The 144,179-nt window shown below is 39.1% G+C and overlaps 7 protein-coding genes and 1 non-coding gene across 8 annotated transcripts; 3 read left to right on the top strand and 5 right to left on the bottom strand.

The window, feature by feature from the left end:
* Positions 1-772: 772 nt before the first annotated feature.
* Positions 773-6,170, bottom strand: LOC140238303 (uncharacterized). Its single transcript, XM_072318238.1, has 2 exons — positions 6,123-6,170; positions 773-1,465 (listed from the first exon to the last, which is right to left on the bottom strand). The coding sequence occupies exons 1-2, from the start codon at positions 6,168-6,170 to the stop codon at positions 773-775; spliced, it is 741 nt and encodes a 246-aa protein (XP_072174339.1).
* A 32,659-nt stretch (positions 6,171-38,829) lies between these two features.
* On the bottom strand, positions 38,830-45,108 carry LOC140237602 (sperm microtubule inner protein 11-like). The gene is made up of 3 exons (XM_072317534.1): positions 44,696-45,108; positions 42,976-43,114; positions 38,830-42,806 (listed from the first exon to the last, which is right to left on the bottom strand). The coding sequence occupies exons 1-3, from the start codon at positions 44,958-44,960 to the stop codon at positions 42,758-42,760; spliced, it is 453 nt and encodes a 150-aa protein (XP_072173635.1). The 5' UTR covers positions 44,961-45,108; the 3' UTR covers positions 38,830-42,757.
* Positions 45,109-45,411: 303 nt separating this feature from the next.
* LOC140238102 (T-complex protein 1 subunit epsilon-like) lies at positions 45,412-59,934 on the top strand. The gene is made up of 11 exons (XM_072318031.1): positions 45,412-45,611; positions 47,426-47,486; positions 48,420-48,584; positions 49,272-49,470; positions 50,166-50,358; positions 50,912-51,061; positions 52,099-52,218; positions 53,225-53,410; positions 54,862-54,999; positions 55,670-55,850; positions 57,638-59,934. The coding sequence occupies exons 1-11, from the start codon at positions 45,507-45,509 to the stop codon at positions 57,757-57,759; spliced, it is 1,620 nt and encodes a 539-aa protein (XP_072174132.1). The 5' UTR covers positions 45,412-45,506; the 3' UTR covers positions 57,760-59,934.
* A 3,885-nt stretch (positions 59,935-63,819) lies between these two features.
* On the bottom strand, positions 63,820-90,358 carry LOC140237508 (protein timeless homolog). The gene is made up of 31 exons (XM_072317439.1): positions 90,221-90,358; positions 89,604-89,757; positions 88,765-88,942; positions 87,925-88,026; positions 87,187-87,342; positions 86,507-86,640; positions 84,451-84,715; positions 84,046-84,158; positions 83,548-83,652; positions 81,236-81,421; positions 80,535-80,625; positions 79,908-79,941; positions 79,328-79,511; positions 78,476-78,556; positions 77,823-77,920; positions 77,521-77,580; positions 77,022-77,100; positions 76,361-76,568; positions 75,235-75,383; positions 74,431-74,522; positions 73,555-73,616; positions 72,971-73,032; positions 72,203-72,282; positions 71,357-71,553; positions 70,609-70,651; positions 69,034-69,183; positions 68,254-68,322; positions 67,278-67,396; positions 66,241-66,665; positions 64,590-65,461; positions 63,820-64,019 (listed from the first exon to the last, which is right to left on the bottom strand). The coding sequence occupies exons 1-31, from the start codon at positions 90,330-90,332 to the stop codon at positions 63,868-63,870; spliced, it is 4,812 nt and encodes a 1,603-aa protein (XP_072173540.1). The 5' UTR covers positions 90,333-90,358; the 3' UTR covers positions 63,820-63,867.
* Positions 90,359-115,925: 25,567 nt separating this feature from the next.
* On the top strand, positions 115,926-115,997 carry Trnat-cgu (transfer RNA threonine (anticodon CGU)). The gene has a single exon. It is a non-coding gene; the product is annotated as a tRNA-Thr (tRNA).
* A 237-nt stretch (positions 115,998-116,234) lies between these two features.
* LOC140237753 (single-strand selective monofunctional uracil DNA glycosylase-like) lies at positions 116,235-123,333 on the top strand. Its single transcript, XM_072317682.1, has 3 exons — positions 116,235-116,345; positions 120,062-120,501; positions 122,526-123,333. Exons 2-3 carry the CDS (start codon positions 120,103-120,105, stop codon positions 123,051-123,053), a joined length of 927 nt encoding a protein of 308 aa, XP_072173783.1. The 5' UTR covers positions 116,235-116,345; positions 120,062-120,102; the 3' UTR covers positions 123,054-123,333.
* A 6,141-nt stretch (positions 123,334-129,474) lies between these two features.
* Positions 129,475-130,932, bottom strand: LOC140237530 (tigger transposable element-derived protein 4-like). The gene has a single exon (XM_072317465.1). The coding sequence runs from the start codon at positions 130,832-130,834 to the stop codon at positions 129,812-129,814; it is 1,023 nt and encodes a 340-aa protein (XP_072173566.1). The 5' UTR covers positions 130,835-130,932; the 3' UTR covers positions 129,475-129,811.
* Positions 130,933-133,199: 2,267 nt separating this feature from the next.
* LOC140237531 (IQ calmodulin-binding motif-containing protein 1-like) lies at positions 133,200-142,778 on the bottom strand. Its single transcript, XM_072317466.1, has 12 exons — positions 142,604-142,778; positions 140,123-140,285; positions 139,261-139,487; positions 138,893-138,992; positions 138,160-138,330; positions 137,741-137,849; positions 137,135-137,244; positions 136,252-136,394; positions 135,593-135,741; positions 135,108-135,239; positions 134,780-134,936; positions 133,200-133,528 (listed from the first exon to the last, which is right to left on the bottom strand). The coding sequence occupies exons 1-12, from the start codon at positions 142,707-142,709 to the stop codon at positions 133,326-133,328; spliced, it is 1,770 nt and encodes a 589-aa protein (XP_072173567.1). The 5' UTR covers positions 142,710-142,778; the 3' UTR covers positions 133,200-133,325.
* Positions 142,779-144,179: the final 1,401 nt, after the last annotated feature.

Raw genomic sequence — 144,179 nt, 5'->3', positions numbered from 1 at the left:
ACTGATATACGCAGAGGACATCTAGAAAAAGCTCACACACTCATAGGATGAGGTCATCTCACTAATGAGAATATTATGCAAACATGATTTACACAACGTCTTAGTTGTTAGTCAGAGGATTCATTTTTTCCCCTCCCGACAAGTCGCCCATAACAACTGACTGTCTGGGCGTCGCGCCGTTTTGCAGACGATATCGTAGATACACGGTTATGTATCGACAGGGTTTTAGCGATTATGGTTGACGCTTTACAACGCACTTTGTGCGTGATGCACTGAAGAAAATTGAGTGTGAATATCCAAAGAGAGGAAAATTCACCTTTGTTTATGGAAGGAAATATGACAGATAGAAAGTCACAAAATGTGACTGATGCGAAAGCCAAGACAACGGCGACGAATAGTATATCGCTGTCGTCGGTTTTCACTTCTTCTTTTATTTTAGTGAGTACAACACTATTCAGGGGAATTACTGTTTGTGTTGCATATATTTATGTGAGAACAGATTGTCTTATGTGCCGTTTATGATTTTGATGGACACACATGCAAAAAAAAAAAGAGAAAAAAACAAACTAGTATCTATGAATAAGTTTCAAGACACCTCACCGTACACAGTATTTCATTCATGACTGCAATTCGACTTTAACACAACAGAATATCAGCGAATTTAAGTGTGCTGCAGATAAAGAGGTCATTACAAGTTTTGAATTGTACTGATCACATTTCTGCCACAATCATATGTACCATTAATTCCGTGAAATGAATGTCTGTGGTTCACCTACATACCTGTTGGGCTATAACTCGCCGGTGGCGAGTTGAGCGCTTCTACGTAATCTCGACTGCTTCCTCCGCCTGCTCCGCCACCTCCTACTCCGCCGCCTCCGCTACCCAGACTCGTGGGGATTGCGTCCAGCCCGTGTCCGTTTGAGATCCTGGAAGAAATTGCACTGTTTGTTCCCGGCTCCAGGCCAACATTGTAGGCGCTCCATCGAGGTATATTAAGGTCTGCTACTCCCATCAGACCGTGCCGAGAGTTGGGTAAAAGTGAGAGATTTCGGCTGACTTCCGCGCTGTCCCCAATGCCCTGTCGCGAGTACGATTCGGGATGGTGATGTGAGGCGGCAAACTGAATTGATCCCCCGCCAGCGCTCCCCGCTGCGTTGCTCATTGCACACTGGGTTCCGGCGGCCGCTGCCATCGACATCTCGGATACGTCGACTCCACTGCGTCCCGCACAAGTCGTGCCGGCCGATGGCAAGGCAAGGGATCCCCCGTAAGTGGCGGATGAACACGATGTGGCGTTGGCGTACGGCAACGGCAGCGCCGCTGGTGGATAGCCCGCTGCACACATCATGGCAGAGGTGGTGACGGCTGCCGGATGCGGGTAGGGCTGGGGATGGTGGTGAGAGAGACTCGCTGTAAGCGACGCGATGGAAAAAGCTGATGCTACACCCGCAGGTTGCATGGCCAGCTAATTCTCACTTCACATCCGCTGATGAAAATGTTTCTGCTAGCTTCTCGACTCAGGGGAAATGTGTCACAAAAGAGTCAAGCTTGTCCGATCAATGATATCTGCAGTCCACTGTAGAGAAGAGTTCGGAAAAAAAAAATATGCCAGGGGGTCTTTTTCTATACCTAGCGTGATTACGAGTGTAAACTACAGATGAAACCATTCGTTCATGGACTTATATTGAGACTGAATAAGTGGGTCAATCTGGAATCATCTTCAAAAGCTACACACACATTTAGTTCCGTGAGCACGTCTTCGAGAAACAAACTCGCCGTTACTTCTGGTAGCACGTTGTTTTTTGTTGACTCTGTCAGGCCTACTGAAAAGGATACAGGGCCCGGAAACAACAACACAACGTTGTGAAATCTCCCGAGTAGACTTTCCGATACAGTTCAGTTACGGCGTCACCTCTCGGCAAGGCGATAGATCGAACTGTGCGATTGGTCCAGCAGCCGCCGACTTACAAACGCTTTCTTAACCCGTTTTGCAAGCGCGCCTCTAATTGGCCGACGACCAGATGAACCCGCGTGACATTACAGCCGTGGACCAGTTACCCATTAAAATCTAATATCTGCAACGTTCCTTTACTGGTTCCAGTGAGCACCCCTGACATGTTGTAATTCAACAATATTTCCAGCGAACGTGTAATCTCAAACCACCACAAGACGACATTTTCCAACAAATGTTCATAAATAACACAGCGGTTGTTTAGCTACCACAGTACTTAAATCTCGATGAATTCATACAAGCCACGTACAATGTTTATTTGTAGACACCAAGCATGTCTTCATTTGATTTTGAAGAAGTTCGAACAGACAAGGCAGTAAAACGCTAGTGCCGTACACTTTACAGCTTTCTTTCAAGCATGTGTTTGACCCCACGCTAGAGACACAGAATGAGGCAACCTTTTCTTCCTCTTTTTCTTTTTTTTTTCTCTCTCTCAAAAGGCACTCACAAGATGGACCGTGTTTCTGAAACCATAGGCGTTCTTAGCTGCCTAGACGTTGCTCAAGGCTTACTTTGATTTAGGTGAAAATGAGTACATTTCATAAATTTCCATGAGCAGAGAAGCTCGTTTAATTTTGTTACTACAGTATTTTGAAATTCTCGCTTCCAAACGCGGAAGTTATTAAGAAAAATGTTGCAAATATCAAAATCATGCAAATAGAGACAAAATATGGAATATTCTTGAGCAATAATAGAGATGTCAACAAAAAGTAGGTTTACCGTCTTTTGAATGCTATTGACCGTAAAAATCAATTTCTGGTACACTGTATTGTCTTCTCATTCTCTTTCTGTTCATATTATGAAGAGTTTCATAGCAAAATGGACTAAGTGCCATCTTTTAAACATTTCAAAATAAGTCCATAATCAGATAAAGCAAAATGTACATTTTCAAGTGATTCCTCGTTTGCAACATGAACACGAAATATTCTTGAAGTTATGATTAAGATATCTTCTTGTCATCTTCTTTTAATTGTTTTTAGCAGCTTTGATCGCAAATATCTCAACTTAACAAGAATGCGGTTAACAGATAATTATTTTTGAGATCAAACTCCACCTCACTCTCTCTCTCTCTCTCTCTCTCTCTCTCTCTCTATATATATATATATATATATATATATATATATATGATATGTGTGTGTATATATATATATATATATATATATATATATATATATGGCACCAATCATACTTTGTAAAGATTTCACCTTCATCAGACTTAGCTGAATCTCAAACAATAAAAGCATCTTTAAATGCTGGTTAAATAACATATTTTGATAATATATATGTAATCCAGATTGAAAAAAAAAAATCTCTGAATTTGATATGAACGTCACGTTACACTATATTTATCCTATTTAATGTATACGTTTACAGATTGCAGAGTTTAGAATATAAAAGATCGTGATATGAACATAAAAATTGCATTTGATGTAACCAAAATATTATAATGTCTGTGCGCATAATTCACACATCAAGTTGTATGGTTTGAGTTTTAAGTTTATTAACTTGATTTCACATGGATACGTGTACCGTGGTGGCAAGAAAAGGGCGAATTTTGATTATCACTGTGCCATATAATCATTTGGAAAGCGATTTGATAGTTTAATAAACACCTACTGGTATTATCTTCATTGATGCATGTACTAACCAAATAATAAGAGATAAATGGGAGATACAGCAGTGATGTTTGTGTGTGAGAGTGTATGAGTGTGTGAGTGTGTGTGTGTGTGTGTTTTTGTAAGTGTGTGTGTCTGTTTTGTGTGTAAAAGTGCATTTTGTAAGACCAGAAAGATAAGAAACCAAATAAGAAACGGTCACGCAGGCGAAATGATCTAATAAAGGTTGACATGAAGATAATTACGATATAAATGAGAAAAGATTTCAGGTAGGCCTACACAATAAACAACAACAACCAAGCTTGCAAGAAAATACATGATCTTGACAGATTATATTTCTTGCGGGCTATACTGCAAAATAAATTACATCTTAGATTATGAAATATGATAAAATTGCACTTACATACCGCAAAGTAGATTATGCCTCATCAGTCAGTATAATTCAATTTGGAAGGTATTTAAGTCCGGAGATGTAAAATCATGGATAATGCAATACCTGCAGATTCTTCTGGCCAGCTGTGTTGTTGATGCCGAACTTATATATTTTGTTATGTCTGCATTCAAAAACAAACATTACTAAATGAGTGACCATCGCATTTATGTGTCTGAAGTAATAAAAAACCTTGTCCCATGATTGAAATGATTTTAACATTTAAGGGATAAAGTATTTAAAGAATATTTCATCGAAGATTGTGCTCGAGTCAATAATCGTATGCGACAAGATAGTTTGGAAACCAATTTGAAGTAATATGTGAACTCTTGCATGTTATTCATTGCTTTAAAAAAAGGAGTCATGTAATAAACAAAATGCTCACTAGAGCTGTACGTTTATAAATATTTGGCGGCAAGGAATGTCTGTTCTAAGGGGATAAAAAAGAACCACAGCATCTAAGAAGTCTATAACGCGCCGTCGCTAGACCTGATTCAGTAGAATAATACTTTTCTCTGGTTATTTTTTCTCGAAATGGAGCGGAGATGATGCACATGAATATGTGAATCACAAACAGTGGAAACGTCGAGAAATAGCTAGGATCCCAGCAACGTGAATCCATCTTCGGATATCCGTCGTGACATGCTATGATTTTCTTGCCAACGGCTTTAAGACATATGATCAAATGCATCCGTCATCTTATCTTTCTCTTATTGCTTTCAAAATAATGATTGACGTAAAGTACAGTAATTATGCCTGCGTAAATTAGAGGTAACATTAAACATACAAATAATGTTCACAATTGTAACACGACTCACTTAGAGAGCAGGCCTCGGTTCTCGACGTGACTACGTTCCAGATAAATAATGATAAAAAAACACGGATAAATGTATATTACTTCTGTGAAGAGCAGAATCGTGGATTAAGAACCGAATCTATTCTCGCATTGTGTTGTTGTGTCCTTACCCAGTTTTACAGTTGTACGGGGATTAAATGTGAAACCACGGCAATGCCCCAATCGATCGCTTCATAAACAACAACAAGAAATGAGAACAACACCAACAAAACACCCAGGATGATGAAACGGAGAAAACACATAACATTCACTGTTCGGATCTTCACTGGTTGAATGTTCGACTAAAATAACATCCTAAGCATACTGAGGTGTACCATTTCGTGTCATTGTTCCAACCAGGAGCGCATTATTATGGAACAAACGGCGGAGGAGTTTGGGCCACGGTGTTTGCTTCGGAGACATGTCAGGAGGGGGGAAATCGTATTACGTCTATACCATGCCCGGTCCCGACGCGGTTCGTTTACCAGCAAATGGTCTGAAACTAACTGGTCTACGAAGATCCAAAATGCTGCTTAATCTAGCGTGTCGACTTCTGTGATTTTGAGGTGAGGAATAGACCAACTCCTAATGATCCTAAGAAAGCGGTGACCTTAAGTATCAGCTTCACGCAAAGATAATCTAATCGCATTCTGAAAATACGTTGTAGGTTTACTTGTTATGTAAGAGTATAACGTTTCATGAAGTCTTCATGAACGCTGCTCATGTCCATGATGTCATTTGTTGTTGTTGTTGTTTAATCAGGTGAACATGCTTTTACAATGAACATACAAGTATGAAAGAGTAACTGTAATACAACCGTTACGACGCGCAAAAGAACTTTCTGTCTACATCAATCAGAGAAAGTGACGTGGATGAATTTCTTTTTGATTAGCTTTGCAAACTGAACAACAACAGATACCAAGAATAGTGCCGGGTATTACGGTTATATACAATTGTAAGTAATAGGTTCATATTAGGAGTTCCAAATGGAAACTCGAATATGCTGATTTGATGGTATGAATAGTAATTATTTTGTTTCCTGCACAAAAAGGACCAAAGAGGGGGGGGGGGGTGTAACGTTGTCTCCCAGGATTGCTACGAACGTCCGTGAGCTTGACGTAACACACAAAATGTGAAATTGTGGGGAAAGATGTTGAGTTGTCAGCCACAATGATACAATCAAAATGTAGGACTTATTACAACCAGTAAGAAATTCACATCCCGTCTCACTTTATGAACTCTGTTCTCAAAGCTATTGGAGTTTGCTTCAACAGTCATTGCGATATTATCCTGCATCAAAAAAAAAGTAAGGTCCATAAGTTCGATATAATTATGACTAACGATGCATGCACTTTGTGACTCTGCATTGTTATTGGTCATTATAATATGTGTTTTGTATGTGTAGGGGACGTGTATGTGTGTGTAGCTTGAAATGTCACTCTATAATCTGCAGATATAAAATAGATGAATATATAAGGCGTTAATTCAGAACAGTGGCACACACTGTATTGGTTTCGTCGAGTATCATGGGCACAATGTAACCGTTCGAATATTAGTACCCATTGATTTGTAAAGGAAAATCTGACTGAGAACCTATCTGTCCGAAACAAATTATTCATTAATCCATGATATTGATAGGTAAGATATTAGCAGAATCAGAAGATATTGAGACCTCATTATCTAATATTACTTCCCAGAGATCAGGAGTAGTGAGCAAATCGTCTGTACAAATTTATTTGTTTATTCTACCATTTTAGATGCAAAGTATAACCTTGTGAGAGTATAGGTGACTACTCGTTAAAATTGAGAAAGAACGAATGTGAATTATTAGCTCTAAAAATACCTGCTTCAAAAACTTCTAGGGGTCAAAGACCGTTGGTCAATGTAAGGAAGGTGTTAAGGGTGCATTGGTGGTACGATGGCCACCAAGATGGCATAATTTGCAGAACACCTTTTGTAAATGTCTATGCTCGTTTCACACATGCAGGTGATGAGATACCAATTTATCTTCCTGAATCATCTTCAGGTTTTCGGACTCTTCTTTAGGCTTTGTTGTGTAAGTTTCGTCGGATTGTTCGGCCGATCTTCTGGGCGGACTCGGATGACTGTGCCCATGCAATCAGCGCAACTTCGAATCTCCTTCTGGGTCTAATAAATCAGGATTTGTGACGAGATTATTGGCCGGGTATTCAATCGACCAGAGGGGGGAGAGCTTTCATACTCTGCCACCGTAGAGCGATTGATGTGTCAGTGATTGTTACCTGTGCGTCTCTCCCGGTCTTCTTTTCGAGTTTCCGATCTGTCCAATAAAGGACACTCACATGAGCCGCGAAGTTTACCCCCCTTCATGACTTACGGATAAAATGACCGTCTGTCTGGAACAATTCACACCATCACACACACAAGGGGTACACCGCATCCTCTCTCTCTTCTTCACATTTAAACGAAGACAAATGTGTCACCCAGGTAGGAAGAAGAAAACTCTGAGTGTGCCCCGTTACTTTGTCCTTTTGAAGACATACCTACGTCTATCTAAGCCTGTGTTCATACCGGCATAATCATCGGCAATTGCCACATGACTTGTCGAGTAATGCCTGCGTCGGTAGTAAAGCAGATTGTTCGAAACTGAGGGTAGTTATGTCGTTTTTGTTTTTTCTTTTTATCGCAGGTAGATTCGGCATTTTGATTCGAAAGCTAGCTTGCATTTCATTCTCGTCATTTACAAATATTTGTAGAAATCCCTCCAATCATTCACATTCAAAATCAGCCAAGTAAGCACCAGTAAGGCATTTCGTGAGGTACGATGTGAAGTCTAAACAAGAATTCAAGAAAAAAAGAATGCGCGACAGATTTATTCGGGAATTAACCGTCCAGTATCGTAATTAAGTTTCTGATGTGCATCGGGCGCTGAGAGTGAGTTCGATGGCGATCCGATTCGATGATTCCATGAAGAATTACATTCTCACCACAAAGGATCCCAATCTTAGAGAAATCCGATACGCCCAATTTGGATCCCATGAAATCGACGTAGATTAAACACTCCAAGACATTCCACGAAGTGGAAGAGAACCCCAAGAAATGGTTAGCGACATCACGCCAATTATGCGTCATTATAGTAATGAATGGGATGTGATGATAATTGGGACCAAGAGAGCCTATTTTTATTCCTCCGTCGGATTTATTTACCCTAGCTCGGATTCAGAAACGTGGGGCCAGTAACAGGCAAGGGGATGCATCAGGCCATCCTCCCCGTTGGACTCTGCTTGGCTACCCTGCTGATCAGCTGAAGGTTATTGTAACACTGCTCTCTGAGAAACCTGCAATGTAAACTTAAGAATACGAATAAGGGGAAAAGATGAGGTGTGTGTATGGGGGGGGGGGGGATGGGCACTGATGATTGCAATCAAATGGACTGGAGTCGTACGTTGCCGTCGGTAAAGAACAATAATTATTAATTAGAAGATGTTGGTTGATGCGCTGGTCGTTTTCCTTTCGAAAACAATATAAAGCAATCACAGTAAACTTATCCCAATCTTCACAGCTATCAGTCATTTTTCTTTGGCTTTCATTCCATTATTGAATTGTTTCGTTGGATTTATTTAGCTCAATGTATGACAAAGTTCCCTTTTCATAACTGGACCCAAGTATGGACTCACAGTTCCTGCAACGGCATTTCGACACTGCAAATCAATGAAATAGTCTTTGATGAAGAAAGCATGAAATGAGAAGCACGCATTCCGTGAGTGGAGTTGTCATGGGGGAATTATTCTGTGGTCGAAATTGAACAATTACAGCAATCAATACGATCTACGAAATGATATTCTCGACATCGAGTTGTCTGAATCTTTGAGCGCTTCGGGTTCTTCAAAAGACGTGAAAAACCGGGGTCATCCCACGAGACAGACACCCACGAGTCATACGGCCCACGAGTTCTACGTTGACAAAAAGAAGTTTATAAGTCATACAGCCTAGGAGTCATACATCCCATGAACTCGACACCATAGGCAAATAAGGCTCATGAGTACGACAGTAGGCAAACAAGGCCCACGAGTCCAACACAGGGCAAAAGAGTTCCATGAGCTCGACCCTAGGCAAACAAGGCCCGCGAGTTCGACTTTACATCATGGGGATCGTGGGCCTTGTTTGCCTAGTGTCGGTCTCACGGGCCTTGTTTGCCTATTGTCGAGCTCATGGGCTGTATGACTAATACTGACTGTATGACTCGTGGGTGTCGAACTCGTAACGTGCACCCGAACAAAAGTTCTTAAAATTGGGAAATTTGGAGTGGACGTGATGATGGGTTGGGACACCAATGCCTGCTTCCAAGAATCAGCAGCACCCACTAGAAATTCTGGGTGCGGAAATGTGGCAACATTTATGGATTGTTGCAACATTTATGGATTGTTATTGACCTTTGAATATCTCTGGTTCTCTTGAAGATGCATGCGCGGTAGGCTGTCGACTTGACATTTATCAAATATGTGTCTTCGGTTTCGCCTGCATTTTTTTTCGGTTGTTCTTCATCAAGAGAAGGTAATGGGATCGACATGCGAATCTCATCAGTCTGTAAGGTCAGTTAGGGGTTTACAGGTTCTTTGATACGTATATCTCATCGTGGAGAGCAGCGGCCGTTCGCCAGCTGGCTCTAACCGAGTCCAGCCCTTTTGCAGGACTCAGTTGGTGCCTTGTTTAATCATTACGTTCTGACGATATATATATATATCGATATTTTGCTGGCTCAGCTCAAGACTCTTTTGGGCTATCGGTCTGGTCAACTACGGTTCATCACGAGCGTCTTTGTCGGTACAGAGACCTCTACTTTGGATGACATCCCAGATCATTAGCAATTTAGCGAAGCAGTGGCGAGACCGGTGAGGTTGATGTCTAGATGTCATCAATGGGCCCAGGCATGAACCACCTCGGCACAGACAAATTCGATATTGTGATTAAGATGACATTCAACCGAACAATTGGCGACATGGGATCATAAAGGTCTCATTTTAATTATTCTGATGGGCAATAATATGATTCATGTAACTAAAATAAACACACTCACAAGAACACACACACGTTGTGTGTGTTTGTGTGTGTGTAAGTGTGTGCGTGTGTGTGTGTGTGTGTGCGCGCGCGCGCGCTGTCGTAGATGTAGTAATAATGATAAAAGATTATCATTGACATGCGTCCATGATTTCGTACAAGTGTGTTCGTGTGTACGATATCCGAGTACCGGTATGCAATTTCTCTTGGATCGTCATCTATTTCGCAATCTTGATGTACTGACTCTGTAAAATGTTCTCATCAATATTTTGACACTTTTCCTTCTTAGTTTTTGAGTATGTGGTACGCACGAAAAAAGAAGAAGAAGATGTATACGTGTATCGTCACAATGTCGCACTGCAATGTCCCATCGTCATGTTGCAGCCCTACTTTGTTTCTGGGTAGACCGTGTCTATTCAGCGATTATATTTTGGGGATATGTTTTGTATCTACTCTCTCAATATAGGCCCAGTGATAACACGATGTTCAGTTAACAATGACTAGAAGAAAAGTGAAAAAGGCGATAGAGGTATACACATTTACTATCAAATACCCCGGAAATTTCCCAATACTGGATGCATCTTGTTGGTAGACCTCCGCTCGACAATATACTATGGGCAATTATGAAGTTCTGTCGCCCAATGGGCTAATCAATAAAGAACGTCTGGGACAAACCTGTGATGGGATACCCCCCCCCCCCACACACACACACATACACAATTCCTCTCTCACACACATTCAAAGTAATCATCGTCCTCATATAATTGAGCTCAATTACATGATTACAACGAAGCATTGAGCAGATCTTAATACTATTGGCTGCATACATACACGCATCATGTACGAAAATAGTGGTAGACAGACAGACAGACACGCATACACACATACACACGCACACACGCGTTTGCTGGACAGTGGCTCGATCCTTTTGGGGACATCCTTGGCGGTTTTTCAGCGGTTTCCAAATTTCCATTATTACAGCTCTCTTGCTGTCTGGATGACTGGGTTTCTCCACTGTCCATGATGTAAAAATAGACAGATTTGGGAAATTGTCTCTGGATCTATATAAATCAGCCTCCTGAGCTTAAAAACCAAATAATAGCTTCTCATGTACCATGTTGCGCAAGGGTACTTCATTTCCAAGATCTGATAGGCTCTTGATGGGTATAGGTGAAGAAGAACAAAACTGACAGTATTTTCTGCAACAATCTAAAAAACAAACAAACAAACAAACAAAGCATGTTGACATGAAGAAATTACTCTGCATTTTCTTACAGGATCACAAGTGAACTCATATGGATCGTCGGAAACAGTCCTCATGCTGAATGCCTTTTTATTAAAAAACGATGTATGGAAAGTAGTAAGAAAGAAGTTAAGACGCCACCACAAAATGATTTTGCAAAGATTGTACACCTTGTGGATGTAACAAGCCCTGACAGAATAATAAGTTCATTGAAAATCAGTCTCAACGCAATTCTCTTTTCAGACTGTGTGTTTTCGAAGAATTGAAACAAATCGACACCCTACAGGCAATCATATGGTTTGTCACGTCTCATTTGCAGGTTGAAAAGTATGCCGCCTTGGCGAGACAACAGGCGCCCAAATCTGGTGTGTGTGTGTGTGTGTATGTTTGTATGTATGTTAAAGGAAAACCTCGTGATATCTTGATAATGTTCTCGGCACTTGCATTTTTTTACACATATGTCTACACACACACGAACGCGCGCGCGCGCACACGCACACACACACACACACACACACACACATATATATATATATATATATATATATATATATATATATATATATATATAAAGATAAGTAACAAAGCTGCAACAAAGTTCATGCTGTATTCACCAACGGTTTATTTCTTCACACAAATTTTCGAGCGTCTCGCCGCCCTTTCTCAAGTGTTGATACCGTACTGAGAGAACAATAACAAAATTAAGCCATAACAATATATTGCAACCGTGTTACCAAGGATGCGCGCTTTAACGCATCAATGCTAGGCATCCTAACACCCAGCGCGCATCCTGGCAACAGTGCAATGTTACGTCATAATGAAATGACAATGAGTATAAAGCATACATGAAAAAACTGTATATTATATATATATATATATATATATATATATATATACAGTGAAAGAAATTAGATTTGAGGCGCACGTTGCTCTCGAGTCCACTTCAAGTCTGATTTCGATTTCTTTCACTATATTATGCAACCCACAATGAGACATCGCGTACTTGTGGGAAAGGAACAATCTCTCGCACTATACACACACACACACACACACACACACACACACACATATATATATATATATATATATATATATATATATATATATATATATATATATATATATTTATTTATTTATTTATTTATATAATACAAACAATTAAGTATGTGTCATGATTCAGCGATTTTTTTATTTGATTTTACGTTTAATTTTGTTCTCTTTTCAGAGACAACACTGATCAACCTTCTTAGCCATCGTTGGATCCATTAGATGAAAGATAGGTGGTCTGACCGGACTTCAATGGTAACCTACTGATATCTGAAGCTTACAGGTATGGTAATAGATCCACATACAAAACAATTTTGTGTGTACGTGAAAGTATGTGTGTGTATGTGCGTGTGGGGGGGGGGGTTATACCTGTGAACGTTTATAATGTGATTTTCGTTTGTTTGTTTGTTTGTTAAATCAAATCATACCTTTGAGGCAAATGCTGTTGTTAGCAGATAAAGTAACGTTTGAGGCTCTTTAGCGTGAAAGGGAAAGCCATAATCTAACAAAGAAATCAGGCAATAACTGACTAGAACGTAAAGTGGCGCTAATGCACATGACCCAAGTATGCACTGATTTTGCGTACTCTTATCTACATTGTATTTGCAAAGACGTCCGAGCTTTTTCAGTTATACAAGTACAAAAATCAGCATACTGTATGCAGGACACCAACTGTGGCTCCTTTAAAAAGCTAATCATGCACACAATTTCGATATTGTGTTCAACATTCATATGGCATTTGTTCTAAAGCTCAAATTCATTTCAAGATTTGTTCTATGCAAATGGAGAAATCATGGACTTCTTCCCCCGGTGGTAAGACCCGTTCGATGACCTTTTAAGAGCCTCGTGGCACTTGAACCGATAGCGTAAGCTGTCAAACTCCAGCGTCAGACATGTTGGCGCAACTCATGTGCAAAATTACCTCACGAACATGTTATTATTGACAAGCGCACAACCTGACCTAACCATTACAAGAGTCAACATCTACGTTTGTGCTCTATGTTTCAGTTCATCTGTCAGAATTTCTGGTTCTGATGTCCATTATTACGACACCCATCAGTCGGGGAAACTACTCATCGAGTAAGAGGGAGAGAGAAAGGAACCGAATTGGCATGCAAACTTGAACGCTATCAAAACGTTCGTCCCATCCACTCAGCCGAGAGGTAATGTTTTAGTTTGAACCCTACGCTTTCAAACAAAATCACTAACAAAGAGAAAGAGAGAAAGGGGGGGGGGGGGGGAATGGGAGAGGGCGAGAGAGGGAGAGGTGGTGGATTGAACTTAAATTCGTGTGGCCCGGATATAAGCGCAATACCTGATATGAATATTTTATCGCTCAATTTGTTTAATTAAGCTGAAGAGTGATTGACGCAGGCGTTGGAGTGAAGACAGGTCTGCCATTGAGCTGGGTTAAACGATCCGATTTAACGCCCCGCTGTGTACCCCGATACGGCGGCCAATTCTCTTACCGCAAATCATCTGTTGTACTTTTCGTGGCAGTACATAATATCAAAGACACTGCTGCCATCAGAAAAGCTAGTCATTCTGTCTTTTTTTTTAATGTAGAGTATACCTTACTTTCTTTTTCCAAAACTGCCACTTCATGTAGGTTAGACAAAACCATCGTTGCGGTTCTTTAATGTCCATCCACGACAGTTGAGAATCAGTAATACGATGAAATTAAGGGGGAAAGAGTATAGCGATAAGGTGCTGTACGAGTGATCTCGAAACATCGTCTTCCTCTTCATCCCTATCTTACCTCTTCAACTTCATGTAATTCGATCTTTAACAGTTTATTGTAACACATGTCTCAGTGTCTTGCAGAACGAATGCTTAATTTGCTGGGGGAATATACAACAGTGTCGAATATTACATTATAATTTGCACTGAAAATAGAAACAAGAAAAGAAAAAAAAAAAGGAAATGCATGCGTTACCATCCAAAGCTCTCATCATGCATCTATTTCTTCCTTCTTGTTCATTCATTCAGGACTCCCTGTGAGTAATTATGAATACTATCCCAGCCTACATCTACACGACAGGCATACTTTTCTTCTCCCCTAAATCCATCTACTCGCGTCAGAGAAGCTACGTGCATAGCATCGATTGAGTTACGTGACAACAGAATGCACCTGATATAACGAGGTATGTCTTGATCAGACCATGTAACACGCAAGACAAACTCTCCACCCATGTACTATACGCGCGATGCGATGGCGCCACCTTCACGGTGTGTTCAAGTTATACAGTCACGCTCAGTGGTTTGAAGTAAATTAGCTATCCACCTCTAGAAAGCATTTTAAAAATTCTCTTTTGTGTCTCCTTTTATTTTGCTTTCATGTTGTTATTTATTTGCTTTGTTACTATTTCTAGCAAATTTAGGCAAAAATATAAAACATGAAAGGCCTTTCAACGCGTGCGTCCCATTAGAAAGGCTCATTCAAGGCACGACGTATGACTTATACTCATGCGTTTCCGTGGTCTCGTGCGCTTGAACGTGTTATGTATTAGGCATGACGATTACTGCATGGCTCATTCTATGCCATTAATACATATATAAACTCCTCAAAATAAGTTCTGCAATTAAAGTTTGATATATCATATTTCTCTTATACCAGCATTATCTTCATTAAATGTGACATCATAAGAAAGCCTGATTAATTATCTTTAAAATGACCCTTATAAAAGGACTATCCAACGACACAACTCTCTTGGAGGAAAGTGATCAGGTGGGTTCAGTGCAGTTGCATGTGTGAGTGCAAGATGCAGTTGAAGGAGGAAAATAGAGATTGAAAAAAAACCCAATCATTATTTTACTATAAATATTTGTTATCTTGATGAGTGGGGAGAATATGATTGTATCAAATATCGTTTTAGTGAAGCTTTCAAAAAATACATACTTGAGCAAAACTTTATGTTGTCCGGGAGATTATTCCAAATGTCCGGACCCGAATGTCTTATAGATTTATGTGTCACTAATAATTTGGGATTCAATAGATGGAAATTTCTACATATACGAGTAGGGTACGAATGGACAGAAGTATTAAACCTAAACATGTTATTAAACGATGATGGAAGTTGATTATGAATATATTTAAAAATAATTAATGCTACTTGAATAGTATTCAAATCAAAAACCGTCAAGGTTTTAAGTTCATGAAATAAAGAATCAGTACTAGTATGAGCCAGGGAATGCGATCCAATACAAATACGTATAACTTTCTTTTGTAACTTGAAAATAGAGTTTATTTTGGTAGAGCCGCAAGTTCCCCATACAATATTACAATAACTTATATATGGGAGAATTAAGGAATTATATAATAAAAATAAAGTTGAACGAGGAAGGAAGAACTTCAACTTGGAAATGATCCCTATATTTTTTAGAAATACACGTTGTAACATGATGCAAATGCTCATTCCAAGTCAAACTTTCATCTATATATATACTTCCAGAAATTTTGAATTCGTTTTCTTTTCTTATGGGATACCATCAATGTTGCTATGTATCAGCGTATCTGCATTATGAAAATGAAGTTTAAAATAAATAAAATGGGTCTTTTTTATATTCAAAGAAAGTTTATTAGACTTAAACCAATTTGATACTTGATACTTTAATACTTTAAGTCAATGATGACGTCATGAAGTGTGTCATATCAAATTAAATAAAAGAGCGACGAGAACGCACGAGATTTTACTCTGCTGGAAATTAATGTAATCCTTGATTGAGAATGGTTACTTTTCTATTCAAACAATGCTTTTTATTCATCTAGTCTAGCACTGTGTCCATATCGTACCAGCACGTGTGAGAGTCACTGGACGATTAGTGTAGTTTGGTAGAACGTACACTGTAAAAAGTCCGGTGTTAAATATGAAACACCGAGCTGGTGTTAAATTTCCGGTGCTCATTCATGGTGTTAGATTAACACCTCCGGGTGTCATTTCAAAATTTAAAATTGTTTTTTGAATAGTTTCTTAGTTACTGCACTTCTTGTTAATTTTGAACTTCAACAAGACGATAAAGAATTTTCCGATAAAGTACTTGATTTTTGAAAAAAATCTGTAAATACATTTACACCACAGTAACACCAGTTGGTGTGGTCCCCTATTGAAGCTGGACGGGTGTTATACCATTGAAATTAACACCACCGATATCAAATCAACACCATGCGGTGTCATTATTGAATTAACTCTAGCGCAGTGTCAAAATACCATCAGCCACAGTGTCAAATTAACACCACGAAGTACCAGGCGAACACTTTTTAACACCGTCACAATACATTTTCTACACCTGTGGGTGTGGTCCTCTATTGAAGTTTGATCGGTGTTAGATTTAACACCCATGGTGTTAAATCTAACACCGATGTTTTATACAGTGTATAGAACAGTCGGTCTTGAATTGGTCGTGCAAGGAACACCTCCTTATCCGAATCTTACCACTTCACGTAAAACCATGGTTGTGATCACCGCGGTGAACAATGGTACTGTAATCCAACCAACCTGACCAAGAACAGATTTCCCTGAACTATTTCAATCAGTAAGTCATATTTGTATACTTGTAAGAACTCATTTATTGCTGTCAGCTGTCGTCAACCACATTTTCATTATATATATCACAATATACAAGATTCGGAATGCATTACTATCCCATTTGGAGTGCATTCAAATCCACCAGGTCTACACTATAAACACTGGTATCGTAATTTCTTTGAGGCTGTAGATAGAGACGAGTTTTAGTGGCGTCATCCTACTTTCTCAAACTCTGCAACTCCTAACACTTAGGGTCTACTTTACACTTGGGATTTATAGCTGCATTTTTTTTTATTGCACGAAGTGGGTGAGACTTTTTACCCTAGTATGTTAATCCGATTCTAAACAGTGACGTTGATAAAATGTGCAAGATATATTACACTGGTACGCAGATCAAGGAAGAAGTGTTAAAAAAGATATCAAAGTCTGAAGGAAAACGAATGGTGATAGAAATGTTTGTTCCGCTCCATACAACGGGGCTAATTAAAGACTCCCGAGGCAGTCGTAGATATTGCATGGCGGAATTTCCATATTGGAGAATAGCTATCAAAATCTGTTTCCTTGATAACGGCATTAGAACGGCGATTCGCTTTTCTCGAAGACGGGCAAGCGACGAGGGTATGATTTAGTGCCGCAATCGACGCGTAGTGCATGCAAATCGTGTGCGTCGCGTCCGCGCGTTCAGCGCACATAACCATCATTGTTCCGTGACGACTTTTCGCCGCGTTTTCACGGAGGATGTTAGCAGGCGCGAACGGTCCCGCTGCGCTCATCAAGTGTGCAATAATTTGCAAAAGATCCTCGTAATTTCTGTCATTCTCTTTCGCAGCCGCGAAAATTGAGCCTTATATTCCGTTTCTCGTTTGTCATGGATTTCGATGGTGAAAGGAAATCCTGCTCTTAACACTAAAACAGGGAAACCCTACAGCGACAAATATTCCTAAGCATGTTCAACGACCGGATGGAAAACAAGTACTAAATTATGCAGTTTTATACTCTTTGAGTTTTGATTTATTCGTCATTTTCAAATTTCTCTTTTATACAAGCTTTACATTGCTTTCATTATACCTAAAAGTTTTGATCATTTGAATTATGATCAGTACGATTTATTTCAGATGCACATAAAGTCATATAGAGGAATAAAGACACATTTGTTTTCCACCTTTTTTTTTTTACAGTCAGCTGCAGTGTCATCAGTTCGTTGCATTTTTCGTTTTACATTTTTTTCTTTTATTCACTTTTATAGTGCTTGTTAAAGAACAGAAAAGGAAGGAAATCGAAGGGAAAGCAAACGACTAGAAAGAAACTAGAATTAAACACAATAAACAAAATCTGACGAAAGATGTGTTGTATATAGGGAGATTGTGTAAGAGAGGGAGCATTGAAAAAACAAAACACACCCAGCAATCATTTGAGTCAGTTATTGATACATTGATTACCAGCTGTCACAGTGAAGTTGCCGATCGCTTTTGATAGACGTAAGAGAGATCGTTATCTGTCAATTCTTGAAGAAAGAGAAAGGAAGCCATTAAACTAAACCCCATTACTCATTTGCCACGCCAAATCAGGTATCGCCAAAAGGACATGTGGTGTTAAACGAAAACAAAGCTCCTCTGTGAATCGATTCATTCTTTCTCCCACATTGTCTTCTTGCAATATGCAATATCACTGTCGTATGTACCAAACATTGATGGATTAAACGTGGAATTAGTCAATATATACTTTCGGGCCAACAAAATAGACACAACAATCCAACAAAAGGCACCCCTGCTGACTGGTATGCAACCTTTTTTCTTTTCATTTTTTGTTTGCTTGTCACAGTCCTGTCGACTTGACGGTGAGCTATCATTAATTTTACTCCAAATGGTGCATGTTTAGAGTGTTTAGCCTTTTTGATGGTTTTTAGAGGCATTTCTCTTTGTGAGACGATTGTAAAGGCGGTCGAGCTCAAGTCTCACGTCTAATCGGGTCGGTATATCAAGTCTGCTGTCAAAAGCTGGACATGAACAAAAGAAAGAAAGAAAGAAAGAAAGAAAGAAAGAAAGAAAGAAAGAAAGAAAGAAAGAAGGGACAGATACAGAGAGGAAGAGAAGGAGAGAGCGGGAGAGACAGAAAGACAAACAAACAGACAGACAGACATACAAAGAGAAAAATATCGCCGATCGCGGTTCAGCGACCGTCTGCATGTCATGGAGGAGCGCGCCAAAGTCTCATAAGTTAAAACAGTCCCCTTTATAATATGACACAATGGACCAGGCCTACCTGTATTGCTATTGAACCATTCATTTTTTTTTTGTCGATACTCTCTCAATGGTATAATAATAGATTATGAGAATATATGACGGACCACGTCTCTCTTTTGCGCCCTGTTCCTGATTCACTTTTTCTGTTCCGCCGTTCAGTGAATGCTGACTATTCGCCTTCCCCCTTGCAACTGTCGCCGCGGATTTGGGTCGCCAAAAGGGACGATATTCTGCCCGCAGGATGTATGGTCGAGATTTCTTTGAGAGTTCCCCGCGCGCAACGTGGCGAGGTCTTTGGCCGAACTTGGGCTCTTCCGTATTCTTTACCCGATTAGATTGACACATAATAAGGGGAAACTGAAAATATCCACGAGCGTTTCCAAAAGCTCACTTCGCTGAGCTCCAATAATACTTGGCCAGCTTTCCTTATTCGGCGCGTAACGCAAACGATGAACAGCTACCTATATCTGAGAAACAGCCGTGCACCCGTCTTGCATACATAGCCAAAGGGTGTGTTTGATTATCCCGTTGTGTTCACAAGCCGCAAAATATTTTCTCCGATATTAGGAATAATGCCCACCATAAGTCATCCCTCATTATCAAAGTAGCCTGTAGAGGTAGACGTAAACTACAGAGCAAAACATTTTCAGAATGCATACAGCCATGCTATAGAATTATTTAATGATGTTCTCACACATGTATGTCAATATTCCAAGATCAATAATTACAGGATCCAATCCGGTGTCCCCTGTACAATCATGTAGACCAATTTACGGATGAATTCAATAGGTACTTAAATGCCGGGTTCAGCCCTGTTTATATATATACACACACAAGTAGCTGATCATTTCTTTTAATGATGATGGTTATCTTGACGGTCCTGAAGTATATGCAATGACAGCGCTTAAGATTATCATTTAGATAATGGATTCTAGGCGAGAGCAAATAATAGTATTATTTACTGGACGGTAAATTCACGGTCAACATTTTGAATTCGTAATACTTTACGGTAATTTTTTTTAATGATATTGAATAATCACAATATAAGGTCTTACTCATTCAAGATATAGCCTGGGTCTAGTCACAGGTCAAAAAGAGGGCCTGAGTATCATCTTACCCAAGTATTACAGTACTAAAGGTAACCACTTATAGACCTGGGTCAAGGCATGTAATTAGGCCTATAATAACTATGAATTGTTATATCATGCCAGTTGGGGATTTATCTTGGTTTGTTGATTGCCAGTCAACGGTATCAGAATAGACATGTGTATGTGTGTGTGTGTGTGTGTGTGTGTGTAGTATTTATTTCATTTCTTCCGTGATTATTTGTATTGTTTGGCTATCATATTCCTCTACTAAGCTTTGATCCTTTTTTCGCTCATGAGAAAGCCTTTTATTGGGTCCCCAATTCCATCGTAATTATCAGCTTGTTCTTGTACTACAGATCATGACTACTTTTCTTTTTTCATTTTCAGTTCATGAAAAGAATACTGCGTTTCCTTTTGTTTGTTTGTTTATTTTGTTCTTGTGCATATCAATTTGTTATACATGCCTGTGAAAAACGTATTTTTTCTATTCCTGATGGAAATGAAATCAATTCAATTCAAATACATCGTCGTCACACCATGCCAGTTAGCGATTCATTTCGTTCATGTTTTGTTTTATTGAAAAAAAAGTGATCTGCATTAATTTCACTTGAATATGCAAAAGTCACATTGTACTATAATTTTTTAATATGCAAATGTCATATTGTATTGTATACTTTTGTTGGAAATGAAATAAAATGAAATGAATGAATGAATCTTATCATATTCTGTATATGGTTGGTTGATTGCCAGTCGATAATAGAATAGACATGGTCACTGATAGTGGACCAGTTTTTGTTGTTCTCCTATGAGCAGAACATCCTGTAGCAGTCTTCCATGGGATGAATTTTTGGGATAAGCAAACGCCATACGACCAAACGGCAGAATAATTACATTATTTTAGCATCATCGATCTAAATGAATTCTATACAATATTCATGCAACGCTTAAAAAAGGCAGCAATAGTAAGCGACTAATGATGCTTCCTTGAATATTCTAATTCAGGGAAGCACCGCGCAATAAAGTGGCTAAAATGTACGCGTCGGGCTTTATGGTGATGATACGAAAAACTGGCTACCGCCAATGAGTTAGGCTGAAGATCATAATGCGCTTTGACCAAAAAAAAAAAAAAAAAAAAAAAAAAGGCATAATAGTTTAACAGATGATAACTTTTGTTCTAAGTTTTGAAATGTGTGTGTGTTTTTTTTTTGGGGGGGGGATGTAGGCCTATAGAAGTGTCTCTAAACTCTAATCTCCGTCAAAACATTTCCCAAAAAAAAAAAAAAATCTCTCGGAAGGAACATTTTTTGTCTCTTCCCTAATAACCTATCAGTCATCATCCATATAACACTGATGCCATGGCACATCCGCGGAGCTCATGAGCTAAATCGACATCCTCATGTAACATGAAGCTTGATACGTATATGTTGTGCTCTATCTGTCATTAATCAACTCTTTACTTTGCTCACCTCAGCCCCATGTGGTCTTTCGTAAGTACACAAAAACGAATGCATATAAATGAATTAAGTTTTATAAATACAGGGATCTGTGCAACAGTTATCACAGAATCTGAATGTAAGCGATTAAATGCCTGATGATTAGAATGATAGTTAATAAGGTTTAAAGATTACCTATTACTATTATCATATATTATAGTTGATATTATCAATAGTAACATTATCATGATCACTACTATAATACTATAGTCGTCGTCGTCGTAGTTTTAGTAGAAGAAGTAGTAGTAGTAGTAGTAGTAGTAGTAGTAGTAGTAGTAGTAGTAGTAGTAGTAGTAGTATAGTAGCAGTGCATGGTAGCAGTGATAGTAGTATTTTACTATTAGTATTTGTATCATATTTAGCGTTAGCATCATCATCATCATCGCCATCAGCCATCTTCTTTTATTTGCTACTTTTCGGCATGTTTTCCTGTACATTGTTGCAAAAAAGATACCACATTCCCCGGACCTATATTATTGTCAGTAAACACCTTCAGGATTCTAGCCCGTATCACTTTCAAACAGAAGTATCATGAATGTACACTTTTTGTCTGCTTGTTGTTTATTGTTTGTTTTTCTCCTGCGTGTAAACGTCATCCTCAGTCGTCTGTAACGATCCAATAAAAAAAAAAATAATAAAGGCTTGTCTAGTTCAGTAGAGCAAGGGGAGAAGATGTCGTTCATTTTTCCCCAAACGAAGGTCAATTTGAGTTTACCTTCGCTTCGGTCGTTGCACTTACCTCTGAAAGGCTCATGACATTCGGAGCAAAGTCGGCTTCTGTCTACTCTTCTACTTCTCTTTGTCATCTTTGTGATGAGCTCGACCTATATTTTGTCAGAAAAGGAAGAAAAGGGTTTAACCCGTGTTGACGACGAATCTTCATTAGCTCACACACCCTCAGGTGCAATAAAAAGGAGTTTTGGAGGAAGTAACGAACGTTGGCAACGACGAACTTGGCTCATGAGGTAAATTTGGGAGTAACGAGAATATGAGTGACAATGCCAAGGAGCAGCGAAATTATTGAGAGAACGGTTGGTGAGTGTTACCTCAATTTGCTACTACAATAAAACCGAAGAAAAGTGCCAACAGAAGAACATCGTCTTCTGTAATGTCTCATGAATGGCAAAATATGACCGTAGTTCAACGAATTGAGAGTCTCTTTCGTATAAAGCCATAGATTCAGAATACTCTCGGCAAGAAAGCCTAGTGCTTGTATTTTGCCACGTTCTTTGTATTGAAGAAATGACTATGTTTCACCCCAGATTTCTCTGCTAAATCCATGTTGCAAACGACTGCTGCCCCGGGAACTTAACATTGTCTGATGAGTGCATGGGAACGTAGCGACTTCGCCATTTATCAGGACACTCGTACATCTTAATAACCGGCCCAAGAGATAAGAATGAATTCAAAGGGAAAGGGAAGGGAGAGGGGAAAAGGTGAGAAGGATTCCAAGCAGCTTCAAGGGTCCTTGGGGGACAAGTAGCTGTGGTAATTGCAAAACCAACAAAATTATTGCCGCTAACCCAAGAACTTCACGTTACTGTGTCGAAGGAACTGCAGAAGATTAATAGCTCACAAGACAACTTACAATTATAGCAGTCTGGAACTAAGTACATTACTATTGAAGTCGTGAAATTGACCTCTTGTCTTCACTCTTGCTCATTTCTGATCGCTCATGCATTTACAGAAGAATGATTGCGGCCTGGTACACGTTGATTTATTACGAATGCTTGGCAGGAATGTTTCTTAAGATAGCCTTACTTTCCTTCAGCGCTTAATGATCATTTCAGGTTCCCCCTCCCCCACCCCCCCCTCAGAATGTCTCCGTGATCAGTGGTTATGAGTCGGACGATGAATTATATCAGGGCTTGTATCGTAAAGTTCATCTTTAGTGTGAGTCATCCCCAGAATAATCCATTGAGTTGCAAGAAACTCATCGTTTCGTCTTGGGATGTGTCATTGCTGTTGCGCTGAATTAGCCTTGTGATCGTTTTGGAGAATGCTTAACATAAATGTTCCCGCAATATATAACTTAATTCTATCCTCCTCTATTCATTCAGGAATAAATCTCGTGAAAATTTGTTTAGAGCATTTTCTATCACGTGAGGGTCAAAAGTGTACGACTGCAACTCCTTTTTTTTTAATCTAACATGGTTTTCCTTCAACTCATTGGAAACGTAGGACTATTTGAAGACAAAGTGCGCATTAAATTCTCACATAATGACGTCAGGCATACTAGGAACAACTGCATTGACTATTCACTTCCATCTCAGGATTAGTTTTCCTGTTTGTTTGCTGTTGCTGTTTTTTCCTCTCTCTTAAAGCACTTCACAGAATATTCCCAGCTTCGAAAAAAACCGGTAAAGAGAACACTCGAGAGCGTTTGTATCCAAATAAAGCAATGCTATACCTTATTGGGCATGAGTATAATGCTTGTCAGTGCGATAAACTGTGTTAGGGTGTGTGTGTGTGTGAGAGTGCGTGTGTGCGCGCGCACGGGGGGGGGGGTGGTGACCAAATTAGATCAAAGAGAGTGATCACTAAATCCATAACGAACCTTTAGTGGTGAAATAACTATTTTCATAAAAGGCCTTACTTCGTCCTGCGCTTTAAATCGAGGAACAGCGGAGAAATATGAGCGAGTTGAACGTGTGCGCGTATGTGTGTATGGTGCTATTGTTACAGCATTTTCATGTTTGATTGTAGAAATGTATCGTTCTGTAATGGATTTTCCCATAGCAAATGCATTCTGCCAAGAGAGAGTGTCGGAATAATTTCGTTATTTTTCGCCAAAGTTTTTGGAGTGTTTGTTTCTTTGCTCCCCCCGCCTTGTATTGCTCCATCTGAGAAAGTACGATACAGAGTGACCCGGGGCGGGGTTTAAGCGGCACTGTGTAACCGATTCCCGATCGCAGAGCTTACAGAAGGTGCGCAAACAATAGCAGGGAGAAATCTATCGCACGCCAAGAAGTCAAGTTTGTGGGATTAAACGGTTTGCCTACACCCCCGACTTGCCCTCGGCTCGGGATCCATTACAAAGGGAACTCCGCGATTGAGAGGGAGGGATTGGGTGCCAATAATATGGAAGGAGGGGGGAGAGGCGGCGGCTAGGAAGGGGGGTGGGCTCACAAAAGAGGACCATGCATTTTGGGGGGTGAGAAAAGTGGGAGGAGGAAGATGCCTAATATTGAAAATGTCAGAAAAGCTGAACATAATGAGAAACCAAGGTGGTATGTTGATCGTATAATGTTGGTCCCACGTTCGTGAGATTTAAACGATTAAAATTGTCCTGACAGCGTCTCGTGAGGTATCGCTATATACAGCAGCAGTTCTCGGAAAGAAAAAGAAGAACAGATGCAGTGAGTTCTGAGAGAAAAAAACAGAGACAGAGAGCGAGATATTTTGTTTTATAACAGATAGACAAGGAAAGGAATCTACAACAAACTTTTGCAAATACTTTCTAAAGCCCAAAAGCTGACATCGGGGTTTCTCGTATGGATTATCTATCGGTATCAAACCAATTTTTGATTGACACAAGCTATAGCGCTGAGGAGGTAGCTCACCTTTCTGAGCAAGAACGGGCAGGTAGGTGACGCAGACACTTCAAAGGCATTAATCGCGTCTTCTTCATTTTGCTTGCTTCATTGTTGTTGTTTTTTTTTGTATCGTCTATACACTAAAATTTATAACCGCTAGCATGCATATGTACAATTTCTACACGTATGTACCCTGCTATACACCAACAACGAGGAGGGACCATTTCGGCTCACTTACAGCTCGCTATTAGGAAAAGAAAAGGATCAATAGCCACTCCGAAACTCGCCATAAGAGTTCGCTTAATTCCGGAGGCGGAAAAAAAGTGATCCGCCCATTGTAAGGTGTTAATGAATAGGGAGTGACGATGAAGAAGGCGCAAGGGATATGCCCGACACAAATCTCCTGCTTTTCTTCCTTACAAACTCGCTCTCATTTGTTCTTTCTCCTTCGCTTCTATTCTCCTCTTTACTCGGCACCTTTTCAGTCTGTTGGTGACGTGAGACGCCGCTGTGAAAATAGGTGTATAGATTTCAAGGGTTTCGCTTTTAAGAGATGGCGTTTGATTGTTGATGTTGGTTTTGGGTTCCGATTGAGTAGGAGGACCGCGCGGCTCAAGAAAATGTGCGCGCAGACCCCAGTTGACATGTGTGACGACCAATCCTTTCAGTGGAACATTGTATTCACCTTGTTTTTATGTGTGTGTCTGTGTGTGTGTGTCTGTGTGTCGTACTGTGATGTACACTTGTGAATGTTGTAACTTTCATTGTGGATATTTGAGAAGGGCCTCGTTGCATCGGTGGCAGTATAGCTTGATATCAATTCAAATTCTATTAACACATTCATTTAGAAATGAAACAGATGTTTGAGTGTCGTCTACTAGCATTTCGTTTTGTTGTTATTCTTATTATTATTTTTTGCTGTTGTTTTGGTAATCGTTGGTGAACATGGAATTCATTTTTAGCAAGACGGACTAACACTACCCAAATAAGTGACACCATCGAGCTAGTAACACTTGGCAAATACACTTCGTATCTAAATCCCGAAGATATCATAACAGGGAATATGGTATTCAAAGGATCGCCAAGAAAAAAAAAAACCGAGTAAAAAATTCGAGTTGATTAGTTTCCTAGGTATGACCTTTGTCTGCGACATTTGCGTTTAGTAGCAACGGTGGTCCAGTAGGTAAAATCACGAACTTTCATTTACGGGGTCCCTGCTTCGAGCCTCCCTATTGCAGTGGTTTTTCGCGCCCATAGGCAATGCACTTAGTTCGTCTTTATTGTTAAGTCCTTTGGATGGTACTTACGCCGATGATAGATTGGTTTCTTGATATGTAAGCATCAAATAAATCATAAATCTGAAACGATTTCGAATACTACCACTGCACTCATGAGTATGGGGCCACAGATTTGGCATTGTTAATTATGGTGATTGTATATAGTTTACTTATCAAAGCGCTATAGAATGAAAATACCAAGTCTGTTGTGGGTTCATTATTTTCTATTATTAGGCTCGTGGTATCATGTCAAGCAAGTTCATGACTTCACACATACATACACACACATACACACACACATACACACACACACACACACACACTTTTTTGTTTATTATATCCTTTATTTGAATTTCAATCGATATCAGGCCCATGTTTACAATGAAATTAATATGAACTAAAAATAAGCAGCTGTATTCTTCTCTCTTGTGCTGCTAAATCATATTTTTTTAAACATACAGTACAATATTTTTTTTTACAAATCACGCACACACACACACACACACACTCACTCACACAAAGTTAAGTTTTGCTTAAGCATTACACCTTATCAAAACATTTATGGATAGTTTTGTGGCGTTTCTTGAAAATTAAAAAAAAAAAAAATTACACAAGAAGTATAGCATATACATAAACCTTTTCCAAAATACGTGAATGGTCTTTTGATTATAGAACCCTGCTTGCGGGAACCTCTTCCCTCATATTCTATATCATCACATGTCAATACCGTTTTTCTTTACATTATCTCCCATGAAATAGAAACCATACCGGAGTTAACCACGATGTAGTGGTTTTTGTTTGTTACTTTGATTTAGCAAGAGGCGCCATTAACACAGAAAGTTACGATTCGCACCATTAAAAGGTACATGCCATCGACGTGTGCTTTATGTGTATGTATTTTTGTCTGCGAGTTCATGAATAGGTCTTATCGTATTTCCTATATAGTACCTAGAAATTCTTACAAACCACATGTATATACAAACCATATGTATATCTACATGTATATATATATATATATATATATATATATATATATATATATATATAGATATATACAAATAAATGAAGTTGGATTCTAATGCATTATGTCAACTTGTTTGTCTTCATCGTCTTCATGCTCTTATTCCAACACGCGGATAATAATACCATCATATATAGATATAGATATAGATATATAGATATATATATATATTGTATAATGTGTGTGTATGTATGTACGACCTCACGCAAGTTACCCTCAGTTGGATATGATTTTGTACAGGCGAAGAGATAATTGTCCTGATCATTCTTCTATTCGTCTGTCTATCTGTTGTCAGGTCTATTGAGTAATCAAGACAGTCTAGATGCACCATAGCCTGTTCTTTTTACTATTCACTCCCGAAAGTGTGGACAAATAGTATTTTGAGGAGCTCCAAGAGCCTCCGGTGGAAAGTTGACATATAAAGAGTGTCGATTATGAACAACTGCAGACGACTTTTAAGACTGACCAAACAGAGACACGACCACCAATCCCACCCACTCCATAATGCAGAATATGATGATTTTTCAGCAGTTACTTGATCTTTGCCATCGGCTTTTTCTAACCTATTCATTATTTTCTCTCATTCTCCTCGATTTCATTATTTTTATCCGCCCCTTTCGTCAGCTCTTCGCCATGCATCTAACGGAGCAGTGAAAGTGATACGACTACGATCAAATTCTGAGCACCAAACCTTACAGGCGTGAAATGTCCAGATCTGGCAAGTATACATACGGCCCGGCTGTACCGCCTCCACTAACCACGGCGTGGCTCGCCAGAGGCTCTTCAAGACAGTGATACTGGGTATTGTGCGTGCTTGGGCATATTGCCTAAGCTTTGCGAGTCCGAGTGGTCAATGGTCCCATGGTGTTTTTTATCGCAATTATTGGGTATAATTGGTACAAATCGGTCATTATATACCACGGGTCTCGTGCCGAGGTATACTCGCTACTCGGTGTGTTTCGTCTGCTCGTTGTTGTTGTTTGTTTTAATATCAATGCTATTATTATTTTAAGCTATAGAACCGGAGTGGGCGTTTCTGTGGGAGTGTGCTAATTGTCTCCCTTTCAAACGAGTCCATTGAATGATATGGAATTGGGATGTGAAATGATACGATCAGTTTTAGCAAAAGACGCAGGGTCATCGCGCAGAATGTTGATGCCCAGGGCATGTCGCACAGAAATCAAACACTTCCACACACGAGACAAACAAGAGCAGATGTTTCCGTCAAGTAAAGTGGCGATTATAACCCTAAAGTATGAAATACAACGACAAAAGAAAAGAGAAAGGTATCTGCAGGGTTTGGAATACCAAATATAAACAAAAAGTATCGTAAGAAAACGAGATATGATGTATTAAAGACAGATACGGCGGAGTGATGACGTCACCTCGGTAAAGGAAAGAGGATCGTGTTGTATTCTGCTCTGGTCCCCACCAACCACTTAGTCTCATGATGCAATAACAAAGAGAGAAACGAATAATTACTACCTTACATGATTATCTGATAGCAAACGAAGTCTCCTCCGGCCTGTATATAATGAAATAGTTTAGGGGGTGGATTACTTTACTTCATGAGATAAAGAAACACCATCCGGCGAGTTTGTTTGTTTGTTTGTTTGTTTGTTTTCTCTGTTTGGCATTTTCAATACTTAATCATGATGCTTTGTATCAAAATTATGCGTGTATCGCATATATTATGCATGTTCGTGTGTGTGTTTGTGAGTGTGTGCGCGCACCTATTTATGTATTCCGTTTGATCATATACAAAGGGAGAGAGAGACGGGAGATGCTGTATGTGAGAGGTGCCAAGATGGCGGTCACAGACAATACAGTGGAGGCTTTCTGTAAGGTTTCAAACACATGCCATCTGGATGCATACAGTTAAGCGTCGACATGCCGCAGTGCTTCTATTCATTTACCTGCAAGCGGTATATCAGAGTTGAGTTCGCCCCGCCACACGGGTAGACCCTTTCCCCCAATCAACGTCTGACACTTCCCCGGCTTCCACCTTTTGAAATGCGTCCCGCCCTTCCAGAGTCGAGGAGCGATCAGCGCACCGGCTCTTCGATTTCTCCTTCTCGAGAAAAGAGGAAGAAAACAATGCGCCGAAAGTTATACCCGCCCCTGTTATCAACCGAACACATAGCGTGAAATTCAGCGCTTACATTTCCAATCCAAACGGTAATTACCGCTGGCCTTTGTCCCTATTCTGAGGAGATAATTTGACCCAGGAACATGTTGTTGCATCCTTTCACCACGACTTTCTTTGAGCGTATTCTTTGTTGGCGCGTTTCTTGAAGACACCAATTATACGCGAAAGAACCAAGTGTTACAAAGATTATGAACATGTAAGAAAGACGGATTGAAAGAGAAAAAGAAAGCTAGGGGAGAGAGAAGAGAGAGAGAGGGAGAGAGGGAAAAAAAGAGAAATGGAGAGTGGGTTGGGTTGTGGAGAGGGGGAGAGCTGTCTTATGCGAATTTCCCAAGACGACGAGCGATTAATCATTGCAGTGATCGATTATCGAAATACCACCCGACACCGGTTGCGTCGTCTGCCCCTTGGGAAGCGTCCAACAATATGCAGAGATTTTGAACGATATCCCAGCAAGACCAGGCGACGTGCTCCACGAATTGTCCATGAGGATGCTGTCGCGAAAAATCATGCGAAAAGTTCGTCATCGCGATGTCTGTCGTGACCCATAAAGATGGACTTGTTGTAGAGCCTCTGCTAAAATATCAACCCCTTTTCGAGTCTGGGTCAACCGCTGTTTATAATGTGATCATTAAATGGACTTAAGCGTTCATGGTTTCTAGTTTTTCCTATCTATATATGTATGTATATGTATATATATATTTTTTTTTCTTTGTTCTAGCTTTCTATCAATCCATTCATCCATCATGCCAGATTAGCTATCAATCAATCTATCAATTTGTCTGTCATGATCTTTCTTCCTTCTTTCGATTATTTTTCCCCTTCTTTGGTTCTTTTGTTCATTTCTTCTTCCTTCTTTAATTTCTTTACATTAACGGGAGCCTTTCCTTGTCTATTTCCTTGCATGAGAGTTCCATTTAGTTGAATGACACGTAAATGTTGTCGTTCAAAATCTTGCTCATGTTTCCCTCACGTCGATTCTCCAATGACAAGAACCGACGAGTACACTGTCCTGTGCAAGATTGTAAGGAGACGGTTGAATGACCTAACCATTTTCCTCGTTATTACGGGTATCTTGTTATATCAGTGTTCGTTGTATCGAGGTTTCCCTGTTTAAAACAATTATGGTCATTATTATGACATGGTGACAGCAGGAACAGAAGGTATCATAATTATTCAGCATTCAGTGCCGATCTCTTAATGAACATTGATGCTTCAATGTTCAGGATGAACTTTGACATATTATAGAAATATTTGAGAAAAATATCATGAACAGTTTCACGAAAATGCTACTGAAGTCCCGGGAAAAAAAAGAGAAACAGCGAATTAACTGGAACAACCTTGATATCTTCAATTTTGAACGAAAGACTTCTCTTTTCCAGCAACTTTGCGAATGGTGTGTGACATAATGGTGGGAGCTGGGCGCCTTTGAATGTTCTTTACAGACAAATGGCACTATATAAATGCTGTTCATCATCATCATCATCATCATCATCATCATCATCAATTTTCTCAGAACCGTGTAGATCTGATGGAGTAATGATCCCATCACCTCACAAGTTTCCCTCAGACCTGTACACCTTAATCTTCGCCGTTTGATTCTTTCAAAGTGGGATTAAACACATTTTCCCGTATTTTTGCATCAAATAATTGTAGAATTATAGCAACTTAAATACGTGACATTTAGGAGGGGAGGGATCGCAGTTGCCAAATCATCAACCCGAAACATCAGGTTTTGATAACTTTGCTAAAATATGAAAGTTGTGAGAAAACGACACCATGAACACAGCTCATTTGCTTATATAGTTATAATTATGTGAGTGCAACAACAGCATACTTAAGCGAGAGAAAGCGTCACTCCAAGATCCCGTGGAAAAACACACACACACACACACACACAAAAAAAACTTTCATAATAATCTAAGTTCGATTTTAATGCAACTTCAGCTTGACCATGGAGTGAGCATAGAGCACATCTACAATCAATGAGCTTCGTTTAACAGCCGCGGTCAGACTGGCAAAAGATCGAAGTCTTCGCGATCTTTGGTCGTCGTCCGTTTACACTGGCAGCCAAACTTTCCGATCTCCGGATCGAGAAGTTTTGGTCATTAGTGCGCGCGCAAGAAAGAAGAAAGAGTGTGCCGTCTGATTGATAGTGATTGTGACGTAACAATGAACACCTGTACCACACAATAGCCGGCCGTGCGCTTCAGAGGCACCGCCCGAAAACAGGTGGTGGAATGGTCACGTGACCAACAAAGTTTCAGTTTCTAGCGTTCAAAAGATCGAGAAGTTTGGCGGGGATGGGGAAATATCCCTTGTTTGAGCGGGACGTTTCGCGAGAAGTTTGCAGTCACACCGGAAAAATTTCGAGATCTTTAAGACCGTGATCACTTCTAGACTTTTTGCCAGTGTGACTGCCGCTTATAGCCCTCATCCCACTTCTTCCTTTAAAAAAAATCTCGTTATTATTTACACAAACAAGTGTTTGAGTGACTGCCACTTTAAACTAAACTTGTTAAGAGTATATCTCTCATCTGCATAATTTTGTACCATCTAAAAATAGTACTGTGTCATCTGCATACTGGAGAATCTTAAATTCTTTCGCGCCGACAAAATATTCCTTTCACCGATTTTCGAATTAACATCCAGAGAATTTCCACGCATAACAGAAATGAGCACGGCGAAAGTGTGTCGTCTCGCCTACATCTCCTCTTCTATGTGAAATCTGCACGTTACTTGGCCATTAACTAGGACACTTGAATACACACCATCGTACTGTAGATTTATCCACCGAATGAAAGAATTACCAGAAAGGGTTTTAAGCAAGAAAAATGGTGAGAGACACTGTCAAAGACCTTTTCTAAATCAATTTAAAAAATAATCCCAGGGACCTTCTCCTTTCAGTACAGATAAGTATATCACATAAAATTCGAATATTTTCACCGATAAATCGTCCCGTCAAAATTCTGTTTGGTTAGCGTGAATGATACGATTTAATACCGTTCTAAGTCTACTGGCAATACAACTTGATAATATCTTATAAGCAACATTTAACAACAAAATTGATCAAAAATTCTTTAAAGCATATCCATTTTTTTTTACTACAAGAGAAATCTCTCTCTAACAAAGCTCGCTCTTCAACTGTAAGATATTAATGGAAACGATCTCAACTTACACGAGAAAAAAAAAGTTCTTCTGCATCACAATTTGCGTGATTTAGTCTATAAACGTTCGTTTTATAATATCTTCTTTTATAATATCTTCTTAATTCTGGAACACCATACCATTACCATTAAATTCCACAACTTTTTTTTTTTATACTATCCTTTGTTTTTCTAAATTCAAGAAATACTCTGTTGGTTTTTCCCCCAAATTGTATTTCTTGAAGCTGTCTATTTGCTACTCTTTCAATTAATCTCTAGTGTCTAAGTTGTTCCAATTCTTCTCTCAATAACTTAATTTTGTTTATATTTTTTCTAGTGTTTATAGTCTGATCTAAAAATCGTTCTACTTCAATTATCTCGTTAACAAGATCATTTCCTGCTCTTTTTACCTTCTTTTCCTGTCAAATAGCAAACATAATTGCCACTGCTCTCAGTTCCATCGACAGTGTATCAAAAAAGAACTGATTATAAATTACAAAATTAACGTATAGTCACCTTTACTGACAATTTCAAATTGTTTACCGTTAAGACAACCAAATTCAAGATACTGTAAGGTAATATCATTTACCTTCTCCTTAATATAAAGTCAACAAATTCAGATTCTTCAAATATGCCTTATTGAATTTCCAATAACTGAATTTCTTGTGACATTAACACAGTGCCAAGGCTGATAACTTAATGGTCAGTTCGATATTCCAAATCAATTTCAGATTTCCTGACCAAAGAGAATAATATCCGATGACATGAAAAAAAAAAATCCAATCTACTTTGCTTCAATGGTGTAGGCTGTCACCAGGTAGAAGATTTTATACCAAGGTGACATGGACACTGTGTGTTCGGTTGAGCATTGGTTGAAAGCAAAGTACATGTATACATCTACACATACTTATATAGGCCTTACTTTCAATAACGCCATGACAAAGTTCAGACGGGGTCATCCCACGAGACCGACACCCACGAGTCATACAACCCACGAGTTCCACATTGAAAATAAAAAAAAGTCCATGAGTCATACAGGTCACGAGTCATACAGTAGCCCACGAGTTCGACAGTAGTCGGTCTCGTGCATAGGCCTTAATGTTAGCATAGGGTCGAACTCATGGGCTGTATGATTCGTGAGCTGTATAACTGATGGGCTGTATTACTCGTGAGCTCTATGACTCGTGGCCTGTATGACTCGTGGGTGTCGGTCTCGTGACGTGCACCCGTTCAAACAGCTACTCCGCGTAGGTTCTCACCCTTTAGTTCGGTGTGTAACTGTTACTGAATCCTTGGTCGCAAACCAATGACCGATTAGAATCTGTTGCCATCACCGGAACAGTTCATTCCCTTTCAGTGGAGGACCATACATGCCGGGAGGACCGTGACAACCACCCCAAGAATCATGTTAATCCCAATAAAATCGGAGCAATTAGGAGTCAAAAACCTGGAGAGGGGGCACATGACGTCTTCCGCTAGACCATAACTCTTGGGTGCGACAGATTTCTCGGACAGATGTCGGGCCGCAGAGATTTGAAAGCGAGAAAGGGAGAAAATTATCAACTGGATCGCTACAGTTAGATTTTGCTTTCCAAATAGCTAATTATTCCTAAGTATTCATCAGGGTAATTGTGGCCATGGGGGCACGTGCGGGAAAATATGAGAGGGAGATTGAAATTAAAGCGCAGGAAAAAAAAAAGTAACAACACAACTTTAGGATTGGTGACCGCGCGTCATCGGAATCGAGAAAGGAAAGCTGTAAAATGTCCACGGCCACTATGAAAGTGTTGCTGGCTCGGAATTCTACGCCGTAATCCGTCAATGTCAGGTACGGTGAAAGAGAGAAAACACCATAGTCCCGAAAAGTGTGAGCACCTTTTCTTTCTCTCTCCCTCGTCCTTTCTTTGCCTCCGTTGCCCCCCCCCCCTCCCCTTTTTTTTACCCCCCCCCCCCCTCCCCCCGACTCTCTACATCTCTCTCCTGTCCTTTCTTATTCATTTTCTCATTATTCTGGTGGTGTTAATCCTCCTTGGCACCGAACAATTTCCCTCTAAATTGCACGAAGCTTTTTTTCCCCTCTCCCTTCTTCTTCTTCTTCTTCTTTTTTCTTCTTCTTCTTCTTCATCTTCATCTCCTCCTTCTCTTCGTCACTTTGGATATTTTCTGAGGGATTTATTTGCCGGGTTAATGCCACAAAATCTTGAGGGAAGATGAAAGCATGAATAGGGATATGAGGTCGAGAGAACCGCGGTACGGGTAGAAGTCGATCACAATCTGATGCCCTGGACGTTGGCGAGCTTCATTCATCCATACAGTGATCGTTATCACTGCCCATTCATTTGGTTTCTCCTGCTGAACACCTCTTTTCTTACGACGTCAATGGTTTTGTTTTTTTTTTCCTGCAGACTGGAGAAACACTATAATATTGTGGAGAAAATGTTCCTTCCTGCTACTTCTTTGAAATACTACATTCTGTTGAAAGCGACAAGAAGACCATACTCGCTGTTTCTAACTAAAGTATAAATGGAAGAGATTTATACACGAAGGAGAACCCCATATCATTATGAATTTATACCAAATCAGTGGGAATGCTGGAGGATGATTGTTCCAATCCTTGTGGGATTCATTAAGAGTACATTATATATCTATTGTTGTGTGAAAATTATTTGCTTCAGACCATACTCGCTGTTTCTAACTAAAGTATAAATGGAAGAGATTTATACACGAAGGAGAACCCCATATCATTATGAATTTATACCAAATCAGTGGGAATGCTGGAGGATGATTGTTCCAATCCTTGTGGGATTCATTAAGAGTACATTATATATCTATTGTTGTGTGAAAATTATTTGCTTCAGAATGGTCTCACATTCATGTAATGTGTAGTTTAATGTTTCCAGGTTAGCGTGCCTGGTCAGTGACGGGGCATTAATCTGCACATTACTTGGATATGAGACCGTTCTGAAGCAAATAATTTTCACACAACAGTAGATATATAATGTACTCTTAAATGAATCCCACAAGGATTGGAACAATCATCTGTCAGCATTCCCACTGATTCCCACTGATCGGTTACTAGCCATCCCCTTTAAGCTAAAAGGTGAAATAGCAAGAAATTGAAAAGAGAAAAGACAAGAAGATTAAAAGAAAATATACTAAATGTGATCGTTATCATTATCCTGTTCGAGGCATATGTAGTATGTATGTTTCAAACCTTCGCTCTCCGTGGAAAGACGAAGACTGGGAAAGATAAAAACACTCTCGAGAGATGGCGCTATTGATTACCAGAAGAAGTTTTACGTTATGAGTTTGACTCCTAGTAACCTTTTTGTATGGTGACGTCTTCCGTACAGTACGATGACACTCAAACGTGGGATGATAATTGGAGAAGGGTATAATCTGATCATATTTATTATTAAGCTTGGTGTGATCGTTGTTTTCGTCTTTGTTTTGAATTCACGGAGGATCTCTTAAGGAATAACTCCAAAACGCAGTAAAATTAATGGTTATTAAGGTATAGTCTTTGAAATAAAGGATAAAAAGGAAAGTTTGATTTACACAATTTGTCCTTCCTTTGTCCTTATTTTTTTTTTTGTCAGCCTTACACGCGGTATCAACATCACATCGCTACAGCCATCTTTGTTGCCTTCGCTGTCACCTAAACTGCTCGATTATTCCGCAATTTTTAGCCTTGGTCCACTGTCACCGCTATCTTCAGTCACCTCATTTTAAAAGTTGCGGTGTAACGTGGAAATTCTTCGTATTTTATACCAATAATTCTCTAGAAGGCAGAGGTGACATAGAATTGAATGAAACACAATAGATATGGATTATTGCATTAATATGATCATAACACAACATGAAAATGCACGAATTCTTCCGACATTGATAAAAAAAAAAATTGTTACTCATAGACAACAGTTTTTGACAGCATATGCGGAGTCGGTGCATAATCTCGAAGTTAGCATCAGTGGATGATAGAGCGTAATAATCAAACCATTAAAAGTTAAAAGCGTATTCATAAATTCATAACATTGATCCAGTGTGCAAGAATGCACTTTGTGAGTTTGTTTGGCTGTGTGACTTGAGTGTGATGATGTGTATGTGTGTGGGCGCCAGAGTGCGTGTGCATTTGTATGTGGGTTCATTTGAGTCCTCCAAACCCCACACCCTGTGAGGTTGCTCCCCCCCCCCCCTCCACCTTCATGGGGACAAGTTCCCTCATCCTATGCCTCGGTACCACGAGGGGCTTATAGGAGGATGCTCATCGCGTGCTGAAATACACAGAGCAGTAGGGAGTGGGGACAAAGGGGGGGGGGGGTGCGGTGAGGTAGAACAGATTTCCCGATGGCTGAAAACTTGACATTCGCGGGCGCTTGGCTAATCATCGACAACACCGCTAGACACGTTGTCTTAATTGTAGCCTCGGGCTACGACTGCCTAAACATCTTCTCCAGTCCTCCATATCTGGCTTTATTCGGCTTTCAGGGCGAGAACACTGAATTTCCAGGGCACACCGGAGATATTCAGCGGTAGGGTTCCGTTTCCGAGTTCTTTGACACATTATGGTTCGCATTTGATTGAGATTCAGGAGCTGTTTACTACCACTACTTACCCGACTTCATCGGGCGATGGTGTAGAATATTCTTTTTGCTTCCAATAGTTCAATGAAAGAGCGATAGTCGTAATTTTTGAGGCACACACACGCACACATACACACACGCACACACCCTCACACAGACAGACACACACACAAACGCACACATACACGTACACACACACGTCGTTGAAGTCTCGCAGGCAACTCGGCGGAGAGCTGATGCCATCACATTCTAATGTACGAGTAATAATCGTCTCGAACAATGTGCATTTGAAAATTTGATATCATTCCTGCGCCGTTTCTGATAGCCCAAAAGTACCTGGTCAGCTAATTACTGTCAGTTATTTCGTGCCAACAACCCCTTATAATGATAATAATCGCAATAGCCCTCCAATCCTGTCCCCCTCCCGCTCCCCCCCCCCCCCCCCCCCCCCCCCCCCCCCCCCCTTTAGGCATGCTATACCGCCAACACACCTGCCCGGCAGCGAGGACACCGATCTACGGACTGACCTAATACTGAAACATTCTTGCACCTGCCCCCTGACACAATGCCAACATTCGCTATTATCAATTTCAGCCCCGGAAAACTGCCATATGATCTAAAAATCCACAAATCCCAAATAAAACCCCCTTTGTTGCAAATTTGAACCGTACAATTAATGTTCGATTGATCTTTTTGCCGCCAACGCCACAAAAAAATTCACCCCATGTAACTCGCGCATCATGTTGAATCATTAGAGGTGAATGATGTGTTTCTATATCTTGATTACCTATCTCCATGTTTGATGGATTGCTCTTGCCATCGACGGCGAAGACTAATCTCGTGTCTGTTATGATAATGGATTGTTCATCCCTGGGTTATCATCATCAGTGGCTCACTCGACGTCGGCTCTCATCACCGCTGATCGGCATCATGCGCGTTATTACCGCGGCTGGGCCCGGCGATCAGGCGACGCCAGGTTGGCCCGATCAGCGGGGAAATGAAAAGGTGAGCGTTCAGCAGTCACACCTTGATGAAACCAGGTCACCCCTGTCGTCGGCTGCTGCTGAAACGTGTCGTGTGTTTGGCGTGTCTACAGTGTCTTCGCCATCGTCATTATCATTATCATCATCATCATCATCATCATCATCATCATCATCATCTGCATCGTTTCGCTGTCATCATCACTGGTCACGGTCATTGTCATCTTTATCATCGCGTTTTTTTTTTTTTGAAATATAATTTCCGTTTAAGATGATCATAGCGTTCCAAATTGCGGGGGGGGGGGGTGATAGAGATTTGATCTATACTCATCTCCTTGAGACGGAAACACAAAGGACATGTGGCTCGCAATGTTTAGAAGTTTAAAATCCACCTTCTCCTCGTCTTCGCTGATATAAGTGATCAATGTATATATAGCACACACAAACAAAAAATAAGGAGTTCATGGTTAGCGCATGTCTAACTTGACCCCTACACCACAGACTTTCAAATAACATGGAAAAGATCTGTGACAGAGCATTTTTTGTTGAAGCATGCCACCTTTATAATCAATGTCAATGAAATGCGTGTGCAGCTTTTGTTAAACATTATTGATGAATCCCTTTCACCTGTGCGTTCTAACAAGGTGAAACACACAACTTAACATTCCAAATCCTCATTTGCCTGAGGATTCTTTTTGTTTGAAAGTCAATGGCAATACACAAACATTCTCATTTGACCTTTATTTTGCACATGCGCAAATCGCAACCGTGAACTCCCTTATTTGGTTTAACTTGTCCTTTACGAAAACGTTTCTTTAAAAAAAAATTGCAAATTCACCAGTCATTTAAATATTGAAGGTGTGTATCAGTGCATCGAACGACGCGATCATGAAGTTTGCTCGTTATTTCACAGCAAAATCTCGGAAACTTCAAGTGACTTGAAAGCAATTCACAGCGTATAATGTTTATTAATGTGTAAATCAATGCTGGACTCGCAACTTGCAAAATAACTCAAAATTAAGGACAAGCGTGTCAAACGCCCATCGGTTGTACATGTACTGTTGTGACAAAGACTAATTTATTCAAGCAAAGAGTAATTTACATGCTTACAATGAGAAAAAAAAAACAAGAAACATTTAAACATTGTTTTGGAAGAAAGCAGCGACACAAAAGTAAAACGGTGAAAATCGAGCGAAATGGGACAAAATACCCGAAAGCTGCAACTATCTGAGGGCATTTGAAACGGGTGTAGTGTTGCTGAGTACTTCAGAGTATTCTATTCATGACCTGTCGTCGCGATTACGAAACATATTTTTCCCAGGACTCTACCAAAACACATAAGTACAGCAACTGTAGCTATCCATGGCAATGTGACCTCATAATATGTATACTCGAACTCATGAGAAGACAATTATATGAACGCACATTTTACAAGAACAAAGGAATAAACAAAAAAAAGTTGTCTTTTTATCAACGAGGTCATGGAGGTAAGCGAAGATTATGCAATGTGCAAGACACCTTGAAGTCGCGCAAACCAGACGGCTAGCTTGAACGTGTCTGATAACTCCTTGGTCCTACAGAGCTACACGTTAGAATATACCATGCCAACATTCAACAGATATGCATAACTTTCATATTCCCACTCCGCATCGTTGTGAGTTTCTCTCACCTCCTGCATTACTGTGATTCTGAAATTGAAACAACTTACTCATAAAGCAGGTTACAGCTCCTCCGAGTGATAGCTGTGTACGAGTGCATTGTAAACAATAATATTGCGCTGGGGTGCAAATATTGTATCACAATTATTATTACGCTATAGAAATCTAGAGATATCCGTGTACTATATATACAACCTGTAACAAGTACAAAAGTTCGTTCATTCGGCTCTGTGTTTAGCCCATTATCTCATGCATTATGATAGTTTGGGGGTGGGAGTGGGGGGGGGGGGGGACACAGCAACAAATAAACAGAGTCAAAGTGACATTATTTCGTTTAAAAAAAAACCCGATCATGATTGAATGACATATATTTTATCCCTTCCCAGCTCCAGTCCCCAGAAACGAGTCGAAAGAACGCTCACCCGGTCAGGTTGAGAGTCATTCGGAAAATCTCGGTCTCCTTCCACTTAGTGTATGCGAGGTGCATTTTGTCAATCGTCGTGCAAAGCATTTGGGTTGAACCCTCCACGTAAGATCCCCACCTCTGCAGCAAGTTCGTAAATGCCAAAGGATTTGGCACTAAGCTACTGCCTGCATAATACACTTATCATTACTTCAAATAAATCCATTTATCCAGTTGAGAATTCAAATTACTCTTGAAAGTATATCCCCAAATATGAATATAGACATCGGAATATTTTCTGTCACGGAACGGAAAAAAGTATCGTAACAGAAATACAACTAAATAGGATTAGTCCCAGGTACCAGTCTCTATCATTGCATACAATATAGACCCTCGTCAGAATCGAACTTCTGACGTAGGTTGACGCGGTACTTGCAAACTACATTGAATATAGCATGCGCTGTGTGTGTGTGTGTGTGTGTGTGTGTGCGTCTTCCGTGTTTGTGAAGGGAGAATAAATCCTCATGAAAATCAAAATCAGAAAAATGAGATAGCTGGTTGCGATAAACGGGAAACTTTGTGTAATGCCAGATTGGATACAATGTATGAATATCTTATAAATATGTATTGTTAAGACAAACTTGGTCAATTTTTATTTCAATCACAACTATTCAATGTTAATGTTATGTTGTCACATTGGAACTCCTTCCTGTCTCCATCCAGACTACACTGCAGCTGGCACCTTTTCAGGCAACCCTCTCACCCTGACTAAACTACAAAAGAATTGACTTAATCTTGAAAGAATTGAAAACTTTTAATTTGATCATGTTGCTGATACATCATACAATCTTTGTTCAAGCTCACAGTAAACGATTACACCAAGAGAAACCAACAGCTACCGCGGTATTGTTCTGTATTTGACAATCGAAGGTTTCTGACACGACGATTGTACACAAAGTAAAGGCTACATGTACAGCACACAGAAATGAAGAAGTGCGCCCTCTATTGACAGGATACAGCGAGCATAATAATTCTGTTTGGCTCTCCTTCAACAGCTGTGTATCATACATCGGTTGTATATGATTATTGTTGCAGAATAACGAAAGCTTGTTGGGAAACACAATGGCACCAAAAAAAAAAAAAAAGAAAAGAAAAAAAAAAAAGATTACTAAAAGTGGATTGACTTGGGAGGACTAGAGATTTCATATTTGCATCCCCCACTGACATCACCTACTCATCACGGGATGGCATCATTGTTGTTGTTTTCAAAGGGCTGGGAGGAGATGGATTTGGGCGAGATGTACTAGTGGCACACCAGTTGCAATATTCTATGCAATGATTTGGAAATAATGAGCCTCCTGCTCTCACGTCTCATATCACTAGAAGTAACAGGGGGGAAATGTGACATATTAAAATTTCAGAATTAGCCTCACTTCATGTTTATATGAAAATAGTGGTTAATTAACCTTTTGTATACTTTGAGTGCCGATTGGCACAGAAAATCCCATTGCGTTGTATCCACTGCCCAAAGTCCTTGACAGAGAAAGCATTGAATGTTTACTTTAGGATAAAACATTATGATATTCCTACAAGTCACTCAGACTTTTCCCTTTAGACATCATAAAAAAAGTGACATAATCTGACATTAACTATTAGAGTTAGCTCAAATCTTACTAGCTAACTGAACAGGACATGATTGAATTGCTTTTATGACAAATTACTATTAATTTATTTGAAATAGATATCACTGCTTCTTTTAATTTCTTTACCCTCATAGTACTATGGCAATGGAACATTTCACATTTGACACATGATCTGCTACATGATACACATCACAAGATACATGTACGATGATGACGGACTGTTGTCAGCTCTATGAAGGTGATCCAATCACATGACCATAAAAGAGAAAAGCAAAACGGGCAACAGATACCGAGGATGCAGACTTTCATCTTGTCATGAAGCAGTCATGGGCACATAGACACTGATGAGGAATCACTAGATGTGACATAAACCATGGCATCAGATCAACATAAGCATGCAGGCAACATCCCAGCAGAAGACATAAAATTAGTATGCACCGCCGCAGGCAGCATGACCCTGGATATATGGAAGCTCAGTCGGCCTGATAGACAGAGGACGCTTTCACAGTGCTATGGAAAAGTTTCTACCCCACTTCGGTACTCTTGTGAAAATGAAGCTCATCCAGCTCTCAAGTTGGGCATTTCTAGCTTTCCCTTTATTTCCAGTATGCAGTCACGGTGCAGTTCATCAGGAAATATAATGTAAACTTTGTGTGGGAGAAGCTTGCATCAAAGAGGTGTTTGATCAAAGGCTTGCTTCACTGTGCTGATAAATCTTCACAGGTATTCATTCAAAAGTTCATTCGTATACTTCACTGCAATGAGTCCATGCATTCCAGGACCCTCGATGGTCTAGAATAATGAGAATTCTCTGTTTGTCTGGCTCATCTCTTTTACAAATCTGAAACAGAGAACAGAAAAAGGAGAATAATGAATCACCTGTGCACATATAAACTCACACTATGTACATGTACTGTATCTGCTAATGAATACATAGCATGCACAGTGATAAACTACACAGCATAAAGGCAACAATAAGTGAGAGTATGAAGTACAGAGAAAGAACTTACTTGGTCATTTCACTGCTAACATGAATGTGTCGTGGAACATGTGTCCAGGGTTCTCTCTGTTTCAGAGGGATCTCCTTGTGATACCAGCTGCCAGGGATTTGAGCTGTGGTGACTGGGTTGCGATACAAGTCGAGAGGACCTGTCGAGAAAGAAAATTTTGAAGACGGGCTTGGTGGGCAGCCGGGAAAATAGAACACTCAGAAACACTCAGACTTTACAGGTGATGAAGTGTTTCAGCAGTTGTAATTACATTGTATAAACAATGAAAATCACCTTTTATATTTATGTTTTCAAAATGCTATTTTTGCTACATCAGTGTTAAGAGAAAGGGTAAATGATACTTGGGTAAAACTGCAGAATCCCCCACCACAATATGCATGTAATTGTACGCTACATACTGTCCTGTAGTTTACTAATTGTTTGTGTAATACACGCTGAGTCATACATGTAGAATAAAATCTAGGCAAGGTCAGTCAAACTGTTCAGTGTAGGGTGTGCATCATGGGATGTTGTGCACATCAGTGTGGTGTGGTTTTTTCTGCACTTGCTCCAAATTTTGCTAGTAGGGAGCTTTAGATTTTAGACGCGCGGACGTTCAGAGGGAAAAAGCATGTTCTGAGCGTCGATCTATTTTTAGCTTGCGTCGCCTGAGTTTTTCACTACGCGTACTGGGCTATTTTTACGTCTGCACAGTTTACAACGTAGAGAACTACTTCATGCATGATCATATGGGGGCGCGATTTTATTTTTTATATGTTGCGTCCCAGCGTAATCTAAAGCTACTTTTCCACACGACGCAGGGAGAGGAGAACGTCCAGCGCACTCGTCGTCTCAAACGTCCGCGCGTCAAAATCTAAAGCTCCCTAGTGTGTATGATTGAGGGTACCACCTATCGCCACCATAAGGATCTGCAGCTCGTTTATTCCAAAAGTATAAAATTTGCCTAAGTTTTGCCTCAAATAGCCTATGCCATAAATACTGCAGTTTCAAATATTGTGACCATCCTGTTGATTCTGAATCTCTGTCGTAGTGGCTAGACCTCTAGTGAAATAACGCTATTTTAGTGCATGCGATGCATTTTCTTTGCGCAGCTTAATAAAGGGTACCTTAACATCTACATCCCCTCCCTCAAAAATAGGAAATACACGTGAATTTCACAGTCATGCGTCATGTTCGCAATTTAACTAGAAGAACCTAAGCGGATGAGTAACTGAACCATGTTTAATCCACATATTTACTAGTTTGTTAGTTTGTTTATGAGTTTGTTTTTTGTTTCTTCGTTATTTTCATAGCTTATGGTGCTTAATCCCAAGCATAATTTTTCGTTCTATATGCTAACAGCTATGATACGCAGGGTGCCGATGTTACGTGGTACCGATATGTCAATGTGGTACCCCCGGCCTTACCATAACTTAGTATACCCAGTCATTGGGTGTCCGGACAGGTTGTGGGACCGGATGCGTACTGTAAAGTGTGTCTGGTTTGACAATGACGCGCCTCCGTAAACAGTTGTTTGTCAGTGATGAGCTGTGTGTAAATGCGTATTCAAAGTAAAATAAGCAAGTCAGTACGCGCGAGTCTTAAGTGTCCTACTGTAATTTCATGATCTGTACTGTTAATTGTTAGTGTAACACTAACGACACAACAGGTTAATTTACATGGACCTGAACTAGAAGTTAACCCTAAGTAAGTTCTGTTGAGTTAGAGGAGCAAAACTTACCTTTAGCACATCGCGTGTGCTTGTGCAACCTCTCGGTGTATTTGACGTAAGAACCGTGGTGTTCTGGATGATCGACGGGCTCGATGACATTGTTATACTTGTGCATGTCGATTGGAGGTAGCTTTGACGTCTCGGGTCGGAAGGACACGTAGGAACCCTCGGGGATCCGATGGGAGAGATTGTACGTGTACATGGGGTTAGGTTCCTTCACCTGAGCCCGTATCGGATACTGGTACCCGAGCTCTGTCAGATTAAAGAAAGACATGTTAATCTCTTAGGATCTACTTGACCAGCGATGCTAGAGCAAGGGAGATAGTGTGGTATTAGCCTACTTTTTGGAAAGAAAAACTGCAAAAAATCAATGCAGCCTCCCCTTTGTACGCCCCCTGGACGCCGATTGTATTGTAGATAGCAGAACGATTACTGCATGCTAGTGCTGACACACTGCGGGGGCTAGATACGCGATGGTTGTTATGCAGTGTTTCCTCGGTTACGCCTACTGTTCTGATTCTCACTAATGAGTAAATATATCTTTACATCACTGTAAAAGAATGTAATTTCATTTTTAAAATAAAAAGATAATTTTCATGATTTTATTCGATTTTTAAATAACATCAACAAAATTATAAACATTAAAACAATTTCTTGTGCTAGATATTTACGACGAGCCTAAGAGCTTAAAAGATAAGAGAAAAAAAAAAAACTTGGGTGGATGATTCTGGAAAAATTCACGTGAGGGTGTGAGGAACACCTTCCTAAAATCCATTTTCATCGACTCACTGTCTCTTGCATTTTCTTGCACGCAAAAATCATGGCTTCTTTAGGATCTTTGGCATTCGATGAATATGGTAGACCATTCATCATAATCAAAGATCAGGATTCCAAGTCAAGATTAACGGGAATTGAGGCGCAAAAGGCAAGTAAAGAGATGTAGTCCCATATACTGAATTTGATGTAATTTCCTTCACGTACTTTACATACATGTACACGCGCGTGTGTGCACTAGTGCGCGGAGGCCTTACCTTGTTTGTACATTTCTATGTAGATTTTTACTGTAAAATAAACATGAATACGTGATGTGTAGTTGATTGTTGGGTGTGCAAGTCACTAGAGAGAAAAAAAATCCGTCTGTCCAGAGGTGTTTTTTGAAATCATTTTTCATTATTCTTACGGCTGTCCTCGTCTCCGACTGTCCGAGCTCCGTGGTATGGATGGACATGGCGGAACTGGGACAGTGGGAGCCGGGGGCGAGGCCGAGGAGAGGGGATTCCGTGAAGCCAGACGTTACAGCCTTGCAGGCTATTGTTTGATCTAACTGTTTAAGCGTTTATCATGTGAAAATCATAAGTAGGGCCTTCACCATGTTCACCAAGCCATGAAATGTGTAGATTGATACGTAAATAAAATTGTTTAAATCAGCCAAATTTTCTGTTTTCTTGAAAAAATCTCGCATTTTGATAACTTTTCGATCACAATTTTCCCATTGTAATGGTCTACTTTTTTAGTGGAGGCTTCGATTTGCCCATCTTTGTAAGAAGAGAGCTCGCGAGCGCTGAGCCAGTGAGTGCGCGGCATCTGCATACGCGGAATTGCAGTCATATAAATTTTAAATCACACAACATCCACGGCAGCAACCACGAGACTCTTTGTGGGCCCCGATTTGCAGCCGATTATCACTGAAACCAGGCATTAAAAGGTCCATTTCGTGTACTGTCGTTAACACATGCGCTTATCTTATGTGAGGTCAAAATCTTTCAAAAATTCAGAAAACATTTCAATTTTGAAAAAAGTGTAGTTTCGACACTGCCACGTTTTGCGCAATGTGGATTCTAGTAGGTTGCTTAAGTATATAATACACCAAAGGTCACAACAAATAAGTGCGAAATTTTGACTTAGCGTGCTGAAGAGATTGTCCTCCTCGGGCTGCTAGCGGTAGCTGGTAGGTAGCAGACACAAACCCACTTACAGGAAGACGAAAGTAGTTCAGGTTTATGATTCAAATAAATTGTTTGCCATACGGCTGTATTACTTTTGAAAAGAAATATATCACTGCACCCATTTCAGCATCTTTCCAACACTTTATATGTGAAAAAGCCCCAATCCAATGCAAGGGCAACACTTGATCGGACCAAATTTGTGTTTAAGCATGCGAATCAATGTACAGTGTATGCTGTTTATTCTAATGATTGTGTTTTATTAAGCCCTTGACTAACAATGATTTTCTATATCATTTCCTTATATTTTGGACTTTCTTTTTGGGCAAGTAAAATTACTGTTCAGGCAAGGGTTTTGCAGCAAATTTGGCTTGCCTGACTGGGCAAGTGGTAAAATAAAGTTATGTAGCGCCCTGTAGGCGCAGGCCGTGTGATCAGGGACCGGATGCTGATGGCGTTGCATGTTTTATCATGATTTTAAAAGAATGGATATACCTCAAATTAGGTGATCACTAATTTATGTATTGCAGAGGGCATATGTGTCCATCTTTTTTGGTGACATTCTTTCAAAAAACACAAACTTGATAATCATCTCAGTGTACAGGACTATATGGGCATGGGCAGCCTCCACATGCAACACACACACACAGCGGCACACAATTGTCCTTGTATACAATTTGACTGTTGCATACAAAAACATGCCTCGCCTGCGTACAGTGGTTTGAGCGAATTGCGGCACGCAGCGGTGGCTATCATATGTGTAACTGCCTCTCTGTGTTTTCCTTTATTTCTACAGTCTCACATTCTGGCTGCAAAAACAGTTGCAAACACATTGAGAACATCATTGGGTCCTAATGGTAAGTGTGATACAAATTGCAATCTTACGAGTGAAATATAAAGTAATATACCAGCCACAAAGGGGATTGTTGTCCTAACCTTACAAACCATATCTTCATGAGCTGACCGAAGTGAAAACAGAAAATTGCTTTTCTCTTCTTCCTGATCATGTAGGTCTATATCTAATGCATCTTGAAATGAAAAAAAAAAAACACAACCAAAATCATACACAAACAGAGAGAAAGTTGCCATACAGTGTATTCCTAACTTTGCTATTGAAATCTAGTGAGTTTTAAGTTGATTTTGACTTTTTCCTTCTAACTGTTAACATTGTGCTTGAATATATCTATATCTCTGTATGGTAATGGTTGGAAGAATGACAAAAGTTCACGAGTGAGATACACTTGTACCGGTATATGAATAAGTTCAATCAGTGTACAAGTCTGTAGTGCCTTCCAAACACCCCAAAGCTTTTGAGATGTTCATGAAAGTGATTTCATGTTTATGGATTTTGGTATTGTTCAACATTTTTCTTCGTCTTTCTTTGATTTTGTTATTTCTGGTATTTTTTTAAGTCACATGGTCTTTCTAATGTTTTTACATTTTGTAGGTGGAATTGAAAAGTTGCTTTAGCATTGGCTTGGGGATGTTAAGATTGTATTGAATGGTGTCTGCCATTAATGAAAATTCAAGATGTATGTGTTGATAGCTGAGAAAATTTATTTATTTCCACTGATGATTAATAAACCACAATGTATGTCATATGAGCTCAAAATTGCCCCCAATCTGTAGCACCCCATTTTGAAATATAAAACATTTGATAACGCTTGCAGATAATGAAGGTGCAAGCAGTGCCCAATATTTTGCTAACAGTTTATAATTTTCAGTAACTGAGTGTTTAATATTATAAACAGGTTGTGACAAATTCCATTTCTTGTCCCCTATCATCGTAGGACTCGACAAGATGCTAGTCAGTCCAGATGGTGATGTCACTGTGACAAATGATGGTGCCACCATTCTGGACAAAATGGACGTCGATCACCAGATTGCCCGCCTGCTGGTGCAGCTGTCAAAGTCCCAAGATGATGAGATTGGTGATGGAACCACAGGTGTAGTTGGTAAGACTCCATGACGAGATTGAGAGGATGACAGGACTTTTACTGATACACTTCTCTTAATGATGAGGGAGGTGTTCTTGTTGTCACACAGTTAAATGTGTAGGAAGGAAAGGGGTTTTGCCACATGGTGTCATCACAGAAAGTTTTCTGTGATTTTCATCATCACAAATGCCATAAAGGAATAAGAGTACAGGACATCTGAAATGGTTATAAAGAGTAAGAGTTACAAAGAGAAACATAGGAAACAATGTAGAGTGTTGTCATAGTCAAAAGTTATGTGGAAATCGTGAATTGACATACTCCCTCCTTCTTGTGCTGTTGCCAGCATGCCTTGATTTTTAGATTCTCGCAAGTATACTAGGTCTAATCCTACGTCCTGTCAATCAATGTCTTGTAGCTCGTACAAAGTTGTAGCATTTCAGGTTTAGTATACCAGACTCCATATGTTCATTCCATTTAATTTTTGCACTGCCCCATCTCCATTGTAGTCCTCTAGTGACCATATTAGTTGGTTGCTGTTTGCTTGAATTCTAGGGTACAAGGTGTACCTCTGCCTTCTGACAGTCCCCAACGTGAGAAAAGATTGTAGGGTTTTTCCACAAAGCTCACACATGGACATGAATGTGAATTCATTACGATGATGCAAATATCAACCTTGATGTGCTCCCCTCTCCAACCCCACCACAGTCCTTGCAGGGGCTCTCCTGGAGCAGGCAGAGCAGCTCCTGGACCGGGGGATCCACCCCATCAGGATTGCAGATGGCTACGACCTGGCAGCCAGGATAGCAACAACGCGGCTCGATGAGATTGCAGACGCCTATGAAGTCAAACCCGACAACCTGGAGCCCCTTATACAGACTGCCATGACCACTCTGGGATCAAAAATGTATGAACTGTGACATTCTGAGTTCTTTCTTGCTTGTTTGTATTATTTGTCATCTTTGCAAAGACTGTTTAATATCATATATGTTTGGTGTTTATTCATTTGATGTGCACAAGCCTTATTACTACAATTGAATTTGCTTGTAATTGGACAAGGAAGTTACTCATCACATTTCACCACTCTACCCAGGTAGTGTTTCTGATTTGTGCAAGAATGATGATAGCACTGGGCTATGAATGCCATGATTCCCTCTTGTGCTATGTGAGTTCTGACAAAACTCACTTCACTGACTTGCATAAAAATCGGCCTATTCATCCGTAGCGTAAAGCTGAAGTTGATGAAGTGACAGAGAACACCTGTAACAACTTACTTCTGATCTTTTCTTTTTTTTGTTACTGTATGGAAACATGTCTTTATTTAGTGCCTGTCCTTCTGAGATTTGTTGACAATATCAGTAATCCTAGACCCTAATTGATATTATTGCAAAAAGTATTATTTTTCGTAATCTCCGTTGTTCGTTAATATGATCGCTTCATGGTCTCTTATCTAGAGGCTGTAATTTGGGCACACTGGTGAAAAGACATGTACTTCCTACCACAAACACCAACAGAAATTATAGATCTTATAAAGAGAAACATGGATAACCAAGTTAGGAGCTAATTTCCTCTAATTCCTATCCATACCTCTGTATACTACAGTGTGAATCGCTTCCAGAGGAAGATGGCTGAGATTGCCGTTGATGCCATCATGTCCGTAGCTGACCTTACGAGGAGAGACGTCGACTTTGAGCTCATCAAGGTCGATGGCAAGGTGGGCGGCAAGCTTGAAGACACCATGCTGGTCAAGGGGGTCGTTGTGGACAAGGACTTCAGCCACCCACAGATGCCCAAGGTGTGTAGGTTGGGGCCAACTCCAGAAATCATACGTTCATCAGTCATATTTTGTTATGTTCTTCTTTGATTGTGTATGTGATATCCAAGATTGTGTAAGTTTTCTTCAGGATAATCTGTACTGTGAATTTGCTAACTCTTTGCATCTGTCAGTAATCAACCAAATCTCATGATTTTCGTTGTCCAGAAGCATGACTTTTCTATATGTGTGTTTGTTTGTTTTTTCATTGATTCATGAAGAAGTGTTCAGTGCTGTGTTCTATATTTTGCACATCTAAGGACATATTGCAATGATTACCACCCTAATTGGATTAGGTGCAGAACATATCACAGTGCAGTAGTCTGGACATGCTGTGTCCATAGTCTTTCAGAGTGCATGATATTCGTACAAGCAGTTATTTCAAAGTTGTTGTTGTTGTTGTTTTTTTTTTTTTACAGGTATTAGCCATGAAAGTGCTGAAGATACTCACTGATACTTCAACAGAACCCAAAATGGGAGTATGTAATTATTTGAAACTTGAGAGTTGTAACCTGTTATAATTTGTACTATGCAGGAAGTGAAGGATGCAAGGATTGCCATCCTGACTTGCCCCTTTGAGCCCCCAAAGCCCAAGACCACACACAAGCTGGATGTCAAATCTGTGGAAGACTACAGGAAACTCAGGGAGTATGAAAAGGAGACATTCACAAAAATGGTCCAACAGGTAAACACTGGCAAATACTTGGATATGAAGTCCATAGTCATTAATGTGTTTGTAAAAAAAAAAGGCCCCAAACAAACAGCATATAAATTGTGGTTAAACTCCATTGTTTTATCTGTATCACCCACATATGAAGTTTCATTACCATTTCAGAAGGCTGTATGCAGTGTTTTTTTTTTTTGCTAGGGGTATTTTATTACTTAAAGATTTCAAGTAAATATGACTTCGAACCCGTGTTCCATGAAAACATTAATGCAGTGTTGGAAAGGTGAAGTGGTGCCTTATTTCGAGTTATCTTAGAGAAAAGTGAAGTAGCAAAGTACTGAGTGACAAAATGTTGCCACCAAGTCAAATAGTTTTGTGATTTTTTTTTAAAGTGTATATAAACTTGTTGAAGATGTGCTTCACTGTGACACCTGTTTGTCAGTTTGTACACTTTGACGGAAATTGAGGCGAGAACATATTTTCATTTGCCTACTTGAGCTCAACAAAAACATCCACAGAACTACTGATGTATTTCATTGAAATATTTAAGTCACTGTGGTGCTGTGGACATACTGTAAACTATTTTGTAGTTGAATGGTTAAACATACGTGGAAAGAGATGATGTTATGTGGATGAATCTGCAAACTGGATATATATATATATATAGCATTTCAAATATTGGGACGAGGTTATTTTGCAAGAATTGTTTTGCAAGAATGATGATAGCACTGGGCTATGAATGCCATGATTCCCTCTTGTGCTATGTGAGTTCTGACAAAACTCACTTCACTGACTTGCATGAGGACTGTGCAACCTTCCCGTTACATGATATGCTATTCGTACTGACTACATGTAGGTGATTTCATTTTTGGTTCAGAAAGCTATGAGCTCAGAAGTTACTTTATCTCCCAACAAAGTTTCTGTCTGTCTCGATCCATAGAGCTGTACCAAGTGATTGCAATCTACGTGAACTTGCAGACCCCTGATCCTTGTACTCTTAAACCGTTCTTGTTCTACATAGTTGATTTTCTATCTCTGCTTTGACAACCGTTCAGGTGAAGGCCACTGGGGCTAACCTGGCCATCTGTCAATGGGGCTTTGATGATGAGGCCAACCACCTGCTACTCCAGAATGAGCTTCCAGCCGTGCGTTGGGTCGGAGGACCAGAGATTGAGGTATGAGGAGACATGCTAAAAAGTGCAAGAAGCACACACCCTGTAGCCCAATTTCATGTCTGTTTTTGACATTTAATATGGTCTAGTAAGTTTTTTTGAAAAAGAGATTTCAAATTTGCTGATGTATTAACAAGTTTTGTTTATGTGTGCTCATATGAGTTTGTTTTGCATTCAGTTTCCCCTACTTGCATGACATTCAGAATTGTTTTGTTTGTGTGTGTTTTTTTCTTTTACATGGAGGGAAAATCTTTGTGATTGTCAAAATTGTTAAAATATGAAGTTCTTTAAATGTGAATGAATATTATTTATCTCCTGATTTTTTTTCTGCCCCCAATCTGTAGCATCCCATTTTAAAATATAAAACATTTGATAAGGCTTGCAGATAATGAAGGTGCAAGCAGTGCCCAATATTTTGCTAACAGTTTATAATTTTCAGTAACTGAGTGTTTATTATTATAAACAGATTGTGACAAATTCCATTTCTTGTCCCCTATCATCGTAGGACTTGCAAGAATGATGATAGCACTGGGCTATGAATGCCATGATTCCCTCTTGTGCTATGTGAGTTCTGACAAAACTCGCTTCACTGACTTGCATTAGGACTGTGCAACCTTCCCGTCACATGATATGCTATTCGTACTGACTACATGTAGGTGATTTCATTTTTGGTTCAGAAAGCTACGAGCTCAGAAGTTCATTAAATGTGAATGAATATTATATATCTCCTGATTTTTTTGTTCTTTTTGCTGAATAGACATCAAAGATGGGTCATATGTTGTTCTGATGCTGAATATCATCTCATAATGAAAGAAAGTTGTTCACAACGTGAATGCTACAAATTATAGTTGTGATAGTCACAATGCATCTGTTTTTGTTATGGCATATATTGTTCTGAGAGTTCCTTTGTACTGTGACGCACAGAAAGTCAATGTAAAACAGAGCACATAATTGTATCACTGTAGACGGGAAATGATGTGAAGTATAACGATATTCCCCATGTCAACAGCTAATCGCCATTGCTACGGGAGGTCGCATCGTGCCCAGGTTCAAGGAGCTGACCGCCGACAAGCTTGGCAATGCCGGCATCGTGCGGGAGATCGACTTTGGCACGACCCGAGACAAGATGCTGGTCATAGAGGAGTGCAAGAACTCAAGAGCAGTCACAATCTTCATCAGAGGAGGCAACAAGATGGTAAGAAGCTTAGTGACCTATAGACAAGTTTCCAATGACTTTATCTAGCCAAGGATCAACTTAAAGGTGCATAGTCCCGGTAGTGTAGAGGGCGCTGTTGATGATACTGCCGATCACTGATCAAGATAGCCGAAGTTGAGCTGTCATAAAGAGTAAAGCGCGTAGGTGTTGCTAAGTAACATTGCCTTCGTTGTCTTCTCTGCGCAACATTCAGTCTGTAGCAATGCCAGGGTGCGTGCATATGTGCTTCTTATGACATCACAAAAGAAGTTTGCTGAAGCTACATCCCCCTCAGCCGAATCATGAGCCGAACTGTGATCGGCCCACTGACTACAGTGAATCGGACTTCTTCGAACTCGGGGAAGTGGGCCAAAGCGTAAGCGCTAAAGAGGAGTCGATAGCGTAGGTCTCTATAGGAAACTTGCGCCATGCGCCCGCGTACGCATTTGACTAAAACACCGGGACCATGCACCTTTAACTAAGGGGCAAAAACTGCATATGGGGAGCAAGCGTGTGTAAGTGTTGCATCCCACGTCCCATCATTGCGCATGATTTTATCAGGCCAGCCAGGTATGCTGTACGCATACTGTGCACTAGAGTTTACTGTTATAGAACCTCATCTGTAGTAAGCAGCACAGCATTAGCTATGACTTTCTGTATTAAATCTTTGGTCTCTTTTGCTGCCTCTGAGAAATATAACCTGGATTTCCTTGTCAATGTAAGGGGTATTCTGAAGAATTCGTTGCAGAGAAAGATGTATTTTAAACAATGTTTTACTGTACTTGCAAGATTGAGAACAAAGTCAGACCAGGGGGGTGTTTCATCAACGCTTGTCAGCGCCGACAACTGTCGGCGCTGACCAATTTCAGCAAAATCCTTGGTTTTGATTGGCTGAGATGCTCTTGTCACTGACTGTTACTATGGTGATTCAAGTTGTCAGCGCCGACAAACGTTGATGAAACACCCCCCAGACCTTGTCAAAATGAGGAGACAAGAATGATTATGAGGTAGAGAGATTCTGAGGTCAAATTTTGGGTATGTTGTTTTGAAACATTCTGAGTACAAAAAGTACCATTTATTGCAATCACAGCATCAAGTGAAAGTGTGAATTGGGGTAGGGTTTATTTGTCTTTCTCACCACAAGGCCTATCAAGGCATTTGAATTATTTTGAAAAATAGTATGAAAGGGGCACTAATTCAAATGTTTCTTCACTGTTGTAGCTTGATGTACTGCACTGCACTCAATCTCTGTATGTAATGGGTTATGTTAACTTGAAGCAAGATATCCATGTTGAGCTATCCTTTGCTCAGTGTGTTGATGTTGTTGTGGCTGGTTCCCCATTACGTTGTGTATCCATATGAAAGGAGAGTCAGTGTTATCAAGCTAATAGATGAAGTGTATTTTAATCCCATTGTGAATTTCTCTCATGTTTTTCCCATGATGCTATTAGATCATTGAAGAGGCCAAGCGCAGTATCCACGACGCCCTGTGTGTCATCAGGAACCTGGTCAAGAGTCCCAACATTGTGTATGGAGGTGGGGCAGCTGAGATTGCATGCTCACTGGCTGTCAGTCAGCAAGCAGAATGGGTGAGTGACTGAACTTGATCACTTCAAAGGGATTTTGAATATCATCCTTTGAACAGTTTGGCTGAATTTCTTGAGGAAAACAGGAAACAAAAAAGGCTTCTTTTTTTATTATGGAAAAGTTTTCTTTTAGTTTAACATATAATCCAGTATTGATTGGTATCATCAGTGATCAAAGCTCTTTAGTATTTCCAAAAGTGTAACTGCCAGTGTTTGCATATACGAAGGCTGTGGCTGCTGATATGTGGATTAGATTATTGGTAATTCTATGCCAGATTTCACAATGTTTGTAGATACGAATGAAATATAACTTTATCAGCGAAACTTAAATTCACATTAATCTTTCATCTAATTGACAGGCGTGAGGTTTATTCAGTCCATTTTGCATGATGGTTGGTGTCAAGATTGATGTTTTTGCCCACCAATTTTGCAGATGTGCATCTATCACAACATGCCAGTGCACTGCATTACTCAGCACACAGCCCAGCATCCTTTCGAAGAATATGCTTGTTTTGACACCATGCAGCACCATTCTACCATCACAGGCAGTATTACCATAATATTCATGGATGGAGGGGAAATTAAATCTTACTAACAGGGGTATGCAATTAATCCTATCCTGCTGGCCAGTGACTGACTGATAAAGCCAAGTTATTCTGATGTACCAATGCAGGTGTCCACCATTGAACAGTACGCCATGCATGCCTACGCTGACGCCCTGGAGAGCGTGCCCATGGCCCTGGCTGAGAACAGCGGCCTCCATCCCATCCGCACCGTGGCGGAGGTCAAGTCCCGGCAACTGAAGGAGAAGAACTCAAGGCTTGGCATTGACTGCATGAACAAGGGCACTTGTGGTGAGATATCCATCCATCCTTCCATTCTTTGGAAAGCATTTCCCTGCAAGTTTCGTCTTCAAATCACAATTCATACCTTCAATCACTACAAAATTGGGTTTTCCTTGACAGTGCTTTTTGGCAACAGCTTGTCGTGTTTGATAATAATATAAGCAGGGCTCGACACTAACGGTGGCCCGGTGGCCCAGGGCCACCAAAAATGAAAGTCGGGCCACCAAATTTCAAAAAAGGGCAAATTTGGTGGCCCGCCTCGGGCCACCAAATTTTTTTGAAAAGTATATCAATAAATTCGTTTACTTTTTGCGCCGGAAATTAGCAGTTAAATTTGTTCAAAGGATGGATGAAAAGGACTGATTGAATGCCTGAGAGTGAGTGTTGCAAGTTTGTTGAAGTTTATTTATGAGTAGATCGATGTCCAATTCTTACTATCATAAATCTTGAATATTTGACTCATAAAAAAAAAAAAAAGAAGGTTTTTCAATGTTTTTTATTGGTTTTTTTTTCGGGACACCAAATTTTTCTCTCGGGCCACCAAAAATTTGAAATTTATGATTTTGGTGGCCCCATCGGGCCACCAGACAAAAAAGTTAGTGTCGAGCCATGATATAAGTATCTACATTATCTATTAAATTGTTATGCATTTGAAAAGGAACCACTTGGGTTTGACCAACATCGCCCCCCCCCCCCAGGAGTCGTCATTTTTAGTGACATAACGTGAAGAAACGAAAGAAATATCTTGTTCAGAGGAAAGTTTAGTGTATGCGTGTTACAGCAAATTCTTTGGAGCTCTGCTCATATTCCAGTCTGCATGGCAATCGGAATTCCCCATACTTCTCTTTCATAGTGTATGGGGTCAGGAGATCATGCAAGAATAATCCTCCCTGTTGTCTCTTTCTTTTTGTGATGGACAAACTTTGTGTCCTTTGTGAATGAAAGACAGTGGAGGAACATTACTTCCAGTATTTCCCACGTTACTGTAAAAGTGGAAACTTGCACATACCTTTTTTTCTTCGACCAAATTTCAGTGAATTTTGTTTGTTTATAAACTTGCAGATGTGGTATTTTTGTAACAAAATTGATAAGAATATTCATCTTATAATTTTACAATAGGTCAGTTGTGCATGGAACTGACAAAAAAATACAGTCTACCTTGCATAAGTCGAATTTATTTGGACTGAAGAAATAGCTTCGACTTAGAGAAAATTCGACTTATGAGGGATTAAAATTCAATAGCATATAAAGAGGAGGGATTTTAAAAGACCTTCGACTTAGGTGATTATTTGACTCATGTGAGATCGACTTAAGCAAGGTTGACTGTATACACCAATAATGTTTCACGTTCATTATGTTGATCATTTTGGATCTAAGGTGACACTGATAAATATCACAAATGGCCACTCTTGAATATACATTCATTTCAAGAAGACAAACATTTTGTAAACAAGATTCCTAATTTTCATATTCCAACACCTCATCCCCCCCCCCCATTTCCAGTGAGAAATGGCAGAGATTCTGTTCTTTGAGAGGCTTTATCATGTGTGTGTGTATATGTGTTCTTAAAGAAGGTGTTTTCTGTGAGACCAATATTTAGGTAATGAGGTGAAGGCAGAACAAATTTTCTCTGCAAAGTAAAAGTTACACCATGCCATCCCACTTAGACCAATTTTAAACCACTTACAGCTTGCAAAGAAAATTGTCTTTTATCTGTTTGTGGTGGTTTACATACTTTGATTGTGGAATGCATAATGGTAAATGATTTCTTTCTTTTTTACTCATCTTATCACCAGACATGAAGGCGCAGAATGTGTTTGAGACTCTGATCGGCAAGAAGCAGCAGATCAACCTGGCCACACAGCTGGTGCGAATGATCCTGAAGATCGACGATGTGAGGGCGCCAGAGGGGATGTAGCAGGAAGGCATCGCCCGTAGACATTAAGTAGTTGGTAAATTATTTGTGGCATTGGAAGCGCGTTGTAATGACAATATATTCCTCCCTGATCTGAGCTTCATGTGAAGTTGGTGTTTGCTGGCAATGACTGCCTGTAAGAAAAGATATTGTCCTGTATCATAATGGGGTATGCTACTATTTACAAGTTTGCAAATATTCCACGTCCAACAATCCAAGGCATCTGTCACATATTGTGTGAGTTATGAAAGTCCGTCTATAGTCGTCAGCTAGTTCACATGATAGAATGACACATTAAGATGCAGACTGTATATTTTGTGTGAAGGTTTACGTCATCCCCCTCCTGCACATCCCTTGAACTTGCAAACTGATGTTTGAATGTTAGAAAACTTGTGTGCTTTGGCCAACTGCCATTAGGTGGGGACCAAAGACATGGAATTGTACAAGTGACTGACTGGTGGCAGTAGTACCATTTAACATACATTCTCCACTTTTGATAGAATTTTGACAGACCTGTATAGTTCACATAAATGTGGTTGGTAGAATTGTTAGGCTTATCTCTAATCGAGTCACTCATTGATTTATGTAACCTCACTTTCAGACACTTATATAAAATCTCCAAAGGATTCACAGTTCAACATCATACAGTACATGCGGAGATATTGGATTGGGAACCCTTTGAATTATTCAACAATTGTGAAACTTTTGAAAACTGCAGGATTCTGCTCTCTAGTCATGCGAGAGAACATACTATCAGGGATTGAAAACAGTGTGAAATATCAGTGCTCCCATTGCATCAGCAGTGAAGAGTTGAATTATTGCAGATGTAGCGAAGCAAGTGAGCCTGTGTTGTGGTATAAAAACCACCAGTCCAGTGATGTGGCTTTTCATAGCATTTCTTCAAGTTGCCAAGTATTTTCTGATAGATTTTATTTGGAACAAGAATTGGCACCAAATGCTTAAGAAGAATGAACAAACATCTGAAATGATTTCTCTGTAGTCTTGATGATTGAAGATACAAGTGTCATAAGACAAGAATTGGTAAATGTTTCAATAATTTCTGCCTAGCGCAGTCCATGTGAAGCTGCTTGTTGATAAAAAGAAATTCTATCTGTGAGTCGACAGTAAGTGTATGTGACTTCAGGGGGGCATTTCATGAAGCAGTTTGATCGGCTATTTTCCTGACAAACTGTTACAAGCTACTGAAATCGTTGCATCTGGTTGGCCGAGAGCAAATTTGTCGGACAACTTTATCGGGCAAAATGCTTCATGAAATGCCCCCCAGGACAGATTATCACAACAGAGATGGCATGGTGATGTACATCATACCCAAAACATTGCTTCATTGATTTTCCATTGAAATTATGATAAGTCAATGCAGATATGGTACCCCTATCACACGTCTGTCAAGAAATGTCTCACAGGTATGCAACGGCTGAAGAAAGTAAGCAGTCCAGTTCTGTCCTCATTTGATTATGGAATATGCAATAGTGCCCCAATGTGTAAAGAATATGGAAGCTGTGTTCAGCATTTATGTGTTACTTATTTAGAATTGTTGTGGATTGCTGTATACAAATTTGTGAATGCCATGAAGTACAAGCTTATGATGTAACCGTGGTAACCAGATCTCCAGGTTTCTGTTTCCATATGTCACAAATTGGGAGTACAGAGGTTAAGTTGTGAAACAGTTAAGTAAGAATACATATTACTGACTACAAATGTCCTCTATAGTCCCTCAATAGTTATAATAGTTGTGAGAGAAAGGTCATGTACAGCAGTGCTGCTTCAGGTAGGTAACACATCTTACTGAAAAGATCACAATTGTTAGTTTACAGTCAGTGCAATCTTTATAGCAACTGAAACCCTGAGATGTTACGTGGGAACTTCCAGATATTGCAGGAGATTATTACGTGTATTTGTAGAGTTGGCGTCGTGAAACAAGGCCCTAAAGTTGACACCTTCATTTCCTCCATAACAACTTCAGTACCCATGGGTATTCAAAAATCGAATGCATTCATTGTAAAGATTGAAGTCCAGTTGAAAGAAAAACTTGTAAACAGATCAGTACGTGAAGTATGTGTATGTTTGTGTGTGTATGTTGCCGATTTTTTTTTTTTCATTTTGTACTGACAATGTGTGGACAGTAATTGCATGACAATAAAGAAAAAAAAAAATCCATTTTGTGTCTCAATGTGTCTGTTTTGTTTTGTTTTTTACTATGCATATACAGTATACAATGTAATGTACTTTATTATAATGTGTGTAATTATTTATGAACATGGTACTAAAACCAATTGTCTTTTTGTGACATCCATAGTTTTGTCATGAAATTTAATCGTGCACAACCAGTGTATGAAGGAGCTTTGCTTACATTTGTAGCTAGATATGGGGACAAAATTTGCAGTTTGCCTCTGAATGAAAAAGTGCTTACAGTAATTCCACACCATTTTTAAAATAACTTTAATAATTAAAAGAGTAAAATCAGATGAATAAATGTTAAGAATATTTCATTAAAACTGGTCATAAGACTTAATTTCATGCCAAATTTGAATGAAATATCTCTCGTTTTGTCTGATTTTACCAAATCAGTCAACACATTTTATTACAATTCAACTGCACTATTAACCCTAAAAAGACTGGGCTATTTTGGTAGCTCGAAAGACTGGGGGGGGCCTAAAGGGCCCCCCCTTAAGATCTCGGCCGTGGATCGCGCGATCGCTGCGGAAATTTGCACAATGGTAGTGTGCGATGTAATCTACAAGATCGTATATTTAAATTTTACAGAATAGTCTTCTTTTATTTTATTTAGATTAATTATGCTAATTTATGCGAGAAATCAGACTCTTTGATCTAAATCAGTAAATAAAGCTCCAAAAGTGCTCATTTTTGGTGTAATTATTCTTTGTGGCATTCTTAGCAAATGCACTTGAAAAAAAATTCGGTATCAAAATTAATTTCTTATTTATCTTATTGTTTTATGAATTTCTTATGTATTTCTTTGTTTTTTTCGACCTTTTGTTTTTGTTGTTTTTTTAACAAAATTTGTGGCAGACACTTTTTAAAGCATAATACTCCTAAAACAAATTAATTTTAGCCATTGAGAGTAAAAATAAGTATATTTATATGAACCATGTGAAAAAACTCAATTAGCATTGACTTTGTACACAAAATCACGGTTTTGAGCCATTTTCGGCCTCGCGTGCATGCACAAAAAGTTATGTAACTTCAGAACCGTACCCCCGGGCGTCACAAATTTGGCGTCAAAATGTGCGGGAAACTCGAAAGAAAAAAGTCATAGAGCATCGCAGTGAGAGCATTGCGTGTTGCTGAGTAATCGCGCGAAATGTCGAGGGGGGGCCTTTTAGGCCCCCCCCCCCAGTCTTTTTAGGGTTAAACTACTGTATTAGCTGTGTAGTGAAAACTGACATTTTCATCCTGATGTCTTAGTACATTTACAATGGTTGCATGGCTGATCATAGAATTCATCACTAGACATTGTAATGTGTGTGAGTCAATGTGAATGTCTTCTTGTTCTGTAAGAAGGAATGCTTTATTGCTGCATTTCCATGTAGCTTACAAGCAGGTCTGTAAAACATGATATATTCGCGGCATGAATTTTTCGTGAATTGGAGCCGACGCCCTTTTTTGCGGCATGGAATTTTCGCGAACTGCCACTGGCATTCAATGCATATAGTGTAGACAAGAACTTTCGAGTGCATTTTGATTTCGCGAATCTTTGCGCTTGCGAAATTCGCGAAATTAAAATGCACGCGAACATTCCTCGTTTTACATAATCCACACACAAACAGACCAAACACATAGTGTACTATATGCTACATGTTTTGAAGAGCAGGTAATGAAGAGCAAACACTACTTGTACTGTTATCTTGAAAATAAATCCTAGACTCCAGAGTGAGGGGGTCGTACGTGATTAGACAACATTCTTCTATCACTACGCTGTGTACAACAAAGTAGGAAAGATATCAGGGAAATATATGAAATTTTTGACATTTCACACCAGTCCAAACTTGATGAAATCAATATTTTAAATTTGCTTTGCTATGTTCACTTATTTTTTTTTAAAACCATATAGGTTTGCTATTAAGAAGCTTTTTCCAACAAAAAAGAAGGATGAACAAAAAAGAAAAGAAAAGAAAAAAGAAGCAAAGCTTAATTGATAGGTAAAAGATTTGGAAAAGGAAAAGGAAATGATACAATACAACCAGCAGTCAACCTATGTGATACAGACACCGAGTTGGAAATGTAAATTTGCAGGATGCCATTTATTATGCAATTAAAGGTATCATACATGGTAACTTGTGCACTGTAGAGTATCAAATGTACAAGTATACAGAGGAGGGAGAGTTCTGTTGTACACATACAAGGCTGGTTCTTTTATATCGGCAACTCACATAATGTACATACATACATACAGATGTGTAGCATTGTGCAGGAGTTTTAGTCTGTATACTTTGTTCAAATAAAGGATTTTATATAATTTTAGATACATGTATTTTAACAGTTACCAGTGACATACATGTAATTCCACAAGTGTTCTGATGTATACCTGGTGCATTGGGTACTGCCAATATCTGTACACGTCTCACATAGACATACGTACATATTTATGATAGTTTTTAAAGAGTACAATGTACTTTTCATCACACTGTGTTATTGCATGGAACAAACAAAGAGTCCTTCAGAAACAAAACATACGGAATGAAAGTCGGCCTACTCACCCATTTATACTTGATTTTATATTTTGAAATAAATGCTTATAAATTAAAGGTACATACAGGTAATGTCAAGCTGTACTCGTAAAGCATGTAAGGACTTCATCATTTCACAATGCACTACTAAGACACCTGCCAGTATTCCAACTGGTCAGGATCAATTTGAAGCAGCTGTTGTCTTATTTACTGCATGTTATACATATGGTGACATGACATTTGCTCCTGTGACAATTACTCCAGTCTTATTTTCTCCAAGGACTTAGGGTTAGGGTTAGGGTTGTTAAAAGGTACTTAGGTTTAGTTTGATATGAGGGTTAGGATTAGGGTTATGTTTGTGGATAGAATTTTTTTTGGGCTTAGCAAGGCAGATATTTCATGGGAGGATTTGTTGCTGGAGCAAGTGCCACATAACCTATATGTGTGTCTTTAGGCTCCATGCATTCCCGTTCAGTATTGGCGTGACTAGGGAATGCCAAAGCTTTTGAGTATGAATCTGGCATTGCTGTCTTCACAAGATGTCAATGTCACCACTGTGATCACAAATCACCTATATATACCACTCGGGATGATTTTAGTTTTTATTCACTACAGTTAAATTACCAAGTCATAACAATAAAAATATGTTGTATGGCTTGGCACAGTCTCATTTGCAGCACAAAAGCTCACAAACTTCATGCTGTGTGAATAGCTACCGGTACTCTTAGAAACTGTACACTGTGGTGTACGAAGCACGATAATTATCATACTTGATGGCAATGAATGAAATACCAAGGAATACTGGCCCAACAAGTGCAAATTTCCATGGTATTCCAAGAAATAAAGGATGTCTTCTCTACATAATGACCACTGGATTGTCTGCTCATTGCAAGTGAAATCTACATTATGGGGGGAGGGGGAATACTCAGACTTGGGTCTTGCTATATCCCAATTCCTGATTGGTAGCTTGCTGTGCAGGCGAGGGCATTACTTCATATGATCTGTGAGAGATCTAGCCATACACAGAAGGCGTGATGCTCAGCTAACAGCAAGACTTGTGCTGGTGGCATACATCACAGAGAGAGATATTCCCTTTTTGCTTCTTGAAGCATGTAATTAATTCCTTCATCTTTGAGGGGGGTAATCATTGGGATTCCAGCTTCCTTCAAGTTTGAAGTTATTTCTTAATCTTATCTTGTGTCTAAATTCAATATATGTCATGTGATCCAATAGTAAACATTTTTTTTTCCCTAGCAATATCATTCTTTCAAGTAGATTTCACATATGAATACAAGTACACACTTCCACAGAGTATGGCTTTTCTGCCTGTAATGGGTAAGGTTTGTAGTACTTTTTCCTTGCCCCCTCCCCCCCCCCCCCCACACCAACAGCTAGTGATGGTCTACTCATCACTGTCCGATGAAACCACTCGTCGCTTAGCAACCCTCCTGAGAGGTACGTCATCATCGGAGTCACTCTCACTGGAAGCCTCGGGGGTGGGGTCTGTCGCCTTGGCAACCCCACTGTTGCTGGATGTCATGTTGAAGTCACTATCTGCAGAAATTGTAAGGGAAAATAGCAGCACATCAACTGATAATAAATATGCAGTTTTCTTTCAGTCATGACTACAATGTTATCATCATTTGATAGCTCATCATTCAAATGTCTTAAAGAATTAAAAAAAAAAATAGTATCAGAGATTCCATACAAATGATTACAAAAAGACTTCACCCTGTTTTGATGGATTACAATAAATATGTGTGTAACTTTTAGAAATGCATTTCAAGAAAGAGCTGTGAATGTACCCATGGAACATTCAGAGAGAGTGCTCACAAGAAAGTTACCCAAAGGGTACCGGAGGTCAAGAGCGTGTATAAATGGACAGGAAGAGGTCTATTGGTTCAGGCTGACACATCCTCAAAAAGCAGAGAAAATATTTCGAGTCCTCAGACGTCAAATATGTACATGATTCCCCCTCCCCTTCATCTCTTGAAATGATGGGATTTAAATGGAGTTGCACATTTACATGAAATTCCTTTCCACATCTCCGTTTCTCTATGCCTTTTCCTTCCTCCCTTGTGACCTAGAAGTTAAAGGAAAACAATAAAAACTCAGCCGACATACCATCATCTACAATTTCTTCCCATTCTTCATCATCTCCAGTGTCAGCAGCTTCCATGGCTACTTCCTCATTCTCGTTGGTGGCATTGTTGTCGAGGCAGCTGGTAGCATTGTCTGTGGTGGTGTTACTGGTATTATCCTCCAGAAAATTGGTAGCATTATCTTCCATGGCAGCACTTCCCTCAGCAACGTCCTCCTCCTCCTCCTCCTCCTCCTCATCATCCTCTTCAGTCATGGTGGTTGTGGCATCCTCTCTCATCGTGACATCAGCATCACTTGGGCTGTCCTCCGACAGGACCAAATGCAGGGACTGGTCATGGGTGGGAGAATCTTCCTTTGTTGGATGTGCTCCCGTTTCCATGACAGCATCTTCCACACCGTCCTCATCATTAACCCCATTGTCATCACTGTCTTCATCCTCGCTGAAGTCAAATGGTGCCTGCTTCTTCAAAGCTCTCTTCTTCTTACTGGAAACAACTTCGATAATCTCACTTTTGCTGTCATCTGAGTCGTCATCCATTGCCTCGTTGCTGATGGACTCATTTTTATCTCCTCCTTCATCATCACCATCATCACTCAGAACCAGGTGTAATGATGCAGAGGGCTGTTGACTGGTGATGGTGGGGATTTGTTGAGAACCTGATTCAACATCTTCAATATCTGATCCATCTTTACCATCATCTCCATCACTGTCATTGAGTAGCGAGTGTGACTTCTCCCCTGGTTTGGCAAACTTTGCTTGGCCTTTTGACCTGTTTGTGTCTTCTCCGTCACTGTCATCACTGGAGACGAGCCGACTGCGCTTTGTGGGCTTGCCCTGAGAGGGCGCTGTCACCCTGTTCTTGTTCAGGAAGGTCTCAAGGTTGTCGTCATCACTATAAATAGACACAGAATATAAAGACCATCATGATAATTGGAACATCAGCAGTCATTTCACTTTGAAGGATATATATATATATATATTTTTCTTTTCTTCTTTTTTTTGAGGGGGAGGGGGCAATGAATACAAATGTCATAAATGACCAAAAGTGCAGATGAACAAGATTTTCTCTCATCAAGATGCAACATCATCTGATCCCCATACTATGCAGTAAACTTTTAAGATCTGTCACATGAGACATCTATATCAACTGAAATCTGAGGAGGCATAATTTTAACAAACATTGATAAGATGCATAGCTACATGATGGGTGGATTATAACAGTATGAAGTGGATCATTCTGTGACACTTCAAGTGCATCCTATTTGTACATTACATGAATAGCTGGGGACATGAGAGTTGTGGCAGAGGAATGCATGATGTAATTCACAAAGCAATAGAGGAGAAAACACCATGAATTTACAGGGAATCTATATCTCTGTTTATCTGTCAACATATCCACCTATCTCTCTCTCTCTATCTATCTATCTATCTATCTATCTCTCAATCTATCTCTGTCTGTCTATGTATCTACCTACCTACATACCAACCTACTTGCCAACCTATCTATTTCTCAATCACTCACTCAGTCAATCCATCTATCTATCTATCTATCTATCTATCTATCTATCTATCTATCTATCTATCTATCTATCTATCTATATACCTATCCATCTATCTATTTATTTTTCTCTCTCACTGTCTGTCTCCTGTAAATGTCATTTTTTTCTCTACCTGTCATCACTGGAGGAGTCGGTAGGAAGTGATCTCTTAATCCTGGAACGCTGGACTGCAGACTCCACTTGTGCCGCACCACCCGCATCATCATCATCGCCACTCACGTCGGTCTCAGCGTCATACAGCTCAGCGACGTTCACCCCGCTGGCCCTGGCAGTCTCCTCAGTCACGTGCCCAGTCTCGGCAGGTTCCCTCCCGCTCCGCTCCCTTCGTTGTTTGCGGCGAGAGGAGCCCTCCTTCTTCTCCTTGCGCCGTGACAGCGCCATCTCCTTCAGCATCTGGTAGCGGGCGTTGGACTTCTTGCTCCTCTTCTCCTGCCTGTCCTCGGTTACTGCCTCCACCCCTTCCCTCGGTTCGATGGAATCAGCCAACTCTCGCAGCTCTGAGGGTCCCAGCTCACCGGGGATGCGCCAGTAAATCTCCTGCATTGACAAAGAATAAAGAAAAGGATTAGAGATCTTTTTTTTTTTTTTAATAACACTTCTCAATCTTTTAATATTAACGTTATTGATTATTCCATAAGATAGAAGAGATATGCTACCAAGACTCACACATCAGAAACACAGTCTATCTAGTTAGGCAGAATAGAGCAAATGACATAATTACAGTATTGCATCTCTGCAACAATTTGCACTCTGAGCAACGACAAAGTAGGGAACATTGCCTTTGTGTCGTCACTTCCTATATTTTTTGATTAGACAAATGATTCATTTCTTTTTCAAACAGTCCCTGTTGAAAGATTTAGATTGAATGTCAGTAGCAAAAACAAATAAACTAACAAAACAACAACAACAACAAAAATCAAAATCTATATCAAAATAGGAATGCCAAAGGCAATACATGCAGGTAAATTCAGTAGTGAAGTTTGTGGCAATAGTCACTTTACAACAAAACACCTTGTACTTCAAAACCTATTTCAAGTAAAATACACTTGCAACAAATCATCCATGGCCATCACTGGCACCTGTCAATCTGAATTATATCAAATATTTCGAGGAAATTACAATGATTTTGTTGAGAAAAGGGAAGCTCACCTCATGAGACTTTGGTTCAGACAGACCGATCTTCTTCAGGAATTTCTGGAATGTCTTGTTCCTCATAGCACGGTCATTGTCTTCCCCAAGTGGCACAATAGGAACGGCTTGATTTTCATCTGGGCATGGTTGACAAATGAATTTGCAATGATCATTTATGGAGACAAACTTCTGAAGATCTATGGAAAAAGATCCTATCTCACCGATAGGGCAACTGAATTCAGTATAATTAGCCGCAAGTGTTGGTAAAGTGTAGAATAAAACTGGCTTTGCAGTGTCCTGCAGATATTATGCCTACTATGCAGCAAGTAAAGCTGGGTACCTGATGAACTCTGAATATGCTAAGTAGTTTATAAACTTCAACTCTTCTGCTTTGAAATATGTTTATTGCAAATTTGAGCACAATCAGTCTTTGAGCAAAGGTCTGAAATTTTAGAATATTCATCTACAAGCTAAACCTGATTTGATTGGCACAGTATAACATAAATTATCAGCCTTCAGAGATACATCACTCTCTTTAAGTTTTTTTTTTAAAGTAAATTAATGCTTTGCCCCATTATGTGTCAACAAAATCGCCCTACATCATTCAGCTGTGAAACATCGGGCTATGCAACGATATGTGAGCTATGACTATGAAAAATTGGAAACAGAAATATGTTTTCAGTATAGTTTATTAACTTCAAATGTTTAGAACTAATTTAATACCATCTCTTGTAAAATTCCTGATCAACAGTTTTTTACATACCTCCCTAGCAAATGATGTACACACTCTTTGCACTACACATCTATAAATAAGAGTGAACAAGATAATGTGTCTTAGCATCGAAGAAATCCAACTCAGGTAATCAACACTGACCTTCCATTTTCCCCCCCTCCGACATCAGTCAAAGAGCAAAAAAAAAATTTTTTTTACACAAGTAGAGCAATAATTAATAAATCCTGATTTGATACATGTTGATGGGTGGGGGAGTCTTACCACTCTCCTCTCTGTCTCCGGCAGTGCTCCTTAAACCCTCCTGGATCCAGCGGATCTGCTCCAAATATCCTGATGAACAATCACCAAACACAAAAGTCACCAATTACAGTATGGATCACACAAATCAAATACACATTTGACAACTCACAGACCACCATTCCATGAATTTGCCTTCACTAGTTAGCATCAAAGTGTAAAAATAAGCCAAGAGTGCACACACGTTATATTAGAAATTCAGATTCTTTTCCATACTCAGAAATACCTCACTTTAATTTCACAGGACTATTGAATCTTCCTACCTCTAGTTTGTATTTAAAGAATAGACAGGGGAACAAATATTGATTATACTCTTCAAAAAACACTAGGTCCAAATAATTTAATAACTAGTACATGTACTTCAATCAATGGATGAATGACTCCAAAATGACACAGTAACCAGTGTTATGGCCACAAATTTTTCACTTCATGGAACAAAATGACTCACCATGAACAGCTTACACATTTCATCCTGAAGAATATGTAGTGCTATGATTTTGTAAACTCAGAATGTGGTTACATTTCCGTAGGTCTACCCATGCAATGTCTAACAACTGGTAGGTGCTCTCTTTCTAAAACTGTGGTAGATGACCCAGGCACTCTTGGTCTGTCTTTCTCAATAGCAGATAAAAGTTGATCTCTCATAGTACAAATTTCTGCTTATGCAAAAGGTGATACCCTTTACACTGTACCAATTATCTTTTGATAAAGTCTTTAAAGAGCATTTATGATATGGAGCCTCACCTTTCCTCTGCAATTTGGTAACCATTTCTCCGAGTTGTCTCTCTTCACCATCATCCTCCCTTTCACTGTCCTCCTCGTCATCCTCACTCTCGTCATCGTGATCGTCACTCTCAGAGGTTGTGAATTCTTGCTCAGAATCATCTGGAAATTCTTTATAATTCAAAGCATTACCAAAAACAAAATTACATGAGGACGAGCAAGTTCGTCTCTTTTAATCACTTTAGCATCTATAGATCTGAACATCTTACTGTACATACACTTATTCAATTGTATTACCAGCATAAAATCTTGATGTAACTTCCTGCCACACACATCAATTCTTCTGAGCCATGGCTGGCATACACACAAATTTGACCTATTGTTTTTTCTTTATAAGTCAAATTTGTGCCTCAGCTAGAAAATAAAATAAATAATAACAATAATAAAAAAAAAAAATGCCTGACTTAAATGTGGACACTGTGTGTTAATCATAACAGGTATGAGCAGCATTGCTTGAGTTAAAGCTTCCTTTTAATCCTATTCTAACTGGGGGGTGGGTCAAATTGACCCCCCCCCCTTGACGTTTCGCGCACGATTTCGCAACGCGCAAAGATTTTGCCGCGTCGTTTCACGACTTTTTTCATTGAAGTCTCCCGCATATTTTGAGACCAAATTTGCGACATCCAGGTACACCGTTTTGAAGTTACGTAATGTTTTGCATATGCATGTCAACCAAAAAACAGCTCAAATTCATGATATCGTGTGCAAATCCAATGCAAATTGTGTTTTTTGGTCAAATTGATATAAATTAGATTATTTCAACTTTTAACCATTGAAATTAATCAATTCTAGTGTAGATAAGCCTGCAAAAGTGCCTGCAACAAATTTTGGCAAAAAACAATAGAAAATAAAAGGTCGAAAAAACAATAAAATACATAAGAAATTAACAAAACAATAAAAAACAAAAGAAATTGATTTCGATTGTGCTAATTTTTCACAAGAAAATTGTTTGATGTGTCTTGAGGAATTCTGACACAAAAATTTAGCAATCCTCCAGTCTTTTTCATGGAGTTATAGGTGAAAATATGATTTCATGCACAAATTTGCATAATTAATTTATTAAAAATAGAAAGGCAATATTTTTCTATGGTATGACCATGTTATCTTGTAGTTGACATCCAGCTCTATCTTCAGGCAAAATTTCGCGGCGATCGTTCGATCGGCGGCCGAGATCTGAAGGGGGGGTCAAATTGATCCCCCTCAGTAAAAACTTGGTCTCAAATAGCCCAGTTAGAATAGGGTTAAGTCTACATAGATTCAATTTATGTGGAGTTGACTGCATGAGTTGGGAGCAGACGTCATGTTTGTTTGTTAGCACATCATAAGAGGAAAATACTTCTACTCATCATATCAACCTTTAACCTTCACTTCAAGGAAGAAACTATGACCTCACCATTATGAAAACTCTTGGACTTATTCCCATTGGTAATCAGCTCCTTGTGTAACAAATATCATCATAATTACCCCCCTTATCTCACACATTAATTTCACCATTCTCTTATCGACAGCCTGACAATTAAAGATGTGATAAGTTACCTTGGAGACCATCTGCAAATTCATCTGCCTCATCATCCAAATCCTGTCCAAGGAAATGTGTTTAAATATGAAAGAAAAATGTGTCATTAAAAACACACTAATTGTGCCAATTATGTGCATATTTTCTTCCTTTCATACTCGACTACATGATCATAAGAAATCAACTCACATACCTAGAGTTGCGAAACATCACGAAATAAAATCAGTTGTGAATTTTCAATGGGAAATAAAATCTTGAGTTACATAAAGTCCAAACCAGACGACCCGTTAAATATGGAACTATTTCATGTACAAAAGCATAATGCCTCTAACACACTTTGGGGCAGAGCAACACTGCATTGTACATATTGATCTTAGTTTATCATTTTGTCATTATTAAAACAAACAAACAAACAAACAAACATTCAGACAACCCGACTTTGCAGGTTTTTCATTCTACTTGGCACAAATGTGTGGATAGAGATTCTAAGTCATCCATCTATATACAGTACAGTGCACTCCCATTATAACGAACAAGGTTATAACGAAATTCCGGTTAAAACAAAGTAAAAATTCAGGTCCCAACATTATCCACTCTATTTATTGTTTATTTGTTCAGTTGTAACGAAATTTCAATATAATGAAAAAAAAAAAAAAAAACATCCTGTCCCCAGGACTTGGTTACAACAGGAGTCCACTGTACTAAGTTAATGAGTGTGTAATAGTATTGTATTTGGTCAAAATGCCAACAGAGAAAAAGAAAACACACCTCATCGCCATCGCCTCTACCCCGTCTCCTCTGTCGCCGCCTTCTACCCTTGGCTCCATCGCCTCCATCCCCCTTCCTCCTGCGCTTCTTGTAGAGCTCCTTGCGGTCCTGGACAAGTCCCAGTTCCAGGATCTTCTGCATGACTTTGTTCCGAGACCTTTTCTCCTGCATGTTCTCCAGGATGGCACCAAGAATGTCTGACAGATTTCAGGTGAATAAGAATTGGTGAAGAATCTCAAGCTCTTATTTGATATTGTAATAAAATCAAACCATGCCAAAAAGACTCAATATCAATGGGTTCGCCTATGTGCATATATTCATGTGTTCTTCAAACACAGTCCTTTTTTCCATACTATTCTTTGTCTCTTTTTTTTTTTTTTTTTTTTTTTGGGGGGGGGGACGTGTTGTTTGCTGTTATTGCGTACTGTTGACTATAAGTTCATAAGTTTGGCATCCAGTGGCCAAGAGATCATTCTATGAAAGACACACGCAGTTCTGCTTTCCAATATGTCATAACCATTTTGGTTCAGATGAAAGCTACTACAGGCACAAGAGGTGGAAATTTCTTTGGAGTTCACATTATATGTCAAGCATAAGATGGTACATGAAAGAACTGTTAACACCTGATTTCTTTAACCTTCTCTACATGTGACTAAGATGCCTTCTCCTTGTCACGTGATAATGGCCCTAAAAGCAAGCATTTGTCACTAAATGTGTTAAGATTCTTCACGCAACAGGCTTTTGTCACTAAATGCACTAAGATTCTTTTAGCTAAACAGTAGAGGCAATGGTCTTTTTGAGGTAATCTTGAAGAGAACAGATATGACCTTTGACATCAAAACTTACCATCAGCATCCTTGTGCTGCTCAAACAGGGTCCTCAACTCCAACTCATGTTCCTCCCTCCAGAATCTCACTTTCTTTGGACTTTGATGATAAAAAAAACAAAATGAAACAAAACAAAACATGTACTATGATGTTAGAACAGCATCTGAAACCTCAATGATTCAGGGTAGATTTATTTATTTATTTATTTATTTTTGTATTAACTCTGTAAAAGAAGGCATCATAGGGGCTCAGATGCACGCAATCCCAGCAAAGAGTAAAGATAATGACCTGTCAACTATGGAGAAAAGCAGCTATGTCAGTTCAGTGTTGTGAACATTGAAGTGATTGAAGTGAATCTATCATGGAATGATGTCTGGTAATGCACAGGATTAAGTGGATGAACCAAAAGTCGACACACTCTTACCTCAGCTTTCTGTGAGCACGTGTAAGGTTTGTGCAAATATTAGGAATGAAAGGAATTTCCATTTTCTACACCAGCAAGTACACAGCAGAGAATTCTGCACAGAAGTGAGTCGCTATTTAAACATCACGTTAGCTTTCCAAATTACAAAGAGTTTCTCTTGAGAGTAATACTGTGCAGCCCTGACTTCTGAAATCCCTCAGTCATTATAACGGCTGGATTGGAGCAATTCCTATTTAAACATCAAAACCATTACTTACCATGATTTTAGAAGTAGTGTTGTCACACTCATGAAAAACAAACAAACAAACAAAAAACCAAACATCAACACTAAGACACTACCAATAATCCCCTAAAGAAACTCACTGTTCTTTCTTGAGATCCTTGACACTGTCAATGAGTTCTTGTTTGACAAGCTGGGTGATGATCTGGGGAAAAATGAGATAACAATTCTCTCATTAAAAAATTCTGTGCTAAATTAAGGATGGCAGCTTGGGAAGCCCACATTGAGAGCATAACTTGCAAACTTTCTTTAACCTAATACAAGTGCTGAACACATTTTTGTTTTTAATCAATTCCTCCCCCCCAAAAAAAAAAAATAATAATAAATCAGTTTAATTTAGTCCTAAATGTAGAATACTGCTGAGAATTCTTGCAAACAAGATCAGTTACCCAATGTCACCAAAAAAAGGACAATATTGCCTACTCTAAACACATGGTGTATCCACACGAAATTATCACAAAATGATTGTCTCTGTTTTACTCGTGTTTATCACAAAGTGGTAACAGTAGAAGAACATGTATGGCGACTGTTAGTTCACAACTACTAGACTTTGTTCATCCCTGAATGTGTCACGTTTAATACTGCTTGTCAGTAGATTCAAGACTATGGCTAGCACAAGGATTGGTCCCTTGGAGCCTTAGCCAAGAGAGTTCTCACATAGCTGTACCTGTCTCCTTGTCTTGCTGTCATCAATGATATGATCCAAGATCAGATCAACCACATCCTTTCCTACAGGGCGGGACAAAAATAAATATGAAGCAGTGAACACCTCAAATCATTGTGTACCTTGAACATCTTATTCATCCCAGTAGGGTATCCAGAGGGGGCGCACTGGGCGAGCACCCCCTCTTTATTTTTTGTTAAAACAAAAGAAATAAAAAGAAAAGAAGGGGGGGTGCACCCCCTTTAACATTGTAAAGGCACCTCTCCTTTACGTAATTCCTGGATCTGCCCCTGCATCCAAACAGTGCGACCTTCAGGTGACTGATAAAACTTAGGAAATACTATACGGATAGACAGAAAAGGTCAGCACAAATTGGGTTAATTTTACATTCAAGAATAACAGAGAATTTGCATGAAGGCAAACTGAAGATTTCCTTTAGCAGTTTTATAAACATATGCTCCTCTTTTCTACATGGGAGTGGTGGAATGGGTGTTCTTAATCTTGAAGTCTTGCACCTTCACCTCCTCAATTCTGATTGGTTGATATCTGACTTTATATGTTTCATTTTTTGACTTATGTTTGATTGCATCTTTTTATGCAACAGGCTCCTGCAGGTTTTCTAAGTTATGTCTTGCTTGCTCAAAGCTAAGCTGCTAGTTTTATCTTAACCTGTTGAGGACGAGTCCCGAGTATACTCGGGCAGGTGTCTATGGGAAATGCATGTTGTTGCAAAATTAGTCTGTCCTCAACAGGTTGAATCCCCCCCCCCCAAAAAAAAAAAAAAAAAAAAAAAAATAGACTCTGTCAGATATCATTATCACACATTATCTGGTGGTTTATGGATTCTACAATATTCTTCACACAGGTTCAAGAGTTTACCATCATCTCTGGTATCCACATCACGGTATTGCTCAAAGAGGCCAGCCAACTCAGCCTGCTCCTCCTCCGTCCATTCCTTGCCCTTACTCTTCCTGGGTAAATGAGAGTCAAAAGGGAGAAGCTTGTAAGCCAGTACACACAATCACAGCCAAGGATCTGGTACATATACACTGGTGTGTAAAATTCCATCAAGTACACATCCTTGACATTAGTTCATTTTAATGGAAGATCTTTCCATGACACATAGAAAATACAGAAAATAAGATAGCTCATGTGCTGGTACAGATGGGAGATAAATAATGGAAACTAAATGTAGAGAAACAATCCCATGGTCATGTATATTAGAAATGACATTCAGTTCATGAACACATGTAAACCAGTACTGACAATGACACGTTACAGTGCCCAGATTACATCACATGTTGGATGTGTGACTTTAATTACAACCAAAGGAGTAGCAATTTCATGAATGACAGGACGCAAATATTCCTGTTCACCTATTGATGAAGTTTAACACCTGCTAGCTTTGGCACAATTTGGACCTGGCAACTGACACAAATTTACTTTTAAACAAATATGTTTTATACGTGCATTTCTCTTGTTGTTACAGTCTCTTACTGAGAGTTCTTATGTTTCACATACATTGTCATTAACCTGAATTTTATCTGGCTTTCAGCACAATCATTTCCACCCTCTACCTTTTCATAATGATGGTGGTTGCCAAGACTACACCATCAACCATCATCAAGATCACTAAACCCAGCTGCTCCCAGTCACACCAATATTGTTCTCTCCAAAACTTACTTGCTGGGCTGGACCGCACCATAGCCCTCTTGGATCTGGTAGATATCCGAGGAATCCTTCCAAAAGAGAAGCTCCACCACTAGCTTGGGATTGGATGGCAGGGCCTTGAAAAAACGACTGACAACGTGCTGGCCAAACTTTGCCATTTCCTGTTATTAAATTGAAAAAAAAAAATGGTGGGGGCAGGGGAGTTATTATATTCCTAATACCCCCATTTCCACATGGACTTTTTCCCATCGGTCACTTACCGGGAATCAATGTTTGTTGGTTCCAGCCACCCATCGAAGTATATCGGATTGCAGTCTGATGAATTCAACTTGGTTGGTTGACTATCATGTGAGTGTCAAGACATATTGTGCGTGATCCTCATCGGACGATCTTGCCTCATCGGATCACCGCCTGACATGTCTGACACTCACTTGATAGTCGACTATTAAACACAAGTTGGATTCATCGGACTGCGATCCGATATGCTTCGTTTGCATGCTGGAAGCGATAAACTTTGCTTCCGATGAGTAACCGATGAGAGAAAATCTTTGTGGAATGGGGGTATAAAGGATACCAGTTTCTGCAACAACTACGTCACGCAAAATAAACCTAGACTGAAATTGAAAATGCATCTATCCATTGATCACCGATTTTACTTCCACTTTTAGTTTCATAGTTTGAAGTGCGAGACATAAATGTTACCTTCAAATACAGGGAATGATTTTCCTTCTCGAAATTGAATAGCAATTTTTGTCGATGGACATACATTTTCAACAAAATGGTATACAAGTCTATGTAATGAAACTGCTATGCAAATTACATTTTGTATAGCAGTCATACCAAAATGCATAGCAAATTGCTATGCGATACCAGGAAAATTATTCCCTGAAATACCTATCAAAAAAATATATAATAACAATGATGAGTTTTTTGTGATACAGCGTGACATGACCAGAACCCCATTTCATAACAGATGTTAGAATAGCAACTCTTGCTGGAATGGCAACTTCCCATAATAATAGCCAATCAGGAAGCTGGATTCTTGTTGATACCATGACAATTGCCATTCCAGCAAGAGTTGCTATCATATCAACTTTTCATGAAATGGGGCCATGTGTTCCCTGATGGAGGGTGGTACCTTAAACTGATCTGTCTTGGCCAGGGGATCCTGCAGGATCTTGTGGAAGATCCGAAAGAGGGACACCTGAAAGAGGAGCTGGGTCTTGTCGCACTCAAAACAGATGCGGTGGAGCAGCTTGATGATGCAGTGGTTGGTGAAAGCCTGGTTGCTACGGAAACTGCCCAGCAGCTTGATGTAGCTCTTGATGACAGCTGGATGAGAGAGTCTGCCAGAGATTTTATTTTTTTTTTTTTTGATAGATAACAATTAATATCATTAATCTATTTCAGAGATTAGCTAATCTTGAAGATTAGCGAAAGACTATACAACTTCTCACAACTCATTTGATTGCAACATGAGTTTAACGGGACCACCAGGAAAAAAGAAGACTTTCGTTTTATCTGTTTTTGTTATAGAAGCACGTGCCGAAAGGAATTTCTCAACAAGGCTGTGATTTTGTGAAGAGAAAGCCAAGAAATGATCAATGGTGTTTACAGCACTTTGTGGAGATGGTAGGTATATTTTTGAGATGAAAATAGTTGTGATATATGTTTATGAGTGGTGCATCTGTTACACAGCAAAATCAAAGCAGTGTCTTCGTACGGTGATGAATCCTGGTAAGAAAGTTATCTAGATCTATGTTCTTCCAATAATCACTGATGATGTCAAAGTGTCTTACTTGTTGATGTATCCAGCAAAGTTGAACTCTTCCTCTCCTCTTGTCATCTGCTCCTCCATGGCCATTTCATCTTCCTCATCTTAGTCACAAAGAAAACAACAATCATTAAAAATGAGAATGAAAAAAACAAACAAACGAGAGTAGGTGCTAACCCTTAACCTATTCAATTTGACAGAGAGATCATTTACCCACAATGATGCACTATGGGAGGGAGGCAATATTTGGCTATCATGACAATATGATAAAGAAAACAAAAAATACAGGAGGTATGCAATGAAATCAGAAAGGAAATACCCAATACAGATTTGACCAACCATTATCACTTTCCAATCCTGAGCTAACATGCTTCATTTTGGATATTTATGATTTACACTACATGCATTCAATGACAAAAATCAAAGGAAGAAATCTTACTGCCAGGTTTAAATTTAAATGCACAGATGAAGAGTGTTTTTATCATTACATCTCTCATTCTCAGCAGTGAAAAGATCATCATTACCTTCTTCATATTCCTCTTGCTCTTCCACAGCGTCCGCTTGTGTTGGCTCTGGCTGCTGTACTGTAATGATCAAGTCAAAAACAAGATGTCTATCATGAGCTAGCTGGCATAGATAAATATCATACTAAAGTGTGATAGAAATCTTCTTCATAACATAATCTTCATGTCTAAACAGAACAAATTGGCTTTGAGACATTGAGAGTGATGTTCTGCTGTCTTTTCTTTTTAATGGGCTGGTCTTTCTACCTCAGCCAGCTGTAACCACCTAGCGCTATGAAGTGTTCTTCAGAAACTCTACTTACCATTCAGGTTTGTGAAGTGGATCTCGCGTAGAGCCATAAACTCGTCTTCTGGTTCAATGTCAGATGCTCCAAATACATCTCCCTCCGGCCACACCTCCCTATCGACAATAAAAGTAGATAGAATTGAATCCAATTGATGCTTGGAGAGAAATTGAGGTTGATTGTTCTTCTGCACACACATCATCTTATTCCGAGATTACTCTCAAATTTTGTGGCATAGCTTACATGCTTTTGATAGTTCCCAAAAATATCTTAATAGAAAATGCACATAACCCATGAAAGACATACTTGTTTAAGAATTATAAGATATCATGTGACATTTCACTTAAATTGATTGCTGTATGGTTACTAAAATGTGATAGCTTGCAGGCTGGTGGTTAATTGTTTGATCCATTTTAAAAGTCGTTGTGAGTTTATGCTCAAGTGAGACAGGGGACAACTGCAAACTCATCCCATTGAGGACGAGTCCCGAGTATACACTGGCAAGTGTCTATGGGAAATGCGTGTTGTAGCAAAATCAAACCGTCCTCAATGGGTTAAAAAGGGTCTAAATGCATGCACCTGAGCAGACATTATGTTAGCCTCTCTTCTGTTAGTCCAAGCAGTACCAAAGGGCTAATCACCAATAAGAACCACACCTCACTGGTGCCTACCTGGAGGCCCTAAAGAGGGCCAGGGCTTCCCCGGCTCTGCCGGCTCTCAGACTCTGTTGGATCTTCACCATGGCCTCTGTCCTGCATTGCACAAAAAATTCGGGAGTGAGAAGATGGATGGGTATGATTCTTTTAAGTTTTGATATAAACAGTTGGCTAAGCCCGCCGAACACTGTACGACTCACGACTATACAACCGACAAACTTTGGATCTGAAATAAACAAGCATGTTTATTCTGAACCCATTGTGATTTATTTCAGATCCAAAGTCTGTCAGTCGTATAGTGTGCGGCAGCTTTAAATGTACCAGTTTGCATCCCTAGTTCATATTTTGATGATGTTGCAGCATTATCTATTTGTGAGTATTGTTATTTATCAAAGATAAATGTCAATTATACTACACAGCCAAGTTAAAAGCAATTAATGAGACACACACACAAATTAGTGATCACAATGGTAATCATCAGTCTCGTGTCAATCTATTGCTGTTTTAAATGAATGAAAAGGTCTCTAGACAATATAGATCGTATCAAAGACAGCCTCTTCAAGTGTAAGCACTATTCTCCTAAAGAGTCCTTCAGTCATTGAGATCATTGCAAGGTTTCCATTTTGACATGTGGTAAAGAGGTACATCATAGGTTAAAAGATATTGTCCAATGACACAAGCACTTGGCAGGATTCAGACCCAAAATCTCCTGCCCTCCCAGAGTATCCAGAACCTGGTCCACCTTTACCAGAATCTCCTATAACCAGACATACACAAGCATGTATTTCCCTCGGAACAAAATTAACATTAAGTCATCCATAATCCAGCAAATACCACTTTGCCAATCAGGTAGCAGCAGACTCCTACCTCTGCTCTTCCATCGGCACCTCCGATGCAGCATCGAATGGAGAAACATTTTCTGGAATGTCCTCCCTCTCTTGTAACATGGCGGACAGTTCACTGGCCAGGGTGTCATTCCAGACGTCATTAAGCTGATCCTCTTGCTCCTGGGCATTCTGGGATTGGCCAGCTTCCTGTTGGGGCTCACGACCTGTTCCCAAATCACACAAAGTAAATTTCATGGAAGTGTAGTGCAAATATTGATCATCTCTTGATTGGGAGCTGATGAACTGGGAAAGTTGTGTAGACAACATATCACACTCATTATCAGTTAGTGCTTTTTAACTACTTTGTGGTGCTAAGATAAAACAGAGGACTGTTTATCAAATTTTTACGTAATAGTTCTATCTGATATTTTGAGCATGATCCTAAACCAAAACTTTGTCTGTGGGAAATATACTAATACTTAAATCAGTCATTCAAAACTCATCTACATCCATTGTACTTCATACATCACATAAATATACCTAGATAAACATGTACAAAAATGTGTGCATATAAATATCATTATCTCTGTATCCTGATTTCTTTTTCATTTGTTACTTACGCTTTCTTCGTTTTGCCTTTTTCTTGGTCTTTTTCTGGGAAGAAAAGACAGGTCAGAAATATGTTATATACAGCATAGCCAAGAAGACTTCCAGCAAATGTTCATCTCTTTGAAACTGTACTTTTTTTGTCATCAGATTCAGAGCTAGAAGAAAACAAAGACAGTCTGAAAGAAACTGGTCCAACGTGGACCTTTAGACAGTTATTCTCAATATCTTCACGTTTCACTCTATTCAATTTCTTGGAAGAGGATAGATTAACTGGATGAATGCTGAAACATCATCCATTAATAAATCAAGAGAGGCTAAGAACTAACTCATGTAATAACAAGTCACAAACCAAGCAAGCCCACACATTAGATCAACACTATTTCCTACACTACACAAACAATGCCCGGAGATATGAAAAACATTCTGTCATGTCAACTTTCTTTTTTATGACATCTCAGATAATGCAGAGTCCTGAATCTCTGAAGCTATGAGGGATTTTATGGCATTCATATGCACTGTCCACTATATGGGCATATGTGTTGGAAATTCATGTCTACTATAAATGCCCATGGGCTTTTTAATAGTGCATGTATAAATCAAAGGTATGAAATAACAGAAAAGTGTTATGTTGCTCTCACCTGAACCATGAGTCTTTTCTTTTTCTTGCTATACTTCTCCAGCATCTTGACGAAAATGTGGGTTGTCTCCACCAAATCCTTGAGATAGGTCCTTTCATGAGAAATAAACAGGCATTCGCAATGATCAGATAATCTATGAGAAAAGCCAGGTCACTGTGGTGGGAAGAATGGGCTACATTGCCTTGCAGTTACATGATTGAATGAAAATTCTGACTCAAGTGTCATAGTGGGAATGTCATGCTTAGATATGCACCCATATCGCTATATACTATACTTGGCAATTTTTCTTCCAGCACTCTATCCAAGAATCACATAGTGTGAGGCTGGGTAACAGGTGGCCTTGATGATCTTGCAGCTATAAGATAGCATGTAGTTTTCAATCAACATTCAACAACAGTCTACAGATACAAAGATATTTCAAAACACACAAAATTGATCAGAAGTGATGTATACATATTAAAATGTGAAAAGACCCCCCCCAAAAAAAAAAAAAAAAAAATCATCAAAGTATTTCAGCAACATACAAAAGCAACCGTTGGTGACATATACATTTCTCTGTGTATAAACATGTTTTCAGGGTAACTGTGGAATTCATTATCCATAAATAATTTCCCCTTCCCATCATTCTAAGATTGACCAGTGGCTTCAGCCACTAGAGTCTGAAAAAAATTTCAAGGGAATATGGAGCTAACAAATCTTACCTCGTGTTCTTGACTTCATCAAACTTTTTGAGGAGAGTGATGAAGATCTCCCGGTACTCTACGACATAGAAGAGATTATTCTGGATCACGTCAGCAGACTCCCGCAGCTCTGGGGTGCTGCTGGGTCCCGCCATCTCGTTCAGTGATGCAAGCAGCTCTCTGTATGCTTTCAGGCCCAGGTGCATTCTGACATTACAAACAATGCACAAACCACATTGCTATGTGATTACGTGGTTGAAACACTGGCAAGTCTCTTCATTCTTACTTTTGATCAAAAGCATCAATGTTGTAAATCACTTGATTGATAGATTTAGAATGTTTTCTCAGATATTTAAAAACAAATCCTTTCCAGTTCTTTATTTTCATTTATCCAAATCAATGACATACAGTTCTATAAATTTGACACCCTCTATGATTTGAAGACATGAACAAATATGTCAGAGGGATAAGTAAGTTTAAAGGGAACACAAACCCAAAGAGCAATGTGGAATGAGTGAAAGCAGTAACACTAGTGGAACACATCTGTGAAAGTTTGAGGAAAATTGGGCAATTGATGCAAAAGTTATCAATTTTTAAAGTTTTGGTGTTGGAACTGCTGGGTAAAGAGACTACTAGAGACTATGACGTATGAGTGGACTACAATATAAAGAAAATATAAAGGGGATTCAATAAAAAATTCATTTTCATGAAAATTAGACATTCCATTAACTTGATACCGACATATGTTAGGGGTAGCAATGATTCCCCCTGCTTTCTGAAAGCGATTAGTCAAGTACTCTTTCATTTTGCTAGAAAAGTAAATTTTTGTGGAATTCCTTTTATATTTTCTTTATATTGTTGTCCACTCATACATCATAATCTCTAGTAGTCTCCTCATCCAGCGGTTCCAACACCAATACTTTAAAAATTCATAACTTTTGCATCGATTATCCGATTTTCTTCAAACTTTCACTGATGTGTTCTACTAATGTTAATGCTTCCACTCAATCCACATTGCTCTTTGGGTTTGCGTTCCCTTTAAACACTATTTTTTTCCTCAAAAGGTTGTTGTTTCATAAGAAAACATTGAGGAAAACACTGAATGCATATCTGATCTGATGAAGAGAGGTGGCGTTTGAACACTTGTAAAGCAGTCTTTAAGACACTTCATGGCAACATGCCCGAATATGTGCAAGAACTCATCACGCCTCTTGGTAACATACATTCATATCGTACGCGAAACACAAGTTATAATGGTCTCATAATTCCACATGTTAAAACTCAAGCCGGAAAAAAATCGTTTTCACACTATGCATCATGTATTTGGAATCGGCTCCCCGCTGAAGTCCGAAACGCCACCTCTCTTCAAGCGTTCGTAGGAGCATACACATCTCACTTGGGGTAGAATTCGGGTATTTTTGATATTCCTGTATAATGTTAAGGTATTATTTTCTTTCTCAAATAACATGAGTTTGTGTATTATTATCGTCAAGTGCATTTCTTCATTTATATAGAGTATTGATATTGTGTTGATGTTATGATGTAAAAAGGAATGTCCCTGATTTGTTATTTTGTGTTTGTTGAACTGTTATAGTTTGTCATTCTGTTGCAGGGCCCCCTGGGATAACAGTGTTTAAACCACTGATGGGGCTACCCTGGGTAAAGAAAACTGAATAAATAAATAAATAAATAAAACCTAACATATGGTAATAACTTGCTTTTGTTGGTTGACTCTCACTTTCATTTTGTTACCTCTTCTTTGTACATCAGGTTAGGGCTCACTGCTCATTCAGCCCCCAACCCATGCTGTTGCTATTTCATTCTTTTCCTATTCTTTATCCCTTTCTTGTTCCTTACCTTGTTTTATGTTGCCTCCCTATTCATCTTTACCCTTCACAGGTTGCCCCCTATGATCATTGGGATCATTACTCACCCACCTCTGCCTTTTGTCTGCCCACAGCCTTCCTGCTTTAATCCCCATCCCTTTACTTGTTGGGATCCTTGCCCTTGACTTCCAACCCATCCCTTTTGTTTTCTCTGTTCTGTGTCCCTAGCCCTTCTCTGACTGTGCTTGTTGTGTGTAGTCTTTACATGCATATGTGATTGCTTTCCCTGCCTGTTTGTCATTTTGCCTTTGACAAAGATTCTGCTAGGATCGAAAGCTCAGGCCCCTTTTGGCTCCAAACCTAACACAAGTAACAATGCTATTAATAATATATTGGCATGCAATACAATTACAGTCACTATGTTCTGTGTGTACTTTTTTTATCTTTAATGTTTGAATATGTACTTGCTCAGATTATTTCAAACAAACTGGACAGCTGAAAACTGACCTCTTGGACCAAGCAGTGGTCTCTTTCTTGTCCGTTGTCATCATGTCCAGATATTTGGTGATTTGAGTGTCCACATAGTGAAACGTCTGCACAGAGAAAGTCTCGCTGTAATTTGTAAAGCAGTGAGAAAGGAGAACAGTACAATAAACATGTTTACATTATGTTTCACATTTTCAGATCAGGATTTGCTCTCAGAACTCATGAAAAAGGGGCTAAAGAGAAAACAAAAACTTATTCAATCAGATTTCTACGGGCCTTCAATTAGACAAGCCAACTTTTGTTTTTTCTCACACAAATATAACATTGCAATGACAGGAAGGAAAGGATTTGAATTGAATTAATTTCTCATTTTTCCTTTGTGATCTCCACTGTAATGCATCAATGTCACCAAACATTTCACATCTAAACAGTTCACCATCTAAGTTGCAGTCATCAGTAAAGATGGACTTAGCATCAACAGAACATCCTTTGAAAGATCTTTCGCTTCTTGCATCATACCTGATAACATCGATCCTGAATTTGTGATGGCGGTTGAACTGCATGAAGAAGTGCATGGCCCACAGGTAGTAGGATTCGTCGTTTTCTTGCGCTCTGTGGTGCAGAATGTGGTCCTGAGAGATGGCAGATATTACAGTCTTGTTTAATACTATTCACTGTGAGCATTTAGGGCATATGAATTCTTGAGAGTGAAGTCATATTATACAAATCCCCTCACTACAGTCTTGCAAATTCATTATTATCTTCAGTACAATTTCATTGTATCATTCCTTCATTTCAAACATTGTACTATCAATCAAATAAAGATTATCATCAAATGTAGCAATTCATGACTGAGATCCCTCAATACTTGGTCTCTGGTTAGTACTATTTCTCCAGCTGACTGAAATTTCTGGAGTTACCAACCTTCACAGCATTCATCAGAGGATTGTAGCAGTTGTCCAGGAGCAGGATGCAGAAGTCTTTGAGAAACAATCGGATGCTGAGTGTTGATCGGCGACTGATGTCCTTGTCCGCCATCGGGAGCCGGTTCTTGGGCTTCTTAGTGGTGCCCTTCTCACTCTCAAAGGTCATGGTCTTAGCATTTTGGAGTGACCGGTGGTAGATGAGATCCCTGTCACTGATGGACTTGAAGTCCTTCATGTAGAATGACCCTCCAAAGCGGGAGTGCCTTTGGGATAAAGATTGTTGTGATGAGTGAGCTGAGCACAATGCGAAGTTGAGTTTGCCAAGTGATGTTATTGTAAAAATAAAAGAGCATCTTTAGTCACCATGGCAATGATTAAAACCTGCCAACAATGGATAAGACTTTTTCATAGCTTCCTTCCACGCTGGATGCACACCATATGCTTATTATAACCAGTTGGTTTCTGAGATTCTAACTGCTACTTCATCAAACATTTTCATTTTGATGATAAAATATTGCTCTGTAACTTTGGAGAGACATATTGGATGAAAGAGCAGAAGCTTACTTCTTTGAAAGAAAGACCAATAGCACCTGTGCTTGTGCTCCTACACAATTAAAGTAAACTAGAAATGTCGTTTTGGCGACTGGTATGCCTCCGCCATAATGCTTGATTTTCCCAATAGGTCTAGATAGTACATGTGGACAATGTGTGATTACATTTTCACAAAATTGGCAAAATATTGAAATGACAAGTTTGTCACAAATGTGTTGAATGTTCACCTTGCTTGACCTAGGTTTAATTGGATGAATAGGAGAGCATGTATCTAGGGATTTAAGGACTTTAACTCGACTTTGACCCATTCATACATTTAGGCATTGAGTAATTTTCAAGGTACAGGTGTGGAGAAAAAGTGCAATTTCTGAATTGAATAGTAAATTGTTACCATTTTCATCTGGCCCTTGACCCTAAAATTCATAAGATAATCACTTTCAGGTAGAACATGCATAATATGTACTAAGTTTCAAGACAACTTGAGCCACTTCCGAGATATGGAGGAAAAAGTTAGTTCAGCACTTTCACTTGATCTTTGACCTTTTGACCTTTGAGGCAAACAAAGAAGAAAAAAAAAAACTTTCCAGAGAATTTCTATTAGGTTACACATGTATGCATACACCAAGTGTAAAAAAAAATAACCCTGCTGGCATTGCATGATAGGAGGGAAATAGTAAAATTTTGAAGTGTTGCACTTGACCTTTGACCCCTGACCTTTGACCCCATGAACCCTACATTCTCTAGATAATCACTTCCAGTCAGTATATGTATATACTATGTTCCATGAAGATACCTTGAACAATTTTCCAAAGTATGGAGAAAAAAAAGAAGTTTTAATATTTTTACTCGACCTTTTGACCTTTGACCTCATGACCCAAACTTTCACAAGAGAATCTTAATTGGGTAATACATGTATACACTAAGTTTCAAGAAAATATCTTCAGGCATTCAATAGATATGGTGGAAATAGTGAAATTTTATGTATTTGACCTTGACCTTGAGCATGTGCACCCAAAAGTTGATAGGCACAACTTCACCCCCTAATACACATACATGCCAAGTTTCATTGGGATACCTCAACAGGTTTTGATAGTTACCTTGTCCACAAAATTCATTACGGACGGACGGACGGACGACCTCACGGTGATATGCTTGTGTGTCTACCCCTTTGTTCTCCCTTTTGTTAAAATAGACACACAAGCAAAAATTTTAGTCACACAAGCCTGACGGAATAAAGGCCATCTATTGTGCACTATTGTTCTCCTAGCCACACAAGCATACTCTCGTTAGCACGGAAGGACGGACGGACAACCCGAAAACATAATGCCTCCGGCACCACTTCGTGGCGGAGGCATAAAAATCAGACAAACACTGGTATGCGACTTCCTTGCTGATATCCTCTCCGTGTTATTATTCTCGCTGTTATCAGTTTTACTATTTTCAAAATTATCATTATCAGGATACATCATCACCATTATGTTATGGCATCCCATGCACCATACCTGCCGCTTGCTTTCATTATTCTGGCCCTCTTCTCGGCCATCTCTCTCTGCCTCAGCTGCTCCAGCTCTCTCGCCTCCCGTTGCCTCTCACTGGCCTGCTGGCTGGTCCCCGCCTGGGCCAGGGACTCTGGTGTCTACATCAGATGGGAAAGAATAAAATTATTTGTATCATGACCACAAACACACACACACACACACATATTAACAAACAAACTTAGCAGTGGAGCAGGCAAAATTTCTCTGTGGAGATGATATGCAAATGAAGGAGTCTTGCCATTCTTACTTGCCAAGGTTTAACAGGGGGTTTTGAATTACAAGAGAAAAAAATCATACTTTTAAATTTGGGTCTAAAGAAATTAGAGTCAAATGAGTTAACAAAACAAAAACAAAAACAAAACTGGCTGATTGTATGTGTCATCTGAACAATACACAACTGCTGGACGACAGGAAAACTGTATTAAGTCATATCAAATAAAATAAATTGCTGTGATGGAAATTTCAGAATCACTGGATGATAATCTAGCAATATTTAACCAGTGACATTGATAGATTGGACCTCAGATCTTATCACTGCAGGATGCAGGATCCAAAAGGTAGAGCACAGTTTTTAATTGAGTACATACATCCCGATTCTCAAAATACTTTATACGGAGTATGTTGTAAGTATCCTCATCAGTCACCTGTTCCCGAAGCATGTGAGAGATGATCTCGATGGCGTGCATGCACCACTGCTGCTCGCCCTCGGCGCTGGCGATGTAGAGGATGAGCTTGTCCATGCCGCTGACATTGAGAGACCACAGAACCTGGTCATGAATGCTGGCATCATCATCCGTCCTCTGTCACAGTACAAATAGAGAAGAGGATGGCAGAGGTGATGATATGGGGGGGGGGGGGAGGTGATGATAACAAACAGGGAGGAACAGACAGACAGACAGACAAAAGAGTGAAAGTTAGCCATTTAGAGGCAGAGAGTTTGACAGCAAAAATGCACTATTACTCACTTACACATCTACAAATCTAAAAAAATATACTACAAATTTTGATTATGTTTTATTTAACAGTTTTTTTTTAATTGCATGAAGAATATCACAGTATGTTCACCAGTGAATATTAGCCAATGACATAATTATATTTCAGGCAGAATTCTTAATGATTTCCTTACTTACATATCTGCAAATCATAAAAAAAAACATACTACAAATTTCAACTATGTGTTTTAAATTGCATGATTGAAGAAAATTACAGTAGCTTAACCAGTGAAGATTAGCCAATGACATAATTATATTTCAGACAGAATTCTTAAAGATTTAATCATGAGCAAATTGCTGTCCAAGTCAGGTGTGTTATACATGATGCAATAACTATTTTGTTGTGGCTATTACAAAGTTTTTACCAACAGTCTGGGAAGAAAGACTTACTTTCTCAGCATTTGGGTCAGCTGGGATGTGCAAGATGTTTCGAACAAGAAGCAGAATTCTCTCCATCAACAAGGTGTGGTCTTCTCGACGACTCTCCCACTCCTAGGAAAAGTGAAATAGTGTGAAAGGTGCCACTTTGATGTGTTAATTTAGTAGAATGCAGTCAAATCGCACTCTCATTAATTGCCTTTGGAGGGGCATTCAATTGGGACAAGGTGAACTGTTATGAGAACTTGAGAGCTTCATAGTTTTTTGCTACAGAATAGAAATAGCTTTGATTGGTTTCAATATCATCATGATAAAAAGTGTCAAATATTCTCCATAGCAGCTTTTGAACTTCATATGACAGAAGTTAGTTTTTGGGGTTTTTTTTTTTCTCAGAAAGACAAGACATATAGCATGTCACTTTATTTGATAGGTTACATCCAATTAATTCATCATGAAATATGAATAGGTATTACGTATGGTTTTTACTGACATATTAATCACATACAATTGCTTCACATACATGGTGCCCTAGAAGAGATGAGGTAATTTATTGTATACCTAATAAAATACAACATAATGGCTAGAAATGCACACACCTCCAACAATAATTAGATATGACTCGTCATTCACTTGTAACAGTTGATGGTGATGATGATGATGATGATGACACTAAGATAATGATCACACATCACAGGAAGTCACACTTTCACTACTAATAATATCATTGTAACTATCCAGACTGCCCACCATAGTGCATACTTTGCTACTAATTATATCTTGACCATGTTCCATTCCAAGCTTAGATTTTTATTCATAGAAGGAGAGGATGGAGAAGAAGCCTTTAATTATTACCATATCAAGCAGTCTCTTAAGCTTCTTTGCCAGGACTGTCATGAACTCCTCACAGGCAAATGCCTGCTTGTAGGCTTGGAGATGGGACAGCACCTCCAAGAAGTAGTTCTGGAACGTCTTGTCATTGGGAACATTTTGAAAGCACAACTCGGCCGGCTGTGTCAGGTTGACTAGAAGCCTATTGAAAAGAGAGTAAGAACAAGAGCAGGGATCATTGTCAATTTGTTGTTTTTAATGCATAAACCATAAGTAAGGTACATAGTTCATAAATTTATCACATGCAGTTCAAACAAGTATCAAAGTAAGAGCATTATTGGAAGTCAATGTTCTATTCTTCACAATTATTTTACTTGAACCAAAACAGCTCAAGCTAGTAACATACCTCTAAAAGGATAATAGAGATTCAAGCAAGTACCAGGTACCCCATATCTGTACAAACAATTCATCTAGTTAGCAAATTAATCATTTGTAAATGTTTATGATTTTATATGATAATGAAATAACAAAACATATAGTTATAAAAAAAATAAATTATCCATGAGAAGGCACCTGCATTTATTGATTCCTCTGATACACAATTTACAACAAAAGGTTGTACCGCTTGTCAAGCATAAATCAATCAACCCTGTGGCCTTGATAATGATAACTATAAATGATTCTTCAATCGTTCATACAGTAATGTCTCCCTTATTAATTGTTACTTCAGAGGATGTTTCATCGAGATGGTAATACAAGCAGCTGTTTTTATATACACTCAAAATTTCATTTCAAGCTTTAAAACCTGGAATATACAGATGAGAACAGATTACCATAACTCCAAAACCATAAACCCACATTACCTGATGGATGTCTCAAAGAGCTCTCCTTCCTTGTGGTACTGCTTGGTGAGTGGAATGAGGTCATTTTGCAGAATCTGGGCGTGGCCCAGCTGTCGGCGAATAGCACATGTTTCGTCCTCCCGTCGCAGGAAACGAATCAGGTCCTTGATTGTTTCTGTGACAGAGTGAACATTGCATAGATGTTTAAAATAGTGATAATACAGGCAGCATGTTCAACTACAAATGGATTCACTATCATTCACTCCCTACACATTAAGTATTGTGGAGCTTTGAACAAGGGACAAACAATATACCACGTACTGTACACATGGTTCTTAGGCAACAATGAGAAAACATTGTCTCCACATTGGTTGTTTTGAAGTTCACTCAAAGGGGAGCCACTCCTCTAAGTCTTTTCATTCAAATTCGGCACATTAAACCTCAAAGTGTCTACACCTTAAGACACCCGAAGACAAATTTCACTTTCCTCAAATCTTCATTTGAACCCTTGGACCACTACATACTGAACATCCTACAGACTAAACCATTAGTGAGTGTGTGGGCTTGTGTCACATGCAGATGCAGATTTCAGACAAAAAGCAGTTGCTATGGTTGAAAAGATAAAATCAAGTAGTCACCCAAGCAATCCGGTTCCTTCTGGTAGGTATTCCCTTCCAAGTAGCCCAGGGCATTGCATGTTGCAAGCAGCTCACAGTTCATGTTAATGGGGTTGAGAACATCAACAGCCATTGTGCTGGAATTTTCACCAACCAGCCAATCACTGTGGAAGAAGGCAGGGTCAGTAAACATGCATGAATGGTGTTTATACAGTTGTATATTACTATCAAGTCTTTAACATATTATATGTAATACACTACCCTGGAAAGTAAATGTTTCATGTGTCATGTCACATGAAAACTAGACACTTAAAAAAGGCAAGTACAAACTAGAAATGTCGCTATGGTGACTGGTATGCCTCCGCCATAATGCATGGTTTTCCTAACAGGTCCATAGTGCAATGTCTTGGCAATGTGTGATGACAATTTCACATAACTGGCAAAATATTAAAATGACAGGTTTGTTTGTCACAAATGTGTTGAGTATTCACTTTCCTTTAACTATAATTGGATGAATGGCTACATTGTCTGAGAGTACAGGTATTTGAGGATTTTACTTGACTTTTGACCCTTTTAAAAGTTTAAGGAAGAAGTGAAATTTACCAACAGCACTTGATGTTTGACCTTTTGACCTTTGACTTATCAGCAAGAAACTTCCAGGAGAAACTCTATTGGGTAATACATGCATACACTAAGTTTCAAGAAAAATCCTACAGGCACTGCATAGATAAGAGGGAAATAGTGAAATTTTGAGGAGATGACTTTGACCTTTGATCCATGACACCTGAATTCCCTAGATGATCACTGCAAGTCAGTAATGCATATGTAGGACCTACTAAGTTCCATGAAAAAACCTTGAACCATTTGTGAGATATGGAGAAAAAAAGTGAAATTTCAACATTTTCATTTGACCTTTGACCTCACAACCCGAAACTCTCTCTGGAGAATCTTTATTTGGTAGTTCATGTATACACTAAGTTTCAAGAAAATACCTTCAGGCATTGCATAGATATGGGGGAAATAGTGAAATTTTTAGCATTTGACCTTGACCTTTGACCTTGAGCATGTGCGCACAAAAGGCACAACTTCGCCCACTCATACATGTACATGCAAAGTTTCATTAGGATACCTCAAATGGTTTTTTAGTTGCGCTGTCCACAAAATTGATTACGGACGGACAACCTGAAAACACTCAGGCGACACTTCATGGAGGAGGCAGAAAAAGTGCCTTCCTTATTACAATCAGGTATCACTGGTAGTCATTTCTGCTATACCATGCATTTGTGATGAAATATCAATAAGACAATTAGAGAAGAATTCCAGTCAGTCCAGTATAGGAATGGTCTGATAAAAAAGGGAAAATCTTATGAATACAACAATGAAAATTTGATCAAATTTGGATAAAAATTAGGGAAGTTATAAAATTGTGAAGTTTCGCTAATTTCAGCACAGCAGTTCTCGTACAGATGATATGAACATGCAAAATGAGTGAGCTGATGATGTCATCACCTCACAATTTTCCATTGATTGTGTACAACAAAAAATAATGAAAATTAAACGTTTCTGTCATTGAAGTGTAAAACATGATGTTATTCCTGGTTGCATAAGTTCAGAATATAAATGATCAGTTATCATGGTTATCAGGATTCGAGACTGGGGTGTAATTGCGTTTAAATAAAAAACTGGAAATTTCAGGGTTTTTTTTTTTTTTCTTTTTAAAGTTATATGACAAGTTAAGAGGGGATGACATCATCAACTAACTATTTGCATATACTGCCTGTAGAAGAACATTTTTTCTGAAAAATTAGTGAAACTTCAAAGTGTCATGACTTCCTTATTTTTCATCCAATTTTAATCAAATATTTTCACTGTATTGCTCAGAAAATTTTACTCTTTCTTTTCAGAATATAACTTTCAACTGCAGTGAAATTTGCCTAGGTTTCTATAGCATTACGGGTTAGCCTATATACTGCGTACTTCAAAAAAACAAACAAACAAAGACAAAAACAGTTGCTAGCTGCTTTAAATTGAGTCTGCAAAGCTAGCCTATCACCAGCCTGTAAGAAAGTAAACTAGGTTCTACATTGGGCCATTGTATCACATCACATAGAAAACAGCCTACACAGTTAAAGGGAACCCAAACCCAAAGAGCAATGAGGACTGAGTGAAAGCAGCAACATAGTAGAACACATCAGTAAACGTTTGAGGAAAATCGGACAATCAATACAAATGTTATGAATTCTTAAAGTTTTGGTGTTGGAACCACTGGATAAGGAGACTATTAGAGGTTATGACGTATGTATGGACAACAATATAAAGCAAATATAAAGAAAATTCCACAAAAATTCACTTCTCTGGCATGTAATATGAAAGAGCACTTGCTACCCTAAACATATATGTCAGTATTGTAGTGGGGAGCGACCATTGTAGTGAGCTGGCCACCACATTTGATGGAATGTGTAATTTTCATGAAAAATTAATTTTTGTGGAATACCCTTTATATTTTCTTTTATTGTTGTCCAAACATGATGCCTCTAGTTCAACTGTTGTCTCCTCATCCAGCGATTCCAACACCAAAACTTTAAAAATTCATAACTTTTGCATCAATTGTCCAATTTTTGAATTTTCCTCAAACTTTCACTGATAATGATATGTTGTACTATAATGTCGCTGTTTTCACTCAATCCACATTTTCTCTTTGGGTTTGGGTTTAAAATTAGGTTTCCTTAAGTTCATGAGTTAAAAGTTTAGATGGTGTCAACACAAATCATTTCTACTACATTAACATGATACCGTATACATTTTAGGGCCTATACTATAAGGTAGGGTCTAGGCCCTATTATAACATTACAAATCTCAATAGTCAAACAACTCAGCCATATAGACCTAAACTACAACCAGCCTTAGATGTGTGTGATCTTAGATCTTAGATGTGTGTGAGGGTCCACACACTCACACACATTTCACAGTGCGATAATCTTCAAAACTTGAAGCTGCACTCTACCTGGAAGAAGAAGCCCAAACCGGGCCGGGGGCGCTTTACAAATGAAATACAATTAGACTTAAATTTAGAGTTTACAAATATCATTTATAAAAATGTAGGAGCCAAACGCTTTGGCATTTGCGTTCAGCAAACACAAAGCGTTTGGCTCCCACATTTTCAACCTTTGTAAAATTGTACAATGGCCATGGCATGGCCATGGGTGTCAAGTCAATGACGCGCCCCGGGCCGGGAGGGGTAACCACGATTATAATAGACCATGACCGTCTAACGTTAGACTCTACTAGAATTCTAGTAGTTCTACTAATAAGAAAAAACAACAACAACACAACAACAATGTCAATTTGACAGTGAATGGTAAATTTACCCTTCTAACATAGTTCTACAAAAACTAATGAGCATGATGAGTAATCAGTAACGTTAGAATTTAAAGTGTATTTTTTTTTTGTCAGATGTTTTCACCTCAACTCGAAAGAAGACCAAGACCTATTCTTAGTAAACAATAGTAGTACTAACGTTAGAATTAAATTTGGCAGTGTATACAACCACACGCGTGTGTCTTTACCATCCAGCCACACGAGTGTGGTTGTAGCCATGGCCCCAGTCGCTGGATACAGCCACACTCGTGTAATGAACATATCGTATTATCCACACACACGAAGAAGCCTTTTATTGCGTAGCGGGGAACACGCGGCAATGTGTGTGTGGCCGGCCACATCAACACGCGATCATGCACCACCGCAGCGTGAAAAACGATGAACATAAACCTGCGCCTCCATTTAATATTATCACACCATCTAGACAAATTTACTTTTTTTTTTTCATTTTTAACTTTATTCTCATTTTCTTGATTTGATGAGGTGAATTTAAAGTTACAATTGATTTTGGACTTTTGATTTTAACGATTGATCATACATCGTGTCGTTATTGAGACTTCGCCTTCGTTCGTTCGGGTATTCGCAAATCACGCATCCACGATCCAGCATACACAGGCAGCTGGCGCGCGGGTCCGGTCCGGGTCCCTGCTGGGGCGGGCGGCACAGCTGCGCTGGCTAGGCTGCAGCTGCGCTGAGCAATCACTAGCACACCACCAGCAGTTTAGCGATGTCAATCCAAAGTCCCCCAATTTAGCGGCAGTTGTAACTTTGCTATTAATTCTAAACACATCATATCAAGCAAACACGATGAGAATGGAGCGAAAAATATATTTGTAAAATAACAATATTAAAAGGTATGAAAATGAGGTTACTTTCATCACTTTGTGAGCAAGCTGATTGTGTAGCGTTTATGTGTTTGACAGGCACGTCACGACGGCGATCCCGCGATCATCTTCTCCGCCGTATTATACTGTGTATGTATCCCTATGTATGTACAGTGTACATTTACACACGAGTGTGGCTGTATCCAGCGACTCGGGCCATGGCTACAACCACACTCGTGTGGCTGGATGGTAAAGACACACACGTGTGGTTGTATACACTGCCATTAAATTTAGCAGAAAACAGGTAGACAGTCGAGTCGACCCTCCTCTATGACAATCTATTATAGAGTCTAATGCCTTAATCTGGATCTTAAATAAATGGGATCATGACATGGGGTACATTGCCCATGCCCTGCCCTGTGATGTGGGCCTGGCCAGGCAGGGACGCGAACGACGTAATTTACCAATGCATTTTTTGTAACCCTACATTTATCAGCGTATGTGGGACTGTGTTATAATACAAATGGATCTAGAAACACTGTCCTAACACGTTAGAGATTCCACTAACGTTACAGTTGTCTTATCTCGGAGATATGATAAAGCACAAAGCAGATAAGAGAATGTCTTGAAAAGTGAAATGTGAATTCTCGATAAACGTCTTGTGTAGACTGAATATAACAATATCATACTAACTTGGCAAAAAAGTTAAAATTTGTACGTACCCAAACATTCACTGCTGAATGCAAATTTACCGCCACATCGCGGGAAAACCGTACGCGAATATTTTTTCCGTACATGGAAACGCTACAGGATATGAATTATTCATAAGTTGAGCTGAAATTTTGAAGTGCGCAAGCGCGTGGACTTCACAATTCTATAGCTCGGCAAATTTGTACACGAATGAACGGACTCGCATACTGTACATACAGTGTATGGGTAAGGGGGTACCACCTTCGGTACCCTGCGTATCATGGCTGTTTGCGTATAGGACGAAATGTACGCGTGGGATTAAGTGACATTTGCTATGAAAACAATAAAAACGAAGAAACGAAAATCAAATTCACAAACAAACGAACAAACCAGACTAAACACGTTTCAATTACACATCCGCTCACGGTAACGACGCATGGCTGTGAAATTCACGTGTATTACCTATGGAGGGAGGGGGTGCCGATCTAAGTACCCCGCTGCGCGAAGAAAATGGTCACGACATTCAAAACTGCAGTACTTATGGCATATTTGAGATAAGATTTAGGCGAATTTGTTTTATACTGTTGGAATAAACAAGCTACAGATCGGGCCTTAGGGTGACGACAGGTGGTACCCTCAATCATACATTACATACAGTACATACGATTCGCAGTTCATGAGCGCTCTACGTAACCCCGCTGGTAAGTATGGGGGGAGCAGACAGCATCGTGATTGTCAGCGCAGCCAGGGCAGTCGGCGTGGCGAGTATGAGCGAGCATGGAGGGTTCGAAGAAAGTGCAGTCGATTTGAAGCAGGTACATACGCAGCTCGCGTGAAATAAACAGCTTTACAAGCTACAACCTAAAGTACAGCCATAGGCTTGGACTTGATGCCACATTACCACTATTCGTACATGCATAAATGGCCAAATAAGAGTTCTTCCGAAATCTTTCGCACGCCTTTTTTTTGTCGATCGGGTCCTCGTATTCGTTCGTTAATAAACCGCTACCACAGAACAGTAGGGCTACTTCGCTATGAAGCGAATGTGCATTCATGTGCATGCGCATGCGCATTTAATTCTTTCAGCTCAACTTATGAATAATTCATGTCCTGTAGCGTTTCCATGTACGGAAAAAATATTCGCAAACCGTACGTGTAATGAAATTTGTTTAGGAGTTAATGACATGTATATGAAATGTGGAAAAAATTACAAGTGATAAAAATATATCAGCATAAATTACAGTTATATATAATATTTGCAGAAATAAAAAAAATATTACAATTCATTTTTTGGCTTTTAAATTAGTAAAAAGATTTTTTTCTCTATTAACATAAATCGATATTGTTTTAGGATGTAGAGATCACCGAGAGGGTAGGCACTTAAGAGGCGAGAATGCTCTGCGGGAAGTAGTTTCACCAAAGGTCACAGACATTAATTATTCATGAGCTGGCGCGGAGACTGCCGAAGCCTTATTGAATATGTATGAGGTGGGAGATTCCCTTTCCCCTGTGTTGTAAACGTACACCACCGAGTGAACGTCATGTAAACACATATCGCTTTCACAGTTGCAGCAGTGTGTGTGTGTGTGTGTGTGTGTGTGTGTGTGTGTGTGTGTCCGTCTGTCTGTCACTCACTCGAGGAATGTCCATCGACGACTCACCCTTGTTGACATCCCACAGACTCTGTACAAACATGGTTTGACGATGAGTTTGATCGTCATTGTGGTAAGGGGTGTCAAGATTTCTTCAAATAAATACTTTTAGTAACGTTAGGGCCTAACGTTAGTTGTTATTCTTTTTTTTTGGGGGGGGGGGGTGGGTAAAATGGGCTAGATCAGAAAACACAGAAAAGTACACTCAATGAAATCAGTCATTCTTGGAAGTTCTAATTGATTCGAAGTTCATCTCAATCAACCGTTAAAAATGACAAAAAGTGCACTTCTAATGCCTATGCGAATATTACGTAAAACGAGGCGACAGTAGAGTGTGGTGAGGCGACAGTAGAGTGCGGTTTGATCATATTGGTGAATTTACCGATGAACTTGAATTTTTAGCATTAATTATTTTTAGTAGAGTGACAAACAAAACCCTGGAGCCGAAACTCATGTCTTTTGATGTGATTCGACCGCTAAAAATGACAACATCTTGGTATTACGTGCTCTTCTAATGCCTATGCGTTATACACATAAAACGAGGCGACAGTAGAGTGTGGTGAGGCGACAGTAGAGTGCGGTCTGGTCATTGGTCAATTTACCGATGAAATTAAATTTTTAACATTCATTATTTTTAGTAGAGAGACAAACAAGGCACCTGGAGCCGAAACTCATGTCTTTTGATGTGTTTCGACCGTTAAAAATGACAACATCTTAGTATTAAGTGCTCTCCTAATGCCTATGCGTTATACACATAAAACGAGGCGACAGTAGAGTGTGGTGAGGCGACAGTAGAGTGCGGTTCGGTCATATTGGTGAATTTACCGATGAACTTGAATTTTTAGCATTAATCATATTTAGTAGAGTGACAAACAAGGCACCGGGAGCCGAAAATCATGTCTTTTGATGTGTTTCGACCGTTAAAAATGACATCTTAGTATTAAGTGCTCTCCTAATACCTATGCGTTATACACATAAAACGAGGCGACAGTAGAGTGTGTTGAGGCGACAGTAGAGTGCGGTTCGGTCATATTGGTCAATTTACCGATGAACTTGAATTTTTAGCATTAATCATATTTAGTAGAGTGAAAAACAAGGCACCTGGAGCCGAAAATCATGTCTTTTGATGTGTTTCGACCGTTAAAAATGACAACATCTTAGTATTAAGTGCTCTCCTAATGCCTATGCGTTATACACATAAAACGAGGCGACAGTAGAGTGTGGTGAGGCGACAGTAGAGTGCGGTTCGGTCATATTGGTGAATTTACCGATGAAATTGAATTTTTAACATTCATTATTTTTAGTAGAGTGACAAACAAGGCACCTGGAGCCGAAAATCATGTCTTTTGATGTGTTTCCACCGTTAAAAATGACAACATCTTAGTATTAAGTGCTCTCCTAATGCCTATGCGTTATACACACAAAACGAGGCGACAGTAGAGTGTGGTGAGGCGACAGTAGAGTGCGGTTTGGTCATATTGGTGAATTTACCAATGAAATTCAATTTTTAACATTAATTATTTCTAGTATAGTGACAAACAAAGCCCCTGGAGCCGAAACTCATGTCTTTTGATGTGATTCGATCGTTAAAAATGACAACATCTTCGTATTAAGTGCTCTTCTAATGCCTATGCGTTATACACATAAAACGAGGCGACAGTAGAGTGTGGTGAGGCGACAGTAGAGTGCGGTTTGGTCATATTGGTGAATTTACCGATGAAATTGAATTTTTAACATTCATTATTTTTAGTAGAGTGACAAACAAGGCACCTGGAGCCGAAACTCATGTCTTTTGATGTGTTTCGACCGTTAAAAATGACAACATCTTAGTATTAAGTGCTCTCCTAATGCCTATGCGTTATACACATAAAACGAGGCGACAGTAGAGTGTGGTGAGGCGACAGTAGAGTGCGGTTTGGTCATATTGGTCAATTTACCAATGAAATTGAATTTTTAACATTCATTATTTTTAGTAGAGTGACAAACAAGGCACCTGGAGCCGAACATCTTTTGATGTGTTTCCACCGTTAAAAATGACAACATCTTAGTATTAAGTGCTCTCCTAATGCCTATGCGTTATACACACAAAACGAGGCGACAGTAGAGTGTGGTGAGGCGACAGTAGAGTGCGGTTTGGTCATATTGGTGAATTTACCAATGAAATTCAATTTTTAACATTAATTATTTCTAGTATAGTGACAAACAAAGCCCCTGGAGCCGAAACTCATGTCTTTTGATGTGATTCGATCGTTAAAAATGACAACATCTTCGTATTAAGTGCTCTTCTAATGCCTATGCGTTATACACATAAAACGAGGCGACAGTAGAGTGTGGTGAGGCGACAGTAGAGTGCGGTTTGGTCATATTGGTGAATTTACCGATGAAATTGAATTTTTAACATTCATTATTTTTAGTAGAGTGACAAACAAGGCACCTGGAGCCGAAACTCATGTCTTTTGATGTGTTTCGACCGTTAAAAATGACAACATCTTAGTATTAAGTGCTCTCCTAATGCCTATGCGTTATACACATAAAACGAGGCGACAGTAGAGTGTGGTGAGGCGACAGTAGAGTGCGGTTTGGTCATATTGGTCAATTTACCGATGAACTTGAATTTTTAGCATTAATCATATTTAGTAGAGTGACAAACAAGGCACCTGGAGCCGAAAATCATGTCTTTTGATGTGTTTCGACCGTTAAAAATGACAACATCTTAGTATTAAGTGCTCTCCTAATGCCTATGCGTTATACACATAAAACGAGGCGACAGTAGAGTGTGGTGAGGCGACAGTAGAGTGCGGTTTGGTCATATTGGTCAATTTACCGATGAACTTGAATTTTTAGCATTAATCATATTTAGTAGAGTGACAAACAAGGCACCTGGAGCCGAAAATCATGTCTTTTGATGTGTTTCCACCGTTAAAAATGACAACATCTTAGTATTAAGTGCTCTCCTAATGCCTATGCGTTATACACACAAAACGAGGCGACAGTAGAGTGTGGTGAGGCGACAGTAGAGTGCGGTTTGGTCATATTGGTGAATTTACCAATGAAATTCAATTTTTAACATTAATTATTTCTAGTATAGTGACAAACAAAGCCCCTGGAGCCGAAACTCATGTCTTTTGATGTGATTCGACCGTTAAAAATGACAACATCTTAGTATTAAGTGCTCTTCCAATGCCTATGCGTTATACACATAAAACGAGGCGACAGTAGAGTGTGGTGAGGCGACAGTAGAGTGCGGTTCGGTCATATTGGTGAATTTACCGATGAACTTGAATTTTTAGCATTCATTATTTTTAGTAGAGTGACAAACAAGGCACCTGGAGCCGAAACTCATGTCTTTTGATGTGATTCGACCGCTAAAAATGACAACATCTTAGTATTAAGTGCTCTCCTAATGCCTATGCGTTATACACATAAAACGAGGCGACAGTAGAGTGTGGTGAGGCGACAGTAGAGTGCGGTTTGGTCATATTGGTCAATTTACCGATGAACTTGAATTTTTAGCATTAATCATATTTAGTAGAGTGACAAACAAGGCACCTGGAGCCGAAAATCATGTCTTTTGATGTGTTTCCACCGTTAAAAATGACAACATCTTAGTATTAAGTGCTCTCCTAATGCCTATGCGTTATACACACAAAACGAGGCGACAGTAGAGTGTGGTGAGGCGACAGTAGAGTGCGGTTTGGTCATATTGGTGAATTTACCAATGAAATTCAATTTTTAACATTAATTATTTCTAGTATAGTGACAAACAAAGCCCCTGGAGCCGAAACTCATGTCTTTTGATGTGATTCGACCGTTAAAAATGACAACATCTTAGTATTAAGTGCTCATCTAATGCCTATGCGTTATACACATAAAACGAGGAGACAGTAGAGTGTGGTGAGGCGACAGTAGAGTGCGGTTTGGTCATATTGGTGAATTTACCGATGAAATTGAATTTTTAACATTCATTATTTTTAGTAGAGTGACAAACAAGGCACCTGGAGCCGAAAATCATGTCTTTTGATGTGTTTCGACCGTTAAAAATGACAACATCTTAGTATTAAGTGCTCTCCTAATGCCTATGCGTTATGCACATAAAACGAGGCGACAGTAGAGTGTGGTGAGGCGACAGTAGAGTGCGGTTTGGTCATATTGGTGAATTTACCGATGAACTTGAATTTTTAGCATTAATCATATTTAGTAGAGTGACAAACAAGGCACCTGGAGCCGAAAATCATGTCTTTTGATGTGTTTCGACCGTTAAAAATGACAACATCTTAGTATTAAGTGCTCTCCTAATGCCTATGCGTTATACACATAAAACGAGGCGACAGTAGAGTGTGGTGAGGCGACAGTAGAGTGCGGTTTGGTCATATTGGTCAATTTACCGATGAACTTGAATTTTTAGCATTAATCATATTTAGTAGAGTGACAAACAAGGCACCTGGAGCCGAAAATCATGTCTTTTGATGTGATTCGACCGTTAAAAATGACAACATCTTAGTATTAAGTGCTCTTCCAATGCCTATGCGTTATACACATAAAACGAGGCGACAGTAGAGTGTGGTGAGGCGACAGTAGAGTGCGGTTCGGTCATATTGGTGAATTTACCGATGAACTTGAATTTTTAGCATTAATTATTTTTAGTAGAGTGACAAACAAAAACCCTGGAGCCGAAACTCATGTCTTTTGATGTGATTCGACCGCTAAAAATGACAACATCTTAGTATTACGTGCTCTTCTAATGCCTATGCGTTATACACATAAAACGAGGCGACAGTAGAGTGTGGTGAGGCGACAGTAGAGTGCGGTTTGGTCATATTGGTGAATTTACCAATGAAATTCAATTTTTAGCATTAATTATTTTTAGTAGAATGACAAACAAAGCCCCTGGAGCCGAAACTCATGTCTTTTGATGTGATTCGACCGTTAAAAATGACAACATCTTATAGTATTACGTGCTCTTCTATACAATGCCAATGCGTTATACACATAAAACGAGGCGACAGTATAGAGTGCGGTGAGGCGACAGTAGAGTGTGGTTTGGTCATCAGGGGCGGATCCAGGGAGGACCACAAACGGCGCACGCCCCCCCCCCCTTTATTTTTTGTTGAAACAAAAGAAATAAAAAGAAAATATGGGGGAGGGGTGCGTGCGCCCCCCTTCATTTTTGTAAACACGCCCCCTCTTTACGAAATTCCTGGATCCGCCTCTGGTCATATTGGTCAATTTACCAATGAACTTGAATTTTTAGCCTTAACTATTTTTTTGGTAGAGTGACAAACAAGGCACCTGGAGCTGTACCGCCATAGGCCCTCCCGTAAAATTCATTGTTTCTCCGTGTCGTTTGTTACACCAGATTTGGTAGTAAAATATTAATATCTGAATGGTGCAAGTGATAAATGCTTCTTTGATGTTACTTTCGTGACATGGTATTTCGTAACCAAAAATTAAAAAGATAATATTTCGTATTAGTAATGACAAGTTTATATCTAATTTAGATGTTAACAGAGATACTCAGATTGTTTTAGTTGTAGGTATATAGACATACAGGTAAAATGTTCGTCATAAATATCATCCTTTGTTGTTGTTGTTGCTGCTGTTTTTAACACCTAGTCTATAGTAAACTAGTAGTCCTCGACTAGGGGCTATTGATAATGGAAGCAGCTCAGCTCCACTTCCATCAAGCTTCCCGATTCCGATTTAGTGCTGTGCCGCCATGACCATTACGGTCGGCTCGGACCACAAAACATTTTTTGTTGGCCGGACGTGCGTTTTTGGTATATAGCCCCGTGCCACCGTTACTGTCAAGCCCTGGTTTATTAACCCATAGAAATGGGGAAAAAAAATACAAAGAAAGAAAAGAACGAAGAAAAGCAAGAATACAAAATATGTACAGCATGAGTGATTGCGTCAGAAGAGTATGCATGGAACTACCAGATAATATGCGACGACATTGATTGTGTTTGCGTGATGCAGAAAAGCACCTTATGATACGAAGATGAAAGGAGTTTTTGCTGAATAGCTCATATTATGTCTGTTCAATCATTACTCATGCCGGTTACACTTTACAAACTCAACTGAGGAACGTCCTTAAAACACATGCAGTGTAATGAGAAGTCACAAACATAATCATTTCTTAAAGTCTGTTTTCTCTTTTATTTACCCATTAGTTTTTCACCAAGGGATTAGCATCTGACATTCACTTCGTCTATCATCGTATAGCAATAAGGGTATTGCTTGTCTGAGAAGGAAAGACAGAAATAAAATAGCTATTGTTCGATTGTTCTCGTCCATTTTTTCGTGTGCATGTGATATCAATATGACCAGACTGTACATTTTGTTTATTATCACAGTCACACGAATGGTCTGTCGAGATATGTTAACAAAATTAGGAGTTTGTATCATAATGTGAAAACAGACATGTCAATTTTTATCGAGATATCTCAGACAAAAGCTCATAAAAATTACAATATAGATCTATATACAACATATAAATTATATATAATTATATTTATACAAATGTGGCAACATTGACAATATCTTTGAAAATATTTCGTGTTATGAAACGAGTGCATACTGTTGAATATCATTGAAAAGATCTTATTTTCTTTATTTCATAAAAATGGCCATACTTTACAAACTTTAGACTGATCAGATGCCGTACTATCTTCTTTCAGCTGCATTCAAACTCTTGACGATATGGATCAGATATGACTGACAGGACAAGAAGGGATGAAAGGCTGAGAAAATAACAGCGTTGAATGCTTCCCGCTCTTTTTTTCTTTTATAAAGAGTTTACAAATAAAAGTCATTTTCAAAGTTTTCTTCTTTAAGTAAGGTGGCTACATATAACATATAACATGTGTAGATCTTCGCAAACAGCCATCTGCCGACGAAGACTACATCTGTCCAGTATGCCATGCACAGTGCCATTGAGGGGAACAGTGCAAAGAGTGTTGATCTATTTCAGGTCATTGCCTAGTAATGTCATATGGCCATTTCGGACTTGCAAAACATGTTTTTTTTTTTTTTTTTTAGGGCGGGGGGAGGCAATTACAATCTTGACTTTTTGGCTTTCACTGCAATTTGCGGCAGTGTGACCAAGAAAACGAAATAGGCTTGTCCAATGTGCCACAAGGAATGGGAAGGAATTTTATTCTACATTATCAATTCTTGCCATTGAGGTACTTTTAACTCACATGATCCAAAGGCTCAAGACAGTAAGCTATTGCCATTTGTTGTCCGTTGTCTTTCATGCTCCCCGTAAACTTTTTATGCCTCCGCTACAAAGTTGTGCCGGAGGCATTATGTTTTCAGGTTGTCCGTCCGTCCGTCTGTCCTTCCGTCCGACCGTTTTGAATTTTGTGGACAGCGTAACTAAGAAACCTTTTGAGGTACCCTTATGAAACTTGGCATGTATGTGTATTAGGGGGTGAAGTTGTGCCTACCAATTTTTGGGTGCAAATGCTCAAGGTCAACAATGCATGATGATATTATCTTGAAAGTTAGTGTATACATGTATTACCCTATTAAGAGTCTCTGGTGAAAGTTTGGGGTCATGAGGTCAAAGGTCAAAAGGTCAAGTAGAGATATTAAAACTCCACTTTTTTCTCCGTGCCCTGGAAATTGTTTGAGGTATCTTCATGGAACATACATGTACTCACTGGTCAGGGGTCAAAGATCAAGGGCAACACTTCAAAATTTTACTATTTCTATCATGGTTATGCCATGCCAGCAGGATTATTTTTTTTTTTTTACACTTGGTGTATGCATGTATAACCTAATAGAGACTCTCTGGAAAGTTTTTTTTTTCCCTTTTTTTTTTTTTGCCTCAAAGGTCAAAAGGTCAAAGATCAAGTCAAAGTGCTGAACTAACTATTTCCTCCATATCTCGGAAGTGGCTCGAGTTATCTTAAAACTTAGAATTTTACGGTCAAAGGCCAGATGAAAATGGTAACAATTTACTATTCAATACAGAAATTTCACATTTTCTCCATACCTTGAAAATTACTCAATGCATGAACGTATGAATGGGCTAAAGTCAAGTTAAAGTCCTTAAATTCCAAATACATGCTCTCCTATTCATCCAATTAAACCTAGGTCAAGGAAGGTGAACATTCAACACATTTGTGACAAACTTGTCAGTTTAATATTTTGCCAATTTTGTGAAAATGTAATCACACATTGTCCACATGTACTATCTCGACCTATTAGGAGAATCATGCATTATGGCGGAGGCATACCAGTCGCCATAGCGACATTTCTAGTTTTATCTATTTCTTATTTTTTGCTTGTCAGCTTCCGCTGGTGGCTGGTAAGCACCCCCTTTTTTTGCGTTTCTCGGTGCTGGCTGCAGGGAAAGGTCAGTTTTCCTTATGAATGAACCCCCTCCCCTTGAAAATTCCGGTTGACGCCAATGGGTTTGCTGTAAGTGAACTCGTGTCAACAAAGTTCAAATGGACCTTTATACTATATACTGGTGCTTTGCTAATGTGTTAGACAAATTGCCCATTCTTACTTCAAAGAAATGGTGCAGATTTGGAACTTGGAATGGATTCTTTATCCAAATCTCAGCATCCTGACTTCTTAAAGGAATGAACTAACTTATTGTATCTGAACTCTTACACACCAATCTAGTCAAATGTTAGTAATGCACCTCAAGGTATAACAGCAAGAAAAACAGAAATATCAATTAAGTTTTGTTGTTGATCAAAATGTTAATAGTTTCAAGATGTTGGCTGATCATTGTACACTTGTTTTATTGAACAACCACAAAGGTACATCATATCTGGGAAATCTGGAAATCACAGAACATTTGATTCAATTTCAGAGAATGCTAACAAAATTGAAACTTTGGAGAATTTCTAAAGTACAAGTGTATCATTTATGCAGGTTATGTAAATGAATGAGTTAACATTTTCAACACCTGTATAATTGTACAAATTGCAAAGAATTCTCAGTTTTAATACTGACAAGATTGAACCCCCGTTTTTTTCCTTATAATCTCGTTTGTTTAACCATTGGTTCAAATATGTGAATCTATTTAGGTGAAATGCAATGTTGTTCTAATACAGTAATTATTTTTTTTTTTCAAAATCATTATTAGTGTGAGTAGTGTAACACACACTCTTGACTGCTGATTAATCCGTTTTGCAACGAATAATCTGATGGTGTGAGCATAAGATTTCCCACACATTACATTTAACAGGTGATATTCATTCATGCATAGTTTCTTTACTTATCTTCATGTTTGCAGGCGGCCTTTAAAGAAAATGATGATGTTCATGGCAGTTGGTAATTAGTGCCACTTATTAAACCTATTTGATTAAATCCAACCAATCATAAAAGTGAGATTCAAAACTGAAATAAAGTAAATGAAACTGATATCTATTTGTTTTTCTTTAATATATGGGTTTGATGGAACAATGCCCAGATGTCATTACATATCTTATTGATCTTGGCTTACGTAATTTTTTTTTTTCCATCATCAGGAAGTACCGCTAAATCCTAATTTTGGCATGTACATGCATACATATATTTAATTTCCTTTTTAGATTTGAGGGGGTCAGTATCAGTTCATAAAGCAATATGGATGACTTCGATATTTGTTTCTTTCATTATGCTCAAGTCCATTATGACCAAGACCTAATTCATAATGCACTGGCTAGCCTACTGTTAGATTTTTTTTTTTTTTTTTTTTTTTTTTTTTTTTTTTTTATAGACAGAATGAATCATCCTACTTGAAATCCACCTCTGATTGGTAGAATTGGGTGTATGCATTTTGGGCATGCATTCTTTATTTTAATGTGTGTGTTTGATCACTTTGCATATACCTGCCAAAGTTACGGAAAATAAACATAGGTATACATATGTAAATGAAACAGATGTGCATCATACAGATTGTAACTTGCAAAAAGATATACATGCTTTCACTTCCATGCTGGCAAACTGTGTAATTGTTTTAATATTCCATATCTATGGATCTTGGGACATACATGTATTACAAATGCAAGTCACTATTCAGAGATGGAATGAAAAAAGATATTACAAATTATTTCATTAGATCTGTGGCAATTTATCAGGCCAGCTATCTTATTGATCTTTTTCTGCATTTTTTTTTTTTACATATGAAAGAACTCATCTGAACCTACGACAAAAATTGTATTTTCCCTCTTCTGTGTTGATATTTTGTAAAGGTTGATATTAATGTGTTAATCAGAACAGATTTGGAATGGAACGAAGGAGCCTTCTTTTAAGTTGCACATGCAGATGTATCTTGCATTAGAAAGTATGTAAATCAATGAATGTTCATATTGTTGAAAATGTTTTCAATATACATGTACATGTATACAACTTTTTTCAGATTGTCTAGATTTTGATGTTGGTAGGTATGTGTGTGTGCGAAAGCTACTCAACCCAATTTGCACTCGGTATCATTTTCCTCAGAAGATGTTAACTCATCGACTGACACAATTCATTGCAAAAACAGTCCTTGACAACTACACCGGTTTTAGACCGCTTTTCTGGGTCACTATGTATGTATATGAAATTAGAGTACAATCTAATACCATGTTTTCCTCAAAGGTTACAAATTGAAATGAGCCATTTTATGTATTAGTATATGTGTGTGTGTGTGTGTGTGTGTGTGTGTGTGTGATATGTACAGCGTGTCCAAGAAAAAACGAAACCGAGTTTCATTGCAATTCTCTGCTGATTTTAATCATATATTATTTGCTCTATGAGATGTACATGGGTTGAAAGCTACACTTCTCTTCTTTCATTTGATACACAACACGTTCATAATTCATGCATGACTAAGAACAGTAGACATTGATACTATAAAATTTTCATTTGCATGAGCAAATGGCGACTTTGAATGATTTCTTCAGACTTTTTAAGCAATCTTTTGCAAAAAAGTAAAATAATAGCTTTAATATCCATTCTTTTTCCTTTCATATGATATCCCATGCGTAAAAAAATTATCAACACCTGCTCGATAAAACTCAATTTGAAAATATCTGTACATTTTACCCAGATAGATAGATAATAGATAAAGGAGCAGTTAACATTCCCGATGCCTGCCCGACTAAACGTCTAAACCCTGTCAAGAATGAAGGACTAACCACACGTGAGGGAAATATAGAAAGGAATGAAAACAGTGACATAGATTTGGGATACAAAATCATCAAAATGTGTATCATTGTTGTAAAGTTGATTTCCGATAGCCAATGGACTGCGTGCAGCCCGAGTATACTCACGATATTAGTCTTCAATGATTTTGGTTATGTCTCATAGCTTATTCTTAATAAATGACAACAAAGGCCTGTCCGTCTCATACAGCATTCTCTGTAAATACCCCCCCCCCCCACCAACATTCACTGTAGTGCTCACTACAGTTGTTTTGTGTGAATTCAATGGTACAGATGAGCCCATTGTCTAATGCTAAGTCGGGAGAGCTGAATGCTTTTCTTCGACTATCTGTAGAATTGGTAGAAATGAAGCATGCTTGCATACAAATTTTTCTCAAGCATGCATCATTCATATTTGATGTGTAAGGTCTCATATGAAAGAAGAAAATATGAATATTTGGGTTATGAACCTTGTTTTTTGCAAACGTAACGTTAAAAGTCTGAAAAATTAACTTTAAGTCACCATTTGCATGTGCAAATGATAATTTGGTAGCACCACTTCTCATCGTTCTAACTCAGTCATGCATAAACAATGAACATTAAGTTGTACATCAAATGAAAGAAGAAAAAGTTTATCTTTCCATTGATATATATCTCATAAAGAAAATGTATGATTTCAGTAATAAAAAGTTGCATCGAAACCTGGTTTTGTTTCTTCTGGGACACTGTATAATCTTTAATCATTTATATATATATATATATATATATATATATATATATATATATATACTTTCCATGCAACTTTTTTATATGTAAATATAATGTGTGTGTGTATATGTGTGTGGGCATACATTTCCCCTTCAGAGGGAATGTAAACTTGACATCCTACATTCACATTACAGATGCGCACCACAACCGGGGACACTCCCCAATTCTTGGACATGCACAAATGGTTTCAAATTGCAATATCTTTGCATACAAAGCACATTCAGATATCACAAAATTTAGCATACACCCCTCCTTGTAACGTCCACGGTTGATTATCAAACTCGTTCACACACACACACAAATTTCATTTCAGTGTGTAAGTCCCAGGTTAGCACGAAATACACGCAAATATGTGTATGTGTGTGTGTGTGTATATGTTTGTATGAATGTATGTGTTGATATATATTTCGATTAATATAAAAAAGAGGTACAAACCTCGAAGTTGGAGCAAGCTAACAAAGAGACATTTCTGTGGAGCGCAAATACTAAAAGTGCAAGACTGGATGGAGTTGATGCAGAGATGTGACTGCTTAGAGCTCTAATGCTGGTATGGGTTTAGGAAAGGGAAAAAAAGGTTGCAAGGCTAGATGCAGAGGTGCTAGGCTGGACAAGGAGGTACTAGGCTCGCCTAGTACCTCCTTGGGCTGGATGGAGTTGGTGAAAGCGTGAGGGTATGGTGCATGCTGTAACATTTGTCAAGTATGGGCTTATTGAGTGCATGCATTATACAATCGACAAGATTGGGCTGTGTATGTAGACTGGTGGGAACATCAAACTTAAGAGTATTTACACATGGGAAGTTACTGTTTGACTTAATATTATATGTGTTGCCTCATTTACAAGGCATCCTCGGTTTCCTGCTTCTCTCTCACTGTCTCTCCTTTTCTTTCCTTCTCTCTACCCCCACCCTTGTTCCCCCTCTTTTGTCTGCTTTTGTCTCTCGTCTTAACTTCTCTACCACTTCAGTAAGTTGTGTGGTCAAGAGGGCAAGAATGCCCCTCTGCAATTTGCCTTTACAACTTCATTGAGAGCAGTAATGCTGAGATGTTGTGTCTGAGCAATTTTAGCAACTATCCAAATCACTAACTTGAAGGGATTTCGGAGCAGGATGATAGTTAATAGAGAGTAGAGAATAATATATCCTTCTACTCACCATTCGTTGATTCTATAGTATAACACACAATATCTCCCGTGTTGCCGACCTGCGTCTGGAGTCGATATTGCAGGAAATCACTGTGTCCCCCACTCCAGAAAGAGGGAAAGGGGGAACAGATCCTCAGATAAGGCACTCCTCTGCTTGTACTATCCGGCTTCAGCAGCAGCAGCAGTTTAAAGTAGTAGTCTTAATGTATTCAGACTTTAATAGCCCTTGATTTGCTGCTCTTCCTCTCTCTCTCTCTCTCTCTCTCTCCCTCTCTCTCTCTCTGTCTTCCTCTTCCTATCTCCCATCTCTCTCCCTCTGTTTCCTTGCATCGGTATAGGATAGTGAGTGACCAAGGAATTGAGCTACTATGATACACAATAAGCAACAAGGTTCTGGATAGTAGTCTAATCGTTTATCTATAGTACGTGGGAGCTGACTTGTTAGTAGGATGCTAATGTACATTCTATCCCCCCCTTCTTCTTCTTCTTCTTCTTCTTCTTCTTCTTCTTCTCTTTCTAACTTTTCCTCTGCGTGTCTCTGCACACTGTACTTTTAGAATGTAATATAAAGATGAAGAAAAGAAACCTGTATATAGTAATACTATGAAAGTAAGAAACAAGCCATGCTGCTACTACTACTAATAATAATGATAGCTGCTTATATAGCGCATACTATTCCTGGAATCTATATGTGCTTTACATGATTAAATTAGTACATACTGTGTAATGCAAAATGGTATACTAGGTTAAGTAGAAAATATCTTTCTTATAATGGTGGTGTATTTAAAACCATTATACAACAATGTATAATTTTCATTTGTCTTTGACACTATAACAGGTCTTGATCTGCCCTCTTCTGTTGGGAATAAAAATAAACCTTGCCTATATACCCAGCAGAGCTGTGAACCAACAAATTTACACTGTCGGTGAAATTTCTTGTGAGCGCATCTTGTCCTTTCCCTCTCAGAAGTTTACATACAGAAATTACTGCAGAGGTCTTAAAATATTGTTTAGTTTAAAAAAAAGTTGCATGATTGGATGGAGATGTACAAGTTAACATAGATGTTATTGCAGAGCTCTATACTAACATAAGCTTAATCATGTCAAAAGACATAAGTTTCAGCTCAAGGGGCTTTGTTTGTCACTCTACTCAAATAATTAATGCTAAACATTCAAGTTCATCGGTAGTGATTAATATGACCAAACCGCACTCTACTGTCGCCTCGTTTTATGTGTGTAACGCATAGGCATTAGAAGAGCACGTAATACTAAGATGTTGTCATTTTTAACGATCGAATCACATCAAAAGACATGAGTTTCGGCTCCAGGGGCTTTGCTTGTCACTCTACTAGAAATAATTAATGTTAAAAATTGAATTTCATTGGTAAATTGACCAATATGACCAAACCGCATTCTACTGTCGCCTCACCACACTCTACTGTCGCCTCGTTTTATGTGTATAACGCATAGGCATTAGAAGAGCACGTAATACTAAGATGTTGTCATTTTTAACGATCGAATCACATCAAAAGACATGAGTTTCGGCTCCAGGTGCTTTGCTTGTCACTCTACTAAAAATAATTAATGTTAAAAATTCAAGTTCATCGGTAAATTCACCAATATGATCAAACCGCACTCTACTGTCGCCTCACCACACTCTACTGTCGCCTCGTTTTATGTGTATAACGCATAGGCATTAGAAGAGCACTCAATACTAAGATGTTGTCATTTTTAACGGTCGAATCACATCAAAAGGCATGAGTTTCGGCTCCAGGGGCTTTGCTTGTCACTCTACTAGAAATAATTAATGTTAAAAATTGAATTTCATTGGTAAATTCACCAATATGATCAAACCGCACTCTACTGTCGCCTCACCACACTCTACTGTCGCCTCGTTTTGTGTGTAACGCATAGGCATTAGAAGAGCACTCAATACTAAGATGTTGTCATTTTTAACGATCGAATCACATCAAAAGACATGAATTTTGGCTCCAGGGGCTTTGTTTGTCACTCTACTAAAAATAATTAATGCTAAACATTCAAGTTCATCGGTAAATTCACCAATATGACCAAACCGCACTCTACTGTCGCCTCACCACACTCTACTGTCGCCTCGTTTTATGTGTATAACGCATAGGCATTAGAAGAGCACTTAATACTAAGATGTTGTCATTTTTAACGATCGAATTACATCAAAAGACATGAGTTTCGGCTCCAGGGGCTTTGTTTGTCACTCTACTAGAAATAATTAATGTTAAAAATTGAATTTCATTGGTAAATTGACCTATATGACCAAACCGCACTCTACTGTCGCCTCACCACACTCTACTGTCGCCTCGTTTTGTGTGTATAACGCATAGGCATTAGAAGAGCTCGTAATACTAAGATGTTGTCATTTTTAACGATCGAATCACATCAAAAGACATGAGTTTCGGCTCCAGGGGCTTTGATTGTCACTCTCTTTACATAATTAATGTTAAAAATTCAAGTTCATCGGTTATTCACCAATAATGATCAAACCGCACTCTACTGTCGCCTCACCACACTCTACTGTCTCCTCGTTTTATGTGTATAACGCATAGGCATTAGATGAGCACTTAATACTAAGATGTTGTCATTTTAACGGTCGAATCACATCAAAAGGCATGAGTTTCGGCTCCAGGGGCTTTGCTTGTCACTCTACTAGAAATAATTAATGCTAAACATTCAAGTTCATCGGTAAATTCACCAATATGACCAAACCGCACTCTACTGTCGCCTCACCACACTCTACTGTCTCCTCGTTTTATGTGTATAACGCATAGGCATTAGATGAGCACTTAATACTAAGATGTTGTCATTTTTAACGATCGAATCACATCAAAAGACATGAGTTTCGGCTCCAGGGGCTTTGTTTGTCACTCTACTAGAAATAATTAATGTTAAAAATTGAATTTCATTGGTAAATTGACCAATATGACCAAACCGCACTCTACTGTCGCCTCACCACACTCTACTGTCGCCTCGTTTTATGTGTATAACGCATAGGCATTAGAAGAGCACTTAATACTAAGATGTTGTCATTTTTAACGATCGAATTACATCAAAAGACATGAGTTTCGGCTCCAGGGGCTTTGCTTGTCACTCTACTAAAAATAATTAATGTTAAAAATTCAAATTCATCGGTAAATTCACCAATATGATCAAACCGCACTCTACTGTCGCCTCACCACACTCTACTGTCGCCTCGTTTTATGTGTATAACGCATAGGCATTAGAAGAGCACTCAATACTAAGATGTTGTCATTTTTAACGGTCGAATCACATCAAAAGGCATGAGTTTCGGCTCCAGGGGCTTTGCTTGTCACTCTACTAGAAATAATTAATGCTAAACATTCAAGTTCATCGGTAAATTCACCAATATGACCAAACCGCACTCTACTGTCGCCTCACCACACTCTACTGTCTCCTCGTTTTATGTGTATAACGCATAGGCATTAGATGAGCACTTAATACTAAGATGTTGTCATTTTTAACGATCGAATCACATCAAAAGACATGAGTTTCGGCTCCAGGGGCTTTGTTTGTCACTCTACTAGAAATAATTAATGTTAAAAATTGAATTTCATTGGTAAATTGACCAATATGACCAAACCGCACTCTACTGTCGCCTCACCACACTCTACTGTCGCCTCGTTTTATGTGTATAACGCATAGGCATTAGAAGAGCACTAAATACTAAGATGTTGTCATTTTTAACGATCGAATTACATCAAAAGACATGAGTTTCGGCTCCAGGGGCTTTGCTTGTCACTCTACTAAAAATAATTAATGTTAAAAATTCAAATTCATCGGTAAATTCACCAATATGATCAAACCGCACTCTACTGTCGCCTCACCACACTCTACTGTCGCCTCGTTTTATGTGTATAACGCATAGGCATTAGAAGAGCACTCAATACTAAGATGTTGTCATTTTTAACGGTCGAATCACATCAAAAGGCATGAGTTTCGGCTCCAGGGGCTTTGCTTGTCACTCTACTAGAAATAATTAATGCTAAACATTCAAGTTCATCGGTAAATTCACCAATATGACCAAACCGCACTCTACTGTCGCCTCACCACACTCTACTGTCTCCTCGTTTTATGTGTATAACGCATAGGCATTAGATGAGCACTTAATACTAAGATGTTGTCATTTTTAACGATCGAATCACATCAAAAGACATGAGTTTCGGCTCCAGGGGCTTTGTTTGTCACTCTACTAGAAATAATTAATGTTAAAAATTGAATTTCATTGGTAAATTGACCAATATGACCAAACCGCACTCTACTGTCGCCTCACCACACTCTACTGTCGCCTCGTTTTATGTGTATAACGCATAGGCATTAGAAGAGCACTTAATACTAAGATGTTGTCATTTTTAACGATCGAATTACATCAAAAGACATGAGTTTCGGCTCCAGGGGCTTTGCTTGTCACTCTACTAAAAATAATTAATGTTAAAAATTCAAGTTCATCGGTAAATTCACCAATATGATCAAACCGCACTCTACTGTCGCCTCACCACACTCTACTGTCGCCTCGTTTTATGTGTATAACGCATAGGCATTAGAAGAGCACTCAATACTAAGATGTTGTCATTTTTAACGGTCGAATCACATCAAAAGGCATGAGTTTCGGCTCCAGGGGCTTTGCTTGTCACTCTACTAGAAATAATTAATGTTAAAAATTGAATTTCATTGGTAAATTCACCAATATGACCAAACCGCACTCTACTGTCGCCTCACCACACTCTACTGTCGCCTCGTTTTGTGTGTAACGCATAGGCATTAGAAGAGCACTCAATACTAAGATGTTGTCATTTTTAACAATCGAATCACATCAAAAGACATGAATTTTGGCTCCAGGGGCTTTGTTTGTCACTCTACTAAAAATAATTAATGCTAAACATTCAAGTTCATCGGTAAATTCACCAATATGACCAAACCGCACTCTACTGTCGCCTCACCACACTCTACTGTCGCCTCGTTTTATGTGTATAACGCATAGGCATTAGAAGAGCACTTAATACTAAGATGTTGTCATTTTTAACGATCGAATCACATCAAAAGACATGAGTTTCGGTTCCAGGGGCTTTGCTTGTCACTCTACTAAAAATAATTAATGTTAAAAATTGAATTTCATCGGTGAATTCACCAATATGACCAAACCGCACTCTACTGTCGCCTCACCACACTCTACTGTCGCCTCGTTTTACGTAATATTCGCATAGGCATTAGAAGTGCACTTTTTGTCATTTTTAACGGTTGATTGACATGAACTTCGAATCAATTAGAACTTCCAAGAATGACTGATTACATTGAGTGTACTTTTCTGTGTTTTCTGATCTAGCCCATTTTACCCACCCCCCCCCCCCAAAAAAAAGGAATAACAACTAACGTTAGGCCCTAACGTTACTAAAAGTATTTATTTGAAGAAATCTTGACACCCCTTACCACAATGACGATCAAACTCATCGTCAAACCATGTTTGTACAGAGTCTGTGGGATGTCAACAAGGGTGAGTCGTCGATGGACATTTCTCGAGTGAGTGACAGACAGACGGACACACACACACACACACACACACACACACACACACACACACACACACACACACACACACACACACACACACTGCTGCAACTGTGAAAGCGATATGTGTTTACATGACGTTCACTCGGTGGTGTACGTTTACAACGCAGGGGAAAGGGAATCTCCCACCTCATACATATTCAATAAGGCTTCGGCAGTCTCCGCGCCAGCTCATGAATAATTAATATCTGTGACCTTTGGTGAAACTACTTCCCGCAGAGCATTCTCGCCTCTTAAGTGCCTACCCACAGGGAGAGAGCGAAACCTCTGCCTGGTCAGGTTTAGAAATGATGTTATCTCTTGTGGGAAAAAAATAAGAATAGTTACTTCGTTGGATTTTTTTAGCATCTTGTAATGTGCAGTAGTGATTTAAGGCTATGATGTCACTCCATTAGTGTACCATAAATCCTAATGTATAATTTTATGAGGTTTCCCTGAGCAGTATGACTTTGGTTTACTGTTTAGTACTTGCACTATGTAGGTACCTCCATATTTATACTTAAAAGATATCGACTGTGTTCAGCGAGGCCTGGTGGCCAAGTGGCAAGGCGTCTGTCTCGTAAACAGAAGATCGAGGGTTCAAATCCCTCTCAGGCCTAATTTTTGATGACATTTTTTTTTTTTTTTTTTTTTTTTCTCTCTCTCTCAAGTGTCCTGTAGTTGTAAACCAAGTCGTCAATGGGGTGTACGAGAAGCTGATATTTTTTCCCAATGTCGTATATCTGCTTAGTCGTCCATCTGTCTGAGCGCGCTTATCAAGGACAAGTACATGTACGAAGGTAACCGCAGCAGCGACTTGTACCCCATATGGACCAATACGTACGTACCGCGGAGCCTACGGAGCTGGCTGACTGATCATCGGAGCCGAGTTTTGAGGGATAGAAAACCTCGTGGTTAGAGTGATTTTCTACCGAAAATCCGAACTGCTGGACGCGGGTACGGTGGGGTAAGTGTCTGTTCAAGCATGGAGCTAAATATAGCTCCACCCATGGTGCAAGATGTTAACTATTCACAAGCCCGACCAGACTTGAGTCAGATATTCATGCGTTCTCGCATCGCATCGCAGCATGCACGCAGCCGCACTGCCAGCCTAGCCAGGTTCATCCGAACCATTCACTGGACATCAGCCAAACAGGCTACAAAGTGGCTGGTGCTCCATGGGTAGAAACTAAATGCCATTCTGATTCATTGTGATGATAGGTGGCTGGGCGACCCACTGCACAGTTTAAGAATTCTGACGTTAAATCTCTCTTTTTTGAGAAAGGCTTAACGTTAGTTGTGAAATGAATAGAGTCTATTAAACGTTATATGATAGACTAGATCTATGTCGACTACTCTTAGTAGCCTAGGCCTAGGTCTGTGATGTCTATTACTAGTATTAGACTTTGGTTTGTTGTGTTTGTTTAATTGTTTATTTGTTTTTTTTTTTTAGATTATTTTTAATATGCAAATCATGCTAGCTAACAACGTAACGTGATAAGGAATTATAGGCCTATATAGTTTTGGTTGAGACCTAATTTCAGGTTTCTAACTTTTTTTGGTGAGATAATGAGAAAGCGTGCGCGGCAGCAGCTCAGCAGTCACCGCCGTGCGACACTCAGCAAAATTGATTGCGTCACATGCAAACCAACAATGAGCACAAAATTCTGAATTTCACGTACCACGCATGCCCAATATTACGGGAAAAGAAATGATGTCATTTTCAATTGTTTCGCTGACTACAATTTTCTATTCCAAACCCTGTAGAAATAAGTTGATTTCTCAAAAAGTACAGGTGGAACCGAGCGAAAACTTTCACCATACATGGATTGAGGCCCGATGAACTTATGTTGCCAATTTCGGACACATTGGAGCCCGGCCATAGTCCAGTCGGAAAAAGACAAAGAGCATGTTTTGCGAGAGGTGATTTTCAAAACGCTGTAATATCTCAATTTCTAGTGCAGCAAATTTCATAATTTTTTCATCAAAAGGAAGGTTTTTAAAAACTTAGATAGTGTGGGAAGTTTGAGTTTACTAGCGGCGCGCATAGCGGCACAAGGAGAAGGTAAAGATTTGACTTTTTCATGCACACAGTTTCGGGCAGCCGTGGATGCCCGTTGGAAATTCAAATAGAACGGGGCGATAATGAGATGCAAATTGGGATGCTCCACCGCGCCTGTAAGGAACTGCATCCTGTAGACCACCCTACAACGTAGTAGGCTGTGGATCACCGGAGCTACAAAGTAAAGAAAAACTGAACCTAACCCCGTTTCGGGGTGCTGTATAGCCTGCGACACGTACGTGTTGGGGTCGCTGTTGCGGTTAAACTGTACCAGCAATCGTTAAGGCCTTCCGGTAGGCCTACACTATTTTTTTCCCCATACAAAATCAACAATAGCCATGTCATATTAGATATTTTATTAGGAAGATTAGAATAGCATTTAATTGTTTTAAATGTATTTAAATACAATTCTTTCCCCATCATAGAAAAAATGCTATTTAATAGATATGTAGGCCTATGAGGGAGAAAGGTTTGCAGTGACACCATAATAGATATAGGCCTAGTTTATTCTATCAAACTTTATCTTATATTATATTTTCATTTCATTTCTATTATTCTATGTTTATTCTTTTAATTAAGTTTCATCAAAGTTTGAGTCATTGACAGAAAAGAAATATAGAAAGAGATTGAAGTTCTACATTGGTGCATGTTTACACAGATCAGATGGTGATAACAAAGAAATCTGTGTTAGAAAGTTGAAACAATTAAGCTGATGTGATGATGAAAACAATAATTGATTTTCAACTCTCCCACTGGTTTGTATATACACTTAAGAGCATCATTTGATAAACTGGGGTCTTATTTTTACTTAAAGTGTAAGTGTCCCCCTGAGCAATTTCAGCCCTTCTGCCTTACCTAAAGTCATTGCTCTAGATCATTGTATACACAAGGACAGGAAATTAGGCAGTGGATTCAAATGGATTTTTCTTTTTATATTATGTAATTAAAAAGAAAAATAAAGTGATTTTTTTTTTCCAGGTCAAAGAGAGACCTGTGAGGGGGCATGATGTCATCACTTTGTCTAATTTACATTATGGATGTGACTAGAAGTACCAGTAGTATTCAGTTTTTAACAGTCAAAACATCATTAAAGGACAAGTTCACCTTCATTAACATAAGGATTGAGAGAATGCAGCAATACTAGTAGAACACATCAGTGAAAGTTTGAGGAAAATTGGACAATCGATGCAAAAGTTATGAATTTTTAAAACTTTTTTGTTGGAACCGCTGGATGAGGAGACTACTAAGGCTCGTGATGTCATATATGAGTACAACAGTATAAAGAAAATGTAAAGAAAATTCAACATATTTTCACTTTTTTTGCATAATAAAAGAGCACTTGACTTGCCTCTTTCTCAAGGCAATGGGAATAATATTACCCATAACATATCGTCGGTTGAGAATGATAAGGGCGTTAAGTTGCCACAAAACCAGTTCAAGACCACTCTTCTCATTCTCAACAGACGATATGTCAGATATGTCAGTAACGAGTCAAGGGAATGTGTACTTTTTTCAAAAGATGAAATTTTGTGAAATTCTCTTTATGTTTTCCTTATATTGTTGTACGCATGTGACATCATACACTGCAGTAGTCTTCTCATCCAGCGGTGACTGCACAAAAAATTCAAAAATTCATAACTTTTGAACGGATTGTCCGATTTTCCTCAAACTTTCAATGATGTGTTCTACTAATATGGCTACATTCTCTCAATCCTTATGTTAATGAAGGTGAACTTGTCCTTTAACATGTTAAACTTGAGAAATCCCAGTAGTTTCTTATTAGACTGGAATTTGATGTTTCAAAACATCTACCATGCTGCCAGTTTTATTTCACTCTTGTTTAAACATGCCAACTTTTGATTGTTAATGTGTGCAATTTACAAACTAAGTGTCTTTAACAAAGTGATAATTAAAAATATGATTGTTTTGACTTTGATTTAGCAGATTATATTCATACAGGTCTATACATAATGCATATCATATTCTGGAATTCACATATTTTCTTTCATCATTCTTTGATGGAGGAATATATATAGCTATATAAACATAAAAGTGGTGAAGGTGCAGAAGTTATTGAATCTGTGTACATTACAATGGTTGCTAGACAACAGGAGTTTATGGAGCTAACTGGTTCTCAAAGAAAATTACTGGCAGCTAAAGTACTGCAGATTTAAACAGAAATCATTTACCAGAAAGCAGTTCACAATAACCATTTAAAAAAAAAAATGTTTTATACACATCATTCTTTTAAAACCGGATTAAAAAAATTATTGGTAGAGAAGGAAACAAACTTGAAGAATATTTTTAGTTTTAACACCATGGTGAAAGTCTTAATCTTATGGGCATTGTGTTTTGATCAGCAATTGGCTTGGTCAATGATGGCCAATGATAATTTTCATGACTGCAAGTAATCCTGCATACCAATTAAAAATGATCGAGCAGGTGCAAACAGTTGTTTCATTTTTATATGTACCAACCTATTGTACAGGCTGTTCAAGTTTTTCACGTCGTGAAAAAGGGGATTGGTGGATTACGGCTATCACTCTACAGTATCCGGAAAATGCATTTACAGTGAAACGTGGCAATGTGATATTGGTATTTTATATTTCATCTATCTTCAGACATTAGCTACTGGTACTACCGCTGAAATCAATGCCATAAGATGCCAAGGAAAGCCAAACGTGTAAAGCTTAGTGCTCCTGCAGGGGATGACAGGGCAGTGGATAATGGAGGGGCACAGGATGACACTGTGCCTGGAGCATTACCAGATGGTGATAAAGGGTCTGTTCAGCCAGTAATGCAACCTCCCACCCAGCCTGCCAAAAGTGTGACCCAGAGTTCATCCGACGGTCAGATTGCTGAGGATTTCATAAGTTTGATGGAAGAGATGATCAGAGAGCTTGATGCGCTAAAGTTTGGCGACCCGGTCAGCTACATCTACAATCCCCTCGTCTATGCCAAAGAGACCCATGATTGCTACATCCGGAAGTATGGCAACTCCAAGAAGTCGGTTCTCTTCCTGGGTATGAATCCCGGTCCATTTGGCATGGCACAAAATGGAGTGAGTGAAAGAACACACTTTTGTATCTGTAATATAAGAACAACTGTATAAGAATAACTACTAGTAGTTCTCATTTCATCAGACTGCGAAAAGAAACCATGATGTTTTTTTGTTTTGTTTTGTTCTGTTTTTTGGGGTTTTTTTTTTGTCTTGGAGCATGTACTATGTGGACATTTTCTATTACCAAGATACCGAGTATTCATTTTGTGCATCTTGACTGAAATTCATTTCAGTGACAGATGTAGTTCTAAGCATTGATTTATATGTGATGAAAGAAATAAGTAAAATACTAAAAGAACTTAAGTCATCAACATATCATTCATTTCATAAACTAAATTGTGTGGATAATATCTGCAGTATTTGGTCATAAAAACTGGAGAACCATAATCCACACAATTTTGACGCTGATATTATCCGCATGATACAACGTATTCACATTGCAACCAGAGTTGAGTTTGTGAATGCAATTCAAAATAATGCAGAATATTAGAGGGACATGTGCCGTTACCATGACAATTATCTGTTTCATCCAGACTTTTTTTTTCATGCACTTGTAAAAAAGAAAAAAAAAGAAAAAAAAGTGTGCATCACTTTTAGAGTTTGTGAATTAAATGTTTTATTGATTTGTCTGCATTACTCTTATGTTGATAGTTAGGGGATACAATGTATACATTTGTAGAAGTTATATTAGAAGAGATATTGGACCATGGTAGCTTATGTGCATTTTTGTTTTCACACATGTCACCAAGTTTTGAGAACAGTCATTACAAAACTTTTGAAAAAAGTAAAGTCACGAATAGTCAATGTTAGGGATATTTTCCCGACCTGAATTAAAGATAATAAAAAGTTTTGGTACCTCAAAAGTTTCCCTGAATTTCCGTGTTTCAGGTTAAAGTACCTTTCATATAACTAACACTGTGAGACTTACTCGCCCCAAAGTGCTCTCATTTCTTAGTAATCATGCAATTAACTGCGACCAGCAGCCCCATAGACATAGCGACCAGCAGCCCCATAGGCGTAGCGTAATGGGGCTTCGCATTGTAGCATTCAGGATCATGATAGATTTAGTATTCGTGGGTAAATATAGCAGCCCCATACGCGTAGCGTAATGGGGCTTCGCATTGTAGCATTCAGGATCATGATAGATTTAGTATTCGCGGGTAAATATCAACTTAAAATCCAAAAAATTCTTCAGTTTGAAGACTTACCAATTAAGTTGAAGTCTTGAAAACAGGCTTCGGGCAACGTTTGGTCCTGCCAATAGTCCCTTTCTGTTGGAATTGATGACTGAATGTGACTCTGTCGAGAGGACCTTGGGAGAGCTACATACACTGATTACTACGGCCAGCGCATACGCACACATCACATGCGAACAAATTTCAAATCCATGAACGGATAAGTTGTTTGTGTGCGCATGCGCTGGCCGTCAATTCAGTGTACATGTAGCTCTCCCAAGGTCCTCTCGACCGAGTCACATTCAGTTATCAATTCGAACAGAAAGGGACTATTGGCAAAACCAAACGTTGTCCGAAGCCTGTTTTCAATACTTCAACTTAACTGGTAAGTCTTCAAATTGAAAAAATTTTTGGATTTTAAGTTGATATTTACCCGCAAATACTAAATCTATCATGATCCTGAATGCTACAATGCGAAGCCCCATTACGCTATGCTTATGGGGCTGCTGGTCACAGTTAGCTACTCAGTATGCGTATGGGGCTGCACGCTGCTGGTCGCAGTTACTAGTATCATGCAATAATGGTTTCGTACAATACATGTACGTGCACTACCTCGCCGCCGTACGGCGGCGGCTCTGGTATGAAACGATTATTGCATGATTACTAAGACATGAGAGCACTGTGGGGCGAGTAAGTCTCACAGTGTTAGTTATATGAAAGGTACTTTAACCTGAAACACAAACTAAGACAAGGAAATTCAGGGAAACTTTTGAGGTAATACCAAAACTTTATATTATCTTTAAGCGTAATACTAAGTTATATTCGAATTTACTGAATATTTCATGTTAGGTGCCTTTTGGAGAGACAACTTTTGTGAAGGACTGGATGGAAATCACAGGCAAGGTTGGCAAGCCACCCAAGGAGCATCCAAAGAGGATCATTGAGGGCCTGGAGTGCACGCGGAGCGAGGTCAGTGGCTCCCGCTTTTGGAGCCTGTGGAAGGATCTGTGCAAGACTCCAGATGCGTTCTTTCGGGAATGTTTTGTGTACAACCACTGCCCGCTTGTGTTCATGACAGAAACGAGTAAGAACATCACGCCGCCCTCACTGAAGGCTGATGTGCGCAAGCCCCTCATCGATATCTGCGACGATTACCTCTGCAAGCTGATCAAGCTGTATGGAGTGAAGGTGGTAGTCGGGATAGGAAAGTTTGCAGAGGACCAGACAAAGAAGGCGCTGAAAAAGGCTGGAATGGAGGGTGTTACCGTGGTGACAATAATGCACCCAAGTCCCATCAACCCAGCAACAAACAAGGGATGGGATGGAATCATTAAAAAAAGCCTCAAGGAATTGGACCTTATGAAATATTTTGAGTGAAATGTGTCATTGGTTGAAAACCAAAAGCCCATCGATTTAAAAAAAAAAAAAACATTTTTCAGCAATTTGTGTCTGTAATATCTCAGTTTCTCAACTCAGATCAGTGACTCGTCCTGTAGTAAGACATTGTAGAGGCTTTCTAAAAGGACGAAATTGAGCGATTACAACATTCCAATGTGAGAGAGATGGAGAAAGAGGGAGAATGGAGAGAGAGAAGGAACAGGTGTAAGAATCGTGTTTCTGTGTCGTGGCAGCCAAAAATCTCTAGAGGAGACCAGAGATATTAGGGAGCTTTAGGTTTTAGACGCACGGACGTTCAAAGAGAAAAAAACATGGTCTGAGCATGCGCAGTAGCGCACGTCAAGTTACTGCGCACGCTCAGACCATGTTTTTTTCCCTTTGAACGTCCGCGCGTCTAAAATCTAAAGCTCCCTATTACATCTGAATGAAAGGGAAATTGATGAGAATTAAGCCAAGAGCATACTTTTGCTTTTTTTGTCGGTAATTGAGGAAAGGTATTTTATATGTTTTTAAGACGAACTTCCCTTTTTGTGTGTGTGTGTGTGTGTTTGTGTTTGTATCCACAACACAATATTGTGTCGCGGATAAAAAAAAACTACCTGCTCTGAGCAAGTGTGTACAGTATGTAAGCAGTGCATGTATGTAATGTTTGTACATGTAATGTAGACGTTGTGATGCAGTTGTCCTCTGTGTAAGTTCCTTGTTTTTAGAGCTAGCCAGCTAAGAAATAGTGTATTAATACAAATAGCTTATGGTAAATTTCACTCTGATGTTTGCAGTATTTGTGACTGATGGTTCAAATCTAAATACATGTTCATTCTCAATATTCCCTGTATTAAAAAATACACAGGTTTGAGCAGCATAATGCAAAACTTTAATGACACTGAAAGAAAATGGTTGCAACAGAACTATTGACAGTTTCTCAGCATCCATTTTTGGAGACATGTGTCTTCACAGGAGCTATTCATAACTTAAAATTATTGCAGAAGTGTAAGGCAAAGCGCTGTAGCTATATTTTTGCATACATGTCTGAAACGTTGGAAACTTGCTGGTAATCATGTCCCTTGTAGAGGGACTCATTTTTATGCCTCCGCCACGAAGTGGTGCCGGAGGCATTATGTTTTCGGGTTGTCCGTCCGTCCGTCCGTAATGAATTTTGTGGACAAGGTAACTATCAAAACCTGTTGAGGTATCCTGATGAAACTTGGCATGTATGTGTATTAGGGGGTGAAGTTGTGCCTATCAACTTTTGGGTGCACATGTTCAAGGTCAAAGGTCAAAAGGTCAAGGTCAAATACATAAAATTTACTATTTCCACCATATCTATTGAATGCCTGAAGATATTTTCTTGAAACTTAGTGTAAACATGTATTACCCAATTAAGATTCTCTGGTGAAAGTTTGGGTCATGAGGTCAAAGGTCAAAGGTCAAAAGGTCAGGGTCAAATACATAAAATTTCACTATTTCCACCATATCTATTGAATGCCTGAAGATATTTTCTTGAAACTTAGTGTATACATGTATTACCCAATTAAGATTCTCTGGTGAAAGTTTGGGTCATGAGGTCAAAGGTCAAAGGTCGAAAGGTCAAGTAAAAATATTAAAACTTCTTTTTTTTCTCCATACCTTGGAAAATTGTTCAAGGTATCTTCATGGAACATAGTATATACATATACTGACTGGAAGTGATTATCTAGAGAATGTAGGGTTCATGGGTCAAAGGTCAGGGGTCAAAGGTCAAGTGCAACACTTCAAAATTTTACTATTTCCCTCCTATCATGCAATGCCTGCAGGGTTATTTTTTTTTTTACACTTGGTGTATGCATACATGTGTAACCTAATAGAAATTCTCTGGAAAGTTTTTTTTTTTCTTTTTTTGCCTCAAAGGTCAAAAGGTCAAAGATCAAGCGAAAGTGCTGAACTAACTTTTTCCTCCATATCTCGGAAGTGGCTCAAGTTATCTTGAAACTTAGTACATATTATGCATGTTCTACCTGAAAGTGATTATCTTATGAATTTTAGGGTCAAGGGCCAGATGAAAATGGTAACAATTTACTATTCAATTCAGAAATTGCACTTTTTCTCCACACCTGTACCTTGAAAATTACTCGATGCCTAAATGTATGAATGGGTCAAAGTCGAGTTAAAGTCCTTAAATCCCTAGATACATGCTCTCCTATTCATCCAATTAAACCTAGGTCAAGGAAGGTGAACATTCAACACATTTGGGACAAACTTGTCATTTCAATATTTTGCCAATTTTGTGAAAATGTAATCACACATTGTCCACATGTACTATCTAGACCTATTGGGAAAATCATGCATTATGGCGGAGGCATACCAGTCGCCAAAGCGACATTTCTAGTTTACTTTTTACATACATATATCAGCCAAATGTGATCATTACAACATCTTGGGCTTGATTTTGTATTGCTGTTAGCATTGTTAATCCATCCATTAGTCATACATATATGCAAGTTGTGCTAGAGAAAAGTATTGATGCAAGCAACTTGATTCATCATTGGAAAATCACATTGTGTATTGTTTGTCAGCTTTTGAAGTTTTATGATATGTCTTCACTTGGAATCATTAGTTGTGACAATGAATTTGCTCCTCTTGAAATAGGACAAAACAAGTACTTATGTTTATTCACATTATTTTGTACATGGCCAAAGATTTCTGTGTATTCATTGACTGGTTGGAAACCACAGTCTGAAAGCGGGTACACTATAGGTATCACAGCAATCAATGTCTGCAGTCAACCTTGCCTAATTTCACCTTGAGCAAGTTGATAGAAATTGATCCTCCATAAGCCCATAATATTGTTACCAGTACAACTCTAGTTGTTTCTCTTGTGTAGAAGGCACATGAAACTCTATGAAATATCTCACAAAAAGACATGTGTTGGTACAACGCTACACATTTTTCTTTGGCTCAATTACAAGAGGAGTTCACTGAAACTTTCTTAATTTTTAAACTTTTATACTACACCAGTTGCCAAATTCCAAGATTCTTTGATAAATGGTTTGACATGTGGTTCACCATTGTCAGAGGGGCTTGTGCAGTTACCATGACGATTATCTGTCTTTTCGAGGCTTAGGGTGTCCTTTTTCTCTCTACTTGACAGATAGCAGAGGCTAACAGTAATTTTATGTTTGGTGAAAATGATAATAAAGGCAAAGTTTACAATGTCAGTAATAAAAGAACATGGAAAAATGACTGGCAGCTGAAATACATTATGAACTTGTGGTCTCTTCTTTAAAGGGGGGGGGGGGGGGGCATTGATTAATTTGGACAACTGCTGTAATGTGAGATAGTATGTACAATATTTATGTAACTGAGGCTTAAGAACTACATGCCATTCGACAAGTACATTTAGCATATTACATCTTTTATGTGATTTTGAGCCGTAAATTCATTTGTGCCAAAGAAATATAAGATGTGGGATTCAACGTGAAATCTTACACCTCATTAAAAGTTGTTATGAATAAAAACTAGCACAAAGGTAAGAGGGTGATTGAAATTTGTGTTTGGGCAGATAAATAATTTGTGTGAAGTTGGACATATAAATTGAGTACTGTTAGTCATGAACATGTATCGTTAAATCAATTTAAGTTACCATGCAATGGGCACCTCATCAGTGCCTTGCATGTTTCATGTGACAATGAAATCTCTTGCCTAGTACCAGCATACTTCTCATTTCCATACCACAGAAAAATACACAATACAGTTTTCTTTCCGTCTTGGAGAGTTTTATTTCCTGCGTCTGAGACGATAAGTACACTTCATACTGTGTAGAATACCACGGAGTTACCATGGAGAAGTATAAAATTAGCAACACTGTATTTAAACCATGTAGGTTTATGGATGATGTTTAATGCAGGTGATCCAACATTGGTGTTATCAAGGTAAATCTTTGTTAGTTTCAAACAGTCTCCATGTTCATTGGCTGAAGTTCAGGGAAATAGCCGTAACATTTGATCACATATCACTAAAACTTTCATTTGTCTGTTGCTTGTTTAATACATTCTATTTGCTATAAGTTTTTATCTGATATACCAGTGGGACATGTGTATTCGGGACAATATTACATACATAGCTATGATACACAGGAATGTCAAGGTGATTTGGTCTCTGTGCATTTACATGGTCAGATTGTGTCAACTAACATATTGAAATGAGTGATAACTGGAAACCCGTAATGGTAATAGATATATACTCTCATAGTCACATGACAATCAATGTCAGGAAGTATTGGAGGGAAATGGTCAAGGTGAAACTGTCAAAGGCATTATACAAAGCTGTATTCATCAATGGAGCAAAGATACACAAACAGTCAAACTCATTTCAGAGGCCAAATGTCTCTATGAGTCCACCTGCTTGATATGGCCACTACAAACTTTCTTGCAGATAAATCATATAGAGTACATTACGCCTGTATGTGTGATAGACTTCGCGTATTGTGGCCACCTACTCCATTACTCATGGGCAATATTTCACTGTTATGCTTAGTGGCTGCAGAACTATGTGTTGAGCCCTATCTGTAAGAGTACCAGTTACAAGGGAAACTCAATATAATAAGAAGGTCCGGACCAAGCAGTTTTCCTCGCTATACAGTGGACTCCCGTTACACTGAAGTCCTCAGGACCGGCAGTTTTCTTTCGTTATACAGTCAAACTCGGATACCTCGAAGTAGTCGGGACTGAAGAAAATGGTTCGAGGTACGCGAATTTCGAGGTACGCGTACGTCGAATTTTCTTCGACTTATCCAATGTTTATCGATGTTAACACGGTATCTGTTATGGTGCCTACCGACTGTTTGCATGCTTGTCAATTGGAATTGAGTCGACTTGAAAATGTATAAATGGAATGGAAATCGATGTTCTTCTAATCAACACCATTTTCTGCTGGACAATTGACTCACCAATCACCATAAAAACAACAAGAAAATACAATGTACCGGTACGTAATCGAGGGCGAGAAATGCGTGCTGAATGTACATGTACAGTATTTGTATCTGCGTGTGGATGTGGTGTGTCTACAGAATACAGTGGAGGAACCTGTCGAAAACTAGATTTACCAAGCAGACAGATACACAAGAATCACATGAATCACATTCTTAGCTTTGTAAACTTTTAATATTATGCACAAAGTTAACACATGCTTGATGGCTTAAAAGTGTAACACGAAGCTCACCAAAACAGTGACAATCGTTGACATTTACGTCCAGTGAAAACGTGCACGTGGAGCTACAGGGAGCACTGCTACGCAGCGCAGCGGTCTATTGCGTGTCTACTAGCTACAAATCGTGTGTGCTGTATTGACGAGATGAACACGTTGTTATATGGATGAGAAACTGGCGCAATAAACAAGTGTAGAGAACGGTAACGCACCTTGCACGTGGCGAACATCATTCAGTGTATGTGTATGTGTGTATGCGTGATTGGGAGAATAACGGTCGCTTAGAGGGTGACTCCAAGGCAGACAGTACAACGCTAATTCAAACAAAACCGATGTACTAATACAACATGTACAGTCGCAATCAGCAATAAGCGCAACACACGAAGGTTGGGCTACTTGGTTGCCAAAGACCAATAGTGATTAATATCGCAAGATCAGATTCGGTCTACGACTTCTGAGTACATTGCCACTGTAATCATAAACTTTAACAAAGAGTGATTGCTCGCATAAAAAAAAAAAAAAAAGAGAGAAGCAATCTCATACGATAGTGCTTAATAAAGGGGGAAGAAAAATACATTACCGAAAACTCAAATAAGATACGAGACATAACAGGGTAAAGTAATTGTTTACAGAACTTTAGTGTAGACGTCTGACCTCATAAAGTCTGTTAATAGTTTAGTGGTCGTCATTAATTAGAATTAGTGCTCTGCCTATTCATAGACCGAGCAGGTGAACCGATGACAAAATTAAGCGAAAATTGGCCTTCGCGAGTTCATAGGGTGAGGTTGAAATATTTTGTTTCATACAGTAAATGTACAGTATTTTCAGAAACAATCATTGATCACTCCAAAGGCCAGATCTGAAATCAATGAAACCCAAGATCGAGTTTTACGTTCAAACAACTTTGGGTTTATGTGTACTTACATTTCTAATACAGTGTAGTTCTGTTGTTTCATGAGGTCACCACTTAAAATCATCATATTACATGCAAAGCCAAGCCTTACTTTAAGTATATGAGGCAGCAAATGGTACAATGAAAGCAAACGTTAAAATCCAACATTACAGGTTTATATTTTTCCCGTCGTATACAATGGATATGTCAGTACACTGAAAAGCGTAAAGTAATGGAGGGGAAGTCATAAAAAGTTGTTTGATTTTAAGAACGGAGAAGGTTTTGCATAACTTCAATAATACAGTATAGGTATGACACCTTTAGAAGTTCGTTGGAAACATGTTTTGTGGCTTTAAATTAGACATGTACGAATCATATTTGTCTCATCACTCATAATCCCGTAACAGCGAAAGAGTCGGTGATTACATTACATTACATTACAGATTTATATTTTCCCGTTGTATCTAATGGATAAGTCAGTAGACAGAAAAGCGTAAAGTAATGGAGGGGAAGTCATTAAAAAAAAGTTGCTTGATTTTAAGAACGGAGAAGGTTTTGCATGATCAGTGCCTAGATAACTTTAGTAATAGGTAGAAACATTAACAGAAGTTCGTTAGAAACATGTTTTGTGGCTTTACAACATGTACGAATCACATTTGTCTCATCACTCCTTAACAGCGAAATAGTCAGTGATGTTGGCTTGCTTTTTCTGACGTTTATAATTACTCATGAGATACAACTCATAGTTCTCCACGAGCAATTGCAGCTCAGCCGGTGTTTGCTCAAAGATGTCAAACTGCCTGATCACATTCAGAGCTTGACACACTTCACTGATCGAAGGTGGTTTGCGCACACAATCCTCCCCCTGTTGGCTACTGGTTTCACCATTACCGTTCTCGTCATCGCTCTCGCCGTCTTCTTTGACTCCGGTGATTTCAACAATCTGGTCATCCGTTAATAGCTCGACGCCCGTGTCTGTTGCATCCACGTCTACGTATTTCTCCATGGCCGGTAGCGGGAAGAGGTCGCCCAATCTCTCCCAGATGCCGCGAAATTCTTGTGCGTCTTCAACACCTCCCTCTTCACCGCGATCTCCATCTTCCTCTACTTGCTCACACGGAAGAACGAATCCAACATGCCTGTATACATTGGCTATTGTCTGTTGGGATACCTTGTTCCATGCCGTCTTCAAAGCGATGATAGCGTCAAGAAGGTCCCATTTGAAGGGAATTCCCTCATCTGCCGCTGCAAGTCGTCGGAATGCAAGGATGTGCCGATAGTGTTGTTTCAAATTTCTGATGACACCACCATCCATTGGCTGGGTCAAGCTGGTAGTATTTGGCGGCAGAAACACAAGTTCAATGTTGTCCAGCTTAATGTGAGGATGGGCCGGGCAGTTATCGATAACCATTGCAATTTTTCTCCCTTCCATCTTGCCGTCAAGTTTCCTCAGCCATGCCTCAAACAATGCCCCCGTCATCCAGGCCTTTTTGTTGGATTCGTAGGCAACTGGCAGTTTCTTCACGTTCTTAAATGCGCGTGGTCGCTTGCTCTTCCCGATGACAAAGAGGGGGAGTTTGTCGCTGCCATCCATGTTAGCGCACACTAGAACAGTGACACGTGTTTTCTGCTGTTTACCTCCATGGTAGGTAGTGCCCTGAAAACCGAGGGACTTCTCCGGTAACATTTGCCAAAATAAACCAGTTTCATCGGCATTGTAGATATCCTTCGGGTCATAACGCCTCAGAATATCTATCAGCTTTCCATCTTTCCAGCCTTGGACAAGCTCTTCATCCACCCCAGCAGCTTCTCCAGCCTTTTTGATGTGGCCTATTCCGTGTCGTTTTTTGAAACGATCTATCCAGCCCTGTGAGGGAGCTGTCTCGTGACCAAATTCTTTGGCAAAGTATTTGGCTTTTTCAAGCAGCATCTCCCCATCAAGCCGGAGATCGGGTAGAGATTCCCTTTGCCGAAACCACGTGATCAAAGCCGCGTCCACATTGTCGAATGTCATCTGCCTCATTCTCTTGACGCCCTTCCGAGCATCACTAGGATTTTCAACTGCTTGCACAATTTTGTGGCGGTTTTTTATCATGTCCGACAGTGTGTTGGTCTTCACATTAAACTTTGCCGCAACATCTTTTTTCTTCCATGTTGGATTTTCATCCATGAATGTGAGGATTGAGTATTTTTCCTGATACGATTTTGCGTTCAATTTTCGCTTCGTTGCCATGCTCGAAAGTGATAAACGTGCTGCTCTCTTCGACCAACAAAAGGAAAATGGCAGAAAAGTCTGTTGCCAAGAGAATTTGTACCCAGTTTCTTTCACATTTTGGAAATTGAAGTTACGCAATTCATATTCTCGCTATTCGCTCCGGCAGTCTGTCTAACTTCATGAAAGGAAAAAGTTAGAGAAGCACTTCGCAGGAAATTGATGTTCGGACAGTGGACCGTGATTAATGCCAAAGATTTAACTGTCAACACCTAAGCAGGTGCGCCACGGCGGTTAAGAAATCTACGCGCGCGGTATGACCATCACGACCGCAAAATCAGAACACAGTGATTAAAGAAAAGGAGATGCTGGGGCAGAGCGTAGTGCTATCGTAAGCACTCCATTGGCATGGGTGCTATGTGCATACCGTGTATGTGTGTAGGTAGGTGTGGGGGACTTGGCGGGTTTTTTTTTTTTGCCAGCCATGTATTGTTTTGAGGGCATGATCTGTCTCGGAATATTTACAATCGAGTGTAAAAAGATTTGTGACATGTCTCCGCTGTCCACGCGTGCTTAATCGGGGGGAAAATGTTGCGTGCGTGATGTTCGAATTTCACTTCGAGCAACATGCTGGGAAAAACAATAAGTTGATAAAGATCGGGACATGAGATTTCCCTTCGAGGTAACCGAATTTCGAGTTAGTTTTTTTCGAGCTACGCAAATTTTAACACACGGAAACTCCATAGGAGCAATCGGGACTTCCATTTTGCCTCCGAGGTAAGCGATATTCGGCTTATCCGACGTCGAGGTATCCGAGTTTGACTGTATCAAAATTTCATCATAACCGAACAAGTAAACAATAAAAATACAGAGAGTGGATAATTTTTACTTCATTGTAACCGAAATTTCAATATAACCCTGTTTGTTATAACAGGAGTTCACTGTAACAGTAAAAGGTTTGATTAACTATGTTTTTCTTTGTTGAGAAATCACAAAATTTATCTTGTTACAGCAGTGATTTCGTTACAGCCGATCTCGCTATGAGAGTAGCATTTTACATAGACTTCTGTGGAAGGAAAGTCGGGAGCACGAAAGTTTCCTTGTAATAACCAATATCTCGTTATAGCAGTGTTCATTTTATCAAGTTTCCCTAAGGTACTAACTTTTCTGCAAGTTTCTCTATCTCACCTGAGAGCCTCGTCTGTTGTTGTTTTTTTTTTTTTTTGGACCAAACGAACTGAGTATAAGAGAAATTACAAACAAAACACTTTGTTTTCATTCAAGTCTGAGACAAGACTGCTAGTAATGCCTCTTGCTTTCATATGTTTGTTGGAGACATGCATTTGATGCCTCTAGTATGGATATTGTGTGATCAAATCAAATTGGCCACAAACCTGTTTCTGCAGTACTTGCCTACCTGTCTATATGGGTCACCTTTCATGTTTCCCTTCAGTGGTCATTATATGCAGGCTGAACTGTGTACAGTCAACTCTGCATTAGTCAAATATATTGAGACCGGAGAAAAAGCTTTGACTTGGGCTGTGGCTTTGGCAGTACAGTCAACCTTGCCTTAGATGACCTCGCACAAGTCAAAAGACTGGCTAAGTCAAAGAAAATTCTGTAAGTTAGAATTCACCAAAAAAAAAAGTGGGATTTTCACCGGTCCCTATTGGATTCAATTCAGATGAGGCTGACTGTATTTGATGTTAACATACACACACCTGTCATATTTAAGGTCCATGTTTATTTTCACTTAAGCAAAATTTGACAGACATGACTCTCACGCAGATTTGACTGAATTTATCTTCCACTGGACCACATAGCTCGGGATGACGATGTTTTAGATGCAACTCAGGAATGAATCACTGTATTTCAGCTACAGACTGAGATCCTCAGTTCTCAAGTTCACTGAAGTGTTCAATCAGTAATATGATGTTAATAAATGTTCACAATCAATCAGCCACTGCTAGAGAATCTTGAACTCTGTGTCGTACTCTTCTGCTATCTCATCATCCGTCTTCTCCTCTATGTGAAGTTTCCGCCACCATGGTTGCCGTAGCAACTGGAGTTCCTCTCTGTGATTGGCCAGTGCCTTGGCCGCAATGGGTGCCGAGTGGCTGGTGAATGTGTAGACATCACGATTGGAGGCAACATCCACTTTGGGTGCGTCTGATTAGAATGAATGTGCATGAGAAGAGAAACCTTTTATATTGATAGGGTTCACATGCTACGTTACAACATAACAAGTACGATGCACATGTATACAGAGTGTAGGTAAACAACACGGTGGGTAAGCACAAGACAAAACGATAACACAGACCATGACAAACAATGTAAAAGATTCATGGAAATGGGAAAGTTCTGTGCATGTCTTGCCAGAATGCCAATATGGCGATGTTATAAGAAATGTGTAATTGGCTTATGCCATTTATTTCTTCACCCATACGTGTTCTCTACTATGAAATACATAAACAAAAAAATAAACACACCAGGGCTCCATTTCATTTAAAAATTGCTACAATAGCAACTCTTGCTGCAATGGTTAGTGTAACGGTAATGACAGGAGTCCTGCTTCCTGATTGGCTGTCAGTATGGGAAGTTGCCATTCCAGCAAGAATTGCTATCCTAACATCTTTCCTGAAATAGGGCCCTGCTGTGCAAGACATCAATGGGATAGGTTACACTACAATGTATGCTGTATGGTATTATGTAGAGGGTACTAATACCTACAAAAGAGAACTGAAAACATCCTTCATCCTTCTTCTTGCACAGTAATTTTGACCTGAATCTCAGCATTGAGGAGAGGATGTTGATAATGAAATCAGCTAACTGTGACTAAACAACAATTTGTCAAGCAAACATCCCTGTATCCGGAACATGGGCAAAATGTATACAAAAAGTGTATGGCACTCAAAGGAACAAGATACAGCGCATATACAATGATGCAGAAAACTCATCAGTTGGGGAGATCGTACAATAGGAGATATAGGCTTCTACCAACCACAGGAGTGGACGAAAGCTAGCCAGCAAATCACTACAGGTTGGAAGAAGCCTACTAGTAAATCTATTGTAAGATAATACAAGTGTCATTTTTGTTGGAAGGATTTGCAGAGGTAAGCTAGTTCCAACATTGAAACATTTCATCACAGCACCAATTTAATATTAAATTCATTCTATCACCCTTGACTACAAATCATCAATAAAATAAAACTTGAAAGCAAGAGATTATTAAAGCAGAGGGGTGAAGATATGAGGTATGAGTTTTCTTCGGTTTGTCTCCCTCTGTACAAATGAAAACTGTATGATCGCAACTAAGATTATAAGATCAGCAGTTGCAATCTTACAATTTTAATTTTTACAGAGGGAGACAGACTGAAGAAAACTCATAACCCTAAATAAAACTTCTTTGTGACAACTCACTGGTGAGCAGGTCTGCATCGGTGTTGAGAGCAGCAAGGAGAGCCTCTCTCCTCTGGTAGTTCTTGCGGTGCTGGGCCCGGAAGGCCACATACCTCAGCAGCATCTCCTGGGCCTGCTGGTGGAGCTCTTCTTGGGCTTCACGGCTCAACTCTTTGGGCTGGGGAAAGAGGATGGTGGTGGTAGTAGAGGAGGAGGAGAAGAAGGAGGAGGAGGAAGAGAAGATCAAAATTAGGATGGCTTTTTCTTCTTGAAAAAAAAGAAAAAAATGTCACAATAATGTAATTTAATTTTCTTTCCCAGTGCTCTCTTATTGTATGTAGTACTTCACCTTTTCCTTGTTGCGTTTCTCATCAATTTCTCTCTGCAGTTCTACGCGCCTCTCATCATCCAGGCCTGGAGGGGGTTGCCATAGAAATGGTTCTTTCCTCTTCTCTTCTTGCTTTTTAAGAAATCTCCTCACCTGAGCAGGGAGAGGTAAAACAATGAACAGAGGTGACTTCATCCTGTAACAAAAACACAGCTTTGTAGCATTTATGTTCACTGATACAGTGTTTCAATGATTATAGAAGAATTGGTTCTGTTTTCAAAATAAACTGGAAATTACTTTCTATGGCTCATGGCTTGTCAGTTGTCAACGAATTACATTATATGTTAAAAACAATAGTGATGAAATCAAAAGTTAACACACATAATATTATCCAGAAACATATACACATACACTCACTCTGATGCACACACACACACACACACACACACACACATATATACATACATACAAATAGCTTGTGCTATTGCATGCACCACCAAACTTACATGTCTCTGGATAGTAATTGCTGCCTTGACCTGGAGAGCAGATGCCTTACGAAGACCAAGCTTACGTCTCTCCAACACCCCTCGCCACCGGGCCTGAATTCTTATTGCACTCTGGATTTGTGACAAGGCTAGGTACTTGTTCACATCAGCTGAAGAATAATCGAAATGATGAAATATAAATATCTTTGTGATAAAATGATTTAGGTTCTTTAGCAGTCAAATTTGTGAGACATTTTTTTCTTCATATGGATATTTATCTTGTCTTCATATGGATATTTAGCTTGTCAGTATCTAAAAAAAATCTAATCGAAATGATGAAATATAAATATCTTTGTGATAAAATGATTTAGGTTCTTTAGCAGTCAAATTTGTGAGACATTTTTTTCTTCATATGGATATTTAGCTTGTCAGTATCTAAAAATAAAAACAGCTTTTTTGTTCATGTCACAGTAAACTCAACAGATACCTTTCAATCATGATGTTGATATAGAATGCCATGGAGGATGATTTTCTGATATCCAGTTTAATTGGAAATTTTATAGTGTGTCTACAATGTCACAAAATATTTTACATATTTATTGTTTTTATTGAACTCTGAATCTGAAATTTAAAAAAAAAAATGATCAAATAGCTTAATCCGTATCTGAAGTTGGCTGTACCTGGGTGCATGGCACTGATCATGTCCAGCTGTTTCTGCCTTGTCTCACGGATGGCCTTTCTTCTTGCCATCAGCAGCTGATGTTGGAGCTCCCTCTGCTCTTTCTCGTACTCATGCACCCTCGACTTTTCCTCCTTCTTTTGTCTATATAAACAGAAATAAGATTGTATTGAACAGTTATAGGTTTATGAGAGTACCTTAAATGGGATATCCTGACCACTGAATAAGATTTTAAGGGATGCCATAGTATTGGTTGAGGTGAGGATTCAGCTTTTAACTTTTTGCAAGATACTTAGAAACCACTCTGTAACATGTTAAAGAGCATACAATTCTAGAGGAATTCAGAGTTTATTTGCTGAAAATTGGTTCTGAAATGGCCGAGATATCCAAAGACAAAGTTAAACAAAGCGATCCTAATAAAGGTGGGCCCCACCTTTCATTACGATTGTTTTATTTTGGATATCGGCCATTTCAAAACCAATTTTCAGCAAATATATGTTGAATTCCCCTTAGAATTACATTGTATATGCTCTTTTATATTTCATGAGAGTTTTCTAATTATCTCTCTAAATCATCAAAAAATGTTGGAAATCTGAAGCCTCACCTCAACCGAAATTGTACAATCCCTTTAAAAAACTGGCTTCTCTCTGGGACCACTTTCTACATGCAGACTTGCAAGCGAATGAATGTGATTTGCCATCATTTTATGGCTATGTTCTGCTCCTTTCAAATCATAAGGCCTTTATCTCTGTGCCTTCTCTGGGAAACTTTCACAGGTAATCCACCCCCCCCCCCCCCACATCAAGACATTTGTGAAGTCAGTTCATAATTATCACTTTAACTGCCAAACAGATTTCTACTGAATAGGAACATGAATGCTCCACCTGTAAGTCCTCTGGAGTGTGGACATGCCCCGTTTGGCTTTCTTCAGCTTTCTCCTCTGTAGAATTCCTCGCCATATTGCCTGTATGGTGGTGGCTGCCCGATGTAATCTCTGCCAGGAAAAAAAAAAAGGTCAAAGAATCATTCAAACATATAACAATGATCATGGGCATAGCATAATGTCGTGTATAATCACTACTTGCAAAAAGCCACATTAATGTTTGCAACAGGTATGTAAGTCATAACTTACAATGGAAAACATGCAGTACTGCATTACTGAACTCACATGCCTGACAGAAAATGGTGGCCTTCATGTAAACAAATACCCACAGCCTACTGTGTCCTCAAGAGAAAAGAGAAGTGTATGGAATAAGAAAAGCCTACCTTTCCATGCTGAAATAATATTAACATTACAGTTTAAAAAAAAAGAAAAATCTATTTAGATGGTTTCCATCATGAAAGCAACAGTGCCAAAGTATCTGAATTTTCTCTGCACGGAGTCAAGTATTGATGAAATCAGAAAAATTTCCTCATTCAAAGTTTATAGTAAATTGAAAAGGTGTCCCGGGAAACATGATTCCTGACAAAGGCAATGAGTTTATGCACACCTGTAGTTCAGCCTGTTGTGCTGACCCTGCATCAAGAAGAGACAGAAGGCGTTTAAGATCGCGACCAAATCCTCGACCCGTCCAGCGACTCAACAGAGGTCTCAATCCCCTGTAACAAACCACAGATCATCAACTCCCTGAAATATCAAACATGAGCTAAGCAATGTATCAGAAATTAAAGCTCTAACTTGCCATACTATTATGCTACAAATACAAATAATCATACAAATAGTTAAAACTTCAGTTACTGCTAATCAATGAACCATATATTCTCAGATTACAACTCTTGCTTGCATTAATGAACCATGCTTCTTTGAACTTCACTATACAGACTTATGCCTCAATGTAACAATACTATATAGATAATCATATTTCTCCCTGCTCGGTACACTGAATGGAGAGGCTTCAGTTTTACCCACTTGTATCTTGTGTACAACAACTTGATAAGGGCTTCATGGCTGGCTGCAATGTTGACAAGTGTTCTTGTAGCTGCCGCTCCAATCTCTGCATCATTGAAGGCCGACAATTTGAAGACGATTTCATCCAGGAGACTGTGCACAACCTTCTCATCAAGCGTATTCAGCACCACTCTGACAGCATTGGAAATAGTGTAGAAAAGATCATTAAATGCTGGTTTATTTTCATTTTCACAGAAAACTGCTGAAGTGCAGTTAATAGTGGTGTGGTGATAAATGATGTTTCTACTTAATTCCTTTTGATATTGTTCTTTTGTTTTATACGCACAGCACATTGATGTAATTTATATTTTGAAGGGCAATATCCCTCTGTGATACAATTCATTTTATTTTCATCATGATAGAAAACGGGAACCTACCAACTAGCAATTCAATATCAAAATGTGAATTCTTTCTGGTAAAGAGAACCCAACAACATGTACACAAAAAGCACATAAAAGGGATATCTGTAAGACAAGCACTCCTAAGAGCAAGGGCCTAGCACACTTCTTCTTATCACTCACTCTCAATAACATCTGAAGAGTGTAATAATGCCAAAGATGACGACTCTGGTTTCCCGACAATTTAGAACATATGACAAACCCTTCTTGTCAATAAAATGTCACTGTGACATTGGCCTAATTCAGCAATAAACTTCATTGTCATCACGAAAAATAAAGAGGTAATTCAAACTCACGAGTTCACTCTCACTGCACTCTGAATCAATCCCAGCAGCGTGACACTAGTTTCTCTGTCATCCGTGATCAACATCTGCAACAGGTAATTCGACCTCAGCACTGTAGGCAGAGACAGATGGAAATACTATATCTTTTACATATAGATTGATTAGTGAAACAATTTTTAAACTCAGCGAGTTAAGCTTTCATGAAAGATGGCATAACTGATGATAATTACATTAAGCATACCACAGTGAAAAACAAAATAAATAAAAATAGAAACAATAAATTTAAAAAAATCTGCTGGTATATTGTCCTATACTATCCTTTAAAAAGTGCATTTGTGCAATTCAAGAGTGGAGCTGCAGGTATCATTTTGGTTGCTTACCATTGGTTGTGAGGAAGAGGTGTCCACTGTAAAGCCATTGTAGAGATTCAATCACCTCCTTGAAGTTGCCTATCAAGTCATCTTTGAGGGTCAAGGTTTTCTCTGGGATCTTGCAGTAGCGATGCTGGATATTGCGTGACAGGATGATAAGCCTTTCTGCTGCCTCTGGTAGAAAGATGGCATGGAACTCATGGGAGTCAGGAGGGTCTAGCCCAACAGAGCAATGCCTGGAATGGGAAAGCAGTTGGTGAAAACTTACTTCTAGTGGGGAAAAATGACAACTAACAAACACCATACAAACTGACCTACTTTGTACTTCTACTATATATTGATTGACTTCTTTGGCAGTGGTGACAGTAGTAATCTATTCTCCAAAACTTTTCCTCTCTCTAGATTATCAGCTGAATCAAACTGAATGCAGTTATCAACTAACAACACAGAACATTCTAGAAAACTTGATAACAGTAAACACTAGCATGTATGTACTCTATTGAAGCAATGTGTACAATTACTGGAACACACTGGAATACTTAACAGGATTTTCTTCATCTCTGACACTGGGGCCACTAAATAAATGTATAGTTTCAATGCTGATCTGGCCTCATTATGTTTGCACAGCTTTTACTTGTTTCATGCATGTACAGTGTAATATAAAACTGACATTTGTCTAAACAATGAACATCATGTACACACAAAGACGTGCAATACATGTACCTATCATGAAGACCAAATCTGTGTTGGTGTCGAGGCTTTAGATGTTAATGTGTCTTTCTTTTCTTTTTTTCCCCCTTTTTTGCCACTTCAAATTACAGTCCCAACCATCGAGGAGTTGATGTTAGCTATTATTACGTTTGTCACTCACGCAAGGATTTTGGCCAGTGCAGCTGCTGTGTTCCACTTTCCATTGATCTGTGAGAAGTCTTGCCTCAGAGCTATCAGAACACTCTGCAGCAACTCATAGTTCCAGATTTCCTTCTTTATCTTCTCTGCTCTTTGGGATCCTGGTACAACACTGTCAAGAATATCTACATTGTGCATACACGGTAAAAGAGAGAAAGGCAAATTCAGGATTTACAAATAGGGTGATAGGACAGATGCTGGAAAATGAGCCCTACAAATTCATTTAGGAAATCACTTTGCAGGACATGATCCAGCCATTTCAAGAAGGAAATGAAATCTGGAACTGAAATACAGAGGCATAATTAGGGCTCTGTTTAATACTTACAGGATTGTACCATAGGATAGGTAACCACATGATGTTCATTGTAGGTATCATGATTGATTGGGAAATCATTTAAAAAAAGACATTATCATTAATTCATCTTGAAACCTTAGCAATGAATCTTGATGAGATAATCCCTGAAGCAGCTCTTTCCAACTGGGATGGGAGGTGCAGTAACAGTAGGTGATATGATGGTGCAGTCAATATATTGTAGCATTTCTATTTCAATATAATAAAGACAGTGATGTGCACACTATAAATTCTCCTGTAAAATTTAAAGCACCATGGAAGCAATCCACTGGAGGTTTCAACCTCCTGATGACAGGAAGGATAACCTCTTGGAAAGAAGCACTTGTCTGTTGAGGCAGTAACTGCCATGGCTGGTATGTAGCAGGTACAGATGCGATTGCAACTATGCAAGTGGTTTGGGGATAAAAGCAGAATTTGCTTCAGGGACACAGAGTATGAGTAGAACTATATGATCTCTTCTGCTGATGTATGGAGTTTGGGTTATGACGCGAGAAAGATGGAATTTCTTGATACAATACACAATGACACATCATGACATAGACTATGTATGAACATGAAAACAAACTGAGCCTGATCTGGGGATAACATTCTATTTCTAATCCGCAATCTGTGTTAGTGAAGGACAAAAAGGACTGAATTTTATTTTTTTTTTCAATAGGATCAAAGAGTGTAAATTTACTATCAAGTTCTGCCAAAAAAAATGTTGTGAGTTTGTTTATACTTGTATCATGCCATTTTACAAATGTCAAAGCAGGTCAACGCCTTTTATTTGTTGGTCTCCTAGAGAATACAATGGCAACATTATTCAACTACAGATTGTAAATTCCCATTTGGAGTCTTAACGTAGGCCCCCTTTACGAAATAGTAACATATTAAAAATGGGAATTAAACTTTAAGTTGAATATTGTTGCCGTTGTATTCTCTAAAAGACTAAACAATTAAAGGGCGTCAACCTGCTCAGTGCTTGTGGCTGTCATGTCAAATTTCATTGAATTTACATAGTGCAATATCAAGACATAGACTATAGACTCTAGCCTAGGGCCTAGGTCTAAATCAGTTCGGGAAACCCACTCACAAGGGGGGCCCCTCCTTATAAGTAACCCGTCCCCCTTATAAGTAACCCCGTCCCCCTTATAAGTAACCCCCGGGGCACCCCTTATAAGGAGTCTCCACGCTTTTTTGCAATGCAACGCGAAAATGAAAGGACTGCGGCAATTCGCTTGATTATGTCCATAAAGCTTCACAAGTTTCCTAGTTACTCACGAAATTTGAGCAAAATCGGTTTGAGGCATCATATCTAAAATCATGGATTTAAATGCGATGTCAAACGACCCATGCGAATGCTGAAATGCGAGCGATTACTGGCGTGAGTGTCGCCAGGCGCGGCGGCGCGGCAATGTTTGAGTGCAGACGTGGCGACTGACCTCCGTACTCAGTCGCCACGTCTGCACTCAAGCATTGCCGCGCCGCCGCGCCTGGCGACACTCCCGCCAGTAATCGCTCGCATTTCAGCACTCGCATGGGTCGTTTGACATCGCATTTAAATCCATGATTTTAGATATGATGCCTCAAACCGATTTTGCTCAAATTTCGTGAGTAACTAGGAAACTTGTGAAGCTTTATGGACATAATCAAGCGAATTGCCGCAGTCCTTTCATTTTCGCGTTGCATTGCAAAAAAGCGTGGAGACTCCTTATAAGGGGTGCCCCGGGGGTTACTTATAAGGGGGACGGGGTTACTTATAAGGGGGACGGGTTACTTATAAGGAGGGGCCCCCCTTGTGAGTGGGTTTCCCGAAGTGAAATAAAATTTACTTTGCTTTTGTCTGAATCTAAAGTACAGCCCATATCAGAGGGATAGCGAAACCTGGAGGGGCAAATAAGCAACGCTTTACGTCTCTACATCCAAGTAAACTCCAAGTAAACAAGTAAGTAATGAACGTGTTGGGGTCGCCACGACGCGACGCGCGCGACGCGACTCCGCCGGTGCGGTTTAGATACTAATCGGCAGAGCAGCTGCAGCGAGTCCTATGATCGACCTACAGCGTTCTCAACAGTTGGGACTACAGAATATATCATAATCTCACGTTACCTTGTAGAGCGAGCAGAAGGTTTGGGACATTCCTATCAGTAGTTTCTGCTAGATGTGATGCTAAATCTTCAACCCTTTTATCTTCTAATGGATCATTTTCTGCCATTGTTGGATATTAAGAAGGGAAAACAGCAAAATTCTGATCCTATTCGCTGTGGGAATCCGAACCTTTCAAGTTGTTGTAAACAATGTGGCTCGTTCAGTAATTGTCAAAAATGATACATTCATTTATAGTTTAAATAAAATAATGAATTCTTTTCCATGCTTCCTTTTTTCATTGCATTGTAAAAATTATAATGGACCTACAATACATAGAAAGATATGGTTGTTAGCTTTCTTTGTGAGTCCTACACAGCTTGCTCCAGTGATTATGTAACAGGTTATGTACACATGCAATGCATGCACAGTGTACAGTACATTGTAATACTATAGCAGCTCAATCCCCACTTCATAACTTCACCGCACTGCATGCTAGCTGCTGTGGATACGCGCTACTCTGCTCTGAGCTGTGGCCTGTGCCTTCCGCTAAACAGATAGAATCTAGGTCTACTGTAAGTCTTTACCTTTAACACAACTTTTTAGGGCGTTTTATTGTTCTTCTTTGATTAAAAAAAACCGAAATAGCTAAGGTATTTTACTCTTGTTCTTCATATATTTTCGGCCTTTTACTTTATCTGCCACATTTATGTAATTTTACCGCACCATCAGGCATCAGCTATTAATTGTTAGGTCTAGTGTGCTTGTTTGTGTGTGAAATTGTAGATCTATTAAATTTTACTGAAGAAAGAAAAATTTACAGTCTGAAGTCGAAATTATATAATTTCTAACTAATGTAGCTAGCAGTAACTAGGGTCTACGCATGTTTGATTTTACAACAGTTTTAGATCTAAAATAAAGTAAAATTTTACCCCGTCTTCATTCGTACATTCACTGATTCAGCTTCAGTAGTACAAACAATGAAACAGCTGTAATTTGTGCTGAAACTTGCACCTCCCTGATTATAGAATGTACTACAGTGTATGTGCTGTAGCTGAAGAAGATGCACAACAATCTGTTCATGTAGATTATCAGTGGTGTTCATACTAGTGGCAATATGGGGTCCCCATATTTTTGTAACTTAAGAGGTGTTGGAAGACATTGGAGTAGACCAGGAAAATACTCGTGTTTGAAAGTAACTACCGGTATCTGTTTTTGTATTTATTTTCCACAGGTTTATTGATGCTGAATGAAAGATAACAGACAACAAGCATTGCTGCGAGCATTGATCTGCATCTCGTCTGATTTTGGTCTGTCCAGCTCCACTTAGGTCATAAAACTGACCATAAGTATGTCGTCGGGGAAGAAGCTTGCCGACTTGGCCTACAAGACGTTTGCAGTCAGCATGGTGGGACTGACTGTCTACGGTACGCTGGTTCTTGGCAGCAGGTTCTACAACATGATGGAGGCAAGGAAGGAGAGGCAGAAAGCCTTGCTCACTGCTGCCAACTTGGACAGAGTGGGAGGAGTTGAGGCAGAGGCGGCGAAGTCATAGGAACTGATCTCACTGGATGATGGACAATATCTGAGAATTCCCTTA

This window comes from Diadema setosum, chromosome 14 (assembly GCF_964275005.1).
Source record: "Diadema setosum chromosome 14, eeDiaSeto1, whole genome shotgun sequence".
In the NCBI taxonomy this organism is placed as follows: Eukaryota; Metazoa; Echinodermata; class Echinoidea; order Diadematoida; family Diadematidae; genus Diadema; species Diadema setosum.
Note: the sequence above shows the minus strand (reverse complement) of the source record. Positions and strands in the feature narration are given on the sequence as shown.

What these genes read in the sequence shown, in the direction of transcription:
- LOC140238303 (XM_072318238.1), bottom strand. Translation starts at nt 6,170, where the DNA reads ATGACTGTTGAAGCAAACTCCAATAGCTTTGAGAACAGAGTTCATAAA. An exon ending in TTGAGAACAGAGTTCATAAA is followed by an intron (nt 1,466 to 6,122) that starts GTGAGACGGGAT and finishes AGTGAGAATTAG; the next exon opens with CTGGCCATGCAACCTGCGGG.
- LOC140237508 (XM_072317439.1), bottom strand. Translation starts at nt 90,332, where the DNA reads ATGGCTGTTGATGTTCTCAACCCCATTAACATGAACTGTGAGCTGCTT. An exon ending in GAAGGAACCGGATTGCTTGG is followed by an intron (nt 89,758 to 90,220) that starts GTGACTACTTGA and finishes ACTCTGTCACAG; the next exon opens with AAACAATCAAGGACCTGATT. An exon ending in ATTTGCAGATGGTCTCCAAG is followed by an intron (nt 69,184 to 70,608) that starts GTAACTTATCAC and finishes TGAATTATAAAG; the next exon opens with AATTTCCAGATGATTCTGAG.
- LOC140237530 (XM_072317465.1), bottom strand. Translation starts at nt 130,834, where the DNA reads ATGTTACCGGAGAAGTCCCTCGGTTTTCAGGGCACTACCTACCATGGA.
- LOC140238102 (XM_072318031.1), top strand. Translation starts at nt 45,507, where the DNA reads ATGGCTTCTTTAGGATCTTTGGCATTCGATGAATATGGTAGACCATTC. An exon ending in TCGGAGGACCAGAGATTGAG is followed by an intron (nt 52,219 to 53,224) that starts GTATGAGGAGAC and finishes CCATGTCAACAG; the next exon opens with CTAATCGCCATTGCTACGGG. An exon ending in CATGAACAAGGGCACTTGTG is followed by an intron (nt 55,851 to 57,637) that starts GTGAGATATCCA and finishes TCTTATCACCAG; the next exon opens with ACATGAAGGCGCAGAATGTG.
- LOC140237531 (XM_072317466.1), bottom strand. Translation starts at nt 142,709, where the DNA reads ATGGCAGAAAATGATCCATTAGAAGATAAAAGGGTTGAAGATTTAGCA. An exon ending in GATCAGTGCCATGCACCCAG is followed by an intron (nt 135,742 to 136,251) that starts GTACAGCCAACT and finishes ATTATTCTTCAG; the next exon opens with CTGATGTGAACAAGTACCTA. An exon ending in CGATGCAGACCTGCTCACCA is followed by an intron (nt 133,529 to 134,779) that starts GTGAGTTGTCAC and finishes CATTCTAATCAG; the next exon opens with ACGCACCCAAAGTGGATGTT.
- LOC140237602 (XM_072317534.1), bottom strand. Translation starts at nt 44,960, where the DNA reads ATGTCTTTCTTTAATCTGACAGAGCTCGGGTACCAGTATCCGATACGG. An exon ending in GCACACGCGATGTGCTAAAG is followed by an intron (nt 43,115 to 44,695) that starts GTAAGTTTTGCT and finishes CTTTCTCGACAG; the next exon opens with GTCCTCTCGACTTGTATCGC. An exon ending in GTTAGCAGTGAAATGACCAA is followed by an intron (nt 42,807 to 42,975) that starts GTAAGTTCTTTC and finishes TCTCTGTTTCAG; the next exon opens with ATTTGTAAAAGAGATGAGCC.
- LOC140237753 (XM_072317682.1), top strand. Translation starts at nt 120,103, where the DNA reads ATGCCAAGGAAAGCCAAACGTGTAAAGCTTAGTGCTCCTGCAGGGGAT. An exon ending in TTGGCATGGCACAAAATGGA is followed by an intron (nt 120,502 to 122,525) that starts GTGAGTGAAAGA and finishes ATTTCATGTTAG; the next exon opens with GTGCCTTTTGGAGAGACAAC.